General features: G+C 40.8%; 1 protein-coding gene and 1 non-coding gene across 5 annotated transcripts; one reads left to right on the top strand and one right to left on the bottom strand.

The window, feature by feature from the left end:
* Positions 1–7,395: 7,395 nt before the first annotated feature.
* On the bottom strand, positions 7,396–105,308 carry LOC126336121 (dehydrogenase/reductase SDR family member 11-like). 4 transcript variants are annotated; one of them, XM_049999606.1, is made up of 6 exons: positions 105,165–105,308; positions 102,709–102,871; positions 99,082–99,211; positions 19,766–19,895; positions 17,116–17,259; positions 7,396–7,516 (listed from the first exon to the last, which is right to left on the bottom strand). In XM_049999606.1, the coding sequence occupies exons 1-6, from the start codon at positions 105,300–105,302 to the stop codon at positions 7,472–7,474; spliced, it is 750 nt and encodes a 249-aa protein (XP_049855563.1). In that variant the 5' UTR covers positions 105,303–105,308; the 3' UTR covers positions 7,396–7,471. The 4 variants fall into 4 exon arrangements, with proteins under 4 accessions (XP_049855563.1, XP_049855561.1, XP_049855560.1 ...); XM_049999604.1 differs by lacking the exon at positions 99,082–99,211 and adding an exon at positions 34,798–34,927; XM_049999603.1 differs by lacking the exons at positions 99,082–99,211; positions 102,709–102,871 and adding exons at positions 34,798–34,927; positions 38,582–38,744.
* On the top strand, positions 77,077–77,149 carry Trnaa-cgc (transfer RNA alanine (anticodon CGC)). Its single transcript has one exon. It is a non-coding gene; the product is annotated as a tRNA-Ala (tRNA).
* Positions 105,309–118,116: the final 12,808 nt, after the last annotated feature.

The following is a 118,116-nucleotide window of genomic DNA, read 5'->3' as shown; positions in this document are numbered from 1 at the left end:
GGGAAAAATTCTTGAAGTTCCTTATAACACTGAGTCTGCTTTGGTTTAACAGAAGATATTTTCCGAACTCAGTCGAAGGGGTTTTAACCTTTACGACGTTCTAATCCCTCTTCTATACCTGTCATTCTGCAGTCTCGCACTAGGGAACGACAGTTACACATACAAATTTGAAAGCATTGGTTCTGTCGTTTTATAGGATTTGTGACACTAAACCAGTTCCCACCTGGAGACCCGAATGTGGGGCTAATTTAATTCTGGAATATTTTACCTTACTGTCACACATCATGACTCAAAGGTGAAAAGCATAATTACCACGCTTGCTTCAGAACGGATGGGCAATATAATTTCCCTGGCCGCCCCTAACATGAAGTACAGAAGCTTTGCAAAAACAGACATAATGTCTGATGAGATAGCAGCAGTCAGTGATTGTATAATTGTTACTTATAATCCGTCTTGATTGCAAAACACGGTCATATGAATAAAAAAAATTTTGCAATCAAGACGGATTATAAGTAATAAAATACAGAAGCCTTTGGCTGCCGTATTGAGGAAATGGAAAATGCTATTGGTGTTAGATTTCGCAGAATGGACTTGTAGTCAGGGCTCAATGTTAGCCAATAAACAAACTGTAAAAATACTTTGAAAGTGTATTTTTGTGCAAACATCATCCACTTTTTAAATGCAACAATGCCTAATGACTTAGCAAAGTATAAGTGTGAGTCATTTACGACACGTATTTTAGAAAGTTTCCACACCGACACTTGTTTGTGCCATTAAACCTGCGTAGTTGGTGGGTACGACGTTGTTATGTTTGCTTACAGTGTATTAATGCTTGTGTCCCTAGAGTGCACTGCAGTTGGCTAGCCAATTAGAGTGTGACAGTCCAGGCAGTAGGTCGTGAGCGGATGGTGGGATTTACCAATGCAGGAAAAGCCGGCGTGCTCATGGTATATGGTGATCATAAGAAGAAAAAATGGTTCAAATGGCTCTGAGCACTATGGGACTTAACTTTCGAGGTCACCAGTCCCCTAGAACTACTTAAACCTAACTAACCTAAGGACATCACACACATCCATGCCTGAGGCAGGATTCGAACCTGTGACCGTAGCGGTCGCGCGGTTCCACACTGAAGCGCCTAGAACCGCTCGGCCACTCAGGCCGGCATTATAAGAAGAATGCAGTTCGTTCTCGTACGGTGTATGCGTTAAGATATCCCATTAGACGTCAACCAGTTACGAGAACGTGGTAGCATATCACCTAGACAACGTAGCAGAAGGAAGCAGGTGACGACAGAAGATGAGAAATTTACCAATTACGGCCTTCGAAACATGCGCTATTGGTCTGTAGACACTTCTCGTCCATGGAGTATAAACGTGTGGGGATGGTAAACCACCAGCTCATAGGTCTTTTTCCCATAGACGGAACGCTGGATGCGCACAGGTATCGCAACCTCCTAACAGACCATCTTCCGCAGATGCTAGAAGACGTTGCTCTGCAGACTAAGAGGAAACTGTGGTATAAAGATGATGGCTGTCCATCCCATAGTGCACAAAGCGTTACAGCATGTGTTTCTGAGTTGTTTCCAAATCGATGAATTGGACGTAGCGGACCTGTACCTTTCCCGGCCCGTTCCCATAATTTGACGCTTGTAGACTTATTTCTGTGGAAAAAGCTGAAAAACGCATTCTGCGAGGACTACCAACTACACATGATGACATGCAGTGGCATATTACTGCAGCGTTCTCGGACATCTCCGCTGAAGTACTAGTACGTGTGTAGCAGTTGTGCCCTACCAGACTGGAAGCGTGTGCTGCCGCTGTCGGCGATCAGTTGTCTCGTTGCTGGTCAAAATCAACATAACTAGTGCTTGCACGTGTACTGTGCTTTTGTGTGTACTACCACATATATTGTACAAGTACTTGTGTGGGAACTTTTCAAAACACGAAATCTCATAAACGACTCGCACTAGAATCCTGCAACAAACATCACTGACATTCTTACCCTACTTTTAGTTTCTTAATATTAATAGGCATTAAAAAAATGTATGTTTGCGTAAAAAATACACTCTCTAAATATTATTACAATCTGTTGATTGGCTAACGGAACGAGCCCCTGTGTATCAATCTATTCTGTGAAAACAGTACGGCAAGAGCACTTTCAATTTCCTGAATATTTGCAGTGCAAATTTTAGGTGATTCACCCTGTACACGGACCATACAATTCGTCAGGTGAATTAAATACCCTGCTTCGTAGTAAAAACTATGCCACACATTTCCACAGCACACCACAACATTTTCTTTTTCTCAGTTCGTTTTAACAGAAAACCAGTACATTGTTGCTTTTAAAAAAACGTCACCTATGCCCATGTGATTGCTTTTTAGAGGGAAATTGCCAGTGTGATTGTGTTTTAGAGGGAAGGAAAGGAATGAATTTTGTGTTCAACGTTTCGTCGACATCAAGCTCATTAGAGACGGAGCACGAACTCGGATGGTGTCAAGGATGGGGAGGGAAACCGGCTCTGCCCTTTTAAAGGAGCCATTCCGAAATTTGCCTAGAGCGATTAAGGGAAACCACGGAAAGCCTGAATCTGGATGGCCGGTGTCTGAACCATCGTCTTCCCAAATGCGAGTTTAGTGTGTTAACCACTGTTCCACCTCGCTCGGTAATTGGTTATTAAGAGTGTCGTGCAAAAATTGAAGTAACCGGTCAGGAACTTTCCGAGGTATTTTGTGTGTGTGTGAGTGTGTGTGTGTGTGTGTGTGTGTGTGTGTGCGTGAGCCCAGACTTTTATTATAGAATCGTGTAAAAATTAGTAGTTAATCTGTCAAGAACAATTCGAGGTTCCTGCTAACAGTGTTTCCCCCTTATACAGGGTGGGCCATTGATAGTGACCGGGCCAACTATCTTACGAAATAACTTTTAAACGAAAAAACTACAAAGAACGAACTTCGTCTAGCTTGAAGGGGGAGACCAGATGGCGCAATGGTTGGCCCGCTAGATGGTGCTGCAATAGGTCAAACGGATATCAACTGCGTTGTTTCAAATAGGAACGCCCCATTTTTTATTACATACTCGTGTTCCACGTAAAGAAATATGAATGTTTTAGTTGGACCACATTTTTCGCTTTGTGATAGATGGCGCTGTAAAAGTCACAAACGTATAAGTACGTGGTATCACGTAACATTCCGTCAGTGCCGATGGTATTTGCTTCGTGTTAAAATGGGCCGTTTACCAAAAGCGTAAAAGGTCGATATCGTGTTGATGTATGGCTATTGTGATCCCTAACGGGCGCGTGCTATGTACGCTGCTCGGTATCCTGGACGACATCATCCCAATGTCCGGGCCGTTTGCCGCAGAGTTACGTTATTTAAGGAAACATGAAGTGTTCAGCCACTTTTAAAACTTCAACCACGACCTCCAACAAATGATTATGCCCAAGTAGATGTTTTAGCTGCTGTCGCGGCTAATCCGCACATCAGTAGCAGGGAAACTGCGCGAGAATCGGGAATCTGAAAAACGTCGGTGTTGAGAATGCACATCAACATCGATTGCATCCGTATCATATTTCTATGCACCAGGAATTGCTGACGACGACATTGAACGTCGTGTACAGTTCTGCCACTGGGCACAAGAGAAATTACGAGACAATGGCAGATTTTTTGCACACGTTCTATTTAGTGACGAAGCGTCATTCACCAACAGTGGTAACGTAAACCGTCATAATATGCACTGTTGTGCCAAGTGGAACATCAGCGACCTTGGCGGATTAATGCATGCATTTTATCTGCTGTTTAAAACTTTAGTGATAGATTTTCTATTTTGTGTTGGCATCGCAGATTTTACTGCAGCCCTCAGGGAGACTATGTAATCCCAAGCCACGTCATCGTTTGTAAAACTCAGTAGTGACAGTGTTGGTACTCAGAGAACCTGATACGTTAAAATTAATGAACCTTACAACTAAATAATAGAAGCAGGAATAAACGCTAAAAAAGTTACCACTTTCGAGAGAATACATCATTTGTAAATAAACATAGAGTAAAACTAAATCATAAGTGAGCAACTATAAAAGCTTTTAAATGGTTATTACTGAGAATTGCTTCTTGCACCCGTCTGCAATCATTAGCTGAAAAGGAGGATTCTGTACATTTCAGTTATTTATTTAACACTACTTAGTCAACCATTTTCAGTGGTGTCTCGACTGTTATTTCGTCTATTTATTACCAATTTCATTTGTTATGGTCTTCAGTCCACAGACCGGTTTGATTCAGCTTTCCATGCTGCTCTGTCATGTGCAAGGCGCTTCATCTTCGAATAACTACTGTAATTTACATTCTTCTGAATCTGCTTAGCGTATTCATCTCTTGGTCTCTCTCTACGATTTTTACCCTCCACACGTACCTCCAGTACTAAACGGGTGATCCATTGATGTCTCAGAACGTGTCCTACCAACCTTATCCTTGCCAAGTTGTGCCACAAATTCCTCTTCTCTCCCATTCTATTCAGTACCTCCTCATTAGTTACGTGATCTACCCATCTAATCTTCGGTATTCTTCTGTAGCACCACATTTCGAAAATTTCTATTCTCCTCTTGTCTAAATTAGTTATCGTCCATGTTTCACTTCCATACATAGCTGCACTCCATACAAATACTTTCACAGAGGTCTTCCTGATTCTTAAATCTATACCCGATGTTAACAAACTTCTCCTCTTCGAAATGCTTTCCTCGCCTTACCCTCTCTACTTCGACCATCATCAGTTGTTTTGCTTTCCAGATAGCAAAACTCATATACTATTTTAAGTGTTTCATTTCCTAATCTAATACCCTGATTTAATTCCACTACATTCAATTATAATCAATTTGCTTTTGCTGATGTTCATCTTATATCCTTCTTTCATTCCGTTCAGCTGCTTTTCCAGGTCGTTTGCTGTCTCTGACAGAATTACAATATCATCGGCAAAGCCTCAAAGTTTTTAATTCTTCTCCATGGACTTTAACTCCTACTCCAAATTTTTCTTTTGTTTCCTTTACTGCTTTCTCAATATACACATTGAATAACATCGGAGATGGGCGACAACACTATCTCACTCCCTTCTCAATCACTGCTCCCTTTCATGCTACTACACTCTTATGACTGCCATCTAGTTTCTGTACAAGTTGCCAAAAGCCTTTCTCTCCCTATATTTTACTCCTGCCACCTTCATAATCTGAAAGACTGTATTCCAGTCAACATTGTCAAAAGATTTCTCTAAGTCTACAGATGCTAGAAACGTAGGTTTGCCTTTTCTTAACCTGCCTTCTAAGATTAGTCGTAGGGTCCGTATTGCCTCGCGTGTTCGAATGTTTCTACGGAATCCAAACTGATCTTCCCCGATGTCGGTTTCTACCAGGTTTTCTATTTGTCTGTAAGGAATGCTTGTTAGTATTTTGCAACCATGACATATTAAACTGATAGTTCGGTAATTTTCTCGCTTGTCAACAACTTATTTTTTGGGATTGGAATTATTATATTCTTTTTGAAGTCTGAGCGTATTTCGCCTATCTCACACATTTTGCTCACCAGATGGAAGATTTTTGTCATGACTGGCTTTCCCAAGGCTATCAGTAGTTCTAATGAAATGTTGTGTACTCCCAGGGCCTTGTTTCGACTTAGGTCTTTCAGTGCTCTGTCAAACTCTTCATGCAGTGTCGTATCTCTCATTTCATCTACATCTACGTCCTCTTCCATTTCCATAATATTTTCCTCAAGTGCATCGCACTTGTATAGAGTCTCTGTATATTCCTTCCACCTTTCTGATTTCCTTTCTTTGCTTAGGACAGGTTTTCCATCAGAGCTCTTGATATTAGTAGAGGTGGTTCTCTTTTCTCCAAAGGTCGCTGTAATTTTCCTGTTGGCAATACCTATCTAGTGATGCAGGCTTCTACATCCTTACATTTGTCTTCTAGCCATCCCTGCTTAGCCATTTAGTACTTCCTGTTGGTCTCATTTTTTAGACGTTTGTATTCCTTTTCGCCCACTTCATTTATTGCATTTTTATATTTTCTCTTTTCATCAATTAAATGCAATATCTCTTCTGTTACCCAAGGATTTGTACTAGTCCTCTCATTTTTACCTACTTGATCTTCTGCAGCCTTCACTACTTCATCTCTCAAAGCTACCCGTTCTTTTTCTACTGTATTTCATTCCCCTGTTCTTGTCAAATAAATATAATTGTTTCTTACAGACCTCTGTGGACCGAAAGGCCTTGTTATACCAGTGTACGACGCGACCCGCCCAGCCATTATATCTTAAATGGCACTCACTCAGAGTATGCACAATGACCCGATTAGCCGGAAAGGATTCAAAGTACTTTTCAATAAAGCGTATACGGCTACAATTAGTAACAAGAAACGGAAAAGTGTAATCAAACCTAGCGGTTCGCTCAGACCATCTACGAAACCTAATACTCTCTCTGGAAGTCTCTATAACCTCTCGTTCTTTGAGTTTATCTAGGTCCCATATTCTAAAATTCCCACCTTTTTGCAGTTTCTTCAGTTTCAATCTACAGTTCATAACCAATAAATTGTGGTCAGAGTCCACGTCTGCCCATGGAAATGTCTTAAAATTTAAGATCGGATTCCTAAATCTCTGTCTTACCATTATACCTTCCAGTATCTCCAGGCCTCTTCCATGTATACAACCTTCTTTCATGACCGAGTGTTAGCTATGATTAAATTATGCTCTGTGCAGAGTTCTACCAGGCGACTTTCCCTATCATTCCTTACCCCCACTCCATATTCACCTACTACTTTTCCTTCTCTTCCTTTTCCTACAATTGCACTGCAGTCCTCTATGACTACTAAATTTTCGTCTCACTTAACTATCCGAATAATTTATTTTATCCGATCATACATTTCCTCTATCTATCCATCATCTGTGGTGCTAGTTGGCATATAAACTTCTACTACTGTGGCAGACGTGGGTGGGCTTCGTGTCTATCTTGGCTCCAATAATGCGTTCATTAGACTGTTCTTTTCATTTACATCAGGAAATGTATAATGAACTTAACATTTGTTTGTTTCACTTTGATGAGGCTGTTTATTATGGTATTGAGCTGGATGTTCATGATTGGATATGTCTGCCTGATAATGCTTTGATGGTGGTTAGATGTTTCATTAGCTTAAATAACATGTAATATATTTATGGGGTTATTGCTTCGGCAGGTGATTCTGGGTGTGAGGTTCAGATAAGCTATTAAATGACTACACATTGGCCATCAGCTTGACTGTAGTACTCATTGCGTAGGGGAGAACACATAGAACTAGGACAGGACTTCATATTGCGTTACAGGCTTGGCATTGTGAAGGTCATCTTTAACTACTTTGAGGGCATATGTATACAAAGCAATTAGTACATATGAAGTTTTAAAACAGGTGTTTTATTAACCTCAAAATCAGAAATTACAATCATTGAAAGAAGCATTCAGTGCAAAATCACTCATAAAATTCTCCTGTTGGCCGGATAATGATGTCGTGGACCTGAAACAAATTAAACATATGAGTTAAGAAGAGAAGTAGGGAAGAAAATAATGATAGTATATGGTAAATACATTCGGTTTCCATAGCTGCAATTTTTTATTGACTTGGAGCAGGACTTCTTCCCTATCGCCAGCTTCTGCATCCCTGACAGTAGTAAAATCCTCTAACCGCCCACCGGCTCCACAGTAATGGTGATTTATAAAATAGGGAAGAAACGCTACTTGGTGAAAATGATAAAGCAGAATTATTGCAAGTTAAAGCGTGTAGCTGTTATTACCTACCAACTACTTTATGTCAGATTTTTATGTAAAGCTAATGGAAATGCTTCTAACACCCAAACAGCCTATTGCCCACCATGAAGCCCACTAGTGGGCAGCAGCGACCACGTCTGCGTCTGACTTATTCTCCGACAAATCATTGGGACAGTGATAGAGGATGACATTACAAGTTCATTCCGCTGCTGGGTGAGTATAGGCTGCAAGACGCTTATGGAGTAAACGTTAATTATACGTTATTGTAGGCTCCAGGCAGGGCCGTGGTCAGCGAGTCGCATGGCGGCTCCCTGTGCCACGTGGCTGACCACCGGCACTGGCTGGCCGTGCCACGTGGACCTGTCCGACTCAAACCAGCTACTGCGACGTCACTTCCGCTGCTAGCACGCCCAGTGGGTCCCGTTCCACGGCTCACATTTGATCACCTTACGGCACAAACCATGATAGATACAGAGAAGGACGAGATGTCAAATGTCGATCGCATCAAGACGCTCTTTTAAGTTGCGAGCGCACTGTGAGTGAGTAAAGGTGCCTACAACAACGACGTCTCCCGCCAAGTAGGAGAGGCCGCTGAGAGGTTTCGCCTTAATGAATGCAACCCACCTAACACAACTGCCATGCACTTCTTTCTTGATGGTAATTATCAGCTGCACTCTGCAGGAGCAGTGAAGACGCTCCTGCAGCCTTTTCGATGGGAAGTGTTCGATCACTCACCACACAGCCCTAATTGGCTCGTCCTGGGTATCATCCCTGTTCACATGAAACGCTGGATACGAAGACAACACTTAGGCGCAGACTACGTGCTATAGACCAGCGCAGAGAATTATCGGAAAACACCTTCTATGACGATGGTGTTGGAAATTTGGTATAACGCTCCGACAAATGTCTAAGTCGGAGCGGCGACTATGTATAGAAGTATCTGGAAAGTATAGCTAACTCTTTGAGATAAAATGTTTCTGATTGTCAGTGTTGATTCCATTTAGCGACCGATCGGAACTTACCTTCTGGACAACCCTCGTTTATGAGAAGATACAGCTCCAAGAAGATTTATGTACCTGAACTTCAGCATGTCATTAATAACTTTTCTAATATTTATGTTACAAAGAAGATCAAGTGCTTATTGTGGCTCATAGTAACGCATCACAATAGATCTACTCATATGCAACATATCATAAGTGATTAAGTTGTGAGACACTTTTTAACTTCGATTAAAATCAGCATATAATTCAATAGAAGATACACAAACCATTAGCAATGCAGCATGTTTTGGCGGACATAATGACAAGCCACGTCCAAAATTTACTCTCTAAGTTTTAATTTATTATTGTTTAATTCGCATAGTTTCACCTGTAAGTTAAAAACTATTACACCTAGCATAATTTTGAGCAGTGCAATGGAAAGAGGAGGAAAAAACTCGTAAGAAAATGACGCCATATACATATTTGCTGTAATAAGTTACAGCACAGAGGTTATGAACTGATTTTTATCACTACAACAAAACTTTGCATACATTTAACTTTAAATTTTGGACGAACTAATGCATTTAAAATCAAGTGTAAAATTTCAGTTTTGCTTAGGATTTTAGTGCACAACTAATAGCGCAATCAGACTTTGGAAATCATACATGTATGAAAGGTTGTGAATCAGCCTGTTGAATGTACAACACATTAGGTGACGTACGTTCTGGGTGTTTCCATGAAGAGGAGGATTGTGGCCTTAAAAAGGCGACGGCCGTCCCGCAGCCACTCACAGTCTGGTGTGAAGCTGAAGAGGCAAAAGTTATGCTGGTCTGGGTGGTACACCAGCTGCATACTTTTTCGGCCTTAGAGTTTTGCTTCAATGAACGCATTATTGTGGCCAAGGTAGATACGAAGCCCACACCTACTACAGTAGTACAAGTTTATATGCCACCTAGCTCTGCAGATGACGAAGATATTGATGAAATGTATGATCAAATCAAAGAAATTATTCAGATAGTGAAGGGAGACGAAAATTTAATAGTCATGGGTGACTGGAATTCGGTAGTAGGAAAAGGGAGAGAAGGAAACATAGTAGGTGAATATGGACTGGGGCAAAGAAATGAAAGAGGAAGCCGCCTGGTAGAATTTTGCACAGGGCACAACTTAATCATAGGTAACACTTGGTTCAAGAATCATAAAAGAAGGCTGGTGATACTGACAGGTATCAGATAGATTATATAATGGTAAGACAGAGATTTAGGAACCAGGTTTTAAATTGTAAGACATTTCCAGGGGCAGATGTGGACTCTGACCACAATCTATTGGTTATGACCTGTAGATTAAATAAAACTGAAGAAACTGCAAAAAAGTGGGAATTTAAGGAGATGGGATCTGGATAAACTAAAAGAACCAGAGGTTGTACAGAGTTTCAGGGAGAGCATTATGGTACAATGGACAGAAATGGGGCAAAGATATACAGTAGAAGAAGAATGGGTAGCTTTGAGGGACGCAGTAGTGAAGGCAGCAGAGGATCAAGTTGGTAAAAAGACGAGGGCTAGTAGAAATCCTTGGGTAACAGAAGAAATATTTAATTTAATTGATGAAAGGAGAAAGTATAAAAATGCAGTAAATGAAGCAGGCGAAAAGGAATACAGGGGTCTCAAAAATGAGATCGACAGGAAGTGCAAAGTGGCTAAGCAGGGATGGCTAGAGAACAAATGTAAGGATGTAGAAGCTTATCTCACTAGTGGTGAGATAGATACTGCCTACAGTAAAATTAAAGAGACCTTTGGAGATAAGAGAACCACTTGTATGAACATCAAGAGCTCAGATGGAAACCCAGTTCTAAGCAAAGGAGGGAAAGCAGAAAGGTGGAAGGAATATATAGAGGGTCTATACAAGGGCGATGTACTTGAGGACAGTATTATGGAAATGGAAGAGGATGTAGATGAAGATGAAATGGGAGATACAATACTGCGTGAAGAGTTTAACAGAGCACTGAAATACCTGAGTCGAAACAAGGCCCCTGGAGTAGACAACATTCCATTAGAACTACTGACGGCTTTGGGAGAGCCAGTCCTGACAAAACTCTACCATCTGGTGAGCAAGATGTATGAGACAGGCGAAATACCCTCAGACTTCAAGAAGAATATAATAATTCCAATCCCAAAGAAAGCAGGTCTTGACAGATGTGAAAATTACCGAACTATTAGTTTAATAAGTCACAGCTGCAAAATACTAACGCGAATTCTTTACAGACGAATGGAAAAACTAGTAGAATCCGACCTCGGGGAAGATCAGTTTGGATTCCGTAGAAATGTTGGAACACGTGAGGCAATACTGACCCTACGACTTATCCTAGAAGCTAGATTATGAAGGGCAAACCTACATTTCTAGCATTTTAAGACTTAGAGAAAGCTTTTGACAATGTTGACTGGAGTACTCTCTTTCAAATTCTGAAGGTGGCAGGGGTAAAATACAGGGAGCGAAAAGCTATTTACAAAATGTACAGAAACCAGATGGCAGTTGTAAGAGTCGAGGGACATGAAAGGGAAGCAGTGGTTGGGAAGGGAGTGAGACAGGGTTGTAGCCTCTCCCCGATGTTATTCAATCTGTATATTGAGCAAGCAGTGAAGGAAACAAAACAAAAATTCGGAGTAGGTATTAAAATCCATGGAGAAGAAATAAAAACTTCGAGGTTCGCCGATGACATTGTAATTCTATCAGAGACAGCAAACGACCTGGCAGAGCAGTTGAACGGAATGAATAGTGTCTTGAAAGGAGGATATAAGATGAACATTAACAAAATCAAAACGAGGATAATGGAATGTAGTCGAATTAAGTCTGGTGATGTTGAGGGTATTGGATTAGGAAATGAGACACTTAAAGTAGTAAAGGAGTTTTGCTATTAGGGGAGCAAAATAACTGATGATGGTCGAAGTAGAGAGGATATAAAATGTAGACTGGCAATGGCAAGGAAAGCGTTTCTAAAGAAGATAAATTTGTTAACATCGAGTATAGATTTAAGTGTCAGGAAGACATTTCTGAATGTATTTGTATGAAGTGTAGCCATGTATGGAAGTGAAACATGGACGATAAATAGTTTGGACAAGAAGAGAATAGAAGCTTTTGAAATGTGGTGCCACAGAAGAATGCTGAAGATTAAATGGGTAGATCATATAACTAATGAGGAAGTATAGAATAGGATTGGGGAGGAGAGAAGTTTGGGGCACAACTTGACCAGAAGAAGGGATCGGTTGGTAGGACATGTTCTGAGGCATCAAGGGATCACCAATTTAGTATTGGAGGGCAGCTTGGAGGGTAAAAATCGTAGAGGGAGACCAAGAGATGACTACACTACGCAGATTCAGAAGGATGTAGGTTGCAGTGGGTACTGGGAGATGAAGAGGCTTGCACAGGATAGAGTAGCATGGAAAGCTGCATCAAATCAGTCTCAGGACTGAAGACCACAACAACAGCCAGGACTCTGATTTATTTCTGCCAGCAGTTCAGCAAATCTTTTATTTTTGCGTCTGAAGTTGATTTGGACTGTGAATTTGTGTACAGAGACTGAATTAATTTCAGTTTGCCGAGGCAGAAACATTGCACGAGACGCCTCGAATTCATTTTAAGTTTCTCGTAATTGTAATTCCTAGATATTTACTAGAACTGACAGTCTTTAAATATTTGTGATTTATCGTGTAACCGAAATTTAATTGATTTCTTTTCGCACTCATGTGAATGATCTCACATTTTACCTTATTCCGAGGCTGCCACTTTTTGCGTCATATAGATAAGCGTCAAAGTCATTTTGCAATTGGTTTTGATCTACTGATAACTTGTGTAGACAATAAATCACTGCATCATCTGCAAAAAAAATGCAAGCGGACTACTCTGATTGTCTCCTAAGTCATTTATGTAGATAAGGAACAGCGGACAGTCTGCAACACCTTCTTGGGGAACGCCAGGTATCACTTCTGTTTCACTCGACAATTTTCCGTCATTAGACGTACTTTAACTTTTGTGACAGGAAATCACGAATGCAGTTGCATAAATGAGTCGATACTCATTAGGCAAGGAATTTGGTTAGTGTTTTTTTGTGAGGAACCGTGCCAAAAGCATTCGGAGAATCTAGAAATACTGAGTTTATATGAGCTCCCCTATCGGTAGGATCCAATACTTCGTACGAAGAAATAGCTATTTGCGTTACACAAGAGCGTTTTTTTCTGAATCTGTGAACTACCTTCAGTATCAATAAAATTCAACAACAGCCGTGTACTTTAAGAATTTATTTTATTTTATGCTCAAGGCTACCAGTTTCGGCCCTTCATTATGCCATCTTTAGGCTCCATACGCTTCTGTCCAAATAAACGAACATGTCGTATAGTGCCATAAATCACTGGATATCGTGAATTCAATAGTGACACAATTGCTTCACCCGAAGACCTGACAGCAACTTCAAGGTAATTCGTAATGTTGGAGCAAAATATATGTTCCAAAACTCTACTTTAAATCAATGTTAATGTCAGTGGATTACTGCAAATTCCTTTCTTGAGTATTAATAAGGCTCAGGAAAATTTAGAGTCTTTTCGTACGTATCTTTCGTCGAGCGAGCGGTTGTATATTCTTTCTACGTAAGGAGTTGTTACACTGAAGTGATGAAAGTCAAGGGATACGCTCTAGTATCGTGTCGGACATCCTTTAGGCCCGCGTACTGCAGCAACTAGACATGGCATGGACACTTCTATTTATTCGAAGTCCCGTGCAGAAATACAATGTCAAGATGCCTCTATAGCCGCCCATAATTGCGAATGTGTAGGCGGTGCAGGATTGTGTGCACGAACTGACCTCTCATTATGTCCCGTAAACGTTCTATGGGTTCATGTCGAGCGATCTGGTAGGTCACATCATTCGTTCGTATTGCCCAGAAAGTTCTTCAAACTAATCGCGAACAATAGCGGCCCAGTGAAATGGTGCAAGGTAACCCATAAAAAAAATCAGTCGTTTTTTGGAGACATGAAGTCCGCGAATGGCTGCAAATTGTCTCCAAGTACGTGAACGTAATCATTTACAGTCAGTGATCGGTTCAATTGGACCAGGGAACCTAGTGCATTCCATATAAACACAGCCCAAACCGTAATGAGGCTACCGTCTAAGCTCGCACTGTGCCTTGTTGACTTCACAGTCAAACCCTACTATCAGCTGCTACAGACGGAAATCAGCCCTGATCTAACCAGGTAATGGTTTTCAAGTCGTCTACGTACAACTAAATGGCCACGAGCCCAAGAGAGGCGATTAGCTGTTAGCAAAGGTACTCGTGCCGGTCGTCTGCTGTCATTGCCCATTAACGCCAACTCTTATGTTACTCGTACGTCCCACATTGATTTCTACGGTTACTTCAGGCACTGTTCACAGAATGAAATTTTCACTCTGCAGCGGAGTGTGCGCTGATATGTTGTTTGTCTGTTAGCACTGACTACGCTACGTAGCTGCTCCGTCGGCCACCACGTTGTCCATGGTGAGAGGTAATGCATGAAATGTGGTATTCTCAGCACACTCATGATACTGTAGATCACGGAATACTGAATTCACCAACGTTTTCCGAAATTGAATGTCCAATGCGTCTAGCTCCAACTACCATGCCGTGCAAAACGTCTGTTAATTATGGTCGTGCGTCCATAATGACGCCAGCAATGTTTCTACTTGAATCACCTGAGTGCAAACGACAACTCCTCCATTGCACTGATATTTTATACCTACATCTACACTACGTCTACATCTACATCTACATTTACATTTATACTCCGCAAGACACCCAACGGTATGTGGCGGAGGGCACTTTACGTGCCACTGTCATTACCTCCCTTTCCTGTTCCAGACGCGTATGGTTCGCTGGAAGAACGACTGCCGCAACGCCTCCGTGCGCTCTCTAATTTTACATTCGTGATCGCCTCGGGAGGTATAAGTAGGGGGAAGCAATATGTTCGATACCTTATCCAGAAACGCATCCTCTCGAAACCTGGACAGCAAGCTACACCGCGATGCACAGGGCCTCTCTTGAAGAGTCTGCCACTTGAGTTTGCTAAACTTCTCCGTAACGCTATCACGCTTACCAAGTAACCCTGTGACGAAACGCGCCACTCTTATTTGGATCTTCTCTATCTCCTCCGACAACCCGACCTGGTACGGATGACACACTGATGAGCAATACTCAAGTATAGGTCGAACGAGTGTTTTGTAAGCCACCTCCTTTGTTGATGGACTACATTTTCTAAGGACTCTCCCAATGAATCTCAACCTGGCACCCGCCTTACGAACAATTAATTTTATATGATCATTCCACTTCATATCGTTCCGAACGCATACTCCCAGATATTTTACAGAAGTAACTGCTACCCGTGTTTGTTCCGCTATCATATAATCATACAATAAAGGATCCTTCTTTCTATGTACTCGCAATACATTACATTTGTCTATGTTAAGGGTCAGTTGCCACTCCCTGCACCAAGTGCCTATCCGCTGCAGATCTTCCTGCATTTCGCTGCATTTTTCTATTGCTGCAACTTCTCTGTATACTACAGCATACCTTGTGAACGCGATACTACCGCCATGAGCTTTTAGCTGTCCCATGCTTATTCACCTCAGTTTATATCAGGATACTCTTAAAGGAACTTAACTGGTATGCTATCTCAACCGGAAGACTTGACTTTGTTAAATGCTATAGGTTTATCTACTACCAAATTACTCACATTGGCAGTGGTTCATAGTGAGGAAGTAACGAAAAACACTGGACACGATGGCATAGTACCTTAACATGTGTGAAACAGGAGTAAATGAATGACTGCCTTGAAAGGAAAACTTTCATTGCGAAACGAATACAGGGGTAGGCCTAAGCGTGATGATAGACTGATAAACCATTCGGAATATATCAAATGTATGAAAAAGTGAGGTTTTTGGTGATTGATAAATGGTTTGACCTTTCTTAAATTTAACTCAGTTTTATTCGTATTTCACAGAAGAATTGGATCACACATTTTACTGTTCTAGCAGAATTACATTTTACGAGCAGTATACTGGCGGAAGAGAACTACTTTTGCGATTTTATTCGGAATTGCAGTGTTCTACCTTTGAGGTATGGTATGTCGACAGCACTTACGACAGAAAGTGCCATTGCAATTCATGCAAATTTGTTGGAAATATTTCTAAGTCCATGTATATTACAACTCAAATCTCTTATAGGCAGCAGAATGAAGTTATTGTACATAAAGTCCCACGAAAAACTCCGAAAGCATTCACTACTACGCTAACTGACGAGGTATTGCTGTTTTTAACTGATCACTGAGTTATAAAAGCATACTCCCCCCTTGAATTCCGGAAAGAGGTTTAAAACGTGTGTGTGTGAACTTCCCTTGTCGTCACTTGTCTTGTTACCACAAATAGTTGTGTTGGAATGTGTTGAGGCAGCCAAACTATAATATCTCATTATGAACTTCCTGAATAGGATAACTAATGTAACGTGCACCAAAGCAAACTTTGACGCTATTCCCGCTACATCAACCTGTCGAGTTTAAAACTTTCTTTCGTTTAAACATCATCGCTACTCCACTTGTATAGTTGTTTGTTGAGATCAACAAAATTTTACATTGGAGTAGGAGGTAGACATTCATCTTTTGTTTGAAAGAGTTCAAAAAATGGAACAAAATACAGCCCGTTGCAACAGTTAAAACAGTCACGCGATTCCTTTCTCTTTCTTTCATTGTTGATCAACGCAAATCTGTATGAAACAAAACAACAAATTCGAAGCACACTATTTACACTTGTGTTGGCTCACTTGGTAAGAAACGAGTAGTCCCAACAAGAAGCTGAAAATAAGAATCAAGCGTCTACATACAGGGGAAAGTTACGTCTTAGGCAACTATTGCTCCACACAGTTCTAACAAAATCTCATGATGATTCCTTTCCATACATTTTTGTCCCATCCCAATTTTAGTGACTTCAGATTCATTCGATTCTTCTTCTTCTTTTTCTCCTTCTTCTTCATTCATGACTTTACCTTATTCCACCACACAAATCTGTTACCAGGGCACGCATCCATACCCCTATTACAACAGCAATGGATAACCAGCAGAATGTGTTCTCCCTTCTCACAGTGTTATCAATTAAACACTGCCGATTTCCCTTGGCGGACACTGAAATTCGTTTACTGCTTGGGTAAATATTTTTGAACGTGTGGACGATTACTGTCTCCTTAAGTACTTGTTTTATAAGTAATCTTTAAACTACTCATATCTGCACTATTAATAAAATTTAAATGGAAATTTTCGAAAATCTCTAGAATAAGGTAACTTGCAGTAGCAGAAAAACTCACTTGAACCCTGGGGTGCTGGGAAAGCATATAGACTACGGCTTTTGCTATATCTTCCGCTTCCAAGTAGGGCATTGACTTGAAGGTCTGTGCCCACCTTTCAGACTGGTTCATCGCATTGGTTAACACGACCCCCGGAGAAATTTGCTGCAAAGAGAGGAATTAAATGTTAGTTTTCCATATATGTACAGCGATAGATGATGTTTGTAATTCTCTTTCAGATACGAAGGAATTTTGTTATGTATTGTTACAAATATTGCAATTTACCAGTAAATGGTATCTTTGATTTTTTTAAATTTCGTGTCAACCTAATTCGGTCACAGTATGTTTCGTTGTTATACATCTCATTGGAAATGTACCTTCTTACTAAACATACCTCTAGTTGAACTGAAATCTTTTCTTCTAAGCCAGAGTAACACTTACACTTAGTAATGTTGACAAAATTATGTCTGAGACTGAGACTCGAAGTCGCCTTACACATGGGATGGTCAAACAGAGTCTCTATATAGCACACAGTTTTGTTATATATTTACTTGTCTCCTTCTATAAAAATATATTTGTCCCTGAAACTTCCTGGCAGATATTTGTCCCTGTTCAAATTTAACGTAGTCTGAAAAACTTACAAGTACCAATATTGTGTTACTGTGTTTATTTTACATCCGATGTGTTATTTAACTATAGATTAAGACAGATATTTTGAGACTATATGCTTATGTGGATTGCGACCTTAATTTATAGGTTATGAACTCTTGATTAAAACCATGTGCCGGAATAAACTCATAATGAAAAGAACCAATATCAAAGTTAGCATTAAAAAACAATCGACTGAAACAAGGGAAAGGGAGATGAAGTAGTCACGGAAGCATAGAGTCATAGAACCAAAGGATAAGTCCGGTTTAAATGTTCCTGCACAACAGACGAGATATTGAATTTACCTATCAGAAGAAGAAAATATAAAATTGTGGCAAATAAAAAATAAGCGTGACCGAAAGAGGAATATGGCATAGCAGGAATGGCAGGAGGAGAAATGCAAAGTTGTAGTAGCATGCATATGGGGAATGTAGACTCCCCCTGTTGGAAAATTAAAGAGACCTTTGGAGAAGAGAGAAGTAGCTGTAGGAATATCGAGAATTCAGATGGCAAAACAGTACTAAGCAAAAAGAAAGCGGTAACTGACATTAGCAAGTATTACCGAACCATCAGTCGTGGTTGCAAAACATGGGCCCAAATTATTTACGGGAGAATCAAAAACCTGCTAGGCGCCAACCTCGTGGAAGGTCATTTTGAGTTCCGGAAAGGTGGAGGAATACGCGTGGCAGTACTGACATTACGACATATCCTAGGTGATAGCCTGACGAAAGACAAGTCCACTCACATAGTATTCGTAGAATTAGACAAATAATTTGAAAATATTTACTGTAATAGTGCACTTCAAACTCTGAGACTAGTAGGGGTGAAATACAAGGAGCAAAAGTTTATTTACAACTTGCGCAGAAGCCAGACTGCAATTGAGTCGAAGGACAGAAGCAGAAGTTGAAAAGCGTCTGTGAAAGAGATGAAGTCAATCTTCAGGATGAAGAAATAAATACTTTTACGTTTGCTGATGACATCGTTATTCTGTCAGAAACGGCAGAAGTGTTGGAAGAGCAGTTAACGGAATGGATAGTATTTTCAAAAAACAAAATGAAAACAAGCACAATATAATGTCGAATTACATCAGGCGAGGCTGAGGGAATTGGATAAAAAATGAGACACTGAAAGCAGTAGATGACTTTTATTATTTGGGCACCATTCGAATTCAAATCGTTCCGCACGCATACTCCCAGGTATTTTACAGAAGTAACTGCTACCAGTGCTTGTTCCGCTATCATATAATCGTACAGTAAAGGATCCTTCTTTCTATGTACTCGAAATACATTACATTTGTCTATGTTAAGGGTCAGTTGCCACTCCCTGCACCAAGTGCCTATCCGCGGCCGCCGACCGTGGTGGCCAAGCGGTTCTAGGCGCGTCAGTCGGGAACCGCGCGGTTGCTAAGGTCGCTGGTTCGAATCCTGCCTCGGGCATGAATGTGTGTGATGTCCTTAGGTTAGTGAGGTTTAACTAGTTCTAAGTTCTAGGGGACTGATAACCACAGATGTTAAGTCCCATAGTGCTCAGAGCCATTTGAACCAAAATGACTGAGGATGGACGTAGTAGAGAGAATACAAAATGTGGACTGGCAATAGCAAGGAAGGCCAGAAACCTGTTAATGTATTGCAAAGAGAGAACAGACGCTTTTAAAAAATTAAAGATCAGATGTATGGATCAAATAACTAAGAAGAAGTTAACGAATCGATCGAATTGGGGAAAAATGAGATGCATGGCATAGATTGACTACAAGAACAGAGTGGTTGATCACAAACATCCTGAAACACATTATGAAGAAAAGTGTGTGTTGGTAAAAATTGCAGAGAGAGAACAAAGTTTGGCTTCAACAATCGTCCTCAAATGGATGTCGGCTACAGTAGTTATTCAGAGAAGTGCTCAGGATAACTTAGCGTGGATCACTGCATAGTACCAGTCTTCAGACTGAAAACCACAGTAACAACAAATTAATCAAAAATTTCTACATACGTATATCTCATTGAAAAAGCGAGAAATGTTGTCTTACCCCAACACGAATGTTGCTCTTTTTGGCGACGAGGTCCCTCCTGAGTCCTTCAGCCATGACCCTCACGGCTGATTTGTTGGCTGAGTGCATCCCGAGGCCGTCACTCAGCGTTGGCATATGGGCCGAAATGCTGGAAAAGAAAGTCATTTATACAGAGTCGCCGAAGCTCAGGTTGCCCCGTATCAAGTTCCCATTCTACAAACTACTGTGAAATTCATGGCAGAGCAAAGGCGGACGGCAAGATTGACTTCCAGTCTGCCTCTACACGAGCTGTAATTAATCTAGCCTTGTCTTCGCAGTCCCTAAAAGAACGGTACGTTGGGGGTCTAGTGTATTTTTAGACTCCTCAACATTGGCTCTTGAAATTTTGTAGCAAGGCTTTGCGGGATAGTCTGCATCTGTCTTCATGTGCCAGACAATTTGGCTGTTTCATCGACCTACCAAAAAACCGCAGTCTGTCACCTGCATTATCTGGTACTGAGCCTATTCGATCATTCCTTTTCACATCGCGACAGATTGCGTCGTCAAAGTACTTGAATGAATTGAGTGTTCCCGGCTGTGACTCATAGTTGTAGTACTCATAGGATACTTTGTTTTTGCGTTTTTTAAAGTGCACAGTTTTATATCTTTGACTATTTAAAACAAGTAACCAATAACGGGATCCCTTTGAAACTTTTTCAGTATTTTTTGGGACATACCTGTAGTTTCTTTTCAGGTAGTACTTTATTGCAGATAACTTCAGCATCTGCAGAAAGTATGAGTTTATGATAATTTCTACCAGACCAGCAATAAGTATGAGTTTATGATAATTTCTACCAGACCAGCAATAAATAACACGAATAGCAAGGATCCTAATACAGTTCTCTGGAAAGACCAGAAGTTATTATAATCTGTCGATGACTCTTTACCCAACATGTTGGAACCTCCTTACTAAAAACTTGTTAATCCACTCACAAATCTCTTTCGATACTCTACATTATCGACCTTTCATTAATAAGCGTTGGTGTGATGCAAAGGGAAATACTTTCCCGAAGGCAATGAAAGTAGCATTAGACTCGTTACCTCGATCCATGGTTGCCGTGACGTCATGTGACAAAAACGCTAGCTGGGTTCTCAGACCGATGCTGACTAGACCGGAGGAAGTCATTCTGTTCTAGATACCTCACAACGTTTGATCTCCGAACTGTAATGTATCCTCTCCCTCCAGTGCGAATTTTTGTGCTACTAAATTTAAATAAGAAAGTACAATGTTAACGAAGGAAAGACCAATCACATTGCCAAAAAGAAAAGAAAACGAACAGTTATAAAAATTGGATGAAGGCATTGAGCCTTACACTGGCTTCTAGGTATAAAATGGATTTTCAGGAGCTTGTTTCTTTACTCACGCGGGTTTTGCTAAAAGCCGCGAAGTCGCCGCTGGTAACAGAAGACTGTTCCAGTGTTGTCAATACAAAGAACTAGCCAATACAGTAATAATAATACTATGATAATAATTACAATTAGACGTCGTTTAAAGTATAGAGTGCAGGTTCATACTTAAAAATGTCGAAATATCATTTCGTCACCAAACTGACTACCGTAACTAATTTAAATGGGCAAAAAGTATACGAAATACATCATTTTACAGGAATGACAGGGAAGTGCATTCAACTACCCAAATAAAGTTATAAAAGACCTAAAACAGAAATCATGATACCAGAATGATGAAACATTCTAACAGTGAGGCTTGAAGAAGAAGAAGAAGAAGAACGAGAAAAAGAAGAAAGACAGTAGTTTGTTCATTTAAAAAGAAAAAAAAAAAAAGATCGAAAGCTTCACAGATAATTATGACGTTGAAGTAAAGTTCATATTCTAAAATACAACCTTCTAACTAATATCGTAGGAACACAATGAATATGGTAAATATATTCTCAGATTCTATAACACATGGATGTCACTGACACTGGACGCTAGTTTTGTGTATCACCTCTTCTTTGACCCAGTCACTGGTCAAAGTTAGTTGTTCGAGAGATTTGCTGTGGGGTAATGGTTAAAATAGCGGCTGATCCAAACGCAAAATATGTAGGTAAACTGATCGCTTCGGTTCTGGGCATTGTCTGTTTTGTCCATCTGTGGCTGCACTGAGAATTTTTCTTTCACATACAACTTGAAACGCTATATCTACGGTCAGTAACCGCTCCTGGATATCTGATGATCGATAAATTCCGAAACGCGTTCCTTGCCTGATGTCTTTTATCATTGCGACACAGACAGTCTGAATGGAGAACCAGTAACGGCCGTCTCCCTGTTACATGACTTTAGGTGACATTTATATTACTGAAATTAAACATTATCGAACTCTTGGAATACTTGAGACGATATCCTGCCAGCATCAATGTTGATAACAGGAAAAAATAGTCGAGATTCTGGATTCACGGAATTGATGGACTGTCTATACACATAATTAAGATTGTACGTGACTCTAAGTGTGCGAGACCTTCTCGCACTTGGCCAGTAGTCTAATAGCGGGATGACACTTTTGGACACACGCATTACTGTAGTGAAACTTTGACCGGCTTCTAACCGTCCAGCTGTTCGTTCACGATCGAAATAACTCAAAGCGATGTCTTGCAGAGGTCTTGCCGTACCACGGAAGTCACACTAATAGTTTCCACAAAAAGCTTCGTCACACACCGTACTACATGAACTGTCGAATGCATTCACAGCGTTTGCACACAGGATTCGCTGCAGTTAACACGTCCACATTTCCTCTTACTACTATTGGTCGGTTGTTCCGTAGCAACCGACAGTTGTTTCTTAGCAAACGAATTGTTCCTTAGCTATTGTCAGTGTATTTTTACTTCCTGGAAACGAAGAATAAATCCATGAAGTGACAGCAGATCCACTCGGCCTAAAATGTTGTTCGAGCGATCGGCACACTGAGATGTGGTAACCAATTTTTATAATGTAATCGTCGTCATTCACGAAGATATTGTGGAATCGCTATATCATCGACAGTCAGTGATATACTGAGACACTTACGAACCTTGGAGGTCCATCACGAGGAAAGGGCGTACGAACTGCTCCAAATTAATCTTTATACTTCACGAATGCGGATGACCTCGACAAAAAATTCTGGCGTTTAGGAAAACTCACTACTCTGATATCCCCCATTCACTGTACAGCCCATATCTTGCGCCTCCGAACTCTACATTTTTGACGCACCGCAAAACGGCATTGGGCGTTAGTCGTTCCTCAAGGAGGACTCGAGGGTGGAAAACTCTGAACATGGTAAACGGCATTCCCACTACATTTGTCATTTGGACAAACTACACCTCTATAAAATATAAAAGGCAACGTCCCGACTCGACTGACGGACGCACTCACTCAGTGATTCGTAATTGCCACAGCCCAAACTACTAAGGATGGAATGTTGAAATTTGCCGAGGGTGTTAATTTCCTATTCTTGACGTCGTTTAAGAAGGGATTTTCGGAAATTTCACCCCTAAGGGGGTGAAAGTTTTTTAAAATATGTCGCTATTAAGGCAATTTTGAGGCTAGGCCTTTTCTCGGTGTGAAACAAGGAAGTATATGTTCCAGCATTTTTAGAAATTTTTCCCTTATGCGAGTGAATTCGTGGTTCGAGGTATTTTCAGAAAATGAATCATTATCAAAGAACTACTACAGTATTTTTAAAGCTACATTTCTTGCAAGTAAAGGAAACATGTTTCAGTGTCGTTTTGGAAAGTCAATCCCTAATGGGTTGAAATTAGGGATAAGACGTTTAACGAAAATATTTCAGTATGAGAACATTTTTAAAGTTAAATCTATGAAGATTTGAATTTGGCTTCTCAGCTGGAAATAAAAAGAAGCGTTTCACTGTTTTTGGAAATTCAACCCATAAAGGGTCGAAATAGAGGATGAAAGTTTTTATGGGAATATTACACAGTGCTATCATTTTTGAATTAAATCTATTAAAATCTCTATTTGACATCTCTAGGGGACTGATGACCTGAGATGTTGAGTCCCATTGTGCTCAGAGCCATTTGAGCCAACTTCTCTGTTAGAAACAAAAACATACGCATTTCACTGGTTTTGGAAACCACTAGGTGGATGAAATAGGGGGTGTAACGTTTAATGCAAATAGTTCACTGTGAACGCATTTTTAAAGTTAAATATTTGAAAATTTATGTTCGACTTCTCAGTCCAGCTGCCACAATCGCTTTTTCGCCGGAAGCCCATTCGGAAAAGACCATGCTTCTATGGCCTTAATCAGCGCGAAAAGTTTAGAAGGTTTTGGAGTTCGAGGTAACATAAAAATTGAATTAAAGAGGAAAAATATCCGTCTATGCAGACCACACAGCCTACGCAAGCGAAGCAGTGGGCGATAAACTAGTTATTTAACAAAATAATTACGAACGCTTCCTCATTGTTCTTTCAGCAGCTCTCTTACATGGCCGACCTTTACTAGATCGTTCCCATTTACTGTTCTCCAGGTAAATTTTTGTCAATTGTGGTTTAATACTGTAAGTAGGCTGTTTAAGTTTTTTTATTGGTAACGCCGCCGCCATGTAGCGCTCTGTATGAAAATCACTGGCTGTACCGTGTGCAGTCGGTGGCTGGTTGGCATTGTTGTAATACTCGCCATTGTAGTGTTGGGCAACAGCGCGTAGCGTTGCGCAGTTGGAGGTGAGCCGCCAGCAGTGGTGGATGTGGGGAGAGAGATGGCGGAGTTTTGTAATTTGTAAGACTGGATGTCATGAACTATCATATATATTTTGACTATTAAGGTAAATACACTGTTTGTTCTCTATTAAAATCTTTCATTTGCTAACTATACCTATTAGTAGTTAGTGCCTTCCGTAGTTTGAATCTTTTATTTAGCTGGCAGTAGTGGTGCTCGCTGTATTGCAGTAGTTCGAGTAACGAAGATTTTTTGTGAGGTAATTGATTTGTGAAAGGTATAGGTTAATGTTAGTCAGGGCCATTCTTTTGTAGGGATTATTGAAAGTCAGATTGCGTTGTGCTAAAAATATTGTGTGTCAGTTTTAGCACAGTCGTGTATAAATTGTTCACAGGGGACGTTTCATATGGCGACCCTGCCAGGATACCTCACTGGAATCTTCTGATTTTTTCCTTGTAGTTTGTGTAATTAGTGTAGATTTTGTTTATTGCTAGCACGTAATTGTAGAGAGAATTTCCTCTGTAGTTGCAGTCTTTCATTGTTGTACAGTAAAATAGTTGTGGCATGCATGTAGTTTTGCACGAAGTATTTCGCAGCTGCGCTTGCAATTAACTAGATATTATTTTCAGTGCTATGTTAATGTGTTCTCTTATTTTTGCTCTTCAAATTGTGCTTTTATGTGTTATCGTGTGAAATATTGTGACAATAATGGCGTGTGAAAAACGTAACACTAGGCACCAAAGTAAACTGAGAAATAATAGTGACGACGAGCGTCGCTTATCAGCACCACTGTGTAGTGAATTAACAGACATTCGAAGTAGTAATTTGGTAATTGTGCATAGGGAAATGGAGCGGGCGTCAAATAATGGTGTAGACAGTGAAACAGGTAGTGAACAGGGAAGCATTATCGATCTATCGGTCGGCAACAGCTCGCCTCAGGAATCGGGAATGACAGGACACAACCTTGCAAATACTGTACATTCAGGCTTTGCGTCCTCACCGTTTTCTCACATAAGTCAAGACACATTTTTTGCCTATCAAAATGTAAATGTTGCTGTTGAAAATGCACTGCCAAAAAGCATAGAAAAACAGATTCTAGACACTAATACATTATTATTGCAATTAATGCAACAAAAGGAACAAAATCAGGAACAAATGGGACAAAAGCTTTTGAAAAGTTAGACACAATGGAACAAAATCAGAGACAAACACAGCAAAAGTTAGACGCAATGGAGCAAAAGCTTCAAAAGTTAGACTCAGTGGAACATACGCTTGAACAAACACGTGAAGATTTAACTACTGAATTACATAAAATCGAATCGAAATGTCAAAAAGTCTGTAATGACGTAAAAACACAAATTTGTGAGCATTTCCAACCTATTTTTTCGCGGCATGAAAATGCATTACAGAAACACGAAGCAGCCATAAAAGAACTGCAAACAATTGTTCATGAAAATCATGGACCTTGCAAGCTAAAACTGCTCAGTTGCATCTACCGATTCGGTTACGCAACTTGCAAAAACTCAAGAAAACTTAAAGGACACAGCAGATACTCTGAAAATTGGTTCAGAAAGACACATGGAGGACATTAGTTCATTATCAGAGAAAGTAGTTGAACTTTCGGATCAGCTAAATAATTTATCTACGAAGGTAGATGATAATCTGAATGACACAAAACCGGTAGCCCTTAATGACACAGAAGAGTTCGAACAAATTAGGAAATTCAAACAAAATCAAAATCAAATTAATACGCAACACCGAAGAGAAATCTGGTAAGTACAAGATCAGCTGATACAGGTAATACAAGAATTACGTATTTCAGAGGACTCTCGCACACCAATACAGGAAGAGGGACATAAAAATACGGAATTGCCACAAAATAATAACACAGGGCACTTTGGAGATTATGAAAGAAATTGGCAAAGTACACCGAATTTTGAGATGGAACCGCCTAAACGACGTAACAATGACCGACATGCGACCCACCGACACGATGATTTTGACTATAGCTGTTCATTACTACACGTAAATTCAAAACATTTAAGAATTCTGGCAACGACATTCATCCACAAGCGTGGCTTCATCATTTCTCTCATTGTTTTCCTCCCAACTGGTCATTAGAGCACAGATTAGAATTTATGTGTGGCTATTTAGAGAATGAACCAGCTGTAAGAATGCGATCGGTCATTCACGATTGCCACAGTGAAGGAGAATTTTACCATGCCTTCCTCTCAGCATATTGGTCTCAAGCCACACAAGACCGAGTAAAACATGGCATCATAATGATGAAAAATTTCGAACAATCTGAATTTTCAAGTCTTGTGAAATATTTTGAAGACATGTTACATAAGAACCAGTGTCTTTCAAACCCATACAGCCCGTCAGAACTAATTCGCATTTGCTTAATCTAATTGCCTGAACATTTACGGCATATTATTTTGGCAGGCCGTTGCAAAGACGACATTGAAGCTTTTCAGGGACTCTTACAAGAATTAGAAATTGACACTGACAATCGCGGAACGCGAAAACAGGAACACAACAATTACAGGTCACATGCGTCGCAATTCCGCGATGAAAGAAATAATAACTGGACACGACAAGGCTATTCTCATAATACAAATCGTGACCAAAACAGACACTACCCGTATGACAACCGTTGGCAGAGTAGTAATAATTACAGGGAAAGGTCACCTCTCAGCAGTAGTGACTATCACAGAGACAATCCGAGAAACAGACAATATGGGAACCAAAATAATTATTATCAAGGGAAACAGAATAACTTAAGACGCAACGGTCTAGCGCGCAGTTACGATTCAGAGAGAAATTCTCCACCACGTGACCGACAAGAAAGAAACTATGAAATCTACCGACATGACGACAGACGATATGATCGTAACGACAGACCTGAATTGCATCAGAACTGGCGGGATTCAAACAGAGCAGGGCCCTCTCAGCAAAGTGAATTTGTAGAAGTTAGGTCTCCTAATCCCAATAAGGGCGCGCGCCAGCAAAGAGACAGACAATGACTCGCACCGCAGGCAGCCGCGTGCGCCGGCTGGCTCAGAGAAAAATAACATAGACGCTAATCTTGAGAAAAGTTCAAGTATTCTTTACCTACGTATACTGCATGATAATTGCGTTCAAGTTGAAACTTTGAGTACTATGAAGAGTAAAGGATTGCACCACATTTCATATGTAAAACCGTATATTGAAATATAATCTGCTTTTTAATATTGGTCTTTGCCATAAAACATTTCACTTCACATTTCTAATATGCTTTGTCACATTGAGAAACTGTTAACATGCAACAATGTTTTGAAGTTAACTATCCAGTCTAGAACCTAGGGAACATTTTTAAACAGAAATTACGAATGCATTGTTATAGTGAACAGACGAGACAGTGTTGTTATTTGTACATTCTTGCTTGTTAGTTGCACGATTACGTAACGACTATAAGGCTTACATACTTAGAACATATACTGTTAATGAGGTTTTAATGCAACATTTTGGTTCAGTTGAAAAGACACTCTTTATTTGAAGTACTTTCTGTGAGATTAAAGATGACTTAGCGTTTGGTTTCTTTGATAGCTACACGATTATATCACGACGCTACTAATGTGTGACACAATTTACATTGTGCTTTTGCGGTGTATCTGTTTTATATCTGCTCAGTTTTTCTGAATTATTCTGGAAAGTAAAACATGTTTTAGTGGTAACTTTTGTGGTATAGCTACAATTAGACAGCCTTTTCCATAGCACAGCAATACGTTACAGCACAGTACTTTCTTCATCACGGCAATAAGCGTAATAACTAAGATATTTATACACAAAGCAATTCACTCCGTTTATTACGAGGTAAGTACATTGACTTCAGCAGAACTTTGCTTACAGAGGACGATAACTACGACACTTCCACATAATTATCTTACAACGAGACGCACAGTTTATCGCTACAGTAAAGGTATTTGAGTGATTAATTTTGTACTTAAAACATTTAATTTTAAAGATATTTGAAGTACAATGATACAAAGGTTTTCTGTGATACATTTCATTCCATTGGTGTAATCTGTAACACCTGAGGATATAATTACATCAATCCTCAGGGGGGTACACGCTTACTTTGTGTACCATGTGTCTGGAAAGCACAAGGAGCCATAGCTAATATGGTATTTGCTTATACAACTTTACACACCGGTACCATATTTCTCTAACACATAAATTACACAGCTATCTGATCATTTAACTGAGAGACAAACATTTTTTTTTATTACGTCAGTGACACATGTTTACGCAATCACACAGTTGGATAATTTTACACTTATGAAATTCTATTTTGTCTGTACTTTGTGAAATGTTCATATTTTTTCGGAACAATCGTGATACTATGAGAGCTTTGAATGATGTATTTGGTATGGGATCATGATTTTTAAAGTACGTTTGAGGCAGATGACACTTTTGACATGAGCAGAGAATTTTTTTTTAGGTTTTGAAATTATTGGAGGAAGCTACGACGATTTTGAGAATTTGACTGAGGTGTTATGATGTTATTATTACGATGACTATGTGTATTATGTTGTTGCGGTATGTTTATGATCAATAAGCTGATGCTATATGAGTTATTTGATTATGCTACTTATCTGTTATGATGGAATATTGAAGAAGTGTCGACGAATAAGGTAAGAAATAATGAGTAGTGGTTAGGGACTCTGATTAGTGAAAAAGGATGTTGGAAACCGAGAATCGTACTTTAAGAGTTATGAAATGAGTGTATATGCGTGAATGTATCACTATGCTGGCGAAAATTTTTTGGACACTATTATATTTAAATGATTTTATTTCTACAGATGTGTAACGCAAATTCTTGACCTGTGAAATATTTTTATATGAGACTGTCACTGTAGCGGAAACTGGTGTCGTAAATATTTCGGTAAGACAGTTAAGTGACCACCTGCACGTAATGCGTCGTGGGCACCCAGCTGCGCGACAACCACCTGACAAAAGAAAGCTATTAGTGTGTGCCTTTCAGAGGCACAGGTGAAAAGAAAGGCAGCCATTATCCTCGCTATTGACATTCCTTTGTAGAAAGCGTCGCAAAAACGACACGCTCATTACTTGGAAAAGATACTTATTTACTTCTGCACACCTGATAATGACAAGCGTCTTTCTACGAGAGTTGAGAGAATTTGTACTAACTTATGAAATGTCACATGACTATTGAATGATATTTTTATGCTTTGTCCATAGTTGCTTATTTCATTTGATATCTGTTTTCCAGCTGTGTTGCAGCATTGGTTTTATAAAATTAAATGCATTTGCTAATGTGAACACTTTCTGTCGACAGATCTATTAAATAATTATTTTATGATCCACATTCTTCGAAAAAGGAGCTCTTGGAATGGAAAGAGCAATAAAAAGCGACTAATAACAGTAACTATATATATTATTTTCTTTTCAAGTACTTAGTAATTTGTTGTAGCATTTACGACTTATCTTAGAAGAAAGATTAAGAAAAGGCAAACCTACGTTTCTAGCATTTGTAGACTTAGAGAAAGCTTTTGACAATGTTGACTGGAATACTCTTTTTTAAATTCTAAAGGTGGCAGGGGTAAAATACAGGGAGCGAAAGGCTATTTATAATTTGTACAGAAACCAGATGGCAGTAATAAGAGTCGAGGGGTATGAAAGGGAAGCAGTGGTTGGGAAAGGAGTGAGACAGGGTTGTAGCCTCTCCCCGATGTTATTCAATCTATATATTGAGCAAGCAGTAAAGGAAACAAAAGAAAAATTTGGAGTAGGTATTAAAATTCATGGAGACGAAGTAAAAACTTTGAGGTTCGCCGATGACATTGTAATTCTGTCGGAGACGGCAAAGGACTTGGAAGAGCAGTTGAACGGAATGGACAGTGTCTTGAAAGGAGGATATAAGATGAACATTAACAAAAGCGAAACGAGGATAATGGAATGTAGTCAAATTAAATCGGGTGATGCTGAGGGAATTAGATTAGGAAATGAGACACTTAAAGTAGTAAAGGAGTTTTGCTATTTAGGAAGTAAAATAACTGATGATGGTCGAAGTAGAGAGGATATAAAATGTAGACTGGCAATGGCAAGGAAAGCGTTTCTGAAGAAGAGAAATTTGTTAACATCGAATATAGATTTATGTATCAGGAAGTCGTTTCTGAAAGTATTTGTTTGGAGTGTAGCCATGTATGGAAGTGAAACATGGACGATAACTAGTTTGGACAAGAAGAGCATAGAAGCTTTCGAAATGTGGTGCTACAGAAGAATACTGAAGATAAGGTGGATAGATCACGTAACTAATGAGGAGGTATTGAATAGGATTGGGGAGAAGAGAAGTTTGTGGCACAACTTGAGTAGAAGAAGGGATCGGTTGGTAGGACATGTTTTGAGGCATCAAGGGATCACAAATTTAGCATTGGAGGGCAGCGTGGAGGGTAAAAATCGTAGAGGGAGACCGAGAGATGAGTACACTAAGCAGATTCAGAAGGATGTAGGTTGCAGTAGGTACTGGGAGATGAAGCAGCTTGCACAGGATAGAGTAGCATGGAGAGCTGCATCAAACCAGTCTCAGGACTGAAGACAACAACAACAGTTTTTGTGGTGCATCACTTTAATTGCATAGACATTAAGATGTGAATAGACATTGTCCTTATCTGCATTGTTGTCTTTAGTGTAACATTTTTTCTGCTTGAGCTTTGTCATCTTTAGGTATAAGTTATAGCATTTGCTGCGGCTGTTTGTCATTAATAGTGCAACTGAATGTCACTTTGTATTACTAGGTTAAGCCAATTTATTACAGATTTATTTTTCTTGTTTGCTGCGCATTGCCTTATATTAGTTGTAATATTGCTGCCTTTTTTTGCCAATTTCCATGTTTTTTATCATTGCTGTTTGTGTTAATTGTTTTGTGCTGCTGCACTGCCTCGTCCCTTAGTTTAGCATCTGAGCTCAGTAGATTTCAGTTAGCTTAAGAGGGGGTAGACTATACAAGAAACTAACTATGATGGATTGGAAGAAAAGCTTTGAGAAGCTTTAAGAAAATGGTTTGCCCAAAAAAAGTAGTGTACAGTGGAGAAAAACTATTTTTGAAAGAGGATGTGAACAGAATACAGAAAGCAGGTTTAGATAGGACTTTTTGGGAATAATGATGAATTAAGGGAGATCTCTATGCAAAATACTGCAGTAAAACAAACCCTGTCCTTTCCTTTCTTATTATTCCTCTATGTGTTTATGTACCCTTGTGTATTTGTCTTTTTCCTGTCTTTATGTGTTTAGCTAATAAGATTAATGTTGTAGAATTTTTCAAATACTATGTTATTTTCTTTGTAAATATGTTCAGACATTATTTATTGTGTTTTGTTTTAATGCTCATGTGTGAAGTTGATGTTTCAAAAGTTATTCTGATCTTTTATGTATGTACTTATGTTGTAATTTTTGTAACACTGATGTATTTGCTACTTAGATTCTTTTGTAAAGCCTGTACTACTGCAAATGTTATCTGTATTATTATGTTCTTTAAAGATGTATTTTGTACCTTTGTTATTGTATTCTTATGTTATAAAATTGTAATTGACACCAGTTCATCAAATTAAGTAACTTGTAAATTACATTTCACTGCACACTTTTCTGTTGGTCATAGTATATGGACAATATGTGAGAAGTAGGGACTGATAGTGTTTGCACGTGTGTTAATAATTCAGCAAGGGACTGGATAACAGCATTGCTGGTTCTAAGGACATATCAAAAAAAAATTTTTGTGAGTGCACAAGTGGTGGTTATGGACTTGCTATATTATCCGCAAGACTCTTCAATGGTGATTGTGCGCCTGCGCAGTCAAACAGATGGCTGCTGGCCATCTCTACAAGGACTACAGTGGGTCTACACCTTTGATGACCCACCAATACCATTATTTCTACAAGGTCTACAGTCAGTCTGCATCTCTGGTGGCCCACCAATACCGTAATCTCTACCAGGACTACAATGGGTCTACTCTATGACGACCTACCTACCAATATTCTTTAAAACTTCGACTGACTCTGCTGTGGGTTTGCTCTGTTGTGGCCCATTACCTGTCTGCATGTCAAGAGTCAGCACTATCTTTCCGTTGGAAGGACAACACTACTTCTTCAAGACTGCATGGAAATCCGCTACTTCCGTGTGCGTTTTCTTTTACTACTCAGACTTTGAGAAAAACACTGCAATTTTACTTTGATGAATGATGAGGACTGTCTTTATGGACTGTGAGAAAATTTTAGCTTTTGACCAACATTGTATCGATAAGTGTGTGCATTTCAGTTCTTTGTTATTGTAATTATGAAAAAAATTTTCAAATCTGTATTGGCCACTGCCCAAAACAATTTGTAAATTTTTTTGTGCGGAGCATGGGGGCTATGTAAGTAGGCTGTTTTAAGTTTTTTTATTGGTAACGCCGCCGCCATGTAGCGCTCTGTATGAAAATCACTGGCTGTACCGTGTGAAGTCGGTGGCTGGTTGGCATTGTTGTAATACTCGCCAGTGTAGTGTTGGGCAGCGGCAGCTGGATGCTAACAGCGCGTAGCGTTGCGCAGTTGGAGGTGAGCCGCCAGCAGTGGTGGACGTGGGGAGAGAGATGGCGGAGTTTTGTAACTTGTAAGACTGGATGTCATGAACTATCATATATATTTTGACTATTAAGGTAAATACACTGTTTGTTCTCTATTAAAATCTTTCATTTGCTAACTATACCTATTAGTAGTTAGAGCCTTCCGTAGTTTGAATCTTTTATTTAGCTGGCAGTAGTGGTGCTCGCTGTATTGCAGTAGTTCGAGTAACGAAGATTTTTTGTGAGGTAAGTGATTTGTGAAAGGTATAGGTTAATGTTAGTCAGGGCCATTCTTTTGTAGGGATTATTGAAAGTCAGATTGCGTTGCGCTAAAAATATTGTGTGTCAGTTTAAGCACAGTCGTGTATAAATTGTTCAAAGGGGACGTTTCAATACTGCAGGTCACACTTTGCCTGTAATTTGTATTAAAGGTGCCGTTGTGAAGGGAATATACAACATGTTTACATTACGCTATTAATTTCATCTGTTAACGTCTTTAGAAGGTTATTAGTCCACTGTAACATTCATAACCGTATATCAGAAGTTAGTGTTGAGGATCGTACTCTTATTGGTGGACATTTTGATACTTTTTGTTAGTGTTTGCATCATTCAGCAGGCGTTGAACTGAATTATGGAATAAAATTGTTGACGTCAAGCGTCTTCCCTGGTTACAAAGTAATGGAGAACACATGCTGTCAATAGTGTTTCCACCATAGGACGGAAAATTCCCACTCCCACTGAGAATAACTCAGATACTAATCCACAGCGATATTCAAAGAGATTTAAAAATTAGTTTCAGTCAGATCGACTAACACAATTTCAAACCAATGAGCGGACATCTACATTTAAGTTTTGCAATGTAATATATTTATAACTACGATTTCCGTTGTATTGTGCATCCTTCGTGTGTAACATACGGTATTAGAACCAAAAACTTCTACAGCTAGTCTCGGAAAAAGTACTTAAAAATATTTACTCTTTAGTCAAAGATATTCCTAGTTAAAGATATTCTTACGACTGATTTGGAGATGACAAGCTGTCAAGCCATTAAACGCAGAAAAGGTGGGTGACCTGTGCAGTCTACTTGTAAAATTAAAGCAGTTCATGTGAGTACTCACAAGAAAATAAAAATGCCCGTGCTATAGTTTCTATAAGTGAAATAGAAAACCAACCAACAGTGTTTAATAATACTGCACTGAATAAACGGCTGAGACTTGGGTGACAAAATATCTTTGTTTAAAGATCAAAAAAGGAAAAATATCGTGTTTTGTAAAAAGGTAAGTTTTAAAAACCCAGAAACATGTTCCCATCTCCCCATGTTTATTTTTCTCTTTTTCCACTCCACTGTATTTATTTTTGTTAGATTTACACGCTCTCTATATCAGTGCTAAGTAGCTGCAACTTCAAGAACTTGACAAGGGTGCAATTTTTCAGACTAAAGCTACAATTGTTCTGGTGTGTAGCAATGTTCATAATCATTTCGAGTTTGCGAACTCATTGTCAGTAAACATTCGATTTGTGGCTACCAAGAGTTTTGGGAAACATTAGTGTCCGAGGTGGCTGTCATTAACAGAAGAGAAATAGCGCATATATAAATGCCAACAAGGACGCTAAGAACTGATGGGGCGACAGATGAATCACTATTCCAGTTTGTCCCACTATAGTTACTATTCTAGTATCTACTAACGGAATTATTCACACAAATTTGTACATTGTATGTGTGTGTGTGTGTGTTACGAGCCTCGCCATGTAAGCGCTGGCTGCTACCTGCTGATGTGGATGATAAAGCCGTCGTCGACGCCCCTCCTCATCATGTCCTGGACCGCCTCCCTGGTGCAGATCGCCAGGCCAAGCTCGTTCACCTCCATCATCTGCCTCCAGTGCTCTGTTTTACCGGCTGTATAAGTCAACATAGTTGAGCATCAGTCAGTTATCTAAATTAGGTTACATAACTTAGATTGCAGTTTTGACGCAACAATATTAGAGAAAGAAGCAGGTAAAAAATGCGTTTCACACTATACAGGCGATAATATGGGGATTTATGCTTAAAAAGAAATCTATCAAGAAAATAAATTAAGAGGAGACCTGGTACGTGTCATGCCCACGTTGAATTTACGTTGTTCGTGACTCGTTACCTTAGAAGCTTTTTAGTACAGAGATAGGAAATTTCTAACAAATATTAACTACACTTTTGTTTTGTAAATGTAAACAATGAAGGCATTTTCGTTAATACGAATTACACCACATTTTTATACTAGGTATCAATAGTTTTGACAGATTTTTCGACAGTGTAAACGTAATAAAATTTGCCCTTAACTCACGAGGTGACTCTTTTGTAACGTATATCATGATGTGGGGTCTCTGGGGCCCCTACATTTAAACCGAGATTTAATGCCCAAATCCTCTGAAATTGTTCATTTAAGTTAAATAACATTTATTTTTACAAGTATTTAAGTGTTGTTTAAATACTCATTGTTAAGTTAACAGCACTAAATAAATCCTGCAGTATTTTACTTTTCGTGTACTTCTTTAAACAGTACACATAAACGAACTGTTAGAGAACGTAATCTTACGTTCTGAAAAATTGTAGTATCTTTGTATTTAGGAAATTTTCACATAAAGCTAAATTAGAGAGTTTAAACTTGCACATCAAAATAGATATAAAAAGAAAGTCTGCAAAATTGACATTCACTACTGGGATCTATATTTTTCTTTATCGCCAATCCCTACACATTTTATTTTAACTAACACATTATGTATTTTATTGGAGAAATGGAGTTGTCAATATCAGAGTTGTCCTGAAGTTCCTCCTTTGAATGGTCCTCCAATAGCAGAACTGTGATTATTGGCATTTGAAAAATCGTCCTCTTTTTCGTCTGCTTCTTGATGTATATCACTGACAACATCCTCCGTCCACCGACAAACATTTTCTTTACACTTAGCACCTATAAAATTGACGCATTCCGGCGGTCACATTTTGTACTAAACTGATGAAAACAGGTAAGAAGTTCACGAGGCGTGGCTTACATGGCATAGACTTGGTCGCCTGGTCCAACTCAATCGATCATTCTCTGGAAATGGCTATATACTGGGTACATGAAGACCATTTTCAGACATTCATAGACTTCATGTTCCCAAACAACGATGGAATTTCTATGGATAACAATGGGCCATGTCACCGGGCCACAATTGTTCTCAATTGGTTTTTGAAGCACATTATGGACAGTACGAGCAAATGATTTGGCAACCCAGATCGCCCGACATGAATGGTATCGAACATTTATCGGACATAATCGAGTGGCCAGTGATGCACAAAATCCTGCACCAGCAACACTTCTGTAGTTACGGACGGGACCAAAGACAGCATGGTTCAGTATTTCTGCAGGAGACTTCCAACGACTTGTTGAGTCCAAGCCACGTCGAGTTGGTGCACCTCACCTCGGAAAGAGGTCCAACATGATATTAGGAAGTATCCAAAGACTTAGGGTATGGCATGAACTGGAAAGTGCAATGGTTCCAAGAAAACTGATATAACTAACAAAAGCATGTATAGAAGAAACAACAAGAACGGTGAAAGTGAATTAAATGATGTCAGAAGAGACGATCAACGTGAGTACTGGAGTGCGATAGGGAGAATGCCTCACCCCCCCCCCCAACCCTCCCCCACCCCCATACCCCACTTTTCTGTTTAATGTGATTCTGGAAAGAGCACTGAGAACGGAAGCAATCTTGGAGAAAGGAATACAGCTGGGCAAAAGGATCAATACCATGGCCTATGCGGATGATGTAGTTCTAATTGCGCAGAACACGATGTGTTTCAGATCACAAGAGTGTTAATGGGAGAGGCAATGAGAGGAGGTTTGAAGACGAATATGAATAAGAGCAAATATCTTTTAGTGGGCAGTGAGAATGATAACAGACCTTTAGACCTGGATGGTAAGATCTTCGAAAGGGCAAGAGAGTTGAAATATCGTGTGCCAGTACTCAGTGAAAGGAATGAGACAGACTAGGAAATAAAAGCAAGAATTAAGCAGGAAACAGGCCAAGGTTTGCACCCGGAAAGCAGCTTAAGTCCCTACTTCTGTCAACACCCACGAAGATTATGATTCACAGGGCAGTAATACTAGATCAGAGACCTAGATTGAGAGTTCTATTGTGAGACAGATTTTTGTATCAGTGAAGGGTGGAAAATACTGGAGAAAAAGAAAAAAAAACATCGAATTGCAGCAGCTGGAAAAGTCACTCAACATTGTAGGTGTGATTATAGAATGGAGACTGAAGTGTCATTGGCAAGTAAAATGTCGAGAAGGCCATATGACAAGACAGGTGCTGGAAGAAGACAGTAAAGGAAAGCAACAGGCCGAGGGGAAGACAGCGGCTGATATGGATTGACGGGATCAAAGGGGACAAGAGTATGATGGGACAGGCTGAAGAAGAGTACACGGACTGATAAAGATGGCGGCGCTTGATCAACGAGGCCAAAGTCCGACTACGGCTTGTGTGGCGTAATAAGTAAGTAAGTGTAAGGTGATTTTATAGATTTTTATGCAGCAAAAGAATTGATGTTTATTTTGTGCTTCATGTCTCGCCTTAAAAGAGTCCACATGGTTCCTTGGTGATTTTTATAATATGGAAAAGACATTTATGGATGCGAAGTGTTAGCTCTTAATAGACTAGACAAGTAGAAAAGAGAAAGACTCCAGTAAAGCAATACCACGAAACACGACGGGGTCGAAGGTTATACACTGATGGGCTCAAACACTATGACGACAGACTTAATTCGTGCCGGTCCACGTACTGCCCACAATACACAATAATTCTTCTGAAGCCAACACGCTTTTAAGACCTTTTCCTTGGCCTTTGTGCTACTTTCGGTAGTTTTCAATGAGGATACTCAATCTGCCACTCATAATTTGGAACTCGCCAGCCATTTTTACGTTAAATTTCAACTATAGTAGAGAACATAGTCCTGTGAGTCACGTAAATTGTATTAAACATTTATTGTGTTTCTGTGGAATAGCAGCTCAGGAAGCCATCCCGCCATTTGCTATACGAGTGTGGGCGACAAACCAGCCAGAGTGCCGGACCAGTAGACGTTAATTCCGTTCGCAGTACCGACGCACGTCTGGTTCGTCTCTTTGTCTTGAAGTATTTCTTTGTTGACATTGAAACGTACAGATATGCTGCATTATTAGTAAATATTTACTGTAACTGAAAATGCATTCATAATGAAACATGCTGGCAGATTAAATCTGTGTGCCGAACCGAGTCTCGAAATCGGGACCTTTGCCTTTCGTCAGCAAGTAGTCCGTCAAGTGAGCTACCCAAGACAGACTCACGTATCGTCCCAAGTCGTGCTTTGGCAGCTCAGTTTGTAGAGCACTAGCTCATAAAAGGCAAAGGTCCCAACTTCGATACTTGGTGCAGCAAACAGCTTTAACCTGCCACGAAGATTGATAATGCGTTCCTCCACATTTATGATCATTTATACATTAATTCAACGTAAATTGATTAAAATGTGAAATATCTGATTTTCTCTTTGCATACATACATATAAAATCAGTGTCGTAGTCGGCACCGGCGCTGTTGACCAAGATGTCGACTCCTTTGAGGTTCTCCCTAATCCATTTGAAAGCTGAGAGGATGCTTTCTTCTTTTCCCACGTCTCCCTGAAGAGCGTACAGTTTGCCCGGCGACGCCTTCACCTCAAGAGCCTAAGAAAAAACAGAAATAATGATTTTAAGTGCTTCATGAGATAATAATTTCAACAGCGATATGAAACACGGCACTGATAAGTTGCTCTACCACAGAATGGTTAGACAGATTGATGAACGGCACAGGAGCTTCTCCGCTGTTGTGTGGGAATGAGCACCACTGTAGTCTGTCTGCAGCTGCGTGACTCTTCGGCCCTTCATGTGGACACTGTGACAGGTGGGGTACCGGTTTCAACTGACAGTCAAGTTGACGAGATTGAAAAGAAGAATGGGAAAATCGTTGTGTTGTTTAACTCTTTATATTGTTGTGGCAGTGGCCTTTGCTACAAACACCGCTGTTTACGAATTCAAACACAAACCTGACAAATTTAAGTTAGTGTGCCATTGACCAACTTACATACTGCTGCAGCGAATAGCGCGAGGGAATAATGGTTATCGATACGCCTCTGAATTGACTCTAATTTCTCGAATTTTCTAGTCATGGTCATCACGCAAGTTGTACATGCTGTCCAACCCTTCCCGGAAAGCGCTTTCTCTGAATTTCATCCAGAAAAAGCATTCCAAGGAGTTTGTTGAGCATCCCAGCAACGCTCTCGCGCCGACTGACAACACGGGCAGCTCTTCATTGGATAATCCCTATCTCTTCTATCAGTCCTACCTGGTGAAGACCCAATATTGATGAACAATGGTCAAGAACCGGTCGAAGAAATGTACTGTGAGCCGCTTCCTTCGTGGATGAGCTATATTTCCATAAGATTCTTGCTATGATCTTGCTGAGATCTGTTTTTACTTCCGTTTGTTTTAAGCGATCATTCCACTAAACGTCGCTCTGCATAGTTACTCCTAAATATTTTATGGTAGATGCCGTTCCCAGCAATTTCTCACCGATAGTATAGTTGTACAGCAATGTCTTTCATTTCTTGTGTATGCGCAGTATTTTTACATTCATTTGCGTTCACAGTCCACTGCCGGAGACTGTACCATTCATCAATCTTGTGCGTATGATTCTGCAAATCGCTACTGTCTTCTGGCGTTGTCATTTTGAAACAGACAACCAAATCGTCTGCAAGCAGTCTTATGGAGCATACGACGCTTTGTACTACATCATTTATATACATTTTAAACGGTAAAGGTCCAATGAACGTTGCAGTTTTGAAAATAAAAATGGTTCAAATGGCTCTAAGCACTATGGGACTTAACGTCGGAGGTCATCAGTCCCCTAGAATTAGAACTGCTTAAACCTAACTAACCTAACTACATCACACACATCCGTGTCCGAGGCAGGATTCGAACCTGTGACCGTAGGAGCAGCGCGGTTCCGGACTGAAGCGCCTAGAACCGCTCGGTCACAGCGGCCAGATTTTGAAAATTCTGATCAGTGACATGTAGAGGATTAACACTACGTCAAAATTTGATGTGGTCAGAAGTGCAACACGAATTATTGAACCAATTGTTTTCCGCCAACACATGTTTCTTAAGGTCGTAGCCTGATTTTTAGGATCTGGTGTACATTTTGGATGCTCAAGAAGAGTGGTTTGGAGGCCGCCATGTTACTCCCTCAGGTAATTTTAAGTTGCTTGCTGAAGTGTGGGTGTATGGAAGCAGTTATGTAGTATTGCTTCTAAATGGAAACTAAAAACTTTATTTGCAAGGAACTTAAATTAATGCTACAGCGAGTTTATAAAAGCTTTGGTTTATTTTCTTTGACCTCACAGCATAAATAAGTTTTAATTTTTTCTATAGGAAAAATAAGTTAATGTAAATACTAACATTTACGTAAATAGGCATATGTCAGGGAACGAGAGAGATAGGTAGATGCGACATGACAGCACAGGTGAGATCAAGTGATCACTCAGTGTCGAGGACAATGTGTTCGTGTTTTCCATACATGTCTCAGGAATGATGAATTGTCGAGTCTCTTGGCGAATAGTTAAGGAATAAATACCGATATATCGTGATAACCTGTGCGAGTATGTGTGAGTTACCAATAACAACATATTTTACATTGGAACTGAGAGAGAGAGCATTCTGCGATTCATAAGTGCAGCCTAACTCAAGGTAGTGATCATATAAACATTAATTTTGCCTCTCTGTGGGAACCAGAAAACTGTCACATGCAGCATGTCAATACATTTTACAAACCGGTGGTCGTTCATTACTGTAGACACTGTGTAAACAGTCGGCTATACTCTTCTCGAGAATGATGAACATTTCTCGACAACGATGAACTATCACGTCTGTTGCTGAAAAGCTAATGAATAAGCTGTAAATTTGTCGTGACAATGTATGGAAATTGTCTATACAGTATTAGCCCTTCCTACATAGAAATATGTGAGAGTGTCTTCGGAGAGGAATTCATGAAACTTCTCTCGTATTCTTCAGGAAAGTCCTAAATATAGTTAGGAGTGTTCCACACAGACAGACCTTGATCAGTTCCACCCTCCTGGCGAGGCCCACCACGTGGATGCCGTTCTTCAGCAGCTCCTGAGCGATGGCGGCGCCCATGCCGGAACTGGCGCCAGTAACCAGGGCCACGCGGCCAGCGTACTTCTCGATGCCCATGTCTGATGCTGCTGTCTACTGCTGCCGCTGTCTGGTGCTGAGTGTCTGCCCCAGCATCAACGGGTGCTATTTATAGTGGTGGGGGCGGAGCACAGACGTCACACGCTACCACGCCTCCCCGTACAGCAGATTACTCCGTCAACGTCACATAACCACGTAGTAAGATAAGACAGGTGCGAACTCCATTGGTACCGTACAGCTGAACTTTGAGATTTCTGTTATTTATCGCTGCATCATTTGTCTTTATCGACAAAGTAATTACTCTCGACAGCCAAACGAGCTATGGCGTTCGGTTATTTGAACAGGCCAGCAAGTACTTGCGTGGGATCAATAGTTTGTTCGTAAATTAAATTTGTGCTAAACCTGTATATTACCACCTGATGCACCCAGAATTTCTCTAGTATTCATTTTGTCAATTTTCTGTTATAAATGAAAACAAAAAATGAACAGTGTTCGTGGTGTAGTATCAAAAATAAGAGCAAAAGTCCTGTAAAAGTGTGCCTCGAAAGCAATACTCACTGTTGAACGACCCATGCTATCCCATAATAACCTTATTTTGACACTACAGGTGGCGTAGATAGCCTGCAGCCCGTTTTATCAAAGAATCACGAATTTACATGAAAACGCCTTGTAACGGTTTTTACACTGTAAATATTCCACCTTCACTGTACTGGGACAAACATGCATGAGCGCACCGAAAGGGCATTGTGTAAGGGCCACTACTGTGTGTTTAAAACCCTGTGGAGCGCTTGGTCGCCAGCCAATTGTGGAGTGATGGGACATTCTTATTAGAGGCACAGTAGCGAGCGGTAGAATTGTAGAGAAGAAGATCTGATATTCGTGAATCTGGGGGAAATTGCGTGGAATACTTTATTATGGTACTGAAAACTTGACAGTAAAGCTATTTTCTGGACTGTACGGTTGGACAAGGTTTTTGGAGGAATATTTCAAGGTAGTCAATGGAATGTTTTTTTGTCCCTCAGATAACTAATAATATTCATGATTCGTGTTAAATACATCTCACTGTTTTTATTATGTCACAAATAACGCAAACGTTTGTAATTTGTGTAATGAGTGATTTTTGTAATTGTTAGACACTGATAATGTTGTACAGTCTTGTTGGACTATAATCTGAGTTTAATTCTTCAAGAACTCTTTTCTTTAAAATCAAGCACTTCTCCATCATTCTTAGTAAAGTTTTAAATTTTTGACGCGTCATCACTGCACCTTTGGTCACTCGCGGCTGAGGTTGTTTTTCACAAGGAAAGAAAAATTTACTGATGAATATATTATTTTTCTTTAGCCGCCGCATTTACTGATCTCAATTTCTTTTCGGGAACGTCAGTGCGCAGACACAATACACTACTTTGGGACAACATGGTTGTGGAGATGAAGCAGCGATTAGTATGATTAGTCAGTTATTCAAAAAAGTCTTAATCGCATTTATTATTATTATACCGCCAACCGGTTTCTACACGACGTAGGGGTCATCTTCCATTGGTCGACTGCTGGTGCTGTCACTCCTGTCTACATAACGGCAGTCGACCAATGGAAGATGACCCCTACGTCGTGTTGAAACCGGCTGGGGGTATAATAATAATAAATGTGATTAAGTCTGTTTTTGAATAACCGACAAAACACTATGCTGAGCGTGAGGGAAGCACCTTTTTTTGTTTCATTGTCGATCTCACTTTGCATTCTTCTGAGTAAACAGTACATAGGCAGAATTTTCAGGTGCTAAGCTAACTAAGCAGATTAATTTACGGTGAGCCATGTAGGTAAACTTAGAGTGTTATTTTCTTCATAGTTGAGCATTATTTTATTTTGTAGAGTGTTATTTTCTTTAGAACTGAGCACTATTTTATTTTGTGGATATTTGAGGTCTGACATTCCACTTCATATAGCAACTTTCATAACGTACTTTAGTATTGAGTTTCACTTAAATAATTTTCACTCGGCACAAAATTAGTTTATTTTGAGATTTAATTACGTTGATTGTCATTATTTCAGATTCAGCATTACTATGATTAATGTTTTGTTTCACGTCGCTGTTTGCTAGGGCAATACAGGGCCAACTAATAGTCACTGTTGCTCAGCAGTTGAATACGGTGTCTTACGGATGGTACACACAAGCAGAAAGTTTTTAAAAAACAGTATTCACTATTTCAAACGCATATAGTTGTCATAGAAAGCTTACAATCTTGGTGACCTCAGATTCCGTCCAATACACATGGAGCACCACGTTCTGCTAACGTATACATGTTTTCGTTGGCAGTGGAATATGTCACTGTCCTTAAAGTCTTAGCCTTATGAGTAAGGTCGGATGTGCTGGGACGTCATGTTACTGGAGATTCTCGAGCTATCTACAACTCATTAAACGTTTGTTATCAGTACCGTCTAAGAAGTTTAGAATTTGGGTGCTACTCAGTCGTGAATAAACTACACAACTTCTCTTTCTGCAAAGGCACAATTCCTGTAGACACATTGATACTAAAGCGAAGCTGATTTCTTGCTTCCGTGATCTGTAGGGGATTATTATGTGACTACATTTGGGTTTTGTGCTACTATATTGACATGTGACTTATCTGCTGCTGTATTGTCCGACTTTGTGTGAGATCCGCCAGGGTAGCCGAGAGTGCTAACGCGCTGCTTCCTTGAATCGGGTAGGCGCGCCGGCCCGCGGATTAACGACGAGAGCCCGTGTCCTGGCCAGCCTGGATGTGGTTTTTAGGCGGTTTTTCACATCCCGATAGGTCAGTACTGGGCTAGTCTCCACGTTCCGCCTCAGTTACACAGCTTGCAGACAGTTGAAAACATTCGCACTATTCCATGTATTCCACTAGATGCAGACAATTGGTGTACGCTAATTCCTTCCCGGGGGGGGGGGGGGGGGGGGGGGGGGGGTACGAGGTGGCGACAAGAAGGGAATCCGGCTACCACTTAACATTAACACGGCACATCCGTTTAACCAGCAGACCCCGTAGGTTGGGATAAATGCTTGGAAAGAGAGATTGTCCGACTCTGTGTGAAACCCATTTCATACGCAAAATGTCAGCTGTGTACTGCGGTTGTCCATTGCTTCTTCTTACAGTACATTGACTATATTGTAATGTGGCAAAATGACCTTGTAGCCTGGAAGCCCAAAAACTATGTAACTGATATGAATAAATTAAGTCTTTGTACAGAAAGGGCCATGCAAGAGCGCGGTTTGTGCCTTGAACAGCTCCAAATCACCGCATACTTGTTTCAAGATCATCTTCAGTCCATTGCAACAGTGGCTCCGCAAGTTTGCGAACTGTGCGAGGTCTAACAAGATCGGCAAGTGGCTGGTTCAACCTCTGCAACCTCTGCACCTGAGGATGCCATCCGGCATGCAGTCGACTAACGTCGTAGAGTAGAATACTGCCCTATGCAATCAAAAGAAAACAAACATTGCCATTAATGAAAAACTGACCACTGAATGTCACGAGAACTAGACCCGCCATTATAGAAGGAGGATGGGAGTGTTGTGTTGTCAGTAGGGAAGCAGTAACAGCAGAATGGGTTTATCAACAGAAATCAATCACTTCGAAGGTGAACTAGTCACTGGAATCCACATGAGTAATAAATCCATCGGAGACAGTTAAATCGTTCTAAAGCTGCCCTAGCCGACAGTTGGTGGTGTTACTGGGAAGTGGTAACTCGAAAACACAGCTAAACCAAGAGCAGACAAAGCATGTCCTGACGGACAGAGACCGTCGAGGATTATGCAGAATGGTTATAAACAGTCGCATGAAGTCAGCGGAAGGAATCTTTCGTAGGTTCCAAAACGCTATCAACGGTCCAGCTAGCACGATGACTGTGCGTAGGGAGTTAAAAAAGATGGGGTACAGGGGAAGAGCAGCTCCTCATGAGCCACACATTTCCCTAGCAGTGTTAAGTGATTCTTGAGGTATTCTAAAGATCGACGCCACTGCACAGTGGATGAAAGGAAACGTGTGATTCGTAGTCATGAGTCTCGCTACACTCTGTGGTAATCCGATGGAAGAATTCGGGTTTGGCGAATGCCCAGAAAACATTACCTACAGTATCGAGAGCGATGTACGTAGGTGATTATGTTACATGAATATGAGCGAATTTTACAGAATTGTGTGTTGCGTACAGAGGATAATTCGGGTGCGAGCGTCGAACATCACTACTCTCTCTGATTTCGGCTTTTGAGGAACAATGGAGTGCCGTTTGACAAACAGATATTCAGACACCTTATTGAAATTGTTGCCTGCAGATTTCAAGCCGTCATAAATGTGAAGGATCGACACACCGCTGTTAATGGCCGCTGTTAACGTTGTTCATCCTACATGGAATCACTAATATGGGTCTATCAAATTTTAATTTATTTTCAGCACCATTTGAGCCGTGCGCGTGTTGGAATCGATTCTTCCCGGTCATGAAACTTCTTTGCTCTGCGTTTCCAAGTGACAGTTTGCTCGGCGTCTCACGAGAGGGTGCGGAGTCGCTTCCCGATTTCACTTAACACGCGCCCTTCCTGCTCCATGTGGGTCGGGCATTCTGTTTAGAAACTATGGCCGCTCATCGAATACGGAGGTACAGTTTGTCGTGCTATCACCGGCTGCGGAAGCAGTATGCATGCGACAGCTGGTGAGTTATTGCTTCCTTCAGCTTGTACAGTCGCGTGTTTGCGTTTTCCAAGTCGGTACGCTTCTCATTTTGCCTGCCTTACTTGTGGACGCTACTGTACCAGCATTGACATACAGCTAAGCATGGGCTGCAAATGAAACGGTGTACATGCGACAGCTGAAGAATCATTGCTTTCCTCTGCCTTCATGGTAGCGCGTTTGTCTCTTCAGAGCCCATGCGGTTTCTTTTTTAATTTTTGTTACCTTTGTTGTGGATGCTGTGCTGTTGGGATTCACTTAGAGCCAAGCAAAACGGTGATCACCTCTGATACGTGTAGCTAAAGGACGTAAAAGGCTGTTGTCATTCGCGAAATGCCATCTTCGCTGAGCGAAATTCACTTAAAGTTCTCCTGTAGAACGCTGCTTACCTTTCTCCGATGAGGGTTCAATTTACTGTAGATCTTTTTCGGCGTTAACAGTTCACCTCAACGTTATTTTGAACCTACCTAAAAAATTAGGAGCCTGTTTGTAAAGGGCAAACGTAATTTTATGTTTTAATACTGATAGTTCCGTAAAATTGTCGTTTCTGCATTCATCTACTTACAAGCTTTTATTTTACGCCTCAAGAGTGAAGACCGCCACCATTTTCCATTGTTCCTTTTTCTTTAAACGTTACAGTAATTCCTCTATTTCACAATCGTTGTGGCGAAGTAGGCAAACTTGAATTGTTTGGTGAAAAGTTTGGCATGTAATTTTTGGTTTCCGGTTTTAATCTTCCTCTGTGTGTGTTTTAGATCTGAAGGGGAGCTCTGTCTGCCCGAGCTCAAGCTGATTGCTTTATATTATCACATCATTTGTTTTCAGCTTTTTCGTGAGGTATTGTTTGGAAACCTGTGATCTCGTTAACGTTGGTCCTCTTACATGAAGGTCATGTAGTCAACTCTACAAACTTTAAACATTTTGGTAAATGTTCTCATTTTCACTCTCGTAATTATCATCGGTATTGCAGTATCTGCTACAAGGCGTCTTGTGACTTGTTTTTTGACTTTTTAAAATGCAATGCATATATATATATATATATATATATATATATATATATATATATATATATATATGCATCATTTTAAAAATGTCAGCAGAAACTTAAGTGAATATATATATATATATATATATATATATATATATATATATATATGCATTGCATTTTAAAAAGTCAAAAAACAAGTCACAAGAAACTTAAGTGTATATATATACTTAAGGTTGTCCTGTAGAACGCTGCTTACCTTTCTCCGATGAGGATTCAATTTACTGTAGATCTTTTTCGGCATTAACAATTCAGCAGTTGACTTTGTATTTTACCACTCTCTGATCCGGATTCACTACCATTTCGCGATTTGTAGCTAACATAAAATCAATAAATGTTATTTTTATGAGACATTGCTATTCGTATTTTAATTAACACTTTTATTTGTTAACAATTACCGAATTAAAACAATTTTTTTTCCAAGATGTCCGTGCCAACGAATTTATGTTCAATAGACTCGCCAACTCATTCAGTTACTGGCATCTATTTGAATAAACTCGGAAGCAGTAAATAGAGGACAGATATCTTTTAAATTTCAAACGAAATTTTTACGAGCTTCTTGAGAACTGCTTCGCTTGCCTTTGTCAAATAGAGTTCTTGTCACTCGCCTTAAGATCGTATAGGAAGACAGAGCGTTTAATAAGTCCGTGCCGCTCTGAACACAAGCATTGTTTATAGACATACTCTCTGCTGATGCTTTTTTCTAATTTTGACCCATACTATCCCCTATAAGGATAAGGGAATTTTTGGTTAAACACACAATATAAGATAGATTCGTTACCTGCGATGCAGCACTAATGCTAAAATGATGAAGGCAGCTGAGTACCAAAGACAAGGGAGATCTGCATTCAACCAATCCTTATGCTTCTTGATCGAAAAAAAACCAGTATCAAATCCACTTTCCCAAGAAACAGATTTTATAGTATTTTTACAGTTATTCCATTCCTCCACAACAGAAAATTTTCTCTACCTGTAACGACATCATCTTTAAGCATCCTATACGGTACAGTGATGTTATGTGTTACAAATTATCTTATACTAATATCCTTTGTATTTATCTCCGCTTTTCACTCCCCTTTATCTTTAGTTGACGTCGTTATCATTCACTTTTACGAATATTTCGTATCTTTCGTTTCATTTCACTAACTCCCTGGAATTTTTATTTAGCTCATTTTCTCCTTTATCCAGACGTTTAATTTCCCTTCTACGGTTATCCCTTGAGGCCATAAAAACATTGAATTCATGTGCTTTACTTCACAATACGTTTCTGACTTGGCCCAGCCCCTGAAATAGATCTAGGTCAAGTTTAGCTTTCTAGATTTTACAAAAACTTAGATAATTCTGATTTTGATATACGTGACATTGGTGTTACATGCAGTAAGTTGCACAATATTTTGTAAGTTCTTGATGTAAGACTATCTAGAGTACGATCGAGGGTGTGTCTTGTTTATCTTTTACGTGCTATCTTGTTTTTCTACTCATCCTCTAATTAGCTTTATAGAGTGCCACGGTAATCAGAGATTTAATATCACTAAGTAATTATTATGATGGATTAGTTGGCTGCTGCAATACCGTTCGTAGGAAGAGCTCATCACACACTTTTCTTTGTTGTACTGTTACTTCAATTATTGGAGTATAAATCTATATTTTTATTACAATTTCCATCTACGTTTCACTTCCAAGCACACAAAACGTTTCAGCAAGCAGCCATCATCAGATACCAATGGGCTACAGGTACAAACCCAGTTATGTGACCAAAAAACAGAAACTGACTCACAGCCTCCTTCTCGTACAGTTTTTTTATTTGATGCCTAATATTGTATCCATCAGACTGCCAAAATGATTCTAAGACGTTTAAAATGAGGTGAGAAAACACGTTGGGTTGCAACACCAACCAAATCTCAATCGGTTTAAAAAGAGAACAGAACTTAAAGGAATAATGAGTGCCGCAAAGGGTACGGTGCAGAACCGGACATGTCAATACGAGAGAACGTTGTTTTGTGATAAACTGACAGTCCAGCGTCCTAATTCCATTGTTGATTTTGGAAGAAGCTTTATAATAGGACAGCCCAAAATGGACTACTTCTTTTGAAGAACATGTCGATAAGTCCGGCGAAAATAGTGCTGAGAGGAGCGTTAATAGTGACAGGAAGAGACGAAGAAATATAGAGCAATGTGAACGAAATGTCGAGAAATAGAAGAGGCGAGGAAGACCACTTTCTATAGCAATAATCAAATATTACAACTTTCATATTGTCGGAATCAGTGACCTACCCACATAGCATGTTCTGCACCTCTTCTTTGCTGCGTAACTTCTGCAAATCTAAAACATAATTCTCCCTTCAGAAACATTCCTAGTTAATACAGTGTACTTGAAAACAGAAACATTCAACTTTTGATTGCTTTCACATATTTGTACAACTAGCATCTGTAGGATTTCAGTTCATTTTTATCTGTCTTTAGGTAGCAACCACAAGAGTTTCCGCAGATGCTGAAGTGTAAACATCTTCCTAAAAGGATGGAATGTAAGGAACTCTCTTTGCAGGACGTATGACAGACCCTTGAAAAATTTTATGGAAAAAGGTAACCGAGACTGGAAGTGCTATTTTGGCAGGTGTAGTCCTTTTAGTGGTGCAGTTACGACCATGCACAAAACATCAGATCGTAATGTTTGTGACGTGCATGTGGGAAGATTGTTCGAAGCAGATAAAAAACAATGAGCACACTGATTTGAGTACACAATAAGACACTACACATAAGATATATGCACTTGTACTCATTACACCATGTACTGTTGGTAAAAGGCAACATACATACGGCTATTGAGGTTTCAAATCAAACCGTTTAACATACTCAGAAAAAATGTTGGCAATGCATACATTCCTCACCAATACATATTCAAAACAGTAAAGAATCGTCTGCATAGTGTTGCAGTGAATGCAAACGGAAAGACAATAAAATTGTAAGTAACTAACTACTGGGAAGGAAGGACACAGTTGAGCTTCGCTGCGTCCTAGCCAGGAGGTCTAAGACAACATAATTTACAATATATGTAACAGGGCAACAACAAATATTCCTGTTCATCTGTGAAAATGGACTCGATAAGCAACCTGAGCTATCAGTAACAGGAATCTAATCTGCATAGCACTGTATGCGTGTTGTATGAGTGTCAGTTTGACTGTCATTTAAGCCCTAAACTCATCGTTACATGAAGAACTTAAAACTAACATGTAGATAAGCTATCTGGCTGCGTATTTGAATATAAAAAACTACAGGAACAAATGAACCTGTAACTATGAATACCTAAGCTATCTGACTGCGTTTTTGAACAAGAATTTACAAGTGATACAGAATCTGGCTTGTGCAACAGACTACATGGCATGTTGTGGGGTGTCAGTGTCTCTGTTTTGGCTCTAAGTTTTGCACACACCTCTTTAGGTGACTGCCTTTTTCCATGTGGTTTACAGAAATTCGCAGCAGCATGCAGCAGCAGCGGCTAAAGTTTGTTGTTACTAAGAATGACTTTAATAAAAAGAAGTTTGTTTGGGTCCTGTTAACTACTAAATAAATTGTGAGAAGGAATTTTATACACTAAGTCTATTTAAAACTTTAGAAATCATCACGATCAATAAGAGGGAATGACAATTTCAATGGCATAAGTATCAATAATAGCGGAGTGCCAGATTAACAAATTATTTCAATTTCAAAGTTATATTAACATTCAATAACCACAGCGTATTTATTAAATAGATATGGAGAATAACTATCATTATTTTAAGGATAAGGAGGCTTCTTTAAGTGACAAGCAAAACATGGAATTATTGCAAACTCGGACTAACAATCACGAGCTTAGCCCTGCAACTGCTTTCAGGCTATACTTGCGAATTTTACCTTGAATTCTATCTTCAAGCATAGTTAAGACGTCTAAATCTCTCCTGGCTGTATAAATTAAATAAGGCCTTGAGTGACTATTCATTTCCAATCTTACAAAATGCAAAGAATAGCATTAATTTGCCTATATTGGTTTCAGTGTAATGGAGAGTTCTAACACACTCCTTACACTACCAGCAGGCGCTTCGCCTTGCATTACGATGGTAGCCAGAGCAAAAAATTGAATGTGTGTTGGTACCCGGTTCTCAGATTGGAGACTTTCAAATAATGCAGCATCATAACACTGTATATCCCAGTAATAGTAATCAAATATAATGAGTTCCTTTTATAGGTTTAGTGTACCATTGTGAATCGCCAATTTAGGTGAAATTTCAATGTTTCTTCGTATGATACAATAAACGGCGAGAAGAAGGAACGGGCGATGTTCGCCTGCTCTACTGCAGCCTCATACGGACACACACACACACAGAAACGTTTTCTCGACAGCATGCAAATGACAGGATTTATTCAACCATGTGGTGCAGGAAAACGTCGGAAAATCACACAAAAATTGTATTATAACGTGAATGTCAGAGTAGATATAACAAATATTTATGTGCTGATCTTCTTTCACTTGCGCCTGTGTCCTGCAGTTTTTGCAGAGTCGGAGTGGTTACGATCGGATTTGCATGGTTAATTGAGGGGGTGACCGGATGCCCTTCCTGCTGCCACCCCGTATCATCTGGGACGGAAGCAGTGTACCCCAACTGTCTGCATCTAGTGTAAAACATGAAATAGTGCGTAGTGCGAACGTGTTTCAAATGGCTGCGAGTCGTGTAACTGAGGCGGGACGTGGGGACCAGCCTGGTATTCACCGAGTGGGCTGTGCAAAACCACCTAAAATCCACACCCAGTCTGGCCTGCACACTGGCCCTCGTCCTTAATCCGCCGGTCAGATTCGATCTGGGGCCGGTGAGCCTCTGTCCGGGAAGCAGTGCATTAGCGCTCTCGGCTAATCTGGCGGGTGTTACGTGCTTACGAAACCACAGTTAGCAAATTTGTTAATGGAGACAGCAATATATTCCTCTTGAAACAGTGAAGCGAGCAATGTATCTTTCAAATGTTACCTTATGACTAAACTTTCTGAAGGACAAATTTATACCACAAACTCAAATGATAAAACTAATCATTATCCAAGTAGCTGTTAGCAGTACCTTAGGATAAAGATGTCACTGTCAGTATAATTGCAAAAGACACATGCAAGGAAGTTGCTAACTTCTTCAACGATATTTAAAATCGTAATTGTCTCTGAGAATTTTCCATTTTTGAAAACAATTATGCGAAAGAATGTGTAACATTTATGTTAGATAATGAATACCTACTATTTCCTAATGCTGTGCGACACGGTACCAATGTACTGTAACAAACGGAGGGAAGATAGCATTGGATGAGGTGGCACTTCTAGCATGGCACCTGGACGATGTGGCTTGTCGTTAGCCACGTTAGAGAATGCTATTGGCTCAGTTGGCAGCTATATATATGAAGCCAAACTTTCTGGGGTACTGATTGCCCGAAAGAGAAGGCAGCACATCCATACCTTGTGTAGCAGCTTGAAGGTGAGAGCTGGCAGGCTAGTCACAGAGGGAAGGTTATCAGGAGCATACGTGTGTCAGCTGTACCTCCTGCCCATCACATTAATTGTCGAATTTCTCGCATTAAAAGTAGAATTGCTATCTGTGGCATCAGTGATTAACAGATCAGAAGTGAATCTCGTTAATTACAGTCATAGAGTTTATATTTGCATACTGGCAGTCCATTATTGTGAGGCCTTGTATGTGCATAATAAGAGTCTTCTGTGTAATCTGTCCAAAGCTACAGAGTGGGATATCAATACGTAAAGAGAGTAAAGTGTAAAGTACAGTGTAAGTGAGTACACTACAAGAAAACTGGATGAATAAATGGCATACCTTTTTTAGGGCAGATACACGGCAAAATTTCGAAAAAATTGGCATTTCTTCATTGCGTAAGTTATTAGATTGATTCTTCAAGAATAACATCGTAAGACTTCATAATCGAATTCTCGCTACAAATATGTTTAAAAAAAAGTTTGTTTGGACGTTTGCGCCTGACATGGCTCCTCCGTGCTGTGATCCACTCCTTCTCTACTTTAGGAATGTTTTGTGCGTTAGTTTTTCGTTCACAATTTTTTTTTTCAGCCATCAGTCTTTTGACTGGTTTGATGGGGCCCTAGCACTTGAAACCTAAATCCTCAGTTATCTGAAGGATGTATTCCAATCCCTGTCTGTTTCTGCCCTCTGCAGCTCTCTCTAGTACCACAGAAGTCATTCTCTGATGTCTTAACAGATATCCTATAATCCTATCCCTTCTTCTTGTCAGTGTTTTCCATATACTCCTATCCTCTCCGATTCTGCGCAGAATCTCCTCATTCGTTACCTATTTTTCCGGAAGTCAGATGGAATGTCGCCAGATTAACAGTCGTTCAAAAATTGTTCAAATGGCTCTGCGCACTATGCTACTTAACTTCTGAGGTCATCAGTCGCCTAGAACGTAGAACTAATTAAACCTAACTAATCTAAGGACATCACACACATCCATGCCGGAGGCAGGATTCGAACCTGCGACCGTAGCGGTCGCTCAGTTCCAGACTGTAGCGCCTAGAACCGCACGGCCACTCCGGCCGGCACTAACAGTCGTTTTGTTGCCACCTCCCCCAATGATTTCAGAAATTTTCATGGAATGTTATCTATCCCTTCTGCCTTGTTTTATGTTACGTCTTCCAAGCTCTCTTAAATTTTGATTTCTGTTTCTTTTCCTTCTTCTGCCACATCAGACAAATCTTCCACGTCATAGAGGCCTGTAGTGTCCTCTTTTCACCTATCCATTCTCTCGACTACATTTAACAGCGAAATTCCCGTTGGACTCTTAATGTTGTCACCCTTGCTTTTAATTTCAGCGAAGATTATTTTGACTTTCCTGTATGCTGAGTCAGCTCTAACGACAATCAGTTTTCATGCAGCCATTTCATCTTAGCTTCACTTAATTTCCTATTTGTTTCATTCCTCAGCGACTTATATGACTGTGTTCTTGAATTTCCCTGATCGTTTTTGTGCTTCCTCCCTTCATCGATTAACTGAAGTATTTCTTTTGTTAGCCATGGTTTCTTCACCGTTACCTTCGTTGTTACCTATGTTTTTTTTTCCAATTGTTGCGACTGCCCTTTTCAGAGATGACTAATCCTCTTCAGCTATACTGCTTGCTGAGCTTTTCATTATTGCTGCATCTATAGCCTTAGAGATCTTCAAGCGTATCTCGTCAATCCTTAGCACTCCATATCCCACTTCTTTGCGTACTGCTTCTTACTGACTAATCTCTTGATCTTCAGCTTACTCTTCATCACTGCTACATTGTGATCTGAGTCTATATATACTCCTGCGTACGCCTTACAATCCAGTATCCGATTTCATTATCCCTGTGTGGCATGATAAAATCTAACTGTAACCTTCCCGTGTCACCCAGCCTTTTCCATGTATACCTCCTCCTCTTGTGATTCTCGAACAGTGTATTCGCAATTAGTAGCTGAAATTTGTTATAGAACTCAATTGGTCTTTCTCCTGTCTCGTTCCTTGTCCCAGGCGCATGTTCTGCTGTAACCTTTCGTTCTTCTCCTTCCCTACAACTGCATTTCAGTCCCCCCAAGGCTATTAGATTTTCATCTCCATTTATATACTGTATTACCCTTGCAATACCCTCATGAACTTTCTCTATCTCTACGTTTTCAGCTTGCAAACGTCGGCAGGTATACCGGAACTGTCGTTGTAGGTGCTGGTGTGCTGTCGATTCTGATAAGAACATCCCTGTCACTGAACAGCTCAGAGGGCTGCTGCTGTTTATATTACCCTACACTTATCTGACCAGGAACCCTTCTCTTCTTTCCATTTAACTACACTGATCCCTACTATATCGAGATTGAGCCTTTGCATTCCCTTTACAGATTTTCTCTCTTCGCTACCAAGTTGAAGCTTCTGACATTCCCCATCCCAACTCGTAGAACGCTATCTTTTCGTTGGTTATCCAATTGTTTTCTCATGGTCACCTCCCCGTTTTCAGTCCGCTCCCCGAAAGACCCACAGGGGGAATTATTACGGAATATTTTAATAATGGAGAAATCATCACGACACATTTCTCAGCTGCAGGTGACATGTCTTGTGAATACACATTAATGAAGTGGTTTCCATTGTCTTCTGCATCCTAATGCCGTTGGTCATTGCTGAGTCTTCCGCCCTGCCTTTAGGAGCAATTTCCCACACCAAGGCCGTGAACCTCTGGCCATTGCTTCGTCTTCTTTGACGCGGCCATTGGCGGAACGAGGATGATTCCTTATGACGGCTGTCTTCGGCTGCCAGTGCTGATTATTAGGCAAAATTTGAGGGGTGGCGGGTGTAGAAGCCGGACACTACCCCTGTACCAGGGATAAGCATCGTTCAGGCTTTCCCGAAAGTAGCTGCAGATACGTCTCGAAGGCTGTGAGAAAGATTATCTTTGCATGTTCCTTTGTTTTCAACGTGGTTCTTTTGAAGAGTAAGTGCTACAAACTTATTCCAGTTTTTAGTTTTGCATATATCAACCTGTTTTCATCGAATTGCGTCGTAACAGTGGGCGGAAATTCAAAAAAGGTGAGGAAATGTCGAACTTTACAAGGAAAAGATACAAGAAATTTACATAACAGTGTAACAGTTGTTGCTCCTAAGTGTGAAAAACAATTTTTAGCAATATCACTGAGTTCATCGAAGAAGAAAATTAGTGTAGAAATTGATGATGCTGTGTGCAGTGCCAAAGATGAGTTTTCCAGTGGGTTTAAATTAATTGACTTAGGAATATTTGCCCATATGATTAATGTTTCATGTACACGTGGTAGCTGAGGATCAAAGGGCCTTAGACTGTATGATGACAGTGACAGAATTGGCATTGTAAGTAATACACATATTTTGTGTATAGTTTGTAAGTATGATGTTCAGTCTTCTGCTTTCCATGGGAAGATGTTCGAGCGAATACAACATTATGCTACCCCTGCAGATAATAGGCTTCCAACCAGGTGCAGTCACAATTAATATACTCAGAAGCATCGATGAAGCGCGACTGGACGAAGCTCAGGCAGCACAAGAAAAAATTGCACAAGTCAGCTAGGTAAAGGAGGCAGGGGAAGAAAATAAAGATTATGAATACGAACAGCGTTAGTCACTAGAGGTATCGTAATATTGCCAAAAATTTAAACAAAAACTTTAAATACGAATTGCCATAAACTGACAGTTTTGAGCGATAATGTACATTTTCTCAGGAACTATAAAACCTAAACTCCCGAAATTTGGCATAATTCTTAACAACTACTTACTGGATAATCCTGTGCAGCACTCTTACATTATCTTCTCTCTAAGAAAAGTTCTGCTTTAAAACTTGTCTATTTTTCTCAAGAGGGTACCGTAACACCAAACTGAAAAATTAATTTCAAATCAACAATGACCTTAAACAAAAATCTGTGCCACGTGTTTTATTAGCCTCCTATCCAGATGTAAACTATGAAATTACAGTTTTATTGTTTGATTAATTTACGAGAAAAGGTACATATACGAACAAAGATAATTAAAAATTCAAGTCCTTATAAAATTATGTCGATTCGCGATTTCAAACAGAAATTTCACAGAATATCAAGAAATATGTTGTACATGGTAACCTCATGTTTTACTATTTTAGCTGCAATATTTTTGGAGATATAAAATGCGTTTTGCCCTACGTCTGTCCTTAAAGCGTAGTACGCACTTTATTGCCAAAATTAGTAACTGAGTGTTCTCTTCACAATTCACCGTTGTGTTTATACCTCCACGTGCAGTCCTGATGAGACCACCACCAGCGCCTCCAGTGCAGCGAAAAGACATCATCTGATAGAAGCAGGTAAGTGGATTTCACATAAAAAAATATGAGATGTGGTAGACTTGTATAACTCCAATGAGAAGAGTGGGTATTATTTGGTTTGGACACTTCATGGATCTTTGAATAAACCTTTTTTGTTCATGGCTACACACTGAATGGATGTGGTTTTGACACTAGTCTCGTGTTTTCGAGGTGAGTTCGTTCAACCGACAACTTTCAGCAATACGCTGAGATTGTTGCAAGTGACGTTATTCGAGTTGTATTTTATTTGTTTGGAATTTACGCATGCTTCAAAGTCATGCTGAACTGTGTTCCTTTTTGTAGGTCGTTATGTATTCATACTTGTCATGGGTAATATTACACCTCTGCTTTCTCTTTTGATCTCTGGAGACCGTACATATTACTAATTTAGCCACTATTACATATTACGGCCCTCTTCAACTGTCGGCTGTCTCTGTCAATCAACAGACGAGGTCGGACTGTACGCTTTTGTGCTGTACGTGTCCCTTCACGTTTCCACTTCACTATTACATCGGAAACAGTGGACCTAGAGATGTTTAGGAGTGTGGAAATGTCGAGTACAGGCGTATGCCACGAGGGACACTCAATCACCTGACAACTTTTGAAGTCCGTGAGTTCCGCAGGGTGCCACATTTTGCTCTCTCAGGATATCTTATGACTACTGAGGTCCCTGATATGGAGTACCTGACAGTAGGTGGTAGTACAACACACCTAATATGAAAAACGTTTGCTTTTGGGAATGTCCGGATACTTTTGATCACATTATGTATATCTATGGGGCTCCTGGTCCATGGTATATGTGACTGTGATGGCAGATGCCCTACTTTCCAACCTGAAGTGGTAGGTGGTGACGAGGAGAGCCCCAGTATTCGCAGGACACACATAGCTTTGTCAGCACACACATATACACACGCACACACAGCCTGTCAGTCATAATCTCCGAGGCTGAGGCCATCTTTTAATGTGATGTATCATTTAAACTACAAAAACAGTAATGCTTCACCGCACCAAGTAGGTGGGAAGAGCCAGGATGGGGAGGTAAGAGGGGGGAATAATACATGATGTAACTGACCGTATTGACGGGCTAATATAAGTTTTTATTACTTTGAATCTTTCCCCATGAACCATGGACCTTGCTGTTGGTGGGGAGGTTTGCCTGAATCAGTGATACAGATAGCCATTCCGTAGGTGCAACCGCAATGGAGGGGTATCTGTTGAGAGGCCAGACAAACGTGTGGTTCCTGAAGAGGGGCAGCAGCCTCTTCAGTTGTGGCAGGGGCAACAGTCTGGATGATTGACTGATCTGGCCTTGTAATACTAACCAAAACGGCCTTGCTGTGCTGGTACTGCGAACGGCTGAAAGCAAGGGGAAACTACAGCTGGCGTTCTACGGATCGGTTCGTGGAATGTCAAATGCCTTAATCGGGCATTTAGGTTAGACAATTTAAAAAGGGAAATAGATAGGTTAAAGTTATATATAGAGGGAATTAGTGAAGTTCGCTGACAGGAGGTTCAAGACTTCTGGTCAGGTGAACACAGGATTATAAATACAAAATCAAATAGGGGAAATGCAGGAGTAGGTATAATTATGAATAAAAATATAGGCGTGCGGGTAAGCTACTACAAACAGCATAGTGAACGTATTATTGTAGCCAAGATAGACACGAAGCCCACGCCTACTACAGTAGTACAAGTTTATATGCCAACTAACTCTGCAGATGACGAAGAAATTGAAGAAATGTATGATGAGATAAAAGAAACTATTCAGGTAGTGAAGGGTGACGAAAATTTAATAGTAATGGGTGACTGGAATTCGAGCGTAGAAAAGGGAGAGAAGGAAACATAGTAGGTGAATATGGATTGGGGGTAAGAAATGAAAGAGGAAGCCGTCTCGTAGAATTTTGCACAGAGCATAACCTAATCATAGCTAACACTTGGTTCAAGAATCATAAAAGAAGGTTGTATACATGGAAGAATCCTGGAGATAGTAAAAGGTATCAGATAGATTATATAATGGTAAGACAGAGATTTAGCAACCAGGTTTTAAATTGTAAGACATTTCCAGGGGCAGATGTGGACTCTGACCACAATCTATTGGTTATGAGCTGTAGATTAAAACTGAAGAAACTGCAAAAATGTGGAAATTTAAGGAGATGGGACCTGGATAAACTGACTAAACCAGAGGTTGTACAGAGTTTCAGGGGGAGCATTATGGAACAATTGACAGGAATGGAGCAGAGCTCAGATGGAAACCCAGTTCTAAGCAAAGAAGGGAAAGCAGAAAGGTGGAAGGAGTATATTGAGGGTCTATTCAAGGGCGATGTACTTGACGACAATTTAATGGAAATGGAAGGGGATGTAGATGATGAAGAAATGGGAGATACGATACTGCGTGAAGAGTTTGACAGAGCACTGCAAGACTTAAGTCGAAACAAGGCCCCGGGAGTAGACAACATTCCATTAGAACTACTGACGGCCTTGGGAGAGCCAGTCCTGATAAAACTCTACCATCTGGTGAGCAAGATGTATGAGACAGGCAAAATACCCTCAGAATTCAAGAAGAATATAATAATTCCAATCCCAAAGAAAGCAGGTGTTGACAGATGTGAAAATTACCGAACTGTCAGTTTCATAAATCATAGCTGCAAAATACTAACGCGAATTCTTTACAGACGAATGGAAAATCTTGTAGAAGTCGACCTCGGGGAAGATCAGTTTGGATTCCGTAGAAATGGTGGAACACGTGAGGCAATACTGACCCTACGACTTATCTTAGAAGAAAGATTAAGGAAAGGCAAACCTACGTTGCTAGCATTTGTAGACTTTGAGAAAGCTTTTGACAATGTTGACTGGAATACTCTCTTTCAAATTCTGTAGATAGCAGGGTTAAAATACAGAGAGCGAAAGACTATTTACAACTTGTACAGAAGCCAGATGGCAGTTATAAAGAGTCGAGGGGCATGAAAGGGAAGCAGTGGTTGAGAAGGGAGTGAGACAGGGTTGTAGCCTATCCCCGACGTTATTCAATCTGTGTATTGAGCAAGCAGTAAAGGAAACAAAAGAAAAATTCGGAGTAGGTATTAAAATCCGTGGAGAAGAAATAAAAACTTTGAGTTTCGACGATTACATTGTAATTCTGTCAGAGACAGCAAGGTACCTGGAAGAGCAGCTGAACGGAATGGACAGTGTCTTGAAAGGAGGATATAAGGTGAACATCAACAAAAGCAAAACGAGGATAATGGAATGTATTCGAATTAAATCGGGTGATGCTGAGGGTATTAGATTAGGAAATGAGACGCTTAAAGTAGTGAATGAGTTTTGCTATTTGGGGAGCGAAACAACTGATGATGGTCGAAGTAGAGAGGATATAAAATGTAGACTGGCTATTGCAAGGAAAGCGTTTCTGAAGAAGAGAAATTTGTTAACATCGGATACAGATTTAAGTGTCAGGAAGTCGTTACTGAAAGTATTTGAATGGAAGTGAAACGTGGACGATAAATAGTTTGGACAAGAAGAATATAGAAGCTTTCGATATGTGGTGCTACAGAAGGATGTTGAAGATTAGATGGGTATACCACATAACCAATGAAGAGGTATTGAATAGAATTAGAGGGAAGAGAAATTTGTGGCACACCTTGACTAGAAGGAGGGATCGATTGTTGGACATTTTCTAAGGCATCAAGGGATCACTAATTTAGTACTGGAGGGCAGCATGGAGGGAGACCAAGAGATGAATACACTAAGCAGATTCAGAAGGATGTAGGTTGCAGTAGGCACTGGGAGATGAAGAAGCTTGCGCAGGACAGAGTAGCATGGAGAGCTGCATCAAACCAGTCCCTGGACTGAAGACCACAAGAACAACAAAATGACTTTGGCTATCAGGCCTACTTGAGGCTATGTTACTGGTAACACAGAGACAGGATGGATGAGACATTTACTGACCGAAGCTATGGTGCTAAGGTCTGCTCTCCAAAACGTTTGCGGAATGCAACGCCTTTCCTTATCGTGATCAAATACTAAACAATACGAAGAGCTAGTTCTGTGAGAGATCTGTACTTGTTTATCCACCAACATCAGATTTTATGAAATTTTAGGGCAATGAAGCATAATAAGAATGAGGCATTTTGGGCGAATCTTTAACATGATGCACCATTTAAACTTCATATATCTGTAATATGTAAGATTAAATACGAAAGGACCCAATTTAATTCACTGGTGGTATTTTATGTTGAGAACAGTGACTCTCACTGTATTCTTCTCTCTCTTCTTGCATTCAGTACAGCTCGTTTTGGTCTCGGTTTTGTTTTCCCGTCGGTGGTAGCTATACGTGAACAGTGATATTCAAATCTATGGATGAGGTTTCTGATTGGAAGTTCGCCAATATGCACCTCGTATATGGGTTCATTGAATGCAATAGAGGAGCGACACAGTGCCACTGCACCGTAGGTTTTGACGTGAAGGGGTACTGGACTCGGATTGGAGGTTGTGCAGATGTGAGCCTACTGCGACAAACAACTTTTATTAAACCGAAAATATGAAACACACCAATTAACAAAATAGCAGTCTGACTAAATGTATTTAAATATGTGAACCAATTATATATCCTGAAATATGGACGTTAGAACAACGCAACAAATAATTATGACTTTTTTCAGAATAATAAGAAAAAAAATTCAAATTAACAGCTCCCCAGTAACACTAAATTAGGCGTATGACACGAGCAGGTCAAAATATAGAATAATGACAAAATGAAAATAGTCTGAAAATCACAAAATACTACAACCATTAATCAGAAAATGAGTCCTCAAATTTCATAAGGGTTTCATACGTTTACATTTAAACTAAATACTAGATCTGCTAGCAGCTACCTTCACCAGTTCCTCACTATTAGCAACACTACTATTAACCAACTAAAATACTGCCTACACAAAACTACAATACTGCTCTCTGTGAAATACCATATACAATAATAATAATAATAAAATAATAATAATAATGATAATAATAATAATAACAGACAAGGTTAACGTAGCTCTCGCTTCGAGAGGAACGTTCAATCTATGTACAAGTAAGGATTGTAACTTCGACAACACACTGTGCACAATGTCCTTCTGTGAGGCAAATTCCCGACAAATTGTTACACTCAATGCCGATCACCTGTGCGTTTCATTGTGCACTAAACAGCATACGAACAGTATATGAATCAGCATTCCATAGCTTGTCTCTAAAACACACCCTTAGTGTTCCTCTTGTAATTCAGAACCCCTGTCCACTTACACCATGGAATCATCATTCTCTCATCCAGGAAAGACGTTAACCACTCTCCTGGCCTGTCTAAATCCACACTCTATGGTCACGGTCCACGTCGATCATCAGTGGAGACCCAAATCAAGCTCCTCAGCACTCCAAATCTTCAGTAGACTTTGTGTTCCTTGGTTGTCTACTGAGTGGCCACGTTGATTCCTCAGTCCTCATACCTTAGTCCCTGTGATACTCGTATTGATACACATACAAACAGGCCACCTCAAAAATATGCCAAAACTTATCTTTGGCTGCAGGCACTTGTCTCCCGAAACTCTTGTCTTCTCGCACATCAATTGGCTGAAGGGAGCACCCATATATTGAAACAGAACAGACTATGTAAACAAGCTGCGGTAATATCACAAGGTTGCACATATTACGACAAAAATTAATGAATACACGCTGCGTTAAGTCGAGGAATCTCAGTCCTACATTCCCTGGAATAGAAATGTTCTTAATTATAACAGTGACTGAAGCGGCAAACCGAATAATTTCAAAAAGGTGTTTTAATTCATAGCAAGAGCTATGAGTTTCGCGCCAGTTTTGTTCCAATGTGTTTGGTCAGAATGATGATAAAGAATCAGGTTCACTCTTTCCACAAACGATGGGTTTAGGTAATACGCCATGCTATAGAATACCTGATTCCGAATCACATCTGTCCACTCTCCCACTGTCAACTACACCAGCACACCAATGACCCTCGAAGCTCCGGGGACCCATTCACCATACTGCTCCTCCAGGGGCGTGCCCGCAAATAGCTACTACGTAAGCAGTTCTTCCTTGCGCAGGCACAGTATGACCAGCACATCCCTAGTAGCTATATCTACAACGGGACATAGGAAAGCAAAACACAGTCTCTAGTTCACAATGTAATACTATGGGAATGTGGCACCATACCTCCACAATGACCAACCATGCTCTGCTACAAATCGTAGTGTAGGATATGGGCAGATTGGATTACGGGCTGGGGATTGCACAAGTGTGGAGTCACTATGACTTTTAGTTTTACTATCCCAAAAAATTTACCTTGACAAATAACAAAAAAACAAATTGACGGACTAAGTTTAAATATGTAAGCCAGTTATGGTACCCTGAGATATGGGCATTGTAACAACATAATGAGTAAACTAAGAGTTCTTCAGCACACTAATAAAACCATTTGATATTAAAACTACATCAATACACTTCAACTTCAACAAACAAACAAACAAAAACAAAAACAAAAAAACGTTCACAATACTCGGCCCCTTGACAAACAATACAATAATAATAAAGTGAAAATAGCTTGCAAACAGAACCTCTTAATATAAATAATAAAGCAGGGAAGCAACTGCCAGATTCAGCTGGGCTTTCATGCATTTACATTTATAATAATAAATCTAGTAACCACTCCCTTCAAGAGCTACTTACTACTAGCAACACTACTACCCACCAACTTAAATACATATGCAATTCTGTTTACACTCACAGACTAGTAGAAACAGACAAAATGAACATAACTCTCATTTCTGGAAAAGAAACGTACATCCAACATGCAAGCAAACACAGCGATCTCAACATTACAGTTTTTACACAGTTCTGCGTGGAATATGGCTCGTAAATTGTTACACTCAGTGCATGCCCCTTGTGCGCTTTACTGTGCACTGAAAGTACTTGAATCAATTCATTCGATCAATATTCCACTGTCAGTCACCAAAGCAAGCTGTTAGTGCTCCTCTTGTAATATGAAATCCCCTCTTCAAGTACGCTCAGGAATGACTGTCGTCTCAGATGGAAAAACACCAACTGTTCTTCTGTCAACACAATGCAACAGCACCTCACGTCAATCGTTAGTGGAGTCGCATTCCCGTCTCTCGGCACGACAGCTTAGAAGCAGTCTCTGTGCTCCTTCGCCGTCCACCTAGCTGACAATTGACTCCTCTGTCTTTGCACCTCGACCCCAACAGCTGTCGCATCACTATCTGCGCAGACAGTTTGCTGTCTGACGGCGCACTGCCACAAAAAGCCGCCAAATCTCTGTGGCCACAGGCAAAACAAATGCACCACTCAACACAGCACGCCACTAAGCCGAGCTGTTCTGACAACAAGAACAACCACATCGCTGTACTTTCGGCTCAGCTGTGGGTTGCTACATAAATCAGTGTTTGGTGTTGAAGGTTTTGATGATTACACATTACAGCTCTTTTAAACTGTTGTGAAGATTATTTTGCCAGAAAGAAGTTAATTTTGGTAACGGTTCCATTATTAGTCTGTCAGGGGCGTTAGCAATCCACGCATCCCTATCCCAAAAAATGCAGAATGTATCCCTACAGTCTGTCAGTGGGCTCCATGTTAACCCTGTGTAGCATAAGCTGTAAGGTGTCAGGCAAATCCAACACCTTCCACAAGAATACCTAAATGCATGTCGTACCTTCCCACCGAGAGACCGACGCAGTTCCGAAGGGAGAAACGAGAACAGAAGCCGAGAGCAGAACCGTGTTAAGCTAGAAGGCCCTACGATAAGGGACGGACTGGACACCCACGTCGCCAGCTAACCACTAGGGCTCACCACCCGCACGTTTTAGCGTGAGACTTTTTCGCGTCTCAGGTACGTCAAGGACCACCCCACAGCCCATGTTAAAAGCTAGAGCTCTCCAGAAAAACAGTATAGATCTTACGATAACGCTAAAAGGACCACACCAGCTGCAGGTTTTAGCGTGAGACTTTTTAGCATCTCTGTTACGTTGCAAACTTTAAAAACATTGCCCCACCACGAAAAGTATAACGTTTCTCATTGGATAGACAGAATTTTTGTCGGCGGAGCTTAAGGTTAACATTGAGACCCTGATTGGTCAGATGAAAACATAGCCAGATAGTTTTTTAAATTAACTGCGGAAAATTGTAGTAAGGAGAAGTTAGTGGAGAGTTAGTTCCGAGACGGCGAGCTGGATGGCTGGTGCGCCGGCCGCTGTCGCCCTGACGCTGCCTAAGCACCGACAAGGTAATGAACGCATGCGATGCCACAATTTTGAGCGCATAAAGCTTCACTCAGAACTGCAGAAGTCTCATTCTGTTACACCCCCTTTTTTTGTTTAATACAAGTGTCGATCGTTAATTAAAACTCATGGTGTTCACATTTGCTACTTGAAGAACAGATCTGAAACGCGATGATTTTTCTTTTATATAGTTATTGAGAAGCCACATCAGCCGCTGTAATTTACGACAAGTTAGATAAGTAATTAAAGATAATTGAGGGTCACTGTAGACCATTTTGATAGTTTTCTCTTTTGTGAAACTTAAATTAAACCTAGATTATAGATGTGATATGGCATAGGTCATCCTTCGATCGATTGTAGAACTTGGAAACCCATTCAGGGAATATTCGTTCACATTTTTGTAGAACGCAGTTGGTTTATACCATCCTGTATTAAAACTTTTCCTTTTATCAATAGTGCAATTTATAAATGATGTTTTGTGAGTAGAATAAAATTTCCAATGGTAAACTTAACTGCTTTTTCGACTTTATTTTACCAGCTGACTAAAAATAGGAAAGCCTTGAACCCTTTCCACTATATTTAGTTAGTATTAAGATTCTTTTACAGGGAGTGCAGTGGAGCTGAGGCTGAGATCATATGGTATTTGGTTATATCATCGCTAGTCTCACAGAACTCTTCTGAATTCTACATGTCATGTGTGGTCTGGCGTCTCCTTACCAGCAACAGGTCCCAGGTTCAAACTAGTCAATTCCCTAAAAAATACGCTCAGAGCGTCGTTGCGCGAAAGTGGTAGGGAGACACGATATAGAACAAACAGACACCACCATGAATGTTAAGAAATCTCCTACGAAAAGCATTCTCGAAATTCAAACACAATTCACCACATTATTTTTTTATAAAATGAACCGTTTCAGCGTTTGGAGCCCTCCATAATGTAACACCCCAGACACCAGCAGCTACGACAGCAGACCAGCAACCAAAATCAGGCCGCAGTTACCAGCCAAAGCTCAGCAGTATCGGCAGACATGGCTCCCGGAACAAGCGCTTCCACGAGAGGTACATCCCGCAGACTCCCGTCTCGTGAGCGACTGACTTACCAATTACGCCACATCAGGACACCGACCCCGCTTCACATGTTTCGAAGTGTTCTCCATACAGGTGGTCTTCTGCAACTGTCATCAGATGGAAACAGCATTTAAACAACGATGACCAGTCTGTCAGAAAGTCGTCACACCTGAGTCGTCTGTGTTGGCGGCAGATAGTCCACCTCGGACACAGGGAGTCTGCCTCGCCACCTGACAGCCATCAGCCACCATCCGCCAGGATGCTGTGGTAGCCGCGCCGCCCCTACTGTCCATGGGAAACACCTTCATCGACACGCCCGTACCTCATTACTAGGATTTGACGATCACTTCCCGTCGTATGCAGTCTGTTTCAGATGTGATGAACCCTGTGTGTCTGTGTTCATCAACAAAGTTTTCTACGCTACTGGCCATTAAAATTGCTACACTAAGAAGAAATTCATTGGACAGGTTTATTATACTAGAACTGACATGTTATTACATTTTCACGCAATTTGGGTGAATAGATCCTGAGTTAGTATCCATAACAACCACCTCTGGCCGTAATAACGGCCTTGATACGCCTAGGCATTGAGTCAAATACAGCTTGGATGGCCTTGTACAAGTACAGCTGCCCACACTGCTTCAACACGATACCACAGTTCATCAAGAGTAGTGACTGGCTATTGTGATGAGCCAGTTGCTCAGCCACCATTGACCATACGTTTTCAATTGGTGAGAAATCTGGAGAACGTGCTGGCCAGGGCAGCAATCGAACATTTTCTGTATCCAGAAAGGCCCGTACAGGACCTGCAACATGCGGTCGTGCATTATCTTGCTGAAATGTAGGGTTTCGCAGGGATCCAATGAAGGCTAGAGGCACGGGTCGTAACACATCTGAAATGTAACGTCCACTGTTGAAAGTGCCGTCAATGCGAAGAAGAGGTGAGCGAGACCTGTAACCAATGGCACCCCATACCATCAAGCCGGGTGATACGCCAGTATGGCGATAACGAATACGCGCTTCCAATGTGCGTTCACCGCGATGTCGCCAAACACGGATGCGACCATAATGATGCTGTAAACAGAACCTGTATTCATCCGGAAAAATGACGTTTTGCCATTTGTGCACCCACGTTCGTCGTTGAGTACACCATCGCAGTCGCTCCTGTCTGTGATGCAGCGTCCAGGGTAACCGCAGCCGTTGTCTCCGAGCTGATAGTCCATGCTGCTGCAAACGTCGTCGAACTGTTCGTTCGTTCAGATGGTTGTTGTCTTGCAAACGTTCCCATCTGTTGACTCAGATATCGAGTCGTGGCTGCACGATACGTTACAGCCATGCGGATAAGATGCCTGTCATCTCGACTGCTAGTGATGCGAGGCCGTTGGGATCCTGCACGGCGTTCCGTATTACCCTCCTGAACCGACCGTCGTGATACGATAAACCGCAATCGCGATAGGCTACAATCCGACCTTTATCAAGTCGGAAACTTGATGGTACGCATTTCTCCCCTTACGCTTTAATGGCCAGTAGTGTATCAACTGATTGATTGCCATCTTCGCCCACTGCAGCGCCAACCTCCACTAGAGAACCACTCACCCACTCCTATCCTGCAGTAAAACGTGTTAAAATAAGCTCCTCCAAAAGACATCTTGTATAGTTCACCTACACATCCGATAATTTTTGAGCAACCATATTCATACATATTTCGTCTCTCATAACAATGAATTGCTATGTTCAGCAACAGCTCAAAATGCTACTTCTCTCTAACATAGCGACAAGAAACGAAAATTAATGAAACGTTAAGCCTGTGTCGGACATTGTACATCGTTAAGTTTTATCTCGCGTCAAATGTGCTAAATCCTCTCAACATAACAACTTGGACTGTAAAGCCCCTCTCTAAATTTGGTTTAATGCTTCTTCACCTGTTGTAAAGTCCCCTTTGAACAAATTATGAATGACTGTGCTGGTAAACTTCTACGTTATTTGATACAAAGACAGCTGAGTACAACTCAACGTACTCACACAGTTTTATCTTTACTGATTGCGATCATCAGTAAACTGGCACACAATATTTTTAGCGCAACGCAATATGACTTTCAAAAACGCCTACAAAACAATGGCCGTTACCAACAATAACCTATACCTTTCATAAATCACAAAAATCTTCGTTACTCGTACTGCAATACAGAGAGCACCAATACAACCAGCTAAATAAAAGATTCTAACTACTGAAGGCACTAACTCGGATAGGCATGAAAGATTTTGATAGAGAACAAACAATGTATTTAGTGTTAAAAAGTCATCGTATATATATATATATATATATATATATATATATATATATATATATATATATATATCAATCCATGGCATCCATCTTTACAAATTTGCTTTTGCTGGCGGACACACATCCAGATCGTCCGCTTATAGCAACCTCTCAAAACTCTGGTATCTCTCTCGCCACATCCAGCACTGCTGGCGGCTCACCTCAAACTGCCCAACGCTGCTCGCTGTTCACATCCAACTGCGAATTTTCCAACAATGCCAACCAGCCACAGACTGCACACAGAGCAGTCAGTGATTTTCATACAGAGCGCTGCGTGGCGTTACCAACATAAAAACCTAAAGAGCCTACTTACACTGTTATGAAATGGCTGTCTGAGACTGCCAGAGTTTAAGAGTTCTCGAACTCCCTAACTCCCACAGACATCTTGTACGGTTCATCTGCTAATACCTACTGTAAAATGCTTAATAGCCCACTATTTTTTACTTTAAGGATGAATCCAACTGGCAAACGCTTTGCTTTCCAGTTATTCTTGAAGGACTTAGTCAATCTTCTCACTGACATTGTCGGCATAAATCACACCAGAATTGATGTGCTCCTTAGCAACAAGAAAAAATTAAATGTTCATATGTACATCACAAGACCGTCTTGTGACAGTGTCATGGTGGCTAAAAGTTATGATCATGTGAAGTCTCATGAAAAAATCAGAGAAGGGACTGTCTGTCATATAAAATAAGGAACTGCGCATGGTGCGTTTAGCAACTACCTTCGTGGTAGATTCTCCAAGTACGTGTCTGTGAGAGACAGAGTCTAGGCGGAAACACAGTTTCACCTACCCGGGAACAACATTTTGACAGCAGGTGGAGTACTGGGTAAAACTGACAAGGAAACATCTAAAAACCCTGTGATTGTACCATATAAGATGGAACCGACTGACATTAATATATATGTTCTGGTGGAATAATTCTCTGGAATTCCGCAGCAGCTCTTGGTTCATCTTGGGTAGTAGCCCTTTACCTCTTGGAATGCTATTCAGTTTTGCAGTCAAAGTGCATCGGATAACCACTGGAGTGCTCCAGCTGCCATACGAAATAGCAGTCCAGACCATAACCTCAGGGTTAGATCCATTGTGTCCAGCAGGTCTGTTGGTTTTGGGCCCTCAATTGGCCTCCTTCTAACCAACGCACGACCATCACTGGCATCAAGTCAGAACCAGCTTTCAACAGAAAACACAACAGACCTCCACCCTGCTCTCCAATGAGCTCTCGCTTGACACTACTGATGCCGCAAACGGCGGGGTTCAAGGTCAGTGGAACGCACGCTACAAGGGCTTCCGTCTCGGAGATGTGCTTCGGATAACCGATTTGTAACAGTTCGCTGAGTTACTGTGGTGGCAACAGCCGTTCAAATGGCCGGTGACGATGCGGTGTGATGTGCCATCGTGCCAACATGACGGTCTTTCCACTCAGCAGTACCATGTGGACGTCTTCTCGTGACCGCTGCTGCCATAAACATGTACAGTGGCTATATTCTTCTCAAGTGTCTCTGCATCATCACAGATTGAACATCGAGGTTCTCGTAGTTCTATTACACGACCTCGTTCAAACACAGTGGGATACTGATAATGACGTATTTGTCGCCTTAAGGGAATTCTCAACTAGCATAAACTTACCACGTCTCATCTCGAAGGTAATTAGCGCCACTCGTATGAGAATGGCACGAAATTTTATTAGACATCATCTTTCAGATGTTAAAACCCACCTACCAACTTCGTTTATGCCTGACAACTCCGTCTTGGTGGTGCGGGTTTTTCCTGTCAATCTACATATCGATAATATCCAGTTTCGTGAGTGCTCTATGTTCTCCTGTGTGATACCATTTGAATTACAAGAGGACAACAATTAAATTTCATAAATTGATCGTGAAATTCGTTGTATCTGTACACTATATTAAGTATGAGCATTTCGTTTAGGTTGGCTGCAGTCTCTCTTACTGGTGGTGTCTTTCCTTCATCTTCGTGTTAGCTTCCTTTTACACAGCACGGTTTCTCAAGAAGTATGTCGTCATTCTTCCAGAGAATTTGATTTAAGGTCCACAACCATTTCTCGTACATTTTCGTATCGGGTAGTTTCGACCTGTTAACACCCTAGCAGAACGTCTCTGAACCGGTGTATATGATTTGCGTAAAATATTCGAAACTCTTACTTTACTCTGTATGTAGGTGGGCATTTGCATTTGCGTATTTCAGACCATATATTACGATTTTTTGTGTCTTGTGTAGGATTTACGCCCTCGAGATTCTATTCTAGTCATAAGTCGACAACTGCTCTTAGTACTGATAATGGACAGCGTTCCAAGCATGAAAAGAGGTCAGGCGGTAATGGAAGTGAAATGTTTGTGCACTACAAACAGTAAAGTCGCCACCTTTAGAAATTTATCTGTGTTGTAGTGGGAAATGGTGACTTAAATACTGACTTAAATACTGTCAAAAATACTGTCGCTTTCTAGCTTTTGATTATAGTTATGCATTTCACCTAATATGGAGGTGCTTGCTGTAGTGATGCGGTCGATCCTAAGGTCAGCCTAGACGTCCAGCACAAATTTCCCCTTTCGCAGGAGAGTTGACGGAGCTGCCCGCCCGATTGGCCGTGCGGTCTGGTCTCCGGCAAGAATCCGCCCGGTGGATTCGTGTCAAGGTCCGGTGAGCCGGCCAGTCTGTGGATGGTTTTTAGGCGGTTTGCGTCTGCCTCGCCAAATGCGGCTGGTTCCCCTTATTCCGCCTCAGCTACACTACGTCGGCGATTGCTGCGCAAAAAAGTTCTCCACGTACTCGCACACCACCATTACTCTACCACGCAAACATAGGGGTTACACGCGTCTAGTGTGAGACGTTCCCTGGGATGTCCACCGGGGGCCGAACCGCACAATAACCCTGGGTTCGGTGTGGGGCGGCGGACGGGTGAAGTGGACTGCGGTAGTCGTCGTGGGGTTGTGGACCACTGCGGCTGCGTCGGGGACGGAGCCTCTCCGTCGTTTCTAGGTCCCCGGTTAACATAACATAACATAACATAACTTAGACGGAGGCAGACATCGATGCAGGGATAGGTGACACGTCGCAACTCGGTGTTGTGTGCCTGCTGGTGTGGTACTCTGTATGTTGATCACGCATGTGTCTTAGTGGTCTGCAGACTTGCTTAATTGAAATAAACCATCCAAACATTTAAGACAATACCCAAATACTGAAATAAAATACGCTAGTTTAAATCCACATCCTACTACGCACAGCAGTGGTAAAATCGTAGCTAAATGTTTACTAATAAAAACGAGGAGATACGGAAATCTTACTAATTTTATAAAATGAACTGATATACATACTCATGACTAACAAAGCTGTGATTTATAAGTGTATGGTGGTGCTAGTAATTTACTAATCTGACAAGCTGTATTACAACACTTTATCATGGATCTGGAAGCTGGAAAGCATTTTGACGAGTTTAAAAACTTAACGATCATTCTCTGCTAAGGTGATATAGACTTTAGTAATGCATCCAAGTTTGAGGTGGACAAATAACTCCCACAAATCATACATACTTTACATAACTATTGCTGTATTATATGGAAAATAATAAAGATTTTTTTTCAAGAATATTCCCACAAGTGTCTGACGAGCATGCCAGTCTCTTCGCCGTTACCGTCCATTCTATTGGAATACCGCACTGCGCATGCAGTCTACGTGAATTTCAAAACAATTAATGCCATATACCTCCATAAACCTACAATTGGTTTGTGGCGCGCAGCATGGACGCTTTATTCGATGTGAAAGGTATGCCAATACCTTTTTAAGCAGATGTTCATTTGCGCATTCCATATTGCCCTAAATAAAGAAGAAGATGGTGTTAAACTTCGATTTATAATTATAGTGTTTGGCTCTAGAGAAACAAACTTTAACAGAGTTGAAAGAAATGGCAAGTGATACACACGTAAGCAAAATGCGGAATATCACGCGAGATTTAGAACTGAAGAACTTCTTAAATTGGAACGTAAACCTTAGAAGCCAACGGGTATAAATAACAAAACGTTACTTTTGGGTAAATAATGTTCGAAGTTGAGACATTCCAGAGGATTCTATAAATAATTTACAAAAAAGTGAATAAAAAATATTACGTGCACATTTTTGAAGATTTATTGGCTATCTTATCCTGAGCAATCAATGCTGAATTTTGTCAGTATCTCTTTATTAATAATAACAATCACTGATAAATGCATCATTGGTAGGAACACTTTACAAGCAGATAGTAACTTAATACGTGAGTTGAAAGTGATTATGAGTCTACTCAAAGCTCGTTTCTAATACCCTGTCGTGTTCACTTTCTGAATAACAGTCAACTTCTTCATGATTCTGTTTAACTGGCTTCAGTGTTCTTGCAGCTTCATACTGCGTAAGTTTCTGGTGAAATTCATCGTGCACTGGTGATACAAATGAAAGTAGAGTCTCTAGGTCTGAGTACTTCAGATATTTTAACCTTTAACCCGAAATATCTCTTAAATACGTGTAACTAGCGACCTGCGCTCTCGTAGCCTTTTTTGTATTTTTTTATCACATAACTCCACATTAGCAGGCAAAAGTGAATAGTCAAACATTCCATATTATAAGGAGATGAAATACTATTCAGCGCTGCTATAGACTTCGTTGCTTACGTTATTTAAAATAAACATGAAACATCGTGAGTATTTGTAATCGTGTAGTACGAGTCTGGAAATTACTGTTAGTATTGTTAGATCAGTCACGATATTTCTAAGTATAATTTACAAATAGTGCAAAAATGTAAAGAAGATAATAATCAAATGAACTGAAAATATTAATTCACAGAATTTCTGCACATTCGACCCATATCTTCCTACCGCATTTCAGACTAACTAGCTAACAACATTTGGTGCGCTTATACCACTGCTTTCACGCCCTTTTCTTTTTCTTTGATGCAGGGCACTTCGAACACGTCTGCCTCTTTTCCATTCTATCAGCTGGTATACCTCTAACACGTCGTCATCGAATAACTCTCCTATATTTGAGACTTGGTAGGCTCTAGCACCAATATCCGATTTTTGCTTTTAGTACAAGCATTCCTAATTTCAAAGTGTTGTGTTGAGGTGCTTTTCTTGCTCTGATAGACTTTGAAAGTACCCACTTGAGATTATCTTTGCGATAAAAGACTATGTTTGCTGTGAATAATTATCTGTGGTACAGATATGAACTGGCTCTTCTTCAATGAAGCATTTTCTTCACTAGTATCACACACTGTTTCATGGTGACCCTACCTATTACAAAATGTAAATCAGCCTCAGAATCGTCAAAAAAGTTATCGTCGTTCCTATTTTCCTCTTCACCTGTATTACGTAACTGCTATTGCACGCAAGATTCAAAATTTGAATCAACTGCAGACGTATTCTTCTTCTTAAAAAATCGCTCCATGCTATCGTTGAAAACTAAGGGATTCAAGCATATAATAGAAGCCTATGAACTTAAAAAAATTCGAAAAACCAATTCAAAGGAAAATATGCAGGACTATTCGATTTACCTACTTATTGCACGTAATGCGAAACATGCACGAAATTTGGCGCTCAGTTCTAAATAATACTCTTTATCGTTAGACTGATAAACTAAAGTTAATTTTTTTAGTAAAGCGAAGATACTGAAAAAGAGAGAGGGTGGTTTTTTGCAGTGATACCACATTCAATATTTAAAATGAGTTTTAACCTCGGTTTTTCATTATTTATTTCCAGAGCAGAGAAGCAACTGATATTTTTGTCGCAACGACGTGCTTTTTTTGTTAACATTTTGAAAATCTTCCAGCTTTTCACTGAGAGGTTATTTGAATAACAATCACAGAATTTTTCTCAAACCTTTCACTGAGTCCCTGAGACAATAATTTATTCACTTAGTGAGATAAAATCATCGTCAGTCATCTTGACTGTCGTAAATTTCGTACTCGCCTTGGAAATGAGCAGTGCCCACTTAGATACAAAAATGGAAGGATTTTTCTCGGCAACCTTCACAACAATTCCAAAATCTTGATCGCATTCCACATAGGAATGACCAGAAATCACCAATTTGTGATCTGCAGATTCAATGCGTGTATTCTTGGTAATTTAATGCCAGAATTTTATATTGTATTTACTTTTACGTATTTTGACCCCAGCGTTGTCACTATAAGCTGAAATGTGCTTAACTGATACGGCCTATCTACTTACATCTACAAGACAGGAGTCAATTTTTTGCCATCCACGAGCACCTCACTCTCATGCCAAACGTATATTGTTGCAATTACAAAGGCTAAATCAGTGTATAGCCTACAAAAATTGAAGGTCCACAGCTGTCTTGCACAAAAGCTCTTCTGCAAGAAAGCACAGGTGTATGGAATGTCTTCTGTACGTCAAAACCTATTGCTGTTTGCGAATCGCTTTGTTCTGAACATTGTTTTGCGCTGCCCTTTACTTATCTAGCTGCTTGTGCTTTGCGCAAACGTAATTCCCTATCAAAAGTTAGTTTCTGAACACTTTTTGGGGCTCCATGAACTGTCAAATTCCGCAGCATGCCGCACATGACACAAGCAATGGTACAAGGAACATGGAAACCCAGACTGAAGGGCATGTTAAACACAAATCTATAGTCTCTTTAACAGGTCGACAATTATTTTCTGCACAGAATTCTTTATAGAGTTGATGCGTTCTGGTTATATATATCATAGGATCCAAATACTAAGAGTTACGAAATTTCTTTCCACTATAATGATATCCAAGTTTTGGATGTGAGTTAATATGGTCCTTAACAATCTGAACGTTTTCATCATGAATATTTTTTTCCTGTTTTTTTATGTGTTCTACAGTCTCTTGGCGGAACTTAAGCTGGAGATTTCTTAAACAAGACATTGTTAACACGAGTGTTACTTGCAGGCAACATCTTCGAGAAAAGCTGTTTACATACTCCGAATCCTTTCAGATTGCAAGCAGAGTTTTTTTTTATATTCATGGCACCTCTTTTTGGCCACACTGGCTCTTGAACTGAAATTTAGTAGCTTCCAGCTTTCTACATTTCAATGTTCATCAAATATCTATATTTATTGTGCTTAATCTTCATTAACATTTTTATTGCATTTTAATTCACAGTTGTCAACATACAGTCTTACTCTCTTGTGTTCTTGAACTTTCCCCTGCACATCTGTATATTCTTTTCCTTCATTTCGAAGTTTGGGACGTTTATTTCTTTTTCAATTGTCTGGTCTTCTTAATGTCTTTGGCTATTCACTTGCAGTATATTCAGCAGATTCTGCATCTTCATCAGTGTCAGGAAAAGAAGTACAGAGTATCGTACGTACTTTAATCTAAAAAAATTTCTGACCCCATTTCATGAATATGTACAGCATAGAGAGTATATTGTAATCTAAACACAGTCACTTAGTTGAAATAATAGATGGTGATACATGTTAATATGTGTACCCTACCTACTCAACAATAAATTATTCGTAAATCTGTTCACAGGAAAATATTTCAAAAAAACATTAAAAATCGCTTACCATTACTTAAATTGAGGTTCCATTCACTTTCTCCTATTTCAGAGATTTTTCACAGATGTGCAATGGTTTTTTATAGTTTAAAAACTTATATAACGTTATCGAATTTTGTAGGAAACAAAATAATAACACAGAATCACAAAGAACAAGCGCACCTACACCCTTTACTTCCATGGAAAATAAAAAATTGTCTTGGCAGTTTTCTTTTCAGCACCAGACTGATTGTTACTTGTATCTATTGGCCATGCAGATATTTGTCTGCATTAACTACTGAAATTGTGTATACTCCAAAATTAAAAGTTTTTCACTTATACTACTTGGTTTTTAAGGGTTTATTGGACAAACTTGTGTGGAAGTTGAAGCAAAGACTGCATATTTTTGGAAGGACACTCAGAAGATGCAATAAATCCATGAGTCAACATTACGCTTGTCCGTCCTCTGATGGAGTATTGTTACGTAGTATTGGCTCCTTAACAGATTGGATTGACAGAGGACATCGAAAAAGTGTCAATAAGGCCAAATGGTTTTGTATTATCACCCAACAGGGGAGACAGTGTCACGGATATGATACACGGGTTGGGGTGGCAATCGTTAAGAAAGGTGTTTCTCGTTGCAGCGAGATCGTTTCACGAAATTTTAATCTTCAACTTTCTCCTCCGAATGAGAAAATATTTTGTTGACGTTCATCTACATAGAAAGAAATGATAATTGTAAATAAGAGCAATCAGTGCTCACACGGCAAGAAATAAGTGTTCGTTTTTGCTGTGCGCTGTTCCTAGAGTGGAGTGGTTGAAAAATAGTGTGAAAGTGGTTCGAGATGCCCTCCGTCAGGCACTTAAGTGTGAATTGCAGATTAGTCACGTATAGTATATGTAGATGCTGATGAAGAGATCCTAGGAAATAGCATGTTGTTCATAACGGTGTGGTAACTCTTTATGTCCGTTTGCTGCCCTGGATATATGTGTCTATGCCGTTACCGTGTTCCATCTAGTTCTATGCTGCTGCCATATAAATAAAGTAGAGAACTGTCATACTAACGGAGCGAGGTGGTGCAGTGGTTAGCACACTGGACTCGCATTCGGGAGGACGACGGTTCAATCCCGTCCCCAGCCATCCTGATTTAGGTTTTCCGTGATTTCCCTAAATCGTTTCAGGCAAATGCCGGGATCGTTCCTCTGAAATGGCACGGCCGATTTCCTTCCAAATCCTTCCCCAACCCGAGCTTGCGCTCCGTCTCTAATGACCTCGTTGTCGACGGGACGTTAAACACTAACCACCACCACCTGTCATACTAGATTTACGATTGGGTTGGGAAGCTCCTAGCAAATAACGTGTTGTTCTTAATATAGAAGGAATTTTGCGCTTTGCATGCATTCCTTTAGAAAGTGTTATTACAATTTCTAACATCGCTGCTGTCTGGAGAAGTATGAGTGACGATATAGGCTCCTTTCCCACTGCTCAGTCTGGGCACTCATCAACACTGTAAAGTGTTGTACACGTCTGACCCTTAGACATGATTAATACATTAGAGACGGGCTGTGTATGTGCCTGCTAACTGGGCTCCACTGTCGGACTGTATTGCATGCCCCAGGGAGCCCAAGACATATACACATCGTGATGGTAAGGTTCTTGGCGAATGCAGGCAGAGACAGGAGCACGAAAGGCAGATGTAGAGGTAGTGTGAGGCTCATAATGGTTACGCAGCAGAATAGGTCATCGTATATTTCTGAAATGTGAAGTAGTATAGCCAGGTGTGTCGAGGTATAAGATTCGTATGAAACAATAGGAGACAGACATACACCTGCTTACATTCTGAGCTGATGTTGTGGCACTTATGTTTTCAGGTCCGTACCGTGTAAGAGGAAGTGACTGTCTTGGAAAACTTTTTTTTTAATTTATTGGCTTTTGGGGCATGCCCATACAGCCATCTTAACAGTGTAATATCAGTTATGACCATACAAACACAAAGACAACAACGCCCATTCCTGAAGTGGAGGAAATCGTCGTCCCAGCTGGGAATAGAATCCAGGCCCCTTAGGTTTGTAACCCGCTGTGGTAACCACACAGCTACAGAGACAGACTACCTGGGACTTTGAGTTGTTGCTTACTGTGTGTACAGTGAGCTAGGAGTGATACTGGTGCTGAGTTGGATGTGCTCAGCCAGTCTGAGCAGATGCCTCTGGCTTATGAAAAGTGACAGGTTATGGAATCGTAAGTCACGGCGCGCGGTGTGATGGCAGCAGTAGTGGACAGACTTGACATACCTCCAACATGGTGTGGCATGCATGTTTAAATAAAGATGCATGTGCATTTCATTCCTATTCCTGCTCTCCCACAGACAACAGTGCCAAGTGTTTCACAACCAATTAGGTTGATTCAGTGGGCTTATCAGTTTTACAGTAACTCCAAATGCTCTAGTTATAACAGCCAGCAGACTACGCATCATCTTAAACTTAGGGCAAGAAGAGTTTGAATTTTTCGCCATTTTTAAATACAGCATTTACGGATTTTTGAATACCCTATCACTTTACTCTTGTGGTAACTAGTGTGTGTGTGTGTGTGGTGGGTGGGGGGGGGGGAGGGGGGGAAGGAGAGGACGTTCGTTTAAACTGTAATGTCAGAGGTGAACTGGACCTTAACTTAGGAGAAGCAATATATGTAACGTAACATTTTGAATTTTATATGTGACCTGTGTGCTATAAATAGACACACACGTTGGAGTGAAAAATAGCTGGGAGAAATCTATTCTAGTGTCATAGAGCTACACCTTAAATTGAATTTAACTTAGGACAAAAACCCAATGGTCATCTTGGCTTTTATACTCAATACAAGTGACCTACTTCCAACAATAGGGTAATGCTCCTGCTTGGATTTTGAATTTCCGACAAATTTAGGTGCAGGGCAGCCTGGACCTACGACGGAAACTAACATCATTTGTTTCAGGTGAGTGATAGCAGGGAGTGAGTAATAGCTTGGTGAATACGTGTTAAGTAGGTCAGCATCCAAGCTAGACTGATAACTACCTGTAGAGTTAAAACATGTTTACATATCCACAGGTTCAGACTGGCTGGAGAAAATAATCTTTTGTCTAAAAGGCAGCTTGGACTTCCAGTGGAAACGGACATTCTTTGTCTCAGGTGAGTGAGTCATGTCAGGGGAAAACCGAGTGCCCTTCTTGGATTTTACTCTTAGCACAAGTGACCCACTTCCACCAAAATGACATCTTAGATTTTCTGCTAATTTGTAAGTAAGTCAACAGCCTTACTTTCACAGTGATGTCATAAAAATTGGTGAAAACTCACTAGCAGAATTTTCCTATTTTAAATTTCCAGCCATTTTTGAATTTCCCAAAACTTTTTGACTTTCTCGCCATTTTATACAATGAATCAATCTCTCTATTAGGAAATAAGTGACAGTAGTACATGACATCATAGGGGAGAGTGAATCTGATGTCATCGATGACATCATAGAAAATGGGAGGATGTGGCGCCATCCTTTGTTCCAGACGTCTCCTAGCCTACCTTCTGTGGAGTTTGTATGTGCACAAATAATATAAAAACAATGTTTTTTTATTAATTTACTACTGATAGATTAAAGAAAGAGATCAGTAATTAACATTCAAGCACCAAACTATAACAGTGATAGTCAAGTGAGAGGTAATTGACACAGTTAAGTCTATGGTTTGAAATTTTACCAGTCATCTTTCTATGTAGTCGGCAAGTTCATTAACTTGGGATGTCTTCATTGCAGTGATTTCGATGAGGCGATGTCTGGCAGCGCCCTGCCATATCGTTCTCCGCTAAATTCTGTGGAATAAACTTTGCAGTGGGGCAGAGTCAGTAATTTAAAATGGCTTAGGGAGATAATAACTCACCGATACGAATATAATGAATCATGTATTCCCAGCAAACATGGTAGCTTATGTAAATACACTTCTCAAACATCATTGTAGCACGACTACGGGTTAATAAAATGTTTTTCCAGCAAGTATTTCGTTTACAAGGCGCAGTAAATGGTAGCCATCTTTACTTTCAGGACTACTGCCTCTCTAATCATACAGCCTAGGGTTATACGCTGATGTAGCCCATAATTCTGGAAGGAGTCTCCAAACCAGCAACGGATGTGTGGCCTACGATGGCAGCGTCAAGTTGATTCGGGTGGCGCGTCCTGTTTCGTCAATACTGAATCCCACAAAGCATAAGAGAATCCACGCGGTACAATATTGTCATTTGGGTTGCCTATTCACCAGGTGCTAAGCTGCGAAACGACGTGTGGCTAAAGAGGGCACATCTTTACCGCCTTACTGTACATCGTCTGTCACGTGGGTGGCAATACTTCTGGACGGTATCATTTGGCCCGCCTGGGCTGTATGACCTGTACGAGGTCAGTCACCCGGGGAGTCAATAGCCGGCTCTACTTTGAGAGCCGATGCCCAGCCTTCTAGTTCCAACGAGCGCCAGTGGTTAACAGTCTGTGACCAGTCTTTTACAGCTGCCATTTTTCCACCTTTTTGTCACTTCCACATTGGACTTGGAAGAAATTCTCGGAAGTATCTACCATCCGGGTGAGGTAATTCACTCTCAACATAAACAAATGTAACATAGACAGGAAGATCCTCTATTGCAGAACAGTCACTGGAAACAGTCACTTCTATAAAGTATCTACGTGTATGGAGAAATTTGAAATGGAATAACCACATAATGTTAATAGCGAGTAATGCAGTTGCTAGACAGATTCATTGGAAGAACCCACAGGAAATTTAGTCGATCAGCAAAGGAAGGAGCTTGCAAAACACTCGTTCGACCAATAATTGAACATTGTCCGTCGTTGTGGAATCTGAACCAGCCGGACTGGTAGAGAAATTAGCGCCGTCGTTGTGGAATCCACACCAGGCCGGGTTGGTAGAGAAATTAGAGAAAATCTACATAAGATCAGCACTTTTCGTTACAAGTTCATTTAACAAGCGAAAGGGCGTCACGGAAGTGATCAACCAACTCCACTGCCCGACACTGCAAGAGAGGCGTTCCGCATAGCTGCGAAGATCGTTGTGTAAATTACGAGAGCGTGCGTTCCTAGAAGAATCAATAAATGTATTGCTTGCTTCAACGTTTATCTCGTGAAAAGACCATGAAGATAAAAGTAAAGGTTCCAGCCCACACGCTTACCGGCAATCGATCTGTTCTCGGCTGGAACAGTTATCAGAGTTACATACATTCGCTTACAAGCCTAGGTCACACGACAGTATTTGTCTAAGTTATGTACATATGCATTTATGCACTTACACATCGTCACATTTTTTTCATTAAAAAATCACTGGAATTTTCGATAGTATCGTCCTTTCTTCAAATGTTGTTTTCACTATGATCAAAACCCGTTCTGTGTGTGGTTCCAGCAATCTACATGTGAATTTGTTAAACATCAAGTGTGCCTTGTACATACGTTTTAAATTCATATTATATTGTTTGAAAGTGATAAGGCACCGGTCATTCTACACCATCTCGCTGGAATTCTAGAGTTCATTAGACTCAAATAAAAAATATCCACCCTCATGAAGAGGTCAGACATAAATACACTCCTGGAAATGGAAAAAAGAACACATTGACACCGGTGTGTCAGACCCCCCATACTTGCTCCGGACACTGCGAGAGGGCTGTACAAGCAATGATCACACGCACGGCACAGCGGACACACCAGGAACCGCGTTGTTGGTCGTCGAATGGCGCTAGCTGCGCAGCATTTGTGCACCGCCGCCGTCTGTGTCAGCCAGTTTGCCGTCGCATGCGGAGCTCCTTCGCAGTCTTTAACACTGGTAGCATGCCGCGACAGCGTGGACGTGAACCGTATGTGCAGTTGACGGACTTTGAGCGAAGGTGTATAGTGGGCATGCGGGAGGCCGGGTGGACGTACTGCCGAATTGCTCAACACGTGGGGCGTGAGGTCTCCACAGTACACCGATGTTGTCGTCAGTGGTCTGTGGAAGGTGCACGTGCCCGTCGACGTGGGACCGGACCGCAGCGACGCACGGATGCACGCCAAGACCGTAGGATCCTACGCAGTGCCGTAGGGGACCACACCGCCACTTCCCAGCAAATTAGGGACACTGTTGCTCCTGGGGTATCGGCGACAACCATTCGCAACCGTCTCCATGAAGCTGGGCTACGGTCCCGCACACCGTTACGCCGTCTTCGGCTCACGCCCCAACATCGTGCAGCCCGCCTCCAGTGGTGTCGCGACAGGCGTGAATGGAATGACGAATGGAGACGTGTCGTCTTCAGCGATGAGAGTCGCTTCTGCCTTGGTGCCAATGATGGTCGTATGCGTGTTTGGCGCCGTGCAGGTGAGCGCCACAATCAGGACTGCATACGACCGAGGCACACAGGGCCAACACCCGGCATCATGGTGTGGGGAGCGATCTCCTACACTGGCCGTACACCTCTGGTGATCGTCGAGGGGACACTGAATAGTGCACGGTACATCCAAAACGTCATCGAACCCATCGTTCTACCATTCCTAGACCGACAAGGGAACTTGCTGTTCCAACAGGATAATGCACGTCCGCATGTATCCCGTGCCACCCAACGTGCTCTAGAAGGTGTAAGTCAACTACCCTGGCCAGCAAGATCTCCGGATCTGTCCCCCATTGAGCATGTTTGGGACTGGATGAAGCGTCGTCTCACGCGGTCTGCACGTCCAGCACGAACGCTGGTCCAACTGAGGCGCCAGGTGGAAATGGCATGGCAAGCCGTTCCACAGGACTACATCCAGCATCTCTACGATCGTCTCCATGGGAGAATAGCAGCCTGCATTGCTGCGAAAGGTGGATAGACACTGTACTAGTGCCGACATTGTGCATGCTCTGTTGCCTGTGTCTATGTGCCTGTGGTTCTGTCAGTGTGATCATGTGATGTATCTGACCCCAGGAATGTGTCAATAAAGTTTCCCCTTCCTGGGACAATGAATTCACGGTGTTCTTATTTCAATTTCCAGGAGTGTAATTTAGTAAATGCTGCTGATTTTCAATAGTGATATCCAACAAATATAAACACAGTATGTCATTACTGCCTGGTTTGTTGAGGGAGCTGCTTCACTTTCGTGGAGTTTGTGGTGTGTTACATCGCCAGTTTTTGGCAATACCTCTTTTATCAGCTAGTACTGTGCTTGAGATGTTTTTAAAAATACATATACGTACTCAAAGTGAGCTCCATCATTTGCGTTAAGTAACGACATGTTAACGCTTGTCGTACTGCAATCTGAATTATTCACCACAGCCACTTTTATATTTACCCGCAATGTCCATTCCGCCTTTCCATTGCAAAAGTATTATCACTGCCTGTCTATAGATCCTCTACAAATTCATTGTGGAGATAGTTCATTTACTGAGCCATATTAATAACCATGTGACTTCACTAACAAATGGTCGATTTTATAGAAAAAATACAAGACTTTAACTTTTTATGTTTTTTTTATTTGATGTACATGACCCTTTTTAAGATTTTACATGTATCTGGAAATATAGACTTTTTTTACTCCTGTGCCTACATCTGGTATGACAGTATACATACATACATATATATATATATATATATATATATATATATATATATATATATATATATATATATATATATATATCTTCATGAAGTACAATATATACATCTTCATGAAGAACAACATGCATCACAATGCTAATAAATGTTATATTCTTATACATGCGTACACCGACTGTCATTTGCATGATTACATATTTTAAACGATTGTACGCTCATCTAATAATACTTCAGCAGTCTAAATAATTCTAATTATTGCTACGATAAGCATCGAATTGCTGCATAGATGAAGCCACTCATTAGCGGAAAATGCCACTTCATTACTATAGTATCGAAGATTTTCGAATACTACCGTGCTGAATTGACATTCTTTCGTCATCCCCACAATACCTCGTTTATGCTCTGTGACATTCAGACTGTTCTTTGCGCTGGACAATGACACTGAGAGCTTGGACAGTGGATATCAGTTATGTTACCTGACCACAAAGACTTATGATCTTCCACTACACATACTACTATTGCGAAAACATTCTGTTGACACCCACCTACATAGGGAGAAATGATCATCACGATAACATAAGAGAAATCAGGGCTCACACAAAAAAATTTAAGAGCTCATTTCTCACGCGTCCCGTTCGAGTGGGGAACGGTAGAGAGACAGCTTGAAGGTGGTTCATTGAACCCTCTGCCAGGTACTTTATTGTGAATAGCAGAGTAATCACGTAGATGTAGATGTAGATGATGTAACGTACGTAAATGTATCAGGATTTATTTTCGCTCGTCTCCTTTGATGACTGGGAGGGTTTCGGCAGATTTCATTTGTACAGTGAAGTACCTCATAGTAGCTGGTAAGTTTTGTCCACCACTTGTATTTCTATATTGATTGCTTGCAATATGCGCAACCTATTGCTGACTTCTGAAAATACGATGTGCCCATATTTAATTCTAAAAGTGTAAATCAGATACATCCAGTCCCATCTGTGTGACGAGTCAACAGCGAGCATTGGAAACTTGCTGTCAAATACCAATAATTATTTGAATAATTTGTGATCGGAATATTTTTACGCTGCTGGAAATACTGTCACCGAACAACTCATTACAAAATCTCTGCAACAGGTTATTATCCAGTTCCAGAAAAGAGTATTTCGTTTCAGGTAGCCACATCATGTTCAGTACGAGTGTGGTGGATGATTTGGTCAGATAACTTAGCTTCCTTTGTTAAACATTTCATTAGCATATAATTGCAAGCCCTTGCATACAGTGTGATGTGTGCTGGGACACACTTCACAGTCAGTTGCCCTGTCGTGTCAACGAGGTATCTTTTACTTGCGGGAGTCTCCATCAGCAATATTTCCATGACAGGAGATTGACAAACTGCGGCGGCATTGTGGTCACGTATCCTGGATGTCTCCATGTTAATGTCTCTTTGATACTGGGAGTTTACATTCACAAAATGATGTCGTTTAGCATTATTTTTCCTCTGAGAAACATTTCATCAGAGAATTTAAGCATCACTTCCTTAGGTGCAGACCAGAGACACTGTCACCTGGCAATCAGTCAATGACACTCTCCACGTGTGTGTGCTGCAATACAGTTGTTTATAGCGGATAATTATTTATGCGTGCGCTAAATTATTAATATTTTCAGAATGTCGGATGGTGTGTTGCCAGGATAGAGCTTCAACATTCTGAATTTTATCTGCAGTATAAAACTTTTGTGGTAGATAGTCCATTTTGTGTTGGCATCGCAGGTTTTATTGCAGCCTCAGGGAGACTATGTAATCCCAAGCTACGTCATCATTTGTGAGGCTCAGTGGTGACGGTGTTGCTACTGAAAGAATCCGATACATTAAAATCTGTGGACTTTATGACAACTCAAGTAGAAGCAGAATTAAAGTGTAAAAAGTTATCACGTTCGAGAGATTATACTGTAACTGAATATAGAGCAAAACAATCATAAGCGATCAACTGTAGAAGTTTTTGAAATGCCAAGTGTTGAGAATTACTTCTCGTAGTCGTCTGCAATCATCAGTTGAAGCGGAGGATTCTGTACATTCCAGTTGTTTAACACTACTTAGTCAAATACTTTCAGTGCTGTCTCAACGGTTATTTTGTCTATGTATTACCGATCTCATTTACATAAGGAAACATATACTGAACTTAACCTTTGCCTCTTTCACTTTGCTGAGGCTGTTTATTATGCACTGACGTGGATGTTCATGGTGGTTAGATGTTCCATTAGCTAAAATAACGTCTAAAATATTTATGGAGTTATTACTTCAGTAGGTTCAGCTCATTGCCCACTACTTCCTTTATTTCCTTCAAGTGACGTTCGTCAGCAGTCAGATATCTCAAGCTTACATTTCTCAGACTGCAGCTCGTCGTTGTGTTGGACACTGTTTAGGAAAGGCACTAGGACATGGTCAGCTTCGACCCACTACAGAAATTATGAAAGGACTACACATTGGCCATTTGCGTTGGGAAGACAGCAGAAGACAATTATCTAGGAAAGGACTTCATATTGCGTAACACGCCTGAGAGTATGGAGGTTATCTTTGGCTACTTTGACAGCATATCTATATTAAGCAATTAGTACATAGGCAGTTTTAAAACAGATGTTTTATTAACCTTAAAATCAGAAATTACAAAACATTGATGGCAACATTCAATGCAAAATCACCCGTAAAATTCTCCTGTTGGTCGGATAATGATGTCGTGGACCTGAAACAAATTAAACATATTAGTTAAGAGGAGAAGTAGGGAAGAAAATATAGTATATGCTAAATTCATTCGATTTACACAGCTGCTCTTTTCTTCGCTGACTTAGGGCAGGAGTCGTCAGCCCTTCTTACTTATCGCCCACTTGTGCATCTCTGACAGTAATAAAATTTTCTAACTGCCCATCGGCTCCACAGAATGGAGATTTATAAAATACGGTGCAAACGTTACTTGGTTAAATTAATAAAGCAGAATTATTGTAACTTAAGGGGTATGACCGTTATTACTTACCAATTACTTTACGCCAAAATTTTATGGAAAGCTAGTGGAAATGCCTTTAACACCGAAACCGCCTACTGCCCACGATAAATGCTTATTCTATGACAAAGTGTTGGAAGAGTGACAGAGGATGACATCAGTATCTCATTATGCGGGTGGGTGGGTATATGCTGCAGGACGCTGATGGAGTAAACGTAAATGTTTCTTTATTGTAGGCTCCAGGCAGGGCCGTAGGGGGCGTGTCGTTTGACTTGGCACCGCGGTCCCTGTGCCACGTGGTTGACCACCAGCAGTGGCCCTCCGTGCCACGTTGACCCGTCAGATTCAAACGAGCAGTCGTGAGATCAGTTCCGCCGCTAGCACGTACAGTGGGTTGCTTTCTGTCGTACGCATTTGCTCACCTACGGTGCAAAACATTGACAGGGACAGACAAGGTCGATACGTCAAATTAAAGCGTAAGCAGTCGAGATTTGTGATTAATATATGAGTATATGAAAACATACAGCTCCTTGAAGATTTTTGTACCTAAACATCAGTTTATCATTAATGCCAATGTAACTGGCACCCAAGGCAAACTTTGGCATTATTCCCACTCGCTCAACTTATCGACTTTATCTCGTTCTTTTGTTAAACCTCATGGCTGCTCCTCCTGAATGTATCAAGCGTATGAAAAAGTGAGGTTTTTGGTGATTCATAGATGATTTGAGCTTTCTTAAATTTAGCTCAGTTTTATTCGTATTTCGCAGAATAATCGCACCAGATGTATTATTGTTCTAGCAGAATCACATTTTACTAACAGAACACTGACGGAAGAAAACTGCCTTTGCGATTTTATTCGAAATTGCAGTGTTCTACCTTTGAGGTTTGGTGTGTCGACAGCACTTTAGAACAGAAAATGTCATTATAATTCTTAAACGTTGTTGGAAATATTTCCAAGTCCACGTATTTTAGAAGTCAATAGTTATGTCCTTTATAGTTAGCAGAATGAAACTATCGTACCTAAGGTCCCACGAAAAACTCCGATAGCATCTGCCGCTACGCTAAGTGACGAGTTATAAAACGAAACTCCCTCCTTGAATTCCGGAATGAGGTCTGAACAGCCGTTGTCGTCTCTTGTCTTGCTACCACAAGTGGTTGTGCCGGAATGTGTTGAGGCAGCCAACCTATAATATCTCATTATGAAGTTCCTGTCTAGGACAACCAATGTAACTGGCACCCAAGGCAAACTTTGGCATTATTCCCACTCCCTCGGCCTGTCGACTTTATACCGTTCTTTTGTTTAAACCTCATGGCTGCTCCTATTGTACATTTGTTTGTTAAGATCAGCATAATTTTACATTGGACTGGGAGATACTCATTCACCTTTTGCATGAAAGTGTTTAATGCATAGAACAAAATACGGCCCGTCGCAATGGTTGCAACAGTCATCGATTGCTTTCTCTTTGTTTCAATGTTTATCAATGCGAATCTGTATTTAAAAAAAAACAACAAATGCGAAACATAACTATTTACATTCGTGTCGGCTCACTTGGTAAGAAAAGAACTGTCCCATCTAGACGCCGAAAATATGAAACAAGCGTCTACATACAAGGTACAGTTAGGTCTTAGGCAACTATTGCTCAACACAGTCATAACCAAATCTCTTGATGATTCGGTTTCATAAATCTTTGTTCCATCCCCATTTTAGTGCCTTCAGATTTATTCGATTCTTCTTCTTTTCTTCTTCTTCTTCATTCACGACTTTACTTTACTCTCCTTCGTAAATCCGTGACCAGGGCACGCATACGTTTATGCTAGCGAAGGACAACCAGCAAAATGTGTCCCCTCTTCTCACACTGTTGCCAATAAATCACTTGGTGGACACTGAAATTCGTTTACTGTTTGGGTAAATATATTTGCAGTTGTGAACGATTACCATCGCCCGTAACTACTAATCTTTAAACTACACATACCTGCACTATTAATAAAATTTAAATGAAAATTTTCGAACATCGCTGGAAAAAGGTAACTTGCAGTAGAAGAACACTCACCTGAACTCTTGGGTGCTGGGAAAGCATATAGACCACGGCTTTTGCTATATCTTCCGCTTCCAAGTAGGGCATTGACTTGAATGTCTGTGCCCACCTTTCAGATTGATTCATCGCATTGGTTAACACGACCCCTGGAGAAATTTGCTGCAAACAGAGGAATTAATTATTAGTTTTCCATATATGTACTGTGATAAGATAATGTTTGCAGTTCTGTTCTGGATATGAAGGAATTTTGTTATGTATTGCTACAAATATTGCAATTTTTCAATAAATGGTATTATTGATTTTTTAAAATTTCGACCCAACCTAATTCGGTCACAGGACAACACTATGGTTTATTGTTATATCTCCCGTTGGAAATGTATCTTCTTACTAAACATGCCTGTACTGGAGCTGAAATGTTTTCTTTTAAGCCAGAGTAATACTTACGTTAGTGATTTTGACAAATTTTTGTCTGCGACAGAGACTCGAAGTTGCATTTACCATGGGAAAGTGAAATAGTCTTAATATAGCACACAGTTTTGTTACATATATACTGGTCTACTAACTTAAAAAATTTATTTGTACCTGTTAATATGTAACGTCGTCTGAAAAACTTACAGTTACCAAAATTGTGCTAGATTATAGGGTATGTAGTGGTAAGACATATATTTCGAAACAAGATGTGTATGTGGATTACGACCTTCATTTATTGTTTATGAAGTCGAGAATAAAACTCTGTAATTACACAAAGGTAGCATTACATGGAGGTAGCATTAGGAAACAGTCGACTGAAAATTCGGAAGGGAAGATGAATGAGTAGCATTGAGACATGAAATAATGACGGATGCAGAGAATGATAGCGCCAAAGGGCAAGTAAAAGTTCAAAGTTCTTGCATAACACACGACATACTGAATTTTACTTTCAGAAGGGGAAAATGTAAAAATGCAGCAAATGAAACAGACAAAGGGTATACGGAAGTCCAAAAAAAATTTGCTTGACAGAAAGTGCAAGGTGGCAAAGCAGGAATGGCACGAGGAGAAATGCAAAGCTGTAGTAGGATGCATGATTATGGGAAATATAGATGCCGCCTGTTGGAAATTAAAGAGACCTTTGGAGAAATGAGAAGTAGCTGTATAAATATCAAGAATTAAGAAGGCAAGCCAGTACGAAAAAAAAAATAGTTAAGGCTGAAAGATGGAAGTAAGTTGTGTTGCTTAAGAAAACGAATCTGAAGACCATATTTTAGAATGGGAAAAGGAAATAGGTGAAGATGAGACTGGGAATGCCGCATTGCGAGTATTAGTTTACAGAGCACTGAAAGTCCGGACTCAAAACAAGAAACCAGGAGAAGACAACATTCCCTCAGAATTAATGAGATCTTTGGTAAAATATAACAAAACTATTCCATCTAGTATGTTACATGTATGAGTCAGCCGGAATAGCTTCAGCCTTTCAGAAGACTGTAATGACACCAGTGCCAAAGAAAGCATTAACTGACCGTAGCAAATATTACCGAACCATCAGTTCAATGAGTCGTGGCTGAAAAATACGGACCCAAATTATTTACGGGAGATTGGAAAACCTTGTAGACGCCAACCTAATGGATGGGCAGTTTGAGTTCCGGAAAGGTGGAGAAACACGCGAGGCAGAACTCACCTTACGACATATCCTAGAAGGTAGCCTGAAGAAAGACCAGGCTACTCACATAGCATTCATAGAATTAGACTAATATTTTGAAAATATTTCCTGGAATACACTATTTGAAACTATAAGAGTAGTAGGGATAACATACAAGTAGCAAAAGATTGTAAAACAACTTGTGCAGAAGCCAGACTGCAGTTATAGGAGTCGAAGGACATGAAAAGGAAGCTGAAGTTAAAAAATGTCTGTAAAAGAGACGAAGCCAAGAATGAAGAAATAAAAACTTTGACGTTTGGCGATGACATTGTAATTCTGTCAGAAGTTGTAGAAGTCTTGGAAGAGCAGTTCACGGAATGGATAGTATCTTGAAAACACGTGCAATATAAAGTTGTCGAATTACATATCGTGATGCTGAAGGAATTGGATTAGCAAATGAGTCACTGAAAGCAGTAGATGAGTTTTGTTGTTTGGGCGCCAAAATGATTGACGATGACTGAAGTAGAGAGGATACAAAATGCGTAAGGAAGCCATTTCTGAAAAACAGAACTCAGTTAACATCAAATACAGATTAAAAAAGTTAGGAAGTATTTTCTGTAGGTAATGGTCTCAAATGTGGCTTTTTATGGAAGCGATGAGCATATATTAAACTGTAACTGCACGGAGAGAACATACGCTTTTGAAATGTGGTGGTACAGGAGAATGTTGAAGACTGGATGAACGGATCGGGTAGCTAATAAGGAGGTAACGAGTCGAATTGGGGAAAAATGAAATGTATGACATAGGTTGGTTAAAGGAACGGAATAACTGGTCGGAGACACATTCTGGAGGAAAGTGTGTGTTGATGAAACCTGTAGAGGAAGAACAAAGTTTGACTACGAAAATCGTGCTCAAATCGATATTGGTTCAGCAGTTATTCAGAAAAGTGCTCAGGAAAGCTTAGCGTGGATAACTGCATATTACCAGTCTTCGAACTGAAAACCACAGTAACAAGATATTAATCAAATAATGTCTAGATACGCGTGTACTCATTGACAGAGCGAGAAATGTTGTCTTACCCCAACGCGAATGTTGCTCTTTCTGGCGACGAGATCCCTCCTTCCGCCATAATCTTCACAGCTGTTTTGTTGGCTGAGTGCATCCCGAGACCATCACTCAACGTCGGTTCATGGGCCGAAATGCTGGAAAGGAAAGTCACTCATACAGCGTCGCCGAAGCTCAGGTTGCTCCGCATCAAATTCAAATTCTGCAAAGCGCTGTGAAATTAATGGCAGAGAAAGGAAGGGGGCAAGATTTACTACTAAAGTGTTTCTATGCGAGCTGTAATTAATCTACCCTTGTCGCACTTCCTAAGAGAACGATACATCTGTGAAGTTAGTGTATTCCTACACTCCTCAACACTGGCCGTTGAAATTTTGTAGCCAGGCTTTCGCGGAATACTTTGTGTCTGTCTTCATGTGCCCGAAATCTAAGAAGTCTGCCACCTGCTTTATCTGCTACTGAGCCTATGCCATCATTCGTTTTAATATCGAGACAAATTGCTACGTCAAAGTATTTGTATTAGTTGACCATATCCAGCTGTGACCCGTAGTAATTGTACTCATAGGATTCTTTGTTTTTGCGTTTTATAAAGCGCACAGTTTCATATTTTTGAATATTTAAGGCAAGTAAACATTCGTGATATCTCTTTGAAATGTTATCGATGTCTGTCTGGACATTTCTGCAGATTCTTTTCAGATAGTACTTCATTGCACATAACTGACTCATCTGCAGAAAGTACTTGTTTATCATAATGTCTCCCAGATCATCAATAAATAACACGAATACCAAGGATCTTAATACTCTATTCTGGGCAGATCTGAAGTTACTGAAATCTTTCGATGACGATCTACCCAACATGTTGAACCTTCTTACCTATATACTCTAAATTCAAACACAAATACCTTTCGATACTCCATATTATCGTCCTTCCTTTAATAAGCGTTGGTGTGATACAAAGTGAAGTACTTTCCAAAAGACAGTAAAAATAGCATCCCTCTCGTCATCTCGATCCTTGATTTCGGCGATATCGTATGACCAAAGTGCGAGTTGGGTTCTCATGACCGATGTTCCGGAGTCCGTGCTGATAAGAACGGAGGAAGTCGTTCTGTTCTTGATACCTCATAACTTTTTATCTCAGAAATGTAAGATATCCTCTCCCTCCAATGCGAATTTTTGTGATATTAAATTTAAATAAGAAAGTACAGTGTTAAAGATGGAAAGACAAATCACATTGTCAACAAGGAAGGAAAATGTACTGTTATAAACACTGGGAGGAAGGTATTGAAGCTTTCATTGTTTCTAAGGAATAAAATGAATTTGCAAGCCATTATTTCTTTACTCATGCGGGTTTTGCTACAAACCCAAAAGTCGTCACTGCCAGCATTTAATTTATTAAGTCTTAGACATGTTTATCATTACATTTTATTATTGCTTTTATCATAATCTGTATGTATGGCACCTGTTGTAAAAATACTGCCGCATTTACTTAATTAGGTCTTAGTCACTACTCTTTCTTCATATTGTCACTAGAGTAAGCTAACATTCTCATTTAAACTATTGTCATGATGTAACTCTGATGTGTGAAATGCTGCAAGTGTGGAACACTGGTCCGATGTAAGAGAGGGCATGATGGCCCTAATCTGATCAGGTTAAATAAATAAATGAATAAATAAATAAATAAATAAACAAGACCATTTCATTGTTGGCAATGCAAAGCAGTAGTCTTCACAGTAGTAGGAGTAATAATAATAATAATAATACATTTAGACATTTACGCTGCAGGTTCAATTTACAAATGTCGAAATGTGGAAACGATGGTGCTCTTTGGCCAGTGATCATTACAGCACCTAACTGACTACCCCCAACTAATTTAAAAGGACACGAAATATGCGAAATTTCTTTTTAAAGGAATGACATGGTAATGCACTCATCTACCAAAATAAAGTTGTAAATGACTTAAAACAGAAATCATGATATCAGAATGGTATAACATTCTAACAGTGAGTTTCGAAGAAGAAGAAGAAGAACGAGAAGAAGAAGAAAGACTGTCATTTGTTTATTTTTTAAGAAAAAATGGTCGAAAACTTCATAGATAATCATGAAGTTGAAGTAAAGTTCATACTCTGAAATACAACCTTCTAACTACTATCGTAAAAACGGAATGATGTGCTAAATATATCATCAGAAACTACAACACATGAGTGACACTTATATTGGACGCTAGTTTTGTGAATAACCTCTTCTTTGACCCAGTCACTGGTCAAAGTTATTTGTTCGAGCTATTTTCTGTATATTATGGTTAAAAGAGGTGCTGACCAAAACGCAAAATATGTAGGTAAACTGACAACGACCCCAGCAGTCCCTGGGGCCTTGTCTATTTTGTACTATTTCTGGCTGCACTGCGAATTTTCCTTTCACATACAACTTGAAGCCCTATATCTTAGGGCAGTAATCACTCCTCGGTATCTGATAATGGATAAATTCCGAAACGCATTATACGAGTAGTAGTCATTTCTGGCCTGATGTCTAACATTTATCACCGCGACGCAGTCAGTCTGAATGGAGAACTAGTCATTATTATAGTAACGGTCGCCTGCCTGTCGCATGATTTTAGGTCAAATTTACGTTATTGAAATTAAAACTCAAGAAAATCTTGGAATACCTGAGAGGGATATCCTGCCAATATCAATGTCGATAACAGGCAAAAATGATCGAGGTTCTCGATTCACGAAATTGATGGACTGTCTATATACATAATGAAGATTGTATGTAACCCCAAGTGTGCGGGATCTTCTCACACTTGGCCAATAGTTTAATAGCGGTATGGCACTTGCAGATGAGTTGCCGTATCACGGAATGTTACACTAATCGTTTCCCGTAAAACTTTCGCCACAAGAACTGTTGAATGCCTACAGAGCGTTCGTACACAGGATTCGCTGTAGTTAACACGTCCACATTTCCTATTACTGTCAGTGGTCAGTTGTCCCGGAGCAACAGACAGGTGTTTCTTAGCGAGTGACTTTGTTCCTTACCCGCGTTTCAGTGTATTTTTACTTTCTGGAAACGAAGGATAAATCCACGAAATGACAGCACATCTACTCGGCCTAAAATGTTGTTCGAGCGATCGGCACACAGAGTCGTGGTAACTAATTTTTCTAATGTAATCGTCGTCATTGTCGAAGATGTTGTTGTATCTGCTACATTAACGACAGTCAGTGATATACTGAGACACTTAAGAAGCTTAAAGGCATCACCACGAGGAAAGCGAGCACTAACTGTTCCAAATTTATCTTTATACTACAGGAATGCGGATGACTTCGACAAAAAAATTTGGCCTACAGTAGGAAAACGCACTACTCTGATATCCCCCATTCACTGTACAGCCCACCTCTACACATTTCACAAAGCGCGAAACGGCGTTGGTTGATAATAGTTCCACAAATATGATTCAAGGATAGCAACTTCGAAGAGAGGAAACGTCTTTCCCACTACATTTGTCATTTGGACATCTCTATAATATGTAAAAGGAAATGTCTCGACTGACTGACTCACTCACTCAGTGACGTTATGCCCAGCCCAAACCACTAAGGATGGAAACTTGAAATTTTGAAAGGGTACGGATGTTATAGTTGTAATTATGTAATAGGCGTATTTAAACTGTTTTAGCATGTAATTATCTGAACTGTTTCTTATTTAAATTGTTTTGTTAATTAAATTGCATTGTGTATTATTGAGAAAGAGCGCGAAACCACGCATAGATACATTTTGAGAAAGAGCGGGAAACAGCGCGCAGTAATACATCTGTAATGGTAGCACGGATTGTCTGCACCAAAAACCATTGTTGGCGGCGAGACCGCACTTTTGTAGCATTGAGCGTTGGAAGCGAGCAGTTGCGAGTAAGATGTGAGACGAGGCAGTCGTAGCTAGCGAGACATGAGAGGAGGTCGCTGTAAGCGAGGTATGAATTAACACTTTGAAAGAAGCGGTGTGCTCGCCAGCCACTCGCTATATGTAGCCCAATGCTAGTTTTTAAGAATTTTTGTAAAGAACTATGCCCCTTGTAATTGTTTGTCAAGATCGTTCTCAGAATATAGTTATGTAATTTTGATGGAAAATTAGGTATGTAGCGCAACGCTACTTTTTAAGAATTTTTGTAAAGAACTATACCCCTTGTAATTGTTTGTCAAGATCGTTCTCAGAATATAGTTAACTTCTACCAGATTAAATGCATTACGAATTTTCTATCCCAAAATCATTCACGTAAATGCTTTACGGAATTTATTGTTATCTTAAAAGAAAAGTCTAAACTGAGCTTCAGCTTTTATCAAATCTAAATTAACTTCAACTTAAAGAATTCCAGTCACAAAGTATTATGAAACTCCACCAGCAGCTTATAATTATGTTAAAGAGAAGTAAGTATATTCATTCCACAGTTTGCTGTAGCAGTCAGATGGCGATCCAGTATAAATAATTAAAGGTAAGAATCAGTCTTAATAATTTCAGGTAACGACTGAGGGCCACGGCGACAACACATTTTATGTTTCGTCGTAATAATCAGCAGGTAGTCTTGACAGAGCAGCAGTTAAAAGATTTTAAGAGACGCAGCGTTCAGTCAGCAAGCAAACGTTCATCCAATATTAGACGGGAAGGTTTCATAGTGTAGGAATCGTTTAAAAAAGGATTGTTCGAAATCCGCCTCCTAAGGAGGGCTAAATAGGGGATGAAAGGGTTTTTGGAAATATATCGGTTTTACAACAATTACGCAGCTAACACAAAGAAAATTGGTGTTTGATTTGTCAGATAGACAAAAATCGTCTTTCGGCATTTTTGGGAAATCCACCACTAACGGGGTAAAATAGTGGGTGATAGTTTTTTTGAAAATAAGGCATTGTTAAAAAGTACTAAAACATTTCTAAGGCCACATCAATGAAAATTCGTAATTGACTTCTCTCTTGGGAGTAGAAAAAAAATTAAAAAAATGTTTCATTGCTTTTGGAAATTCATCATCCTAAGGGAATGAAATTGGGGATGAAAAATTTTATGTTATTACTTCATTATGATAGCATTTTAAAAGCAAGATCTATTAAAATTCGTATTTGTGTTCTCTGTTAGAAATAAAAATTACGTTTTTCACTGTTTTTGGAAATGCAATCCCTTAGTGGCTGAAATAGGGGATACAAGTTTTTAAGAAAGCATTTCGTCATATTAAAAAATCCCTGAAGCTAATTCTATGAGTGCTGGTATTTCACCTCTCGGTTAGATATAAGGAAATGTGTGTTAGAGTGTGAAAGTTTCTATGGAAATATCTCCACAAGAACGCAAAAGTTATGATTAACAAAATCACTGGACTCCAGCTGCCAGAATCGCTTGTTGGCTACATTGCATTCGGTAAGAACCATTCTGGTATGACCTTACTGAAAATTTTGGAAGGTTTTACAATTTGTGAGCAACATAAAAATTCGATTAAAGAGAAATAAAAACCACCTCTGTAGATCACCTGTCTGCGTGAGCGAAGCAGTGAGTGATAAGGTAGCCATTTATCAAAATAATTACGAACACTTTCTCATTATTCTTTCTGCAGCTCTCGTACAAGACCGACCTTCACCAGATCGTTCCCATACACTGTCACCCAGGTAAATTTTTGGCAACAGCGGTTTATTATTGCAGGTCAAACTTTGCCTGTAAGTTGTGTTAAAGGTGCCGTTGTGGAGGGAATATTCAGCATGCGTTATGTTTACACTGCGCTATTAATTCCATCTGTTAACGGATTTAGAGGGTTAATAGTCGAGTGTAACATTCTATAACCGTTTATCAGAAGTTAGTGTTCGGAATCGTACTCTTATTAGTAGATATTTTGATACTTCTTATTAGTGTTGGCATCATTCAGCATGTGTCGAAGAGAACCATGGAATAAAATTGTTGACGTCAGACATCTTCCCTGGTTCCAAAGTAATGGAGAACACATGTTATCAATAGTGTTTCCACTATAGGTTAGTATTCTCCCACTGAGAATAAGTCAGAGACTAATCAACACCGCACGCGGTGGCGCAGTGGTTAGCACACTGGACTCGCATTCGGAAGGACGACGGTTCAAACCCGTGTCCGGCCATCCTGATTTAGGTTTTCCGTGAATTTCCCAAATCGCTCCAGGCAAATGCTGGGATGGTTTCTTTGAAAGGGCACGGCCGACATCCTTCCCTAATCCGATGAGGCCGATGACCTCGCTGTTTAGTCTCTTCCTCCAAACAACCCAACCCAACCAAACTAATCAACAGTGATATTCAAAGATATTTAAAAATTAGTATGACTCAGATCGACTAACACAATTTGAAACTAATTGGCGGACATCAACATACGTTTTGCTACGTAATGTATTTGTAACTCCGATTTCCGTTGTATTGTGCATCCTTGGTGTGTGACCTACGGCATTAGAACGATATATCCACTACCGTTACTCTCGAGATAAGTATATACAAATAATTACTCTTCAGTCAAAGATATTCCTACGACTGTTTCTCAGATGACAAGCTGTCATTCCTTAAAACAGCATGAAAGCTGGGTGATCTGTGCAGCCTATTTGTAAAATTACTGCAGTTCAAGTGAGTACTGACAAGAAAATAAAAATGCCAGTGCTATAATTTTTAGATCTGAAATAGAAAACCGGTCAACAGTGTTTAATAATATTTTACTGAAAAAACGGATAACATTGGGTGTCAAAATAACTTTTTCCAAAGAACAAAAAACGAAATACATAGTGTTTTGCAGAAGGCTAAGTTTTAAAAACCCAGAATCATGTTCTCATGTTCTATGTTTATCTTTCTCTTTTTTCCACTCCACTGTGTTTATTACTGTTAGACTTACACGCTCTCGATACCAGTGCAAGTAGCTGCAACTTCAAGAACATGACATGGGTGCAATTTTCACCCTAAACCCACAATAGTGGCGGCTGTGTCGATGAGTGTGGGTAACGAGTCTTCGGACTTGTAACAGTTTTTGCATCCGTGTAAGGAGCATGAGCCGGCCGCGGTGGTCTCGCGGTTCTAGGCGCGCAGTCCGGAACCGTGCGACTGCTACTGTCGCAGGTTCGAATCCTGCCTCGGGCATGGATGTGTGTGATGTCCTTAGGTTAGTTAGGTTTAAGTAGTTCTAAGTTCTAGGGGACTAATGACCACAGCAGTTGAGTCCCATAGTGCTCAGAGCCATTTGAACCATTTTGAAGGAGCATGAAGCTGGAACCACTTGGCACTGAAATCGAAAGCAATTAAATTTGGCATCAATAAATAAACCTAAGCCGATAAAGAACTTTATCCTTGTCTGCACTCTCATACCATATAATTGAAAACGGTGCTGTATGTCCGAATGAATAATGCCACGTACGCAGACGTCATATGACCAAAGAGTGTAGCAATACAGAATCGAGGCTGTTCTACGCACCGAAGTGGCGTCAACTCGAAAGACTAGCACCCAGCGAACGGTTTACCCGACGGGAGGCCCTAGTCACACGACATTTATTTATTTATTTATTTATTGAGGCTGCGAAGTGATTATGTCAGTAAACATTCGATTTGAGGCTACCAAAAATTTTGGGAAACGTTAGTGTCATTAAGAGAAGAGAAATAGTACATATCCAAATGTGAAAAAGGATGTTAAGGACTGGTGAGGTGACAGATGAATCACTATTATAGTTCGTCGCACTGCGCCTACTATTGTAGTATCTACTTACGGAATTATTCACAGAAGTTTCTACATGTGTGTGTGTGTGTGTGTGTGTGTGTGTTACGAGCCTCATCATATAAGCGCTGGCCCCTACCTGCTGATGTGGATGATGAAGCCGTCGTCGACGCCCCTCCTCATCATGTCCTGGACCGCCTCCCTGCTGCAGATGGCCAGCCCAAGCTCGTTCACCTCCATCATCTGTCTCCAGTGTTCTGTTTTACCGGCTGAACAAGTCAACGCAGTTGAGCATCAGTCATTTTTCTAAATATGGTTACATAATTTAAATTGCAGTTTTGATGCAACAATATTAGAGAAAGAAGCAGGTAATAAAAATACGCCCCACACTTCAAAATAGATGGTCTAATGGAGGTTTATGCTTAAAAAGAAATCTATCAAGAAAATAAGGTAAGAGGAGACCTGCAATGTGTCGTGCGCATGTTGAATTTACGTTGATTATGATTCGTTACGTTAGAAGCTGTTTAGAACAGAGATATGAAAACGATACATTAACTACAGTTTCGCTTTGTAACTGTAAACAATGAAGTCGTTTCCATATTACAAATGACACCATATTTTTTACTTGATATCTATGTTTTTGATAGAATTTTAGACTACATGTAATAAAATTAGCCTTTCACTTACGAGGCGAGTTTTTTGTACCGTATTTCATGAGGTCGGGTTTCTGGGGAAGGCGCAAATTTTCTGATATTGTTCATTTTTAAGTAAATAACAATTAGTTTTACAGTTATTTAAGTATTGTTGAGGTGCTTATTGTTAATTTACTAGGACTAAATAACTCCTGCAGTATTTTACTTTTTGTCACTCAAAATTATTTAGTTTCGTGTGTTTCTGTAAATAGTACAGATAAACGAACTGTTAGAGAACGTAATCTTTCGTTCTCAAAAATTTAGTATCTTTGTATAGAGTAAATTTTCACATAAAACTTAAGTCCAGAGTTTAAACTTGCACATCAGAGTTGTGCTCCATAGATACAAAAAGAAAGTCAGCGAAACTGACATTCGCTTCTGGGATCTACATTTGTCTTTATCGCCACTCACTACACATTTTATTTTAAATAACAGGTTATGTATCATATTGGAGAGGTGGAGAGGTCAACATCACAACCTTCCTGAAGTTCTCCATTTGAATTATCCTCCGATAGTTGAAATGTGATCACTGATTTGAAAAATCTTCGTCTTTTTCGCATTTTTCTTGATCTATATCACTGACAACATCCTCCATCCACCAAAAAACATTTTCTTTGCACTTAGGATCCTGACGCATTCCTGTGACCACATTTTGTACTAAACTGAAGAAAACAGATAAAGAAGTTCACGAGGCGCGGTTTACATCGCATTGACTTGGTCTCCTGGTTCAACTGAACCGATCGTTCATTGGAAATGGCCATATACGGCAACTTGAAGAACATTTTAAGCCATTCATGGAATTTTTATGGATAACAATGTGCCTTGTTACCGGAACACAATTTTTCTCGGTTGGTTTGAAGAACATTCTGGACAATTTTAGCGAATCATTTAGTCACCCAGATCGCCCGACGTGAATAGATGAATACCATCGAACATCTATCGGACATGATCAAGTTATCAGTTTGTGCACAAAATCCTGCACCGGCAACACTTTCATAATTGTAGACAGCTGTAAAGGCAGCATGGCTCAGTATTTCTGAGGGGGACTTCCAACGACTTGTTGAGTCCATGCCACGGCGAATTGATGTACACCACAGCTGGCAAAAGGAGGTCCAACGTGATATTAGAAAGTATCCCAAGGCTTTTGTCAACATACTGTATGGCATGAACTGCAAAAGGGCAATGGTTCCTTGGAAACTATTCTAACTAACAAAGGCATATATACAAGCACTGTGAAAGTGAATGGAAAAATGTTAGAGACGTTCAAAGTGAGGACTGGAGTGTGACAGGGAGACTGCCTCCCCCCTCCCCCCTCCTCCTTCTGGAAACATCCCCGAGGCTGTGGCTAAGCCATGTCTCCGCGATATCCTTTCTTTCAGGAGTGCTAGTTCTACAAGGGTCGCAGGAGAGCTTCTGTAAAGTTTGGAAGGTAGGAGACGAGGTACTGGCAGAAGTAAAGCTGTGACGATGGGGCGTGAGTCGTACTTGGGTAGCTCAGATGGCAGAGCACTTGCTCGCGAAAGGCAAAGGTGCCGAGTTTGAGTCTCAGTCCGGCATGCAGTTTTAATCTGTCAAGAAGTTTCATATCAGCACACACTCCGCTGCAGAGTGAAAATCTCATTCTGGAAACATCCTCAAGGCTGTGTCTAAGCCATGTCTCCGCGATATCCTTTCTTTCAGGAGTGCTAGTTCTACAAGGTTCGCAGGAGAGCTTCTGTAAAGTTTGGAAAATAGGAGACGAGGTACTGGCAGAAGTAAGGCTGTGAGGCCGGGCCGTGAGTCGTCCTTGGGTAGCTCAGATGGTAGCCGATACGGTAGCTCAGCGTGTTCGGTCAGAGGGTTAGCTGCCCTCTGTAATAAAAAAACTGAAGTAATAGATCAACACCGAACTTTAAAGGGTGTCTTACGACGTCTGCCCCGATCAGATTCAACGAACAAAAACGAGCAAAATGAGATTTAAAAAAAAAAAACGAACAAAATTAAAAAAAGAAAATATGGTAGAGCACTTGCCCGCGAAAGGCAAAGGTCCCGAGTTCAAGTCTCGGTCCGGCACACAATTTTAATCTGCCAGGAAGTTTCATTGATTTATCTTGTTTCTCGATGGAACATGTAAAGACGAAAAAACAATTTTCGGTAACTACTTGAGAATAGACGTATAAAATGATGTCCAAAGCTGGTCATCGTTTGAATATGGGTTACATTTTTATAAAATCGTTAACTCTAGTATTTCTTTTTTTCAACAAACGTCATGAAACGCTATATTTGCTGCAATTACTAACTTTTCTCAAACAAACACACGTTTAAGCCCTTTGTTTTGGCCTTTGTGCTACTTTCGGTAGGTATCACCAAGAATGTTCGATTTTCCATTCATAATTTGTAACTCGCCAGCCATTTTTATGTTAAATACATATCTGAATGTCATTGTCACCACAGCTGTCGCCCACAATAATAGAGGAGGTCGTCCTGTGAGTCATATCAGTTGCATAAAACATTTTTGTGGTCCTGTGGAATAAAAGCTCAGTAAGCCTGTCCGCTGTTTGCTATACGAGTGTCGGCGAGAGAGGTTCAAGCTCATCACGGCTAGAGTGCCGGACCAGTAGGTGTTAATTTCGTTCGCAATACCGACGCACTTGTGATTCGTCTCCTTGTCTGGATGTGCCTCGTTGTATTTCTTTGTTGACATTAAGATGTACAAATATGCTGCAATATTAGTAAATTTTTATTGTAGCATGAATTTTTACTCTGCAGAGAGTGCGCTGACATTATGGCAGATTAAAACTGTGTGCCGAACCGAAACTCGAACTCGGGGCATTCGCCTTTCAGCGGCATGGGGTTTGCCAACTAAGCTACCCAAGACAGACTCACGCGCCGTAGGTCGTGCTTTGATAACTCAGTTTGTAGAGCACTTGCCCCTAAAAGGCGAAGGTTCCTACTTCGAGTCTTGGTCCGGCAAACAATTTTAACCTGCCACGAAATTTGATAATGCATTGCTTCACATTTCTGATCATTCATACATTAATTCATCGTAAACACATTAAAATTTGAAATATTTGTTTTACCGTTTGTTTACTTACATATAAAATCAGTGTCGTAGTCGGCACCGGCGCTGTTGACGAGGATGTTGACTCCTTTGAGGTTCTCCCTAATCCATTTGAAAGCTGCGAGGATGCTTTCTTCTTTTCCCACGTCTCCCTGAAGAGCGTACAGTTTTCCCGGCGACCCCTTCACTTCAAGAGCCTAAGGAAAAACAGAAAGAACGCTTTTAAGTGTGTCATAAGGAATTGTGTCAACGGCGATAAGAAACACGACACTGATATGTTGCTCTCCCACACAATGAATAGACAGATTGTTTGATGTAGGGTGCAAGCGCTGGTCCGTTGTTGTGTGGGAACCAGTACCAACGAAGGCAGCCCGCAGTTGCGTGACTGTTCGACTCTTTATGCGGGTACTGTGGCAGCTGGCGTACCGGTTTTAAGTGATGACCAAGTAGACGATATAGGAGTGACCTTGGAAAGAAGAAAGGGAAAATTGTTGGTTTGTTTGTCATACTGCTGTGGCAGTGGCCTCTGCTACAAACACCTCTGTTCACAAATTCAAACCGAAACCGGTCAACGCAACGGTATTGTGTCCATTCACCAAATCACATACCGCTACAGCGAGTGGAGCGAGGGATGCATGGTTGTCGGTACGCCTCTGCATTGACTCTAACTTCTCGAACTTTCTCGTCGTGGTCATCACGCGGCATGTAAATGTACCCGCCCCCCCCCCTCCCCCCCTAGAGCGCTTTCTCGAAATTTCAACCTAAACTTCTCCGTAGTGCACAACGCCTGTCTTGTAACGTCTACCAATCGTTAAGCATCCCAGTAACCCTCTCGCAACGAATTAACGATCCCGTGACGAAACTGACAGGTCTCCGGTGCTTCATCTCCATTTCTTCTATCAATCCTACCTGGTAAGGACCCTATATTGATGAACAATACTGACGAACCGGTCGAAGAAGTTCCTTAGAAGCCACGTGGATGAGCTATATTTCTTCAAGATGTTTCCTATGATTCTCAGTCTGAGATCTGCTTTTCCTTCTGTTCGTTTTATGCGATCGTTCCACTAGACCTAGCTCTTGGTAGTTACTCCTAGTTATGTTACGGTAGATACCGTTTTCAGGAGTTTCTCATCAATAGCGTAGTTGTACAGTAGTGCTTTTCTTTTCCTATGTATGCGCAATATGTTACATTTATCTGCGCCCACGGCCCACTGCCGGAGCCTGTACCATTTATCAATCCTGTGCACATGATTCTGCAAATCGCTACTGTCTTCGGGCGTTGCCACTTTGTTGTAGACAACGAAATCGTCTGCGAACAGTCTTAAAGAGCATCGGACGCTCTCTAGTAGATCACTTGTATACATTTTAAACAGTAACTGCGCAATGAACGTTACTGTTTTCAAAATTCCCATCTGTTACATGTAGAGTATTTACATTATGTGAGAGCCTCAGTGTGGTCAGCAGTTAGTGTAATACGAATTAGTGGACCAATTTATTCCCGTCAATACACACTTCTTAAGGCCCGTAGCCTGATTTTCTTGGATCTGGTGTGCATTTTGGATGGTCAAGAAGCGTGGATTAGATACCGGCATGTTACTCCCTCAGGTAATTTCAAGGTGCCTGTTGAACGGCGGGTGTATCCAAACAGGAATTTAATCTTGCTTCTATATAGGGATTAAAAACGTTATTTACAACGAATTTTAATTAATGTTTCAGTGACTTTATAAAAGTTTTACTTTATTTTCTTTCACTAAAGAGCATAGATAAATTTTTTTTCCAAATTTTACATTAGGTAATGTAAATACACACATTTAGATAACTAGGCATCTCTCGAGGAACTAGAACAATAGGTATCGCGACGTGACAACACAGGCGAGATTCGGTCACCGTTCAGTGCCGAGGACAATGTGTTCGTATTGGTGATACGTGTCTCACGAATGATGAACTGTCGAGTCTCTTGCCGAATACATAAAGGAATAAACACGGATTTATCGAGATGGCGTGTATCAATATGTCTGGGTTATCAGTAATATCTTCTACAGTAATATCAGTAATATCTTCTACAGTATTATCAGTAATATCTTCTACAATGGGACTGTGAGAGAGTGCATTCTGCGATTTATTAGTGAAGCCTTCCTCCTGCTAACTTATGGTAGTGATGATACAAGCATTAACTATGTCTCTCTGGGGGAACTCGAAAACTGTCACATGCAGTATGTCAACACATTTTGTGAACCTTGCGGTGGGTGGTCGTCCATTGATGTCGACTCTGTGTAAACAGTATGCTACACAGTTCTCGAGAATGATGAACTGTGGCGTCTCTTGCTGAAACGCTGAAGAATAGCTATGGATTTATCGTAACAATATACGGAAATATGTCTATACTACACAGAAATATGTGAGAGTTCCTTCCGAAAGGGTTTAGCTGAACCGTCCCTCGTATTCTTCAGGAACGTACTAAATCTAGTTAGGAGTGTTCCACAGACTGACCTTGATCAGTTCCACCCTCCTGGCGAGGCCGACCACGTGGATGCCGTGCTTGAGCAGCTCCTGAGCGATAGCGGCGCCCATGCCGGAACTGGCGCCAGTAACCAGGGCCACGCGGCCAGCGTACTTCTCGATGCCCATGTCTGATGCTGCAGTCTACTGCTGCCGTTGTCTGGTGCTGAATGTCTGCCCCAGCATCAATGGTTGTTATTTATAGTGGTGGGGGCGGAGCGCAGACGTCACACGCTACCATGCCTCCCAGTGCAGCAGATTACGTGACCACTTAGTAAGATAAGACAGGTGGGAATTCCATTCGTACCGTACAGCTGAACTTTGAGATTTCTGTTATTCATCGTTTCATCATTTGCCTTTATCGACAAAGTAATTACTTTCGATAGCTGAACGAGTTACGGCGTTCGGTTATTTGCACAGGTCAGGCTACCTCCGTGTGATCAACAGTTTCTTCGTAAATTAAATTCGTGCTAAACCTATATATCTTACTACTTGACGAACCCAGCATCTCTCTGGTATTCATTTTGCTATTTTTCTATTAGAAACGAAATCAAAGAATGAATAGTGTTTGTTGTGTGGTACTGAATGTAAGAGCAGAAGTACTATAAAAGTGTGCCTCGAAAGGAACACTCCCTGATGAACGGCCCATGCTATGCTATAATAACCATCTGTTGACACTACAGGTGGTGTGGACGTCCTGCAGCCCGCTTCATCAAAGAATCTCGAATTCTCATGAAAACACATTGTAAGGCTTTTTACCATCAAACATATTTCGTCTTTACTATACTGGAACAAACAAGCACGAGAGCGCCGCAAGGGGAGTGGGTAAGAGCCTTAACAGTGTTTAATGTAATCAACATCTACATTTATACTCCGCAAGCCACCGAACGGTGTGTGGCGGAGGGCACTTTACGTCCACTGTCATTACCTCCCTTTTCTGTTCCAGTCGCGCACGGTTCGCGGGAAGAACGACTGCCGGAAAGCCTCCGTGTGCGCTCGAATCTCTCTAATTTTACATTCGTGATCTCTTCGGGAGGTATAAGAAGGGGGGAGCAATATATTCGATACCTCATCCAGAAACGCACCCTCTCGAAACCTGGCGAGCAAGCTACAACGCGATGCAGAGCGCCTCTCTTGTAGAGTCTGCCACTTGAGTTTGCTAAACATCTCCGTAACGCTATCACGGTTACCAAATAACCCTGTGACGAAACGTGCAGCTCTTCTTAGGATCTTCTCTATCTCCTCCGTCAACCCGATATGGTACGGATCCCACACTGACGAGCAATACTCAAGTATAGGTCGAACGAGTGTTTTGTAAGCCACCTCCTCTGTTGATGGACTACATTTTCTAAGGACTCTCCCAATGAATCTCAACCTGGTACCCGCTTTACCAACAATTAATTTTATATGATCATTCCACTTCAAATCGTTCCGCACGCATACTCCCAGATATTTTACAGAAGTCACTGCTACCAGTGTTTGTTCCGCTATCATATAATCATACAATAAAGGAGCTTTCTTTCTATGTTTTCGCAATACATTACATTTGTCTATGTTAAGGGTTAGTTGCCACTCCCTGCACCAAGTGCCTATCCGCTGCAGATCTTCCTGCATTTCACTGCAATTTCCTAATCCTGCAACTTCTCTGTATACTACAGCATCATCCACGAAAATCCCCATGTAACTTCCGACACTATCTGCTAGGTCATTTATATATATTGTGAAAAACAATGGTCCCATAACACTCCCCTGTGGCACGCCAGAGGTTACTCTAAGGTCTATAGACGTCTCTCCATTGAGAACAACATGTTGTTTTCTGTTTGCTAAAAACTCTTCAATCCAGCCACACAGCAGGTCTGATATTCCGTACGCTCTTACTTTGTTACCCCGCAGGATTAGCCGAGCGGCCTGAGGCGCTGCAGTCGTGGACTGTGCGGCTGCTCCCGGCGGACGTTCGAGTCCTCCCTCTGGCATGGCTGTGTGTGTTTGTCCTTAGGATAGTTTAGGTTAAGTAGTGTGTAAGCTTAGGGACTGATGACCTTAGCAGTTAAGTCCCAGAAGATTACGCACACATTTAAACACTTTTCTTACTTTGTTTATCAGGCGACAGTGCGGAAGTAAAAAAAAAATAGCATCTATCTGGGAGCATGTATCTAATATTTTCTGGGTCTCGTGAACAAATAAAGCGATTTGGGTCTCACACGATCGCTGTTTCTGGAATCCATGTTGATTTCTACAGAGTAGATTCTGGGTTTCCAGAAATAGCATGATATGCGAGCAAAAAACATGTTCTAAAATTCTACAACAGATCGATGTCAGAGATATAGGCCTATAGTTTTGCGCATTTGCTCGACGACCCTTCTTGAAAACTGGAACTAACTGTCATCTTTTCCAATCATTTGGAACCTTCCGTTCCTCTACAGACTTGCGGTACACGGCTGTTAGAAGGGGGGCAAGTTCTTTCGCTTACTCTGTGTAGAGTCGAATTGGTATTCCGTCAGGTCCAGTGGACTTTCCTTTGTTGAGTGATTCCAGTTGCTTTTCTATTCCTTGGACACATATTTCGATGTCAGCCATTTTTTCGTTTGTGCGAGGATTTAGAGGAGGAACTGCAGTGCGGTCTTCCTCTGTGAAACAGCTTTGGAAAAAGGTGTTTAGTATTTCAGCTTTATGCGTCTCATCCTCTGTTTCAATGCTATAATCTTCTCAGAGTGTCTGGATATGCTGTTTCGATCCACTTACTGATTTATCGTAAGACCAGAACTTACTAGGATTTTCTGTCAAGTCGGTACATAGAATTTTACTTTCGAATTCACTGAACGCTTCACACATAGCCCTCCCTACGCTAACTTTCACATCGTTTAGCTTCTGTTTGTCAGAGGTTTTGGCTGCGTTTAAATTTGCAGTGAAGCTCTCTTTGCTTTCGCAGTAGTTTCCTAACTTTGTTGTTGAACCACGGTGGGTTTATCCCGTCCCTCACAATTTTATTCGGCACGTACCTGTCTAAAACGCATTTTACGATTGCCTTGAACTTTTTCCATAAACACTCAACATTGTCAGTGTCGGAACAGAAATTTTCGTTTTGATCTGTTAGGTAGTCTGAAATCTGTCTCCTATTACCCTTCTAAACAGATAAACCTTCATCCCTTTTTTATATTCCTATTTACTTCCATATTCAGGGATGCTGCGATGGCCTTATGATCACTGATTCCCTGTTCTGCGCTTACAGAGTCGAAAAGTTCGGGTCTGTTTATTATCAGTAGGTCCAAGATGTTATCTCCACGATTCGGTTCTCTGTTTAATTGCTCGAGGTAATTTTCGGATAGTGCACTCAGTATAATGTCACTCGATGCTCTGTCCCTACCACCCGTCCCAAACATCTGAGTGTCCCAGCCTATATCTGGTAAATTGAAATCTACACCTAAGACTATAACATGCTGAGAAAATTTATATGAAATGTATTCCAGATTTTCTCTCAGTTGTTCTGCCACTAATGCTGCTGAGTCGGGAGGTCGGTAAAAGGAGCCAATTATTAACCTAGCTCGGTTGTTGAATGTAACCTCCACCCATAATAATTCGCAGGAACTATCCACTTCTACTTCACTACAGGATAAACTACTACTAACAGCGACAAACACGCCACCACTGGTTGCATGCAATCTATCCTTTATCAACACCGTCTGTGTCTCTGTAAAAATTTCGGCAGAATTTATCTCTGGCTTCAGCCAACTTTCCGTACCTATAACGATTTCAGCCTCGGTGCGTTCTATCAGTGCTTGAAGTTCCGGTACTTCACCAACGCAGCTTCGCCAGTTTACAATACCGATTGCTGCTTGGTCCGCGCAAGTCCTGACTTTGCCCCGCACCCTTTGAGGCTGTTGCCCTTTCTGTACCTGCCCGAGGCCATCTAACCTAAAAAACCGCCCAGCCCACGCCACACAACCCCTGCTACCCGTGTAGCCACGTGCTGTGGGTAATGGATAAACTACTACTAACAGCGACAAACACGCCACCACTGGTTGCATGCAATCTATCCTTTATCAACACCGTCTGTGTCTCTGTAAAAATTTCGGCAGAATTTATCTCTGGCTTCAGCCAACTTTCCGTACCTATAACGATTTCAGCCTCGGTGCGTTCTATCAGTGCTTGAAGTTCCGGTACTTCACCAACGCAGCTTCGCCAGTTTACAATACCGATTGCTGCTTGGTTCGCGCAAGTCCTGACTTTGCCCCGCACCCTTTGAGGCTGTTGCCCTTTCTGTACCTGCCCGAGGCCATCTAACCTAAAAAACCGCCCAGCCCACGCCACACAACCCCTGCTACCCGTGTAGCCACGTGCTGTGGGTAATGGACTCCTGACCTATCCAGCGGAACCCGAAACCCCACCACCCTATGGCGCAAGTCGAGGAATCTGCAGCTCACACGGTCGCAGAACCGTCTGAGTCTCTGATTCAGACCCTCCTCTCGGCTCTGTACCAAAGGTCTACAGTCGGTCCTGTCGACGATGCTGCAGATGGTGAGCTCTGCTTTTATCCCGCTAGCGAGACTGGCAGTCTTCACCAAATCAGATAGCCACTGGAAGCCAGAGAGGATTTCCTCCGATCCATAGCGACACACATCATTGGTTTCGACATGAGTGGCCACCTGCAGATCGGTGCACTCTGTACCCTTCATGGCATCCGGAAGGACCCTTTCCACATCTGGATGTGGAAAGGGTATGCACACGGAGTGCACATTGGTTTTCTTCCCCTCACCCTCTGGAGCTCTTGTTCGCCAGTCAGCCGTACAGCTTTAGGACGTTCTTATTAGAGGTATAGTAGCGAGTAGATAAGTTTAGAGAAGTGTATCTGATGTTTGTGAATCTGTGGGAAATTTTTGGAATACTTTGTTGTGGAAATGGAAACTTGTTTGTAAATCTATCTTCTTGGCGCTATGGACGGAGAAGATTTTTGGATGGAATATTTCAAGGATACCAACGCACACGCAAGAAAGAAATGTTTTTAAGTCAGGAATATTAATAGGTATTAATAATATTCATTATTAGTGTGAATTTAATCCGTTTGTTTTCATAATGTCACAAGTACCGGAATTGCTTTAAAAGTCTGTAATTTTTTAACGAGTGGTCCTCTCATGTTTTACCATATTTTTTTGGAAATAATCAGAGTTTAATTTTTCAAGAACGCTTTTCTTTAAGAGGGAATGACAGGGCGACGGACCAGAATATTGCTAAAATTCAGGATTTTTTTGCTCCTTAAAGGAAAGTAGTAGACAAATAGAGTTGGCTGCAATGAATAAAGCACACATTGAAGTTTTTATTGATTTTTTTATTGAAAAATGTTAATATTTTTCCCAGGCAGCTCTGAAAGGTGGTGCATCGACGGTTTTCACTGTAGCTCCGGTTGTCGTTATCTGAAACATGAAACTAACAAATCGCTCTGATCCTTACAGAGATAATTCTAGAGAGCTTCTGTAAAGTTTGGAAGGTAGGAGACGAGATGCTGGCAGAAGTAAAGCTGTGAGGACGGAGCGTGACTCGTACTTGTGTAGCTCAGTTGGTAGAGTACTTGCCCGCGAAAGGCAAAGGTCCCGAGTTCGAGTCTCGGTCCGGCACACAGTTTTAATCTGCAAGGAAGTTTCACTCTGAAGCTGCCGTAGTTGACAGTTGGTGATGTGACTGAGAAGTGGTAACGTGAAGGAACACCAGACAATTAAACCAGGACAGGTAAAACCTCATGTTCAGATGGATTGGTTTACAGGGATTTAAAAAGGCTGGGGTGCAGTGGCAGAGCAGCTCCATGTAACCCGCACATTGCTGTATTAGTGTTCAGTGACGTTTGAGGTGTTCTAAAGAGCGACGCCACAGCACAGTGGATGACTATAAACGGGTGATTTATAGTGGCTAATCACGCTCTACTCTGTGGTAATCCGATGAAAGGGTTTGAGTTCAGCGAATGCCCAGAAAACGTTAACTGCTGTCATGCCAAAAGTGTCGACAACGAAGTATGTTATCTGGATGTGAGCATACTTTACAGCATTGCGTATCGTGTACAGCAGAGAACAATTCGGTTGCAAGCGTCCAACGTCTCTACTTTCTCTGATTTCGGCTTTTGAGGAAGAATGGCCTGCCGTTCTCCATACAGGCTTTCAGACACCTTACTGAAATTATTGACAGCAGAATTCAGGCCTTCATAAAGGTGAAGGGTGGATGCACCCCTTATTAATATCCACTGTTTACATTGTTCATACTACAAAAAATGGTTCAAATGGCTCTAAGCACTATGGGACTTAACATCTTAGGTCATCAGTCCCCTAGAACTTAGAACGACGTAAACTTAACCAACCTAAGGACGTCACACACATCCGTACCCAAGGCAGGATTCGAACCTGCGACCGTAGCGGTCGCGCGGATCCAGACTGAAGCCCCTAGAACAGCTCGGCCACCCCGGCCGGCTGTTCATACTACACTGCTGTCCAAAATTAAAGTAACAAACGGAAATTTGGCAAGATTCTTTTTCGAAATCAGTATAAACAGGTGGTAGTAAAGTAGAAACAATGTAAAGAATAGATAGCGTAAACAATAGCAACATTTGTAGTGGTAGACATGTTCTTTGTTTTTTTTTTTTTCAACTTGTCGGTTTCTGGCAACCGCTTAATGTGTTCAGTATGGGGAGTGACCACTTCTGGCAGAAAAATAGGGCTGAAGACGACGAGGCATGCCGTAAATGATGTCATCAGTCTCATGTTTGGGCAATAACGGCTGTTACTCCTACAGAGCTGCTCGCAAGTCTTGGAGAGTGGTTGATGGATGCTGATGGGATGCAACGCGTCTCCCTTGTGCACCTCAGACATGCTCTATTGGATTCAAATCGGGAGAGCGAGCAGACCTCACCGTGCGTGCAATACCTACCGTTTCCCAGGGAACATCAACCGCCTGTGGTCTATGAGGACGAGCGTTATTGTCCACATATCCTCGCAACAACGGCAGATAAGGTTCCCAGATCTCATCACGATACCAGACAGTAGTTAAACCTTGGCGATTCACTCCTACAATTTTATGAAGAGATGTTCGAGTGGTCAGAACAGTCTCCCCTCCTCGATATCGGTCTGTTACGACAACGTTTGGATCCTGAAATAGTGCTCCACGTTCTCTCTAGATGCGAATCTGTCGAGAATCACTGTCTAGATCAAATCTGAACTCACCTGCGGGAAGAACATTGTCCCACTGTTCGCCCGCAAGTTGGCATGCCGACGACTTCACTCTAGACGTTTTCAAAGAAACACATACAGCAGGTCTCCGACGGTAAATTCCTCTATGCCGAAGACTTCTGCACACTGTTTGTTTCGATACAACACTTCCAATGGCTGCCTCCAGGTCAGACGTCAGTTGAGGTGCAGTACTAAGGTGGTACCGTAGTGCCCTTACAACCAAAAGTGGTCCTCTCTCTCTCTGGTGTCACACGTGGTCGGCCTGTTCTAGTCTTTGGGATACAGTTTCGGTCTACAAACCGTCGCCGCGTCCGAGAAACAACAGAACGATTCACATTAAGCCATCAGGTAACATCAGTTTGCGACTGTCCTGCTTCCATTTTTCCTGTGGCTGTCCACCAACGAGAGTCTGGTAGGCGTATTCTCTGTGCCATACTGCACCGTTTGTGACTGTGTACGCGGCTACTGTAGACGTGGGACTGCCCAGCAAACACTAACCCGCTTCAGAGGTGTCCTGACTCCATCGTTAGCGTGACTGTCCGTCGACTGGAATGTCATCTTCTGTGCAGAACACAATCGTACGGACATCTGTTGACAATTAGTATGATCATTTCGTGAATTAAACAGGAGGCTGGGAAATGGCGATTCTTTTGCTTTAATTTTGGACAACTGTGTACATGGAATCACTAACGCCGGTCTGATGACAGCATATGCTGAAAACAAAACGCAAGAAATGGCTGATGTAGGAGGCCAAATAGAGACTGAGTGGTATTACTGAAGCATATAAATTTGTCATTCGTCTCAACAACGTACTTCTTACGGCTATCAAACTTTAATTTTTTTCGTGCAATTTGAGCCGTGCGCGTGTTGGAATCGATTCTTCCCGGTCATGAAACTTCTTTGCTCAGCGCTTCCTAGCGACAGTTTTTTCGGCGTCTCACAAGAGGGTGAGGAGTCTCTCGCCGATCTCTCTCAACAACACGCGCACTCCTTCCTGCTTCATGTCGGTTGGGCATTCTGTTTACAAACTTTGGTCGCTCACCGAGGAGAGGACCAGTTTGTCGTATTATCTGTGGCGGTGGAAACGGTGTGAGTACGGCAAATGAAGAATTACTGCTTCCATGAGTTTGTATAGTCGCGAGTTTGGGTCTTCGAAGACGGCACTCTTCTCACTTTGGCTGCCTTGTTTGTGAATGCTTCAGTACCAGTACTTGCATGCAGCTAAGGACGGACATACGAAGGAAACGATGTGCATACGACGGTTGAAGACTTTCCTTTGCCCTCATGGTCGCGCGTTTGTCTATTCGGAGTCAGTGCGGATTTTTCTTTCTTTTGCTGCTTTTGTTGTGGATGCCGTGATTTTGGGATTAACTTGTAGCCAAACTAAGGCGTATCGAGAACACGGTGAGCACCTCTGTTAGGTGTAGCCAATGAAGGTAAGAAATGCCATATTCGTTGAGCGAAGTTTACTTTGCGTTCTCGCGTATAATGCTGCTTACCTTTCTCCGTTGAGGATTAAATTTGGCGTCGATTTTTATGTGGATCACCATTCCGTATTAACAGCTCACGGCAGAGTTATTTCGAGCCTAGTAGTAAAAAGTATGTTTGTAAAGGGCAAACAGTTTTATATTTTAATACTGACCGTTCTGTAGAAATATCTTTTCTGCATTCAAGCATTTACGAAAAGTTATTTTTTTAAAGTATATGCTTTCGTTTTACACCTCAAGACTTAAGACCGACAACAGATTTGCATCATCTTTTTCCTTTAAATATTGCAGTAATCCCCATAACAAGTGTACAGTGGCGTAGTATGCAAACCTGAATTGTTGAGTGAAAATTGTAGCGAACTTTTAAGATCTACTGGTATGTAGTTCGTAGTTGTCTGTTTTTAATATTATTCTGTGTGTGTTTTGTGTTTGAAGTTACTGAGGTATATCTGAGCAAGCTTAAGCTGATTGCCTTATATTATCGCACCATTTCTTTTGTGAGTTATTGTTTGGAAATTTTTGTGCTCACTAAGACTGATTCTCTTACATGAAGGTTCTTCTAAAAACTTTACAGATTTTGGTAAATGTCGTCATTTTCATTCTCAATATTATTACTGATTTTATAGTGGCTGTTACAACCCTTCTTGTGACTTGTTTTTTGTCATTCTACGGCGTTGACGCAACTGTTCAGGCAATTCCATGTTTTCATCTTACGACTACCTCATCCAAGCTCCCTACCATTTGACGACTAGCAGATAACTAAAAATCAATAGATGTTATTTTTATGAAATATTGCGATTCAGTATTTATTAACATATATATTTATTAACATATTTAGAATTAAAACAAACTTTCTTCCAAAGATATTCGAGCTAACGGCTTTACGTTTAACAGACTGGCGAACTCATTCAGCTACTGGCAATTACACTCATGCTCATAAATTAAGGATAATGCTGATACATGGTGAAACAACGCTCTGGTGGGCGGTTTGCGGGGTTAAATCACCTCGGGGTATGACCGTGCGGTGCATTTAAACTGCGGTCGTCGCACTGTGGCGCTGGCAGCAGTCCACATACGCAGAGGTGTGTTGGTACATGTCAGAGTAGGGCGCAGCGAGTAACTGTGCAGACGTTTTCAGACGTGCTAATGGTGACTGTGTGTTGAAAATGGCTCAAAGAACAAATATTGATGACGTGATGGGGGGTAGAATACTAGGGCCACTGGAGGCTGGTCAAACACAGCAGGTCGTAGCACGGGCCCTCTGTGTGCCACAAAGTGTGATCTCAAGATTATGGCAACGATTCCAGCAGACAGGAAACGTGTCCAGGCGCTACAGTACGGGACGTCCACAGTGTACAACACCACAAGAAGACCGACATCTCACCATCAGTATCCACAGATGGCCACGGAGTACTGCAGGTAGCCTTGCTCGGGACCTTACCGCAGCCACTGGAACAGTTGTCTCTAGAAACAGTCTACAGATGCTTGAACAGATATGGTTTAATCGCCGGGAGTCCTGCAAGGTGCATTTCACTGACCCCTGGTCACAGGAGAGCCCGTAAAGCCTGGTGTCAAGAACTCGGTACATGGTCATTGGAACAGTGGCTATGCTCACGGACGAGTCCAGGTATAGTTTGAACAGTGATTCTCGCCAGGTTTTCATCTTGCGTGAACCAGGAACGAGATACTGACCCCTTAATGTCCTTGAAAGGGACCTGTATAGAGGGCGTGGTTTGATGGAGTGGGGTGGGATTGTGATTGGTGCACGTACACCCCAGCATGTCTTTGACAGAGGAGCTGTAACAGGTCAGGTGTATCGAGAAGTCATTTTGCATCAGTATGTCCGCCTTTTCAGAGGTGCAGTGGGTCCCACCTTCCACCTAATGGATGATAACGCACGGCTCCACCGCGCTTCCATCGTGGAGGAGTACCTTTAAACAAGATATTATGGGAATGGAGTGGCCTGCCTGTTCTCCAGACCTAAACCCCATCGAGCACGTCTGGGATGCTCTCGGTCGATGTATCGCTGCACGTCTTCAAACCCGTACGACACTCCAGGAGCTACGACACGCACTGGTGCAAGAATGGGAAGTTATACCCCAGCAGCTGCTCGACCACCTGATCCAGAGTATGCCAACCCGTTGTGCGGCCTGTGTACGTGTGCATGGTGATCATATCCCACATTGATGTCGGGATATATGCGGAGGAAACAGTGGCATTTTGTAGCACGTGTGTTTCGGGACGGTTTTATCAACTTATTACCAATACCGTGGACTTACAGATCTTTGTCGAGTGTGTTCTATATGTGCCTATGCTATTAGCGCCAGTTTTGTGTAGAGCCACGTTATGAGGCACCACATTCCGCAATTATCCTTACTTTATGAGCATGGGTGTATTTCAATGAACTCAAAATTTGTAAATAGCCGACGTATATATTTTAAATCTGAAACGCAGTTTTTACGAGATTTTTGAGAATTGCTTCGCACTCCTTTGTGAAGCAGATATCCGGACACTGACCTTCAGACTGTATAAGTATAGAGAAGAGCGCTAAATGAGTATGGGAAGCTCTGGACACAAGTAGAGCGTCTCACATCTCAGCACACATTGTTTATTGAAAAACTCTGCTGATGCTTGTTTCTAATTTTTATCCGTACTACGATAAGAATATGGGACACTTTTGTTTAAACACACAGTATAAGGCAGATTGGTGACGTGAAATGCAACATTTATGCTAAAACGTAGAAGGCAGCAACTGAGCACCAGCGGCAGTAGAGATCTGCATTCCACCAATCTTATCACTGTAGATGGGATAAAAAATATCAAATCACTTTTCCAAGAAAGAAATTTAACAGTATTTTAATAGTTATTCGACTCCTCCATACCGGTACATTTTCTCTACCTTGAACAACATTATCTTAAAACATCCGAATTGCGCAGTGATTGCTGGCACGACAATAGCTATGTTACGAAGTATCTTATAGTATGTATGGGTAAGAAAGGGGGGGGGGGGGAGGGGTGACCGGGGTATATGCCCCGGGCGGCAATTTTAGAGGGCGTCAAATTCATATTCTTCAAGGAAAAAACCTTGTTTCGCAAAGCGCCTAGCATCCAGCACACATTGGTCTATGGATTAAACAGGTCTGCAAAAAACTTTATCCTTTCCAGCTGCATGAGATATTTGTAGTGAATTATATGTTTTAGAATGCGCTAATTTCAGACGTTATGTTCATTTTTTTCTATCACAGAAGGCTGTTTTGCAAATTCAAACACAAAAAATCGGTCAAAGTACTCGTTATTTTGAGAGATATAGTAACAATATTATACTTATTTTTTATGAAACCGTTTCTTCTTCTCCTTGATACTTCGCCGAGTCCTTTTCCGATTTACATCTTTAGTTTCCAGCTTAAGCATCCAATCGTGATCAGCAAGCATACTGGGATCCCATCTTCCTTGGAACCGTCTCTCGATATCACGGACATCCTGGTGAAACCGCTCCCCCTGTTCTTCACGGTAAACTCTCAGGTTTCCATGGAAACTGTCTATCTGGGAGTGTAAAAAATAGACCTTCAAGCCCATCTTGCAGCCTCGAGCTTCGTATGTTGTTAGCATCCGTTGAACAATGGTTTTGTAGTCAGGATCCTTAGTATTTCCCGAAAACTTTCGCACTGCATCCTTGAATGACACCCAAGCTTCTTTTTCCCTCTCATTCATACTTTCCACAAAAAGGGTGTAGCTTAAAAGTTTTCTTATGTCGGGGCCAGTGAAAACTACCTCTTTCAACATTGCTTCTGACAACTTCGAGAATTTTGTACATAGATATTTACAACAGTCCCCATCCTTTTGCAGCGATTTTACAGATTGTTTCGTAAACCTCAATTTGGCAACAAAACCTTTTCTGGTGGTACCAAAGTAGTATTGATAGCATTTTTCTCTTCAGGTTTTAAAGTTTCTCGCGGTGATCAATCACTTTTAGTCCAGTGCTGTTCACTGGCTCTGCTATCCCACAAGCATAAGAGGCATGAGTATTTAGTACAGCCTACCTGCTGACCCAAAAGCATCGTGAGTATTTTGAAGTCCCCAAAAACCATCAATTGATGGTCCTGACATTTGATTTTTTTCCAGGATAATTTCCAAATCGTTACAGTTTTCGTCCATATGCCAAAAATGTCCTACCGTAAGCGATGTAAATTTATTTCCATTGTGCAATAATAATCCTTTAAGACTAGTTTTTGATGAATCAATGAATAGGCG

The sequence above is a fragment of the Schistocerca gregaria genome, chromosome 2 (assembly GCF_023897955.1).
Source record: "Schistocerca gregaria isolate iqSchGreg1 chromosome 2, iqSchGreg1.2, whole genome shotgun sequence".
Lineage (NCBI taxonomy): Eukaryota > Metazoa > Arthropoda > Insecta > Orthoptera > Acrididae > Schistocerca > Schistocerca gregaria.
The sequence above is the reverse complement of the archived record's forward strand: the minus strand, read 5'-3'. Positions and strand labels throughout refer to the sequence as shown.

Coding starts and splice junctions, on each gene's coding strand:
- LOC126336121 (XM_049999606.1), bottom strand. CDS start 105,302: ATGGGCATCGAGAAGTACGCTGGCCGCGTGGCCCTGGTTACTGGCGCC. Junction 19,896..99,081: donor TTCATCATCCACATCAGCAG/GTAGGGGCCAGC, acceptor TTTCTTTTCCAG/CATTTCGGCCCATATGCCAA. Junction 7,517..17,115: donor CCCAGCACCCCAGGGTTCAA/GTGAGTTTTTCT, acceptor AATTTGTTTCAG/GTCCACGACATCATTATCCG.